Source organism: Gallinula chloropus (assembly GCF_964237585.1).
Source record: "Gallinula chloropus genome assembly, chromosome: 5".
NCBI lineage: Eukaryota > Metazoa > Chordata > Aves > Gruiformes > Rallidae > Gallinula > Gallinula chloropus.
This window is the reverse complement of record NC_140090.1, coordinates 15,552,534-15,695,707: the sequence shown is the minus strand read 5'-3', so window position 1 is coordinate 15,695,707 and position 143,174 is coordinate 15,552,534. Positions and strand designations below refer to the sequence as shown.

Genomic DNA, 143,174 nt, shown 5'->3' with positions numbered 1-143,174 from the left:
TACCTACCATACTGACAGCTGTGAGCAGCAGTTTTTAGGAAGGGTGGATACATCCCCTCTATCAATCTAGAAATTGCAATATGAAATACGCAAGCTGGGGAACTATGGCATAAATTTGAAAAAAAACTAATTTTCAAAGTATTAGTATTGGAATGAAGAATTTTTTTTTTTAACTCTGATATAACCTTTAATGTATAGCTAAGGGTTTATATTGGTGTTCCTTACAAAGTGAATTCCTGTTCTTTCCATGTTGACTGACAATCTAGGGACATTTGTTGTTCAATACCTTCACATTTTTGTGGTTACATAACATCCTGAGATGTCTTGGTTACCTGAAATACCTAATATATGCCCTAAAAATATCAGATATAGAAGGCTACCTGAAAATCTAACAAAGAAACCTGTAGTTGCAAACTAAGCCCACTTTCTTCTGTCTTCTCTCTGTGATGTGCATCTTTGTTAACAAAAGATGTACACATCTGGAGGCTGTTGTCATGATCCTGGTACTCATCTTTCCCAGATGAAATAATTCTCTTGACTTTCTTACGTCATTAAAAAAAAAAGCAAAACCAAAAACCAACCTATTTTTTTCTGTTGCTGATCTCTGGACCCTTTCAAATCTGATGCAACCTATTTTAAAGACTCTATTTTAGCCTAAACCAATATGTGTTTTATAGAGTTTCAGACTGCTTACACCTACCTTTTATTCCTGTAATATTTACTGATGTATCTATAAAGACTGATGCACATGTCTAACTTTAGAGGTAGATTTATTTCAGTGAAGTTATCAGTGGTAAAATTAAGTGAGTACACAAATCTTAATTAGATTGTGGCCTCAAAAATATAAATGTAGAAAAATAAAAAGAAGGAAAAAAAGGCAAATAACGTTGAAGCTCATTAGACTTACTTTTCCAGCAGTTTATTCATAACTAACCTCTGGAAATGCAGATCTTCCTTGAGACTTTTCTCTGTTTTCTTCAAGTTCTACCTGAGCTTTTGATTCAGTTAAAACCAAGGTGGTCTCTTCCACATAATTTCTGAAACTAATCAACATTTTACAGATTATCACTAACACCTTCAGAAATATATGGGAATATGTATGAATACAGCACAAACACTTTTGAAATTGTGCAAAACAGGCACCCAGGTTGGAGCTCAAGTTCTCTCTGTGGTAATACAGATCTATGCACCCGAGCTGAGGAGAAACTGTGGTGGAGCACTACACTCTTTCAGGGCACTGGTTATTTTCTGCAAAAGTTTACACAAGCTGCTTATGGAGTATATACTGTCCAAAAGATAAATTATTCTACAATAGCAGCAACATCCCTGGATATTGTAATTTACAGAAACTGTTTGTAAGGTTACTGTGTAAAATTGCTGGGTTTATATAGATGCAGAAATGTGTTACAGATATGTTACAGGATGATGAATGGTACTGAGAGGACTTCTGGAAGAAAAATATAGTATTGTGTAACATGTGGGAAGGAATGAGTGCCACAGGAAAAAAAAATAGCCCTAAACCCACCTTTTTAATGAAGAAAAAAGATGGTATAACCCTTATGTGAGCTTTTTGCCAAACCAATGGGGGGCACGAGGGAAAAACTAAACTTTGGCTGCATGCTTGATGGGCAAATTTGTCTGATTTGAATTATACAAAATAATAGGTTCGTTCTATTCAAGTCTCATCCCAGACCCACCCCCCTTTTCCAGCCCTAGGGGAGGGAGCGTTAAATAATGGTCTGTGTAAACTGATGCTCATGCAGTAAGAGTTTGGAGAAGTGCTGCTTGTACAAGTTAAAGCAGGCAGTGAGGAGCGACCGAATAAAAAGCAGCTGCCGGAGCAAAGTGGACCTTTCGGGCCATTAAGACATGTCTTTCTTCACGAGAGTTTTGGCGATGAAATGCAGGCGGGGGCTTGAATCCGAGAGGACTTACTTTTACCACGCGCTTTTTGTCAGCAGGTTTCACCAGCTGCCCAAACTTTCCAGCAGCCAGTCTCTGGAGGTGCAGGATGACTCCCCGGCAGCGGCAGAGAACAAAGGCGCGGAGAGGGTGGCAGACTCGGGGCGCGGAGGGGAGCTGCTGCAGCCCGCCCCGCACCAGCTCGGCCGGGTGAAGAGCCTGCAAGAAATGCCTGGACCCAACACCCTCTACAATCTCTACGAGTTCTTCTGGAAGGACGGCTTCGGCCGCATTCATGAAATCCAGGTACAGCTTACTCGGCTTCTAACGATTTTATTCACGCCGACTACTTAAGCCTTCCCTTTCCTCCCCTCACAAAACATTGCTGGGACACCGGGCTGCCAGCACCGCCGCGCTCCCGCTGTGAGGGAAGAGCCGGGCTTCGGAGGATCCCCCCCCCCCCCCCACCCCGCTTCGGCGTCCGTCTCCCGCAGCACTCGGAGGTTTGGGCGGGTTTGTTTCGGTGAGGAGCCTACGGCTTGCGGGCCGGGCCGACACCCTGCCCCCGAGTCCCCCCTTCCCTCGTAAGCGGGGTGACCGCCTCGCCGGCACCCCCAGTCTCTGAGCGCTCCCTTTTCATCTTTACGCGTATTTTTTACTTTCAGGTAGGCGCCTTAGACAAAAAAAAAGGTAAAAATAAAAAAAAAAATCGTATCTTTTTTGAACCGAGTTGTTTCACAGACCGGCAAAGGTCCTATTTTTGGCGGGCAGAGCCGCGAAGCGTGCGCTTCCCTCGAATCCCGGACCGCAGCACCCGCCCTGAGGTGAGGCCGCGCCGGCACCCGGGCTGTTTCCACCCGGGACCGCCTCAGTCGTGCCGCGGCTTGCCAGGGCGGTGTGCAGGGGACTCCCGCCGCTTTCCTTCCTTCAGCTCAGCCCGGCGCTCCTCCAGCACGGCCAGAGACCATTTTGTCTCTCCAACCCTCGCTTCTAGCCTGGCCTCCCCTTACATAAATATACTTCGCGTATATAGGTCCCCTGAGGGGGCGGTAGAAACGCCGGGCCCCGTAGCCGTCAGCGCCGGCCAGCCCACGGCTGCCTCCCCTCAGCAGGAGGCGGGCGCTTTGAAACCTTCTTGGGGGGGGGGGAAAAGGGGACGAGACTGGGACTGGGGCGGGGGGCACCGTCGGTGGCTGTGCTGCCCGCCCGCGGCCGTGCGCCGCGCTGCCTCCCCCTCCCCTGACGGCCCCATTGGCGGGCGGGCGGCGAGGGGAAGGGGAGGGGGAGGTGGGTGGCGGGAAGTGGGGCCTGATGGCGGCGGGAGGATGATGGCGGGGGGAGAGGAGGGAGGGTGGACAGCGGCTCCTGTCACCTGGCCGATGGCAGCTCTGGACTACGCGGTGGGGCAGGAGACGATAAAATAAATGTGAGCCCGGGTGGGGGTAGAGAGCTGTCCGATGTGGTTTGGGCATCTCCGCTGCTGTGGTGGTCCCCAGGCCGTGGTGTGTCCCTTTTCTCAGTCACCCCCGAGAAGGCAGGTGAAGCGTGGTGATATGTGCTTGGGACAGCAGGAGTTGAGTGGACAAGTGTCCCTCTGTACAGCATTTCTTGGGTGTTGGCATTGGCAACTGCCTAACCGTAAGGCTGTCTGTCCAAAGATGGGTGGTTTATTTTTTGTTGCTTGGCCAAACAGGTGGGTTTCATTCCTAAAAAGTCACGGTGCAATCTCTGAGCCCCCTTCCCCATGCAGTCCAAGTGATTCTGAAGTGAGCACTTGTGTTTGAGGGATTAAGGCAACAGTTCTCATGCTTTTTTTGGTCGTTGATCCGTAGCGCTTTCCACAAGCAGTACAGATTTCTTTGGGGATGCCTCAAATTTGGTATTTATTATTTTGCTTGTCTTATTGACCTTTCTGAGATCACTAGGAAGGGCTTCACAGACGAGCCCAAGAGGTTCAATTTCTTGAAAATTTCTGAAATTAAAAAAAAAAGGGGGGGGGGTAGAAACAGAAAAGGGAAACCAAAGAGAACAAGACAGAACTTTAAATGAGTTGAGGATCAAAACTTGTACGTTAGGATTTGCAAAGGGCCTAAAACCACCAGGAAGAGGCAGGAAAGAGGAAATAAATGCTGTGAGATGCTTGGTTTTTTTTTCTGGTTTTGTTGCGTTTTCCATTCAGACATCTAAGAAGAAGTGTTAGGCTCCTCAGTCTCTGCTGTCTTTGGTAGCACCCAAACTAGATGGCTGATGATGAATTGTTTAGCTTAAATGATAGCTAAAGCTTTTCATCACATTTTTTTTTCTCTACCTCTGTGGTGGTATACAGAATTTGAGAGGTGCTCATCATAGTCTCATGACACTATAAAAAAAACCCTACCTTTGAATTCAAGTTCTTTCACCGTCAAAAGAGTGAAAATAATTCAAAATATTAAATGGAATATAAAACTACCCAAATAGCATATTCTTTTCACTACCACTAGCTGGTATGGCTATGGTCTTTAATGGATGTTATTCACTGAAAGGAAAGCAGGAGGAAGGCTAAGGGAGAGCTGTAATATGATCCCAGTTTTTATTCTGTTGTAGAGTCTCAAAAAAGTTACATTACAAATCTGGATGCCCTATCTGCATACACACTAGGTGCAAATAGGCGTTAACTGGATTAATAACGGTCTGTTAAATTTAACAATACAGTGAACATCAGGAATTAATTAATCTGAAACCCTTTGGTAACCAGCACAGCTACTTAAACGGTGTCCTTTGGCGCACACAACTATTCGTACCCTATATGCAGAAGGGGTGGGGAAGCCAAGTGCTTTTTCACAAAGGAGGTTCTGTTCTCAGTAACATGATTCCAGTTTGTCCTGGCCAAAGCAGTAATGCCTACAGCAATTATGACAAAGAGAAAGTATTTTTAATTTGATGGGGTTAGATCTCTTTTGTCTCATCTTTATGCAAGCATAAAGAAAAGAAAGGTGAGGGGGAAGGGTTTGGATGCTGGCAGCTTGAATTTATGATGTGTGAAAGAATGTCTGGTGTGAGAGTGGTATGTGAGACCTGAAGGTGTAGTATTTTTAATGTTTGGAATGAGGGAAAGAAAACCTATGTTGTGATAGAAAATATGGAAGAGAAATTCCGGGCGTTTCTTTAAATAGGATGTTGATACACACTGTTCTGCCGAAAGCAAGAGATGTCAAATCCTTTGCCCTTGTCTGTTTCTGGTTTAAAGCTAGTATTTCATTTATTCGATTGAATGGCTTGACACTTGGTGAAGTTTATCCTTCCATGTAAACCTCACCATCAGTGGAAAAAACAAACTGCTCCAAAAATAGCAAGATTTGTTGAACCTGTTTTTCTGTGGCTGGTGACCTGTATCCCCCTCACAGCACTTATCTCCCAACTTAGCCTTTTCTTAAAGACTTACACTCTCAATTCTCTCCATGTTCAGTTTCAATATATCTCTGGGGAAGAGATATTTTGGGTTTTGGGAGTACTTGGTCTGCATGTGGTGTTTGGTTAGCAGCAGACCAAGCAGAAATGTTAACAGTTGAGTTCCTACTGTAGCATTCCTTCATCAGGGTGACTAATACATGTGTCTCACTTGAATCCAGATGATGATTTTTGAAAATGGTAAGAATATAGTTGTAGGAGACCTTTAACTCTCTGTTAAACTTGACTGAAATTGTCAGTTGTGTTCCAAAAGTTGTTAAAAGGAGACTGGCAGAGACCACAATTGCACAACTCTTGTTTTATTTGGAAAAATAGAGTTGCTTTTTTTTTTTTTTAGCACTTGGTACAAAATGCTGAAGAGTGATTCATGTGTCTTAAACTTATTTTTGGCAATTAAACAACTAATCTATGTAATCAAGACTGATTGAAAAAATATTTCTCCTAAGTTTATCTTGGGTTAACACTAGACTTCCACTAGTGTAGTTGTAACCAGACATCTTTGATTTATAAATCAACATAATTCTGTAAGCAGATGTCTCTGGATTAGATGCAAGTAACGTGTCAAAGTTAAACTTTGGTCAGTTTAACTTGTCTTGCTATTTTCACCTGAAATAAAGGCTTTACAATTGAAAGCTTTCTTAAGTCTAAGCTCCCAGTAAGATCTCTTTAACAACACTTTTGCAGTTTTGTTTTTTCCACCTAAAATGATGATATACCTCTATTCCAAGTTAATTCATGAGAGTTGGTTTGTTTCACCATGTCAGAATGAAATTTGTTTGAAATAATCAGTAAGATTATATGGGACAGTGATAGCATAATCTTACCAGAAACCTTTGGGGCTTTTTTTAATACATAATTTAATGTTTTCCAGTCTTGTGTCTTAATTACTTGTTGCTTGCCTCCATCTTGAATCATACCACTTGTGGTGGATCAGCCACTAAGTAAACCTCACTGCAGGAATAAGACCTCAACCTTTCCTTCCTTTTGCAGAATTAATGTTTCTCTTTCTAAAGTTCAGTGCTGATGAAGCTGTCCCAAAATTCAGGTTTTTGCTAGGTGGTGTGCTGTGCTGTCATTGTCCTGAAGTTAGGTGAGAGAAGCTTATAAGTAGTTTTTGTAAAAAGTAAGTTGTTTTGTTGGGTTTTCTTACAAAAGACATTAAAATTAAATTATTATATCATTGTTTGATGTTGTTGATTTCACCCTATTTGCCTCCATGTTTTTCATGTTTCCAGACATTCATTCTAAACCTGTTTGATCTAAGAGATGTGTTTTTAAGTGCCCAGAGTCCTTTCATCTCCTCAGTGTTTGGTTTCACTCATGCTTTGTGCCTTAGAGCTTTGGGTCCTTTCAGTCGGAGGTCCTGAACAGTGTGACCTCTCTGTTTGCCTTCTGAATGCTTCACAGGAATGCTTAGCTGCTTTCTCCTGACATTTCTTCCCTGGAAGGCTGGGGGTCAAGTTCTAGATGGGACAGATTGATTCACTGTATGTCAGTTTGTAGTTTCCTTTTGTGTTATTTTTTCATAGTAATACTTTACTTCTGTTTCTCTTTGTTGGTGCTATTGTAGCAAAAACACACTCAGGAATATGGAAAGATCTTCAAGTCTCACTTTGGTCCCCAGTTTGTTGTGTCCATTGCAGATCGAGATATGGTTGCTCAAGTCCTCCGGGCAGAAGGTAGAGCACCACAAAGAGCTAACATGGAGTCCTGGCAGGAGTACAGAGACTTGCGAGGGAGAGCCGTGGGACTGATCTCTGCGTAAGTGTTGTCACACCTCCATTTTCTAAGCTTCCTTGTAAAAGTCTAGTGATTTTTCTGAAGAACTGTACATGTGGTCTGGCAATTTGGGCTTTTTTCTGTGGGGAAATTTGTGTGTCTGGTGGAGGGAAGGGGGTAGGAATTTATGGTGAATTTTCTGTTCTGTTTTAAATTTTCAAAGGGATGGTAATGATGTGCAGTTTGAATGTGGAGTAAGCTACTTGGTTTAAAAACATTCCTGCAGAATGTGTATCAGCTAGAGATGTCTGAGCTGGCTCGCTCACCTGGAAGCAGTTTTGCAGAATAGAGTTTACTACCTTCTGCACAGCACTGCACAAATATGGGTTTGTTGCCTCAGATGGGGACTGTTGCATCCAGTTGGCAGTGTGCTGTGTGGACTTGTTGGCTCAGGTTGGCTTTAGCTTTGTTGTTCACTAAAGTTCCCCCTCAGTAAATGAACACAGAGACGTCACTGTAGGGTAAACTCACAGCTGTGCATCCCTATGCAGAGATGTTTGTACGTGGCTGACTCTAGAACAGTTATCTGCCTTTAAAGCTTGCATAAACTTGCAGCTTGTGTGGGTGTGGTGAATTGCCACTGGGAACTACTCACAGTCCCCACTGACATAGGATGTTTGTTTAGAGGGAAACTAATTTCCTGAGTCATGGACAATCTGTTTCTTTCATGGTGGCAAGAGGCGCATTATGTATTGCTCTGCAGGCTCAAATCTGAAGCTGCAGTTCAGAATCAAGCTAACAGTTCCTTGGTATTTTGTGAAATGAGTTCTTAATCAAGAGATACTCAGAAAATGTCTGGTAAAGAGATTAAATTCTTTTGGTGGCCAGTAAGGTTCTGTACCTTGCAGCAGCAGCATTGCTCCAGGTAAAAAAAAAATGGAATGGGAAGCACTTACATAGCAATTTAAAATAAACTCATGAAAGACAATTGCCTGCTTTCATAAGGAACTGAAAGATATCCCTGGAAGCACTGTTACTAAACACTCTGCTCATATGAAGCACACAGATGCTGCAATTCAGATTTTTGGTCTTTGGCACAAAGATCTCAATGCTTAGCTCAGCTAAAGGAGAATCAAGCCGCAAATCGTTTCACTGTAGCCAGGTCTGCTCTCCTATTACTTTGTAGGTTTAGAGTCCGGGTAACTGAAAGTGCTGGAGCAGTAATGGCGTTTATGGCACTAGCACAAATAGTTAATTTGTCAGATCTGGATGGTAATTAAATACCAATTCTAGATAAATGCAACTTTGCAGACTATCCATTCAAATATTTATTTAGAGTTAAGAACATCTCGTAAAATATTTTGTGTTAGCTACCGCTAAAATACTAATACAGAGAGATAATTGTCCATTCTGTGTTTTGAATTTGACAAGGTCTGTCACTTAAACCACAGATTGATTTACAAATGTACATACATGTTGCAACACTGAAATTTAATGAGGAGGTGCAAGAAATGCAGAATAAAAATGTAGGAGCACAATACCAAATATACATTATAATCCATTTCACCACTTGATTTTATTTGAGTTGAAAAATCATAAATAGTTTTGTTTTGGAGCTCTTACCCAGCAAACAATTGTTAAGGAGAATTGTGTATGGACTCTGTTAAAAATTTCTTCTAGGGAGGGGGAACAGTGGCTAAAAATGAGAAGTGTACTGAGGCAAAAAATTCTGAAACCCAAAGATGTGGCTGTTTATTCTGAAGGAGTCAATGAAGTTATAACAGACTTAATTAAAAGAATCCACACGCTCAGAAGTCAAGAGGAGGATGGGGAAACGGTGACCAATGTCAACAACCTTTTCTTCAAGTATTCAATGGAAGGTAAGCCTGGGCTTTATATGGGTGGAAATCGGGTGTGCTTATGGTTAGGCGTTTTTGTTAAATGACTAGTGCCCCATTGTGATTAATCTGAAAAGAGAAGCTTGATGTTCTGCCTTTAGGTGTCTTCCTACTTAGTTCAGGAGGTATCTGTAGAATTCCTTTGTAGGGTCCAAAGAGGTGATAATGTTCCTTGCATCAAGGCCGTTTCCTGTGGTGTATAGGTAAAATGTAAAATCAAGGCTCAGAGTAGTTCCATTGCTCTGTATTTCTGTATTAATTTCTCAAGAATAAGGATGTTGACCTTCTAACAGTGTGATTTCTAAGATCTGTTAATTTAATAACATCCTGGCCAAATTCTAGGAGGGGAGTCACTGTGATGTATTTAAATTCTGTTCATAGCTTAATGTAGGAAAAGATGCTGCTTTCCCCTGCCTACATATGCCAAGTGTGGGATTGGTGTGCTTGCCTTAAATTCATCTGCCACTAGCTACCATTAGTGAGGGAACACTACATAGAACTGCAGCCTGAGCATTTCCTGCGTTCCTGGCTGCATCCTGCCTGCTCTTGTTATAGGTAGTACCTTTTAAAGACCTTGATATTCTGCTGACAGGCAGATGAATAATTTGAGATTTGCAAGAACTTCTAAATTGCTTCACCTATGATGATGCTCTATCAAATACCTGGTTGAGTGTTTGGTAAACTAACCTGAGTCTGTTTTACCTGAAAAATGATGGAAAGTGGCACCATTGAAGAGTTGGCAATTTTATGGAATTTTAAAGTCTGAGTTTATAGATTCACTTTAACTGATGGGTTGGTTTAAATTCTTCCCATTCTTTTAGCTTTTAATTTATAACTTGTACCTGGCACACACTTATTTCCTATATGATTTGCAGTTTTAATTTACTTACACTGTCAACTGTCCAGGGAACCTACATGTAAAGTTTTTTTCTGCAGAGACCATGCAAAGAGCAAAAGAATCCCTATAAACTATCAGTGCTGAAAGAGGCACAAAAGAAATAGAGGGCACAGAAAAATACCTCCCTAGGGAGAAATGTTAGGGGGGGGAGAGTGAGTTGAAAATAGCCAGATTTTAAATTTATTTTTGTAAATAAAGAAGAAACATGAAACCAAGAACAGGGAAAAAGAAAAGTTTCTTAAAATATCTATATATAGTTGAGGGGATCTGTGGAGAGTTTGGTGGAGGACAAGGTCAGGGTTAAACATCTTAGTTGTACCTGTTTCCAATGAGACACACAGACAAAAGAGACTGGAGTGCTAATAGACCAGTTACACTAATTATCTAGTTCACAGTTATTCCAATGTTTCATGGAAAGATGTGGACAAATCGTTAACTAATGAATATAAAAGCATAACATTTATTTTTAAAAAAATTAACTTTATGCAAATGAGTTTGAGAAATTATTTAGGTGCCTTTTAAAATTACCTAATAGGCCCACTGGATTTTTGAAAAATCATTAAATAAGATTATTTTTTTAATAGGAATACTTTTTGTGCCACACCATGTGATGTTTTCATAAATAAACTGGGTAATATGAGCCAGATTTTGCTAGTGGAGAGAAAAAAAGCTAGAAACCTGTGTTGAGAATGTAATTAAAAATGGTTTGCTGTCGAAGTGAGAGAACTTTTTGGCTAAATCCAGCAAGGCAGTTTCTAGCTGAATTCTGCCTAACATTTGGTAAACTGAGTATGTTTAAGAAAACCCGAGTTGAGAGATTACAGAGACACTAATGGAATTAGTTAATAAGAATTAACTTGGTAAGTGGAAGAAAGGGTCCAGAGTTGTGAAGAAGAATAATAATTTAATAAAAATATTTATAAAGTACTGGGGGAGGTGTATGGCGTTTCTAATAGGGATCACTGCAATACTGCAAAGAAAACATCTGAAGAAATTATAGCAAATCAGGAGCAATATTGTCACGTTTAATGGTGTCACACACTTGCTGGTTTTCAGTGGGACATGGACTATATTGTGTGCAGTGAAATAACTGTCTAGAGTGCAAGATCTTTATCCATTTAGGCATACTCATTATTCATTTCCTACCTGCTTATGATGAAGAAAAGCACAGGCAGCCACTGATAGAAACTCCTGAGTTACCACCAGTCATCAGAAATGTCTTTGGACTCGCGTGGCCCTGTGTGTTCAGCAGCAACTGTGCTGGAGGGCTGCTCTACTTCTGGGGCAATTCCCAGCTCTCTTCTCATGCTCAGCATTATTGACATAGTAGCCGCTCTCATTCTACAGTGTTTAGCTGGGATTTTTATACTGTGTTTCAAATTTCTATTTTATCTGCTCTCAAATGCAGCTTTGGAAGGTAGTTCCATCATGTTAGCATTATAATTCCTAAAATTATGACTCTGTGTATATGCATGTGTACAGCAAATTCTTTGATTTCGTATGTGCAGGTGTGGCAACTATTCTGTATGAATGCCGGTTGGGCTGCCTGGAAAACAACGTCCCACAGCAGACTGTTGAATATATTGAGGCTCTGGAGTTGATGTTTAGTATGTTTAAGACCACTATGTATGCAGGTGCTATTCCCAAATGGCTTCGTCCACTTATTCCAAAACCCTGGAGAGAGTTCTGCAGATCCTGGGATGGACTCTTCAAATTTAGTAAGATTTAGTAGTAGAAAAGTTCAGCTGTATTTCTGCAGGTTCTGTGTGTGTTTCAACAGGACTTGCTTCATTTATATTCTAAAATTGTAAGAAGACATTGTGGTAGATGTAAGTTTAATATGAAACTCAGACTGGCCAAGGGAACTGTTTTTAAAAGTACTGAAAAAGAAATTTACCAGTATTGAAATACTCCCCTGTGTTATACTTCTGTTTCTTTATTTGTCTTCAACTGTTTCAGTGCCCAGTCCTTACTCCAGGTTCTTTGCCAAGTCTCTATCTTAAGCCACTCAAATTTTAATGAAGGTGCTTTTGTTGACTTCAGCAAGTTTTCAGTCAGGCACTTTGACAAATAATCATGACTAAAACTGACAAGAAAGTTAAAAAATGAGACTCTAGCAATTAATTAAACTCTTTGTGAAGTTGACATAGAAGTACACTGCTGTACTACAGTATGATTTTTTTTGTGATTAAAGCATTCCAGGCTACTTTATTAATCAGCTTTCATGTAAGTAAAAAGGAGTTGTCTTTGCAATTTTTTTTTTTTTAATATTCTGGAGTGTTTAAAAAGCCTTAAACCTTATCCCCTCTCTAATGTTATAAAGTTGCATGCATTTTTAAATTTATTAGCAATATTTGTCTAGATAGCTCTGTGTACACATGAGCATAGATTCTTAATTTACTCTTAATATGCTTAATATACATAATTCTTAATATATATTGATCCATACCTAGAGTAGGCATTAGCCATTTAATGTTGTTGCAGTTGTGTACTTTATTATACACTGGCACTGTTAGATCACTTCCCATGACAAAGCATTCTTGCTTTCTGGGTTAAAAACAGAGCAGCTTTACCCTAACAGTAGCTAAAAAACTGTTTTTGAAGAATTTGATTTGTTTGACTTTGAAACAGCTTTGTTAATGCCGTTTCTGTGTTTAATCCCTTTGTGAAAAGGGAATGAAATGGTGAGAATCACTGTATGTGGCTGTGTAGGTTGCATAAAGGAAGATGTTGATTCTAGGGTTTAGTTTCTTTGTTTGTTTTTTGTAAGATCATTCTGCAAGGTATTAACTTTCTGAGGAGTTTTGGTCTTTTCAAAGCTCTTGTTCCACCGAAGATGCTCTTTGTAGTCACTAAAGTATAGATGGGACAGTGGGTGAAATTGCTCAAAACATCATTCACTGAAGCTTTTTTCCAGTTTTTATTACTTGATGCTCCTCATGTTTGTTTTCAGTGTGATTCAGTTCTGTGGCTTTGACCTTCCAGTTGCTGCTAACATCTTTTAGCAGCTGCTGTGTGCTGACTTGCAGCATGCTTTGCAGAGTCATCAGAAAACAAGCCAGGTGGGCGTAAAATCTTGACCTTGAGCTTCCTTTGCTCCCAGTCAGAAACTATAGCTTCTTGTCTTTTCCTTGTGCTCAGCATTCTCATGCTGTGAGCTACCAAGGTTCTTGTTAGCTCTTTCTTCCCACAAGTACACAAAGACTTCCACCACCACTCACTTTTCCTTGAGAAAATAGAGTGAAATATTTTATCTTTATGGATATGTAGTGTAGCATAAGGGGGAAATGTCATTACTGAATGACAGAAAAATGGAAGCTTAACAATTTTTTTGAATTCCAAAGGTCAAATCCATGTTGACAACAAATTGAAGGCTATTCAGTCTCAGCTGGACCAAGGAGAAGTGGTGAATGGTGGGCTACTCACATATCTCCTAGTGAGTAAGGAACTTACTTTGGAAGAGATCTATGCCAATATGACTGAAATGCTTCTGGCAGGAGTGGACACGGTAAGCTTGTTACCGTTTCTGTTGTGCACAATTGGTGTTGTAAACCAGTACCATTCATAGCTGTCTTTGGGAGTGGGGGGTGTTACATTGCTTGTAAAGGACATAATTTCTGATACATTTAAGTCATTGCATCTTTGAAGTGATAGAAAATGCTTAGAGCACTGTGTAATCTCTCTACTGGAATAAGCTCGATGTTGTCCTGTGGTTTACAGGAATCCATCATTTGGGAGTCAGTTCCACAGTTTATGAAATGGTTAAAATAACAATTGTCTTCACGTTTGGCTTGAATTTCATACATTTTCTTTTCCTAGCTTGAATATCAAGTTGGTATTTGTGCTTCTTTAGGTATACCACAGTAGAAAAGGCTGCTGAAAATTAATGTGGAAAAAGTTGATCAATAAACTCATATGTAGAATTTGGTAAAGGATTTTTATATATGGCTAATTAAATCAGCTGGGACACACATGATGGATTAGATACCTGGTTTGTGCTAAAGACCATTAGAAGGGGGGTGTTAGGCCATCACTGATGTAGGTAAGGCATAAGTTCACCACCCATGCTTGTGCTGGCAACATATCCTCAGTCTGAGGCAAAGAGCCATGGTGCTGGGGCTCAGCATTAATGAGGGGAATGTGTGAGGTACGTTAGCGCCTAGGGAAGAGTTTTAAGTGGCCATTTTTTCTTGTTCTTGTGATTTGTCATCTAGAGCATTTGAACAAAGATTAAGGTCATGTATAGACCTTACCCTCCTTTCGTTGCTCTTGTGAAAGTGTAGCTTAGTATTGACTGCAGCATGAGAGTCACTAGTGAGAAAAGACTAAAATGAGTTATTTTCTATACAATGTTTATGGAGTTATAAATAATGATTACTAATATTATAAATAATAATAGTGAACACTGTTATTATAAATTAGCAATTTTGAAAATTAAATCTGTATGAATTTTATAAAGACAGGGCTATGTAAGACTGTGTTTAATAGTCTTACGGTAGAAAAGGTAAAAAAGTAAAAAATCCCTACCTCTCTGGATAATGGAATTTGGATTATTTTTTTTTAATTTAAAAATGTTTGTAAAGTTTCTAAAGGGGAAAAAATACCCAAAGAAAACCCAATAGTAATACTTTTGAATTCCAAGCTAAGGAGCATATGTAAAGCTTATTTATGTGCTGAAGATTATTCCATTTGTTAAATATCCCAAGGTCTTATGAGTTTGGAGAGCTTTTTTCATGTTTGGTTCTTAAGTAAACCACAGTTATTCATCCCTCTCATTTTCTAATCTTTCAGACCCTTAATTTTCCATTTTTAGTGTGAGAGTTTTCATTAAACTAAAAGGACAATGCTGAAGTTCATGCCAACAAGACTTTCTTTTTCCGTTCGACTCAGCTTTCTCAGCTGCAACAATCCTTTCGTGAGAGGACGCCACTCCTGATTTCCTCATGTCCAAGTACAAGACAGAAATTGAGGGAACTCTTTTTCCCCTACTACTGTCACTTCAGATCTCATTTTATCACAGAAAATAAAAGAGGTTTAGAGGATTGTGAAAGCTTTCAACAAAATTGTAAGGCAGGGTTTTTTTGGCTACAAAGCATTTTGGCTCTCCCTGGGACTGCACTAATTTTTAAGAGGTTGTGAAGGAGCTGGGAACCTTGGAAGAAACTCTTTATATCAGAGAAGTTCTTTAGGCAGCTAGCACAATTGCCAGCTCTGAGCTCTGAGAGGAATAAGCCAGGCGTGCATTCTCACAAGGGATAGCCACTCAGTATCACAAGAAGAAAAAAAAGAGAGGTTCTGAGAATGATACTTAAAGCATTATTCCCCCAGTTTGAAGACAAGGCATAAAAGTATTGTTTTCTTTCGTATTCTAAATTGATCTTAAATGTAAGTCCAAAATATTACATTTCCTGAAGTTGTGGGGTTTTTACCCATACATTGTTTATAACCTTAAATTTTGTGGGGCCAATGTGTGAGAAATTAAAAATAAAACAGCTTCCTGCCTAGCAAGTGAAACTGGTTGTCTGTTTTCATTATACAAGTTGACAAAAAACACATTTACAAACAATTCAAGAAAATTAAGGCAAAGGTTGCAGTTTTTCTCTTAAATGCAGCAAGACACCAAGAACAGCACACATAAGGAAGAGAATGATTATATTGTCTCTTTTTCTGAACATTGAAAATACATTTTTCATGGTAAACTTTCTCTTTTCACTGATGGTTGTGAGGGAAACAGGTTCAAGAAAGGCTATTTGCTTAATGTTAGTATCTTGGGTGCAGCCGATGTTAGAAGCAAAATGTCTTGAGTCTATTATTTGTATAGAATAGTTCCTGAAATCCAGGGGTCTTAACACAGGGACTCATGGCTAAATGAATAGTAAATATTGGATCACAAAAAAAAGAGTTGAAACACTATGTTAGTATTTTAGACGGAGTGAGTTCACGTTCTCAGAGTATATCCTAAACCACAAATGTGCATTGATGTACAACTTTTTCCAGCTGAGCTGAGAGAGGTTTAGATGATGGGTTCCTTTAAATTATCTTGTGCTCAAAGTTGAACTGTCTCTTGCCTTGTCTTCTGTTTCTTCCTTCAGACAAAGTATTTTTAAATTTTTTTTCACACCTCCTTTCTGAAGTCTTGGTGATTAGAGTCATAAATTGAAGGGGACAGTATTTTAACATTGTGAGTTCACTTTCAACATATACCTCTTTGAGCTTCCCAAAGCAAGCTTTCAACAGGATGCTGAATTTCAGTCAAGTGGGAATTTTCAAAAAGTATAAAGTGCCAATTGTGGTGTATCATCTGTTACCAAAGGATATAGAATAATTTTAGCCATGATAATATCAATTCTGTTGTGTGGATGCTATGAGGAGACCATCATATGCTTCAGAGGGGTTGGTAATGTTCTGAGTAGTATTCTCTTGTTTCTTGTGAATGTTTTTTGTTGGGAAGAAAGGTGAAACACATTGAAACCCAACAGTTAATCCATTGCTGTTAAGAGTCTTTATGTTTCAGTATTGCTTATGTAGTTTTGTTTGCATTTGGTTTTTGCTGTTGCTTTTTAATATTTCACTGGGAAACCATCAGCGTGGGTTGTTTTCATATGTGGGGGATTTTTAGATGGAAAGAGATGAAGGAAGGGGATGGTCAAGTCTGACAACATCCCATTGAATCCAGATTTGAGTCCTTCTCAATCTGTTTTATAACTTTCAACATGTGAAACACATAGCTGAGAACTAATCAGTTTTCTTTGCTTGAAATTGGACTTGGTAATGATGATGATGGTTGTGGTTTCTTCTTTAGACTTCTTTCACTTTGTCCTGGGCAACATACTTGTTGGCAAAGCACCCTGAGGTCCAGCAGCGTGTTTATGAGGAAATAGTCAATAATCTGGGGAAAATCCAAGTTCCTGTTGCTCATGATGTACCAAAATTGCCTTTGATTAGAGCTGTGCTGAAAGAAACCTTGAGGTAAGTAGCACAGTCACACTTAATTAATTAAAATATTTCATTCCATGTAGTTGTAATGGATTTTGAGTCCATGCTAATGTTTGTCTTTAGTTGTTACTGCTATTTGCTGGTTCTGCTTTTATTTATTGTAGCAGTATTGTGTCCAAGGGTGCTTAAGCAATGAAATACAATAGTTTATACAATGTTTAATGTGTTTAGATGCGGTAGAAGTAGTATCACATATGTATGACATTGGTTAAGGAAGTTAATTGAAAGCTTGATTTTTGCCTTTTAAGTATTAGTCTGTATGATTAATTGTAACAACCTCCTCCCCCACACACTGCTGCACAGTGGTACTTTGCAGTGCCACTACAATAATTCTAAGCCTCTTGGCTTAAATGCAGGCATGTGACATGCTTTTTTGTATGTTTATACCAAACATTCATAGTGAAGTGAGGAGAGTAAGAGGATTTTAAAGAAGGCATCAACAAGGCTTTTTCAGCACACAGTAGTACTAAAATGTCCCCAGCTTGACCAACTGGTTGCAAGTTTATACATGTGTAAAGCAATAAAATATATACATCCAACAGGTCAACCTCCAGTTACAAGTACATAACTCTTCTCAGGTATTAATCATACTCTCACAGATGATTCGAGGTCTTTCGATCACCAGGTTGTCCTGTACTTTCAAAAAATCTGTTTGGTTGGTTTGGAATGCATATTGTATTTTATTGCATAGTTAGGAGTGCAAATTGGAATCTAAACTTTGAAGTTGAATTAGTTGTTGCTGTTAAACTTCTCATAAATATTTATCCTTAGGTTGTATCCAGTATTGCCAGGAAATGGAAGAGTGACCCAAAAGGACTTGATCATTGGAGGTTACTTGATACCTAAAGGGGTAGGTTCTATTGCAGACTAGAGAATGGTTTATTTTTTTGTGTGAAATTTGATTTGTTAAAACATACGAACATTCCACTGATGTAAAAAGATTTCACCAAGCTAGAGCATTGAAGAAAACAGTTTAATAATGCACATTTATATTGCAAAAATGGATTTTATAATTGACTTCTGGCTGTTGGGTTGTTTAAGATGTGAATTCTCACCTATGAATCAGATTTGCCACCATAATTTGTTTTTAATATTCTTAAGGGTGGAGTTTATTGATAACATCTCTGTGCAATGATACAGTTTGACTAAAAAAAAAACCCCCAACATTATTCTTGCATGTTTCTAGTTCTTTGCCTATTGATTCCCTTTGTTGAAAGAGTTTAACTTCCTTTGAAATTATTAATTTTTCTATTCAAATATTACACAGGTAATGGTAGAATCATATGACTGTTTTAAATAACAGCACTTCTGTGTTAGAGCAACATAGCTTTAAAATGGTCAGGATTCTTAATTCTTAACATACTTAATATTTGAATATTATTACATACAAACACACACACAATTTATTTGGTAACATCACATCAGTTATTGTTGTTTTATTTCCTGAGGTGGGGTTTTTTCCTTCCCATCCTCCTTTTTTTTTCTTTTCCATTGTCTTGTATCTCTTATCTCCCTTTCTCCTACACTATCTTTTGAGACAATTCCCAATACTTGTGACTTTTGTTCCAATCTCATTTCCCACGGCATCATCTAGAATATACCCAGCAACATTTAAAATAATTTTAAGATTATTTCATTTGACTACTTGAGAAAGAGATCTGATTTTCTAGTTATCCTTTTTTCCTTCTAGAATGACTCAAACATACTTAATTTTTATCACCTCACATTGCAGCAATTACTGTGATTACAAATGCCTTTTTTTAAAAGTGTTTTGGTGTTAGCTAAATAAAAATGTCATTTCTTTCCTCAGACACAGCTGGCACTCTGCCATTATGCTACTTCATACAGTGAAGAAAATTTCTCCATGGCAAATGAGTTCCGACCTGAACGTTGGCTGAGGAAAGATAATTTGGACAGAGTAGACAACTTTGGTTCCATCCCCTTTGGTTATGGTATTCGAAGTTGTATAGGAAAGAGAATTGCAGAACTGGAAATTCATCTTGCACTGATTCAGGTTAGAAATGGGTGACAACATTACAAGAAGAAAAATAGATTGGTATGATTCTTTTCTATGTATACCATTTCTGGATATCATAAAGGGCAGAAAATCTCTGTTTTGGACTGTTTAGTGTATTCATCCTGCAAAGGCTTAAGAATTGAAGATAATTATGCCTGAAATGTAGCATACTAGTTAAAATATATTGCAGAAGAAAAATTCTTTATAGTACAAGTGAAGTAAAACTAAAGGTAAGATTGTTAAGGAATTATAGTACAGGATTTAGTACAGAAGGGTTTTGTAAGCAAATTGGAAATCTAACATGGATTAAAATGGTTACCTGCTCAGTTTCAGTATTTTACCTGTAAAGATTTCAGTACTTACAAAGACATAAAAATGGTTTTATACCCTTGTACTGACCACAGCTTTACACTACCTAGTCAAATGTTTTATGTTCTGTCATTTTCTGTCCCTTCTTGTTCTTTCTTTTACATTTATTATCATTTTAGATGTACATAATTTAGTTATAAGTAGTTAGTACATATTCATATAATATAAAGAAAGCTTTCCCAACTGCTGCTACGGGGTTTTTTTGTCATTTATAAGACACCCTTTAACTCAAATACTGAGCCCAGATTGTGCAATCAAAACTCAAAGATTTGGAAACTATATATAGTTACTTAACTGTGAAAATATTTAGACCCATTACGTGTAATCAAAGCAAAGCTTGATTGAATTTGCCTTAGAATTTCCTTAAGTAAACTCCTAGAGCAATCTCTGAACAATTGGCATCTGTCTTTCAGAACTCAGAGTGAGATAGCTCTCAGGGGACTGGATAAAAAGTACTGGCATCTTGCTGAAAAGGAGAGTCAAGGAAGAAATATAGACCCTGCTTTTGTTTTCTTGAAAAAAATTAGAACAAAATAGCCCACTACTTATTCACAAGCATCAAGATGATATTTAAGTGATTTAAAAACAGAAACACATGAAGAATGGCGCTGATCAGAGAAATTTTTTCAGACCAGTCTGATTCCTTTCTTTGACTTGATCACTTACCTAATGTGGTAGATATTAAACAAGTCATGTATTCTGACTTCAGGAAGTATTTTCATGTGTCCTGTACATTGCTCTCACAATTAAACTAATAAAATGTTTTCCAGATGGAAATACCTATAAAATGCATGCACAGCTGGTTGGAAAAAAGAAATAGCTGGAGGCAGTAGCTGTCAAATATTTGCTCTTGAACTGGGGAAGTGTTTAATTAAATTTCTGTAAGAGTCTGTCCTGCATTTGATTTAGGTTGGTATTTTCATTAACAGTGTAAATGATGGTTTAGAGAAAACTAGTAAAGTTTGCATAGGGAACAAAGCTGACTTGAATTAAGTTGAAATCAGAGGATGTGAATATAGAATTACAAAAAAAAAAAAAAAAAACACGGAGAAATGTTCCAGAATTGACACAAAATTGTTTACTAAGGAAAACTGCAAGTTACTGCTCTTGAGAAGAAATCAATGCATCAACACAAGTAGCTGACAAACTGGCTGGGTAATTAGTACCATGGAAATGGACTGAAAGGTTACAGTAAAAAATTGGCCAATAGTAATGATGCTGATTCTCACAAGGCAGTGTAATTATTTGGTATATTAATGGTATTAATGTGCATGTTGTATGTCAGAAAGAGGAGCTAATTACTCAGTCTTAACCAAACACTGGGAAATCCTCAGCTAGGCAATATGTGATCGGCCCTGTGTGCTGTATTTTAAGGACAACATAGTCAAGTTAGAGGAAATTTGGAAGACAGGAGAGAATAACAAGAATGGGAGGTTTGAAAAGGAGGAGAATGTGATGAAAATTTAACATCTAGTAGTTATGCATGGGAAAATAATGCATCGTTGATCCTGCTTACTAGAATGCAAGAGAAGATTGCTTGTTTTATAGGAAAAACTGTTTGGGCTTTATTATTAAGAAAAGTTGAGGATGTTGTGGTATTTTCTTCTTGAAATAGATAGCTGAGGTTCAGCTTCAAAACAGATGAGGGAAATCTCATGAATTTTCTTCCAGCCCACATTTTCTGTGATTTATGTTTGTAACTGATTCTCTCAGTTTCATTAAGTGTGTGGAAATAGAGGTTTAATATATGGAGAACCTATGTGATTGAATTATAGTGATTTATTTCAGGAGTGCTTCTAATAATTGGCTCTTTGAATTATGAATGTTTCACTTGGTGCACTGGACAGTTGCTGTTTCATGACTGGTTTTGTTTTTTTTTCTATCTGCCCAGGAATAGAAATGTGTATGACAGCATTGGGACTCTTTTGTTGCTTTGGTTTATAGTTACAGATACTGATTTTTAGGAAAGGAAATGAAATTGGAAACACATAGAGAGGAAGCTTGTGAAGTTTGACAATTACCTTAGTTTCTTTGATAGCTCACCCAAGTAGATTAAGCAGTCTGGAATTCTACAGAAAGAAGTGGTTCAGTCCTCCCTCAGAGGAGGAAGATTTGTAACTGTGATCTTCATCTTGTAAGAACTATTTTTTCTTTCCTATGTGGGAATTGAAGTACTTACAGACCACAGAATTGGCAACAGAAATTTTGTTTGTGAAATTTTGTTTGTGACAGTGTTATGTGCTCTTCCAAAGTCTCATCTTCCTCTGTAATTTTGTAGCTTTTCTAATACCTGTCCTCTTTATCTTCACAGTTGCTTCAGAATTTTGAGATCAAAATTTCTCCCAAAACCGAAGCAGTTCATGCCAAAACCCACGGACTTTTGACTCCTGGAAACTCTGTTAATGTGAGATTTTCTGACAGGAAGTGAGACTCAAAGATTTTGGAAATACTTGTGTGATTTTCGTGGGAACAGACTTGCATCTTATGGATGTTTAATTATGCTTGTTCTCTGGTTTGTAGGTATTTGGCAAAATGATCAAGTCTTATGTTCTGCCTTAGTTCTAGCACTACATAAGAGAAATTACCTCTCCTATAATAGATGATTACACATATGAGACTATATGCTGAAAAACAATCCTTGCACTGGGAATATCATTTTACCTGAAAAGATTTTTAGTAATAACACATGCATTGAAACAAACCAAAATTAAGTTCAGACATGTTGGTATCTTTCAGTGTTTTTTTTACGCTGCTTTGTCATAAAAGTCAACTACTCAGTGAGTCTCTCTGAGAGCAAGAGGATTGCTATACAATATGTGAAAATTAGCTGCATTTATGAATTTGTATTTTCCTGTTTCTTGTCCTTCAGGGTTTTTAGAAGTTTCCACCTAACACTGAAATTATGAGATCATTTTTCTCTTGCCTGTAAAAACATTTACTCTGCATGTATTAAAAAATTATTACATTAATATGAAAAGATTGAAAAAATAGATTTTATCACTTTGTTTAGACTCAAAATGCACAATTAAAATTTATCCAAACATAATCCTCATATAATGTTTCTATACAATCAAACAATTAAAATCTTAAAAATAGAAGCTTAAATGTAACGTTGTAGAGTTATGAACCCAGATGTTGTCCTCATCACCAAAGCATAAGCTGAGTGGGATAGCACAAGCCACTTTCACTGTTTTAGATGATACTATGCCAAAATCAAATGTAAGTAATAAAAATGAAGTAGTTATTGTATTTTTATCATTTAATTAAAATACTACTATTACCTGTCTTCACAGTTCTTCAGCAGTAAGAACTGGAAACTTGCCATAGTGCTGAACTCATAGGCAAGTGTACAGTTGCCTTCTGCAGGATGGAAATGTGACTACTGAAGTATTTGGAGATTTTTTTTTTTACTCTCTAGTGTCTAATACAAAGAGTGGACACCTGAAAGGTTTTGGGGTTTTTAATTATTTTTTTCCTGTGACAGCTAACAGAAAATTCTCTCTTCATGAGACTTTAGGTAACTTTACAATCACTGCACTAACCTCACATTCTCATTTTTGAGAGAAACATTATACCTGGGGTCCATGTTATGCCTTGAACAGCGCTCAACCCTGCATATGCTACTATAAAATTAACTATGTAATTATGTACACTTACCTGTTTACATGTCAGGCTCTGACTGTTTTTTTGAGGCAGGTTACCTTACAACCTACTGATAGTTGTACATTTTCAGCTGTGTGCAGTTAGGAAAAAGTTGTGCAGCTCATCTTTTAAAATGACAACATTTTTCTGTTCTCATTTAGCTATAGGAAGTCAAGACAGGTTACAAATCAAATAACACTGTAGTTTTAACAGTGTACATGAAATTCCACATAGTTAACTGTTACAGTCACATTGTTGTAGCATTTTGGCTACTTTTTGTAGTGCCTTTTCAAGGTCTTGACGAAAGAAAAAAATCTCATTGGTATGATCTCCTATATAAAGTAGAAACTCTAAACAAAATTGATCTCATTTGTGAGAAGATTAAATGTTTACATGATGACTTCGAAATGTTAATCCTGTATTGACCGTATATATGTACTATAAGGAAAACAGGTGATCTGTGGAGAGTTGTTTGCCTGAGTGAGCTTGCATTCTGATGCCATTTTCCAGGGCCTCACATGTTCCCTTTTTTTCCCACTTTCCCATTGTTATTTCCAATTTCCTCCATCTTCAATGTAACAGAGTTGTATTTGCCAGAGCTAGTTGATATCCCAAAGGAGATATTCTGCAAAGGTCTGTTTGATAGTCTGTGGACTGAGTATTTGACTTCATTACTTCGCCTGGTTTTGTTGACCTGGGGACCAAAGAGCCTAAGGCTTGAATCCAAATTTGGATTCTGTATGGTGCCTTCCTTTTGTATTGCCATAGCACCTAGAAGCACCAACCACTACTATGTTGCAGTATGTTTGCTACTTGGTATCAGTCCCTACCTAATACATCATGATAGAGGAGAGCAGAGACAGTCTAAAACGCTCTTTAAAGGATTTGAATATTCTAATGAAAACAGAAAGTCTGTCATTTGTTTTCATAGAGCATCTATCCATGTAAGTTGTCTTTTATACATAATAAAATATTTATACAAAATTTACAAGTCCTGGTGCTGTTTATAATTGTGCTTTTCTTTAGTGTCATAAAGTTTTTTATTTGTTGGATAGAACTGGAAGCTTCACTGCTGCATGGGAAATTACTAATTCAGCTAGAAAAGATGAGGAGTCATACAAGAATTTAAGGTGTGTCATGACCTGAAGAAGAGGTAACACTATATTAGGAGTACTATTACGCTAGAGGAATATTACTGGCAAAGTTAACCACAAAATACTCTAGGACTGATTCTAATAAAATGTTTTCTTTAATGATAACTGAGTAATACATAGAAGAGTATTAATGATATAAAGAGTGAAGACATAAAGTATTTAAAAAAACCCAAACCCTAAAACCAAAACAACATAACACAGAATCTAGTAGAGATGGGATGGAACTTAGTAGCAAAAGATAGGCATGTAGGCAATAAAAAGAATTTGAAGAGTTTGCCAGTTGAAAGTGAAACATGTAGAGGAAGACCTAGGTAATCACAGATGACTAGAAATAATGTTAGAATAATGAAAAATGCAGCCTAGAATGAGTGAGATGAAGTATCACTGGTAACGATTGAGGAAGAACAGGTGGCCCTGCATCTTAAGTGCGCTGTACAGTGTGTATGTGTTCAAGAAAGGCAGAGTTTGATCTGAGGCTTTTACTGAGATTATCAGGTCAATAAACTTTCTATGAGTGGAGACAGGGTTATACTACAATGGTTTTTGCTCTGCCTCCTGTGGTTTAAGCAGACCACAGGCTTGCAGATGAAGCCCTGGCACATATGGAAGCTATGTAACCATGGGGTTAGGAGGACTTTTTCTTTGGATACAAAACTCTTGATTTCATTCCTTCAAGTTGGATTAGATAGCAGGTAGTGGAAACACAGATCTCTGCAAGAGACCAAAGGTATGCTCAAAAATGTTCAGGTCATTAGTCTAGAAAAATGAATATTGACAGAGGAGGTTAAGTGTTCTTCTCAAATACCTCCAAGTTGACTCCTTAAGGTAAAGGGCAGCGCTTGCCCAAAACAGGTATCACCAGCTAACAATAAACAAACTCATGTGGAAAGTTTCAAGCTATCATGAGAATGAGATCTTAGACCAAATTTCCTGTGAGATATGGCAAAGACAAAAAAGATCCCCGGCGAGCCATGGAGTGATGGAGCATGGTGAAAACATTCAAGCAAAGCGGTTGTTTAACTAGAATCACTGTATTCGGTGAGCCTGTTCTCTGTTTTTTTCTTACTCTGTTGTAGGTACATAGGCATGGAAGGGATCTATGATGTGAAAGATGAAGCAGCCACAATTCCAGAACATTGTATGCCACTGCTGAATGAAACTATGAGCTCCTTAAATACCCCAGCACTGATGTGGCTCTGAAGATGGAGAGTAGTATCTCTAGCAGCTGTGAACAGGAGAGAAGTAGGCACTGGCGGGGGGAGGGGGTGTGTGTTTGGAGCTAGAAACAGAAGAGTTGTGCTCTCATGTACAAGACTGTGGAAGGAAACTAGGAGAGCTGTGCAGAATGGAAGTTTTGCGTCTATACCAACTAATCTATGGATACTTACAGGCAATTAACATTAAGGAACTGGAGATGTTTCAGAACAATGTTGTTTTGCGGTGGCAGATTTCTCTGTAGGCAGATGCAATAGAAGATTTTTCACCACCTGAAGTGTCAATAGAGGATGTACAGGGTCATGTGAGAAGCAGATGCTAAGATGATTTAAAATGCTACCAAGTTATAGTCACTATGCTATACAGCTACTCGGGACAGATGTAAACACAAATGCCAATACGCTATGGAAGGCAAATCCAACTGGTCTTACACATTGGAACCTTCTGATTTTTGCAAGGTGACTGTGCCATGGGCTGTCTGTAATGAAGCAGGATAAACTACAGTTCACTGGAATGTATGTTGGAAAATATTAAGGAATAGGTCCAAAGTTGCTGGATATTTCTTATTCATATATAGGTTTTCATCAAAATTTTACACAGTGCAAGTAAGTAATAAAGTTAGATGGAAAGGTTTGAGTAGTAACTGTTTTAATACCTGGTCATTTAAAAAATATACATATATATATGTAGGTTTAAAATATAAACCTGTATGTGTATATACATATATGAAACAAAAAATCAGAATATTTTCTCTTCTGTACTTAATACACACTTTCACATACTCTTTTTCCCTTTTGAAAGACATTGACACAGAAAATAAGTGAATGTACACCCAGAACTTTGAGATATTGTTTATTCAAGTCCTTGCTGAATTAAAAGAAACGCAAAACATGTGGGTGTCATGGGGGTATTTTAAGAATAATTTCACCTGAGAGTTTCCCTTACGGTTTCCAAAGGAATTTTCTTTAAGGAAATCACTGAAAATACTACACCGTGGATTTGGTACCACTAGGTGGTGCTGCCTTTATAGTATTCATTAGGAAAAGTCACTGAGGATGTACCTGTGGAAAAGAAAAATACAGCTAAAAACAATGTCCTTACTATGGCTTGCTACAGATAAAAGAGTTTTGTTTTACTTGTTTGACAAGGAATCTTAGCCCTTCTATGTGCAAATGTGGATATCTTGTGTTCATCTTTCACATGTGCCTTCTGAAAATGGGAATTAGTATGTCATGGCGAGTACAGTATGGGCAAGTTTCATGTAGGCCTGATTAGAGAAAACCAGCCTCTGCAGTCCTGGATGCCTTCTGCTGAGATTTATCTTTTACAGCGTTTGTTAATCAGTGATCTTTGACACTCTGTCTATTATCATGCAAAATTCAAACTAAAGACAGTTCCTACAGTGAAGAGATTAGAGTCTGGGTGAGATAAGAGTTAAGACAACAGGAAATAATTGAGGGGGTATTTTGCATGTTTCTATTGCTAATAGGCACTATTGTATGTTTCAGTCCTGCGTTGTGGTAAACAGATCTTCTGACATTATTTAAAAGGTATTGTACCAATATACATAATGTTTGAAACCTATTGTTTGCAGTCAAGCATTTATCTAGTTGGGAAACAGTTAAATTGAAGTGTAAACTTACTGAAGCAGCCCACTTTACTCAGATAAAAGCAAGGCTGTAGTCAGGGATTTTGGAAGGAAGTGTCTAAGGGATAAGCAGCTGTAAGAGAATATTTTCTGCAGTTAAGTTTAATGTTATTGACTCAAATCAGTCTAATGTAGAATTGGTGTCTTAGCCAGAAGCTGAATCGTGGGAGCAGATTGTTCAGATTGCATCATTTCTAGATTTTTAAGAGGAAGAAATGAAAATGCCACATTCTTAAAGGCAAAAACCTGTGTGCTTTCCCCTATGCCAGACACAAACTATGAAATTGCCCAACCTGGCTCAAGTTAATCATTGTTTTTTCAGAAAGCAAGTTGCTCAAGCAACTTAAAAAATATCAGGAAGCAATGCTAGCTTTTTGGGATACATTTAAAGTAGGTTAAATTTCTTTGTCTGCAAGATGTAGATAAGGATTTTCATTCAGGTTGCCACTTGTCAGTTGAACAGCAGAGAGTTTGGGGAGTTCTTAGTTCCTGACAGATACAAAATAATGCAAATAACATGCAACAAAGAATATTTAAGCAAAATAGTGTTGTCATGAGCCAGGAGTATGCATGTAGGCAAACTGACCTGGTACACATTGTCTCAGCATTAGCATTTAGGGGTGAGTTGTACAGTTTAAAGTGCATACTGCGGCACAGATTGGACAAGGTAGAATCATATGAGAGTGATGCCCATAGGAAGCATTTCATATAGGGCATACATAAAAACTAAAAACCCGTGCAGAAGCAACTGTGGTGTGAAAAATAGCATCGTGGTATCTTTCCCAATAGCAAATGGTGATGTTCTGTAAATTAGAAAGCATGTCAACATATGAAGGCCATTTTTGGGAAGTGTTTATGGGGAAGAGCAAATACCTATAGACACTGAACACGACTAACACAGAAATGTATAACGTATCAATGCTGACACATCCACAATTACAGCAATCTAGTCTTAAGCAAAAAATCCATTTATTTAGGATGAAAGAAACTGTAGTGGAGAAAATCTAGGTTGTGCAATTAAGTAACATGTCCATTAAAGATGCTAATTTATGATAAAAGTGTTTGACCTGGGACTAAAGGAAGCTGATAACAAGGTATGGTTAAGAATTTTCCTCAAAGTTGTTCTTTAGTAGTACTATAAAGATTTCAGCCATCTTTATATTAAAAGCTACATTCCTTTTAGCAATTGGTTACCAGCTGTTTGTTTTTCTTCTTGAATTAGTGCTTCCCGTGGTTTACAATCGCAGGTGTAGACAAAGAGAAGATTAACAAACAAGTCACTCTTAGTCTCAGTAGCTCAGCTTGTGAATGTCTTTGTCTCCTTTATGCAGATAGGGGTAACCACTTGAATTTGCTTGAAGATTCCCAAATGCTGCAGAGATAGTCTCATCCCAGATGGAAAAAGGAAGAATTAACTTTAGATGATTAGAGAATCAAAAAGGTATGTGGAGAATTAGTTACACATATCTGGAAAGGGTTTGGTTAAAAGTCTTCATCTAAGATAACCAGAGAAAAGCCATCAGTATTTTACTATCACATTTATCAGTGCTTCTTTTATGTTATTGTCACAAATTCATAGACAATAAATGCATAATAATCATGAAAACTATCAAACACAAGTTATTTTCAGACAAAGTTGTATAAAATAGCATACAATTCTTTTCACACGGAATGAAGGCACTAAATTCATCCAAGAAATAATCATTTACTAGTTGCCAGTCAGCTTAGTTTTGTGATATAAACAGATATCAGCACCAGAAAGTGTGGGCAGCCATTTATCTCACTTGTATCCTGCATTGTATTTTAAAGGCAGTTATGAAAGAAATCCCAACTTTGAGGATTTCTGAGACAATTGTCTCAATTGGCAAAGCTTTTAAATTCATATCATGATGCAGTTGATCAATCCCCTTCTCACCCCAGCTGAAACTGCAGGAAACAGCTGCATTTATCCATTCATTGGCTACGTGCAATTAAGGAAAGTTCTAATTCAGCCAAGCTACTCCAGCAAAGCAAATGCCTCTGGTGTTTGTAAGACTGTTGATTTTCAGCACGAAGGGAACAGTTGCAATGAGTTGAATTTCAGCTTTCTGCCTCTTCTGATGTTAGGTCACCAAGGTATTATTGGCAAATGTAGAGGTTACTATTTTATTATGTCTTGCTATTGGGACACATTGGAATGTAAAAGCAGTACTTATAATTACTGCAATTATGTTCAGTATAATTTCATATAATGTGCATTTATAACTATTTTTGATAGTTGGCATTTCACCACCTAATACTATGGGAGAGAGCAAATGAAATTTCTGCAATTATTTGGCTAGGAGAAAATTAAAAATAGCACACTATCCTCATTCTACTGGTACAGAAAATAGTGGTCTGTTAATGAGTTTCTGCCACAAGAAGTGATAAAACACCAATTGTCTGTATCAGGTAAAATTAAAATTAAAGCAAACTTATGGTGGGTGGGGAATAATGTTATGTTTCCCAGATGCTGATGCTCCTAAATCTTTTCCAATGTATTGGCTGCTACTTAGTGGAGAAAAATCTTTTCTAGGGTTTTTATTCACTTTTATGACCAGTATTTCAGCTACGTAATGTTAGAAAAAAGTTAGGATAAGAGAGTTAATTATTTTTTTAGATGTCTTTAAGGTAATGAAACAAGTGGAAGCACCCTCCAATTCTTTATTGGTTGTCAATATTTACTAAAGTTTGGAAGTCTGATGTTAGACAATTTGACTGGGAGAGTGATGTCTGGCCTCAGGACCAGGGCACAATGAGAATCCATTATTTATTTCTGAGGGATTTGTACTAAACCAAGGAAGCCTACTGTGTTGTGCTTTAATGTTTTTATGGAGTATTTTTTAAGAGAATGGCAAATCAAAAATGGATAAGAACTACCAGCTAGAATATATTTTCCTTGGTTGGTTTCTCTGATTTTGATTGGGGTTTTTAGTGACTAGTGGTTTTGTAACCAAGAGGCCAGAGGAAATAGCAGTGATTCAGTAATATTCTTTGTGATGAACTGGACATTCCTACGGGATGGATAAGAACCTCTAATTACAAGAGAATGAAGGAATAGTGCTTGTTGTGTCCTAAGAACTGTTTCTACCAGTCCCTATCAATGAGCAGGAGCCTATAAAATATTTTTTAAAAAGGGGCATAGCTGATCTGATTAGTTTTACCAAATCCATATCCAGTGCACAGTTACATCCCACATGGTATAAAACAAAAAAATTGTCTCTGTTATATATATCTTTTCTGATATTTATATAAAAAGATTAATTGTTTGGTATGAGTTTTGTGGATTAATGGAATATCTCCAGGAAATACTTCATTAGTGGCAAGGTCAAACCTTTTGTTCTCCCCCTTTTTAAAAATAAAGCTTCGTATATAGAACGGGAATAGGTCATTTCAGAAGGAAAGAATTGTGTGGTTTCTCACACCCCTACGAGGCCATGAGTAGATGTAGATTTGAAGGATTTGCAACTGACTTGTGCCTGTTTGCTGCTTGGTCTAGGGAGTGTAGGATTGCTTGTCTGGCTAAATGTTTACCCTGTAAGTCTTGGTAAACCTGCTGGAGTGTGCTGGCGTGCTAGGAAGGGTTTTTTTTTTAAATCTGGGATCTCATAAGTTCTGTCAGCACACACACACATACAGAAGATAAGCTGTGCAAGATCATTCTTATCATGTAGTTTTCTTTGCCTTGCTGTGATGGAGCTTACTAGTGTTACACAGACCAAAATACTGCTCTCTAATAATAGTTGCCTTACGGGTTTCTGTTTGCTGTCAGATTCTGGAAGCTGAATATGAGTAGCTATGGTAAGCAGTGGCTTATTTTCTTGTTATCTATCTGTGACTGTAAAGTCTACTATTTCACACACTACTGAGACAACAGTTTTAGAGTTCTAAGCAAGCTAAAGACCTCAGTGAAGCAAGAGTAGGTGAGGGACAGTTGCTAAAAAATCTCTGGATCTAGAATATAGAACAACTACATCCTTGTATTGGAAAAGATCAGGTCACAAATGAAATTTTAATTACTTTTTTTTTCTTTTTGTAATAGACATTAAAAATTTCTAAAATTACATTGGTCTAAATGGTATTAATGGAAAAAACATGTAAAAGCAAAAGCTGCACAGACTTAGGAAAAATAGATGAGTTTATGATTTTGCTTTTTTTTTAATGACAAGCATTATTTCGATGTTTATTTAAAATAGAATATCTGGCATAAGCAGGTTCTCTTTCATTTCTCTCTTTGCATGTAAAATGGAATTACCAGGTGAAAAAATGCCCTTTTGAGAAAGGGGAGGGGAACGTTAGCAGTACCTGGAAATTATAGCTTGTTTTCAGTTTCAAGCAAGAATTAATTTGATGTATTTTTGTAGGGGTTCCTTTGTTTTCCCAAGGGTATCAGGTGGTGACAGGGAATGGAAATATCAAAGCTTTTCCTTCATGGACCGTGGAGTTCCTCTATTTGGTTTTCTGGTTATTTTCAGTTTGTTATTTAGGCTACAATGTGTACGTGAGCACTGCAACCCATGAAACTTTCTTCCTTGATGGGGACTAGTCTTTGGGAAGCTCAGCAGCTTCCAACTAGTCAAACTCTCTCCCTTTGGATAAGGCATTAGAGGCTCAAGCTTCTAGCAAAGACCCATTTGGGTTTAGTCACCCAGGTTTAGTTCATACAATCAATCCAGGTTTGTGCACAAGAAGCTTGATCTGGTTTATCTGAATTAGCTGGTGAAATGAGGTTAGTCTGGTGTCACGCACTCCTTTTGCACCAGGTAACTTCAGTTCTGTGAAACACCTGCCTGGATGTGGAGATGTGAGGCTGCCTCCTCATTTTGTGCTGCTCTTTCTTGACTTTCTCATCACTGGACTTGTGTTTTGTCAAGTTTTTGACAAATATCAAACCAACTTATGGTTATGACCACATCCCCCTGGCACTCTGAGGCAGGAAAGAGATCTCACCCCTCTTAAACTGTCAGGGCTGTACTTGCAATAGAAGTCTGTGTGGAGGGATAGAAATGGGGAGAAAAAAGCATTTAAGGACTTCGAAGAGTAAAGGGACGGGTGTCTCATGCGTGCAAGGGAGTGGGCTTACTGCCCCTAGGAGCAGTGAGGGGAAGAGTAGGAGCTTCTCTGGTTGTTTTCCAAGCAGCACATTTTTACAATGTAGAAACTAAATTTATCTTTAGCTCCATATCCAGGAGAGAAGTTTCATGTCTTCCCTTAGCTTATGATTCAGTGTAACTAACTTCAAAGTATGCAGGGAAAGAAATGACCATGAATGCCTTAAAAAAAATTAAAGTGTTAAAGCGATTGCTTAATTCTCCCTGCCCTTCTTTGGTTTGGAGTTTTTAAGATTCAGATTTTGATGTTTTCTTCCTGTCTGGAAACCTATTAATGTGATTCCAAAAGGTGGGGCTTCGAGAGAATATCCTGTATTACATAATTCCTAGTAAACACATTGAGATACCACAACATTTTCAGACTTGTTATTTGGCTTTCAGAGTAAAGAAGTAGAAAAAGTCCCCTATACAGTGACAGGATAAGAAAAAGTTTCACAGTTTAAGATGTTTGGTTGGTTTATCTGGTAGATTTGCCTTGTTTCAAAGTAGAGTTTGGAAACAAAACAGAAATTTAGCTTGACATTTATGTTTACTCCTTCCAGCATGCTGATGACCCTGATATCTGTATACAGAAGGCTGTGACTCATTAAACCATAGAGGACACTTTACTTTAAGACTCTAAATGTTTTCTGCTAAATTTGGCAAGGATATCTGAAGATGTCAGAGCATTGAATGACATGTAAAAATGTCATATAAAGAAATATATAAATTCTAATGAGGCGACCCTGTTTTCTTTCCACTACAAATTAAGCCTTTGGTGTGCACCAAATAATGTTATCAAGAATACAGCACACACGTAGTTTGAAAAGTTCCTTGATGTCCTTAAAATATCCAGAAGCATTGATTTCCTACATGACATTTTTTGACTAGAAATGCAAGTATTTGTATTGATTTACCTTTAATAAGACCTTGTGACTCTGCAAGTGGCTTTTGTAAAGTTCTATAGGCAACTTTTGAATTATGTACTGTGGAACTCTATTAAAGACTTTTAAAATGATTGACCGAAAAACAGTGAAGACCTCGAAAGAATCAGAGTTGATAAAGTCATCTGGTGGGAATAGCTGAGTTGTTACAGGTAACAATCTTTTTTTGGGTGTTTTTGCATTTGTCTGTGCTGTATTTTCTGCAGGCGCAGGACTAGAAAAATGCTATTATAAAAGTTAGTAAGTATTAATTGGAATAGATTGTATTGTAACAATCTCTATCAAATATGTGCAGAAAACTGCAGTTGCCCAAACTGGAAAGTTCCTGTCCTCATTTTCAGAAAAATCAAATCCCGAACATTAAAAGCAAAGAGTTGGATAGTTTTGACAACTGAGCAAATGTGAAGCGTTAGTGAGCTCAGGGTGCATGCTGGTGAGACAGCTCTTGTAAATAATTTGTAGTGAATGAGTCAGTTTCGTTACCAAGGAAATGAAACCAGGCTATCAGCAAAGGGAAGCACAGAGGAAGACATTGCAACTGGGGCAAGTGTTACCATTACACAAGCCTTCCTGGTATGGTTATCACCAATGTGAAACCTTGTGGAGGTATGTTGGATAGAAAACATTTTCTGGATTTCACAGATATTTTGCGCTGTTGATCTGATCTCCTGGTGATATGATATCCTCTGTGTGATTCCACCAGATAGACTGTGTGTTCTACCATAGCTATAGATGGTGATAAATTGGCACATATATTACAGTAGATAATTAACTTCAACTTTTAAAATATTTTAACAAATAATAGAAGGCTTCCAGAATTCTCAGAATAATTTCCAAAGCAAGCACATGATTTACTTACCTGCTTCCTAGTTAAATGATAATACTGAAAAACTGAAAAATTTGTTTCATACATATCAAATCCCATCTTTTCTTGCACCCTGGGGCACATACAAATTTTGGTAAACTTTTTGGAAGTAGATTTATTTATGCAAAGCTTACAGACCATTCCTGTTTTTTACTCACTTCATTTATTCCTACCTCTCCCCCTTTCTGAGCAGGTGAGTCTGAATCAGACCGGTGAAGTTCTCAGCTTTGGAGCTTTCCCTGTGCTATGGTAGTAGGTATCTTTTTGTGTTTGTGACATGAAAAGAGTCACTTAGGTATGATCTTCTGTTTCTCATAACAAGATTGTGAAGGCATTCAACAGAAGTTGTACATTTGAGAGATGTGGCAGAGAACACCTTGGCGCTATTTTTAAATCCAAGTTGTTTCATCAGGGCAGAACAAACAATCACCAAGGTTTTATTTATTATTTTTATGGCAGAAAGTTTCTAATCATTCCCAGCACCTTTCTGTGGAGAACAAAGAGAGAATAGACTCAGTCAGAAAGGAATGTTAAGGCAAACTAGATAATGGTGAAGTGAAATTGATGTCTGAATTACCCTAGATAGGTTACCAGGTTAAAAAGAAAGATAAGTCACTTTTACAAGCTCTTGAATGTTGTTCCAGAAGAATGCATGATCTGCAATGGAAAGAAAAAAGTGAGCAGGCTGTTTAAGTCCAACCTTGCTTGCCTTAGAGCTCACTTAGATTTTGCTACATAGTATATTTTGTGGAGTTTGGTTTTTTTCAAGGTGTTGGATTTACTGTCTGGAGTTAATCCTTCAACTGACATCACTAAAGCAAGGGAGTGGTGCTGGCTACGAGTGAGGCCAACTGACTTGTGTTATGGCTAGAGTGGGAGCTGGAACTCCAAACAACGAAAGGCTCTGGGGCTGTTTAAAATGCAATCCTCAGCTTTGAATACAAACAAGAAATCATGATTGAAATATGCACATCTACCCATCCTGCATTATATTACTTCTTGAGGAGAAGGGCTTTAGAGTCCTTGGAATAATTTATTCCAATTAATATTATTTAGTATGAATATAAACCTTTTAATAAGTTAATAATTATGTTTTCTTCCTTACTGTAAACATCTTTAACTGAGCTCTACCAAATAATTTTTTTTTAAAAAAAGAGATAAAATCAAAACTCTTTGCTGAAAAGAAACAAAAATAAATGTAACAGAGAACATATACTTCTAGCTCCAAGAATGGTAGAGACCACTACTATTGTGATTTTTAAATTATTTATTTAAATTATTTGGATTATAAGTGAAAGATTTTGACACTAAAAGCAAGGAAGCAGACACAGTTTTATCATCACAGCTTGTATGTAGCTCTAAACACAGAAGCTACAATTAAAAGTTTCAAGTAAAAAAAAAAAGATCTGTTAATGGACACATTGCTGAAATCACTTTTAAAAAAATTATTTTATACCAATTTAAATTCAGAATCATGAAGAAAACATCCTGCTTCCAGATGGACAAACTTGGCAAAACAGGAATAATAATAATAATGATTTAAAAAATGCTATAACAACAGTTTGTGCAATGAAGAGAATAAAAATTGTACCTAAACTACAAAATAACAGACCCCAGCTCAGCGAGCACTTAAGCACTGGGAACAGGTGAGTTCATCACTTTAATGGGACACCTGGGAAATGAAAGGGGCTGAGACCTAACATAGGCATTATTGAGGAGATTTTTAATTAGTTAAGAAAGCAATAAAAAAGCAATGGTGGGTGTGCACATGTTTAAATATATGTGTTTGTGCTGTTGTGTTTGACAGATTTGTTTCTTCCCTGTGAGCTGTGTAAATGAATCACACTGTCACCAGGGAGATGGGCTACAGGTGGGTTTCATAGCCTGGCTGGCTCTCTTAACTGTAGCTATTAAAGCAATTCATTGAATCTGGTCTGAATGAACAGAAATAGCACTGAAGCAGAAATGGGAAACAATAAATGCAATATAAGATGAAAAATCTGGCCTAGCTCTCTCTATAGCTAAGGGGGAAGGGAGATGTTTCTAGAAGCTGTTTTACCTTTTGTTATCCTTTGGAGGCACTGATTTCTCTTTTGACTATAAAAGGAGCCTAGAGTGACTCAGCTTAAATTAACCAGATACGTTTAGCTGGATACAGCTAGGTGAAATGAAGTGTCCTAGTATCTGCTGTTAGAATAAATGCACATATTGAATTTAATGAATCTCATTGCAGGAGATGGGTATAAGCAGCCCTCCTTCTTTTAACTCCAGTTGCACAGAATCTGTCACTAACAGCTTCTAAAAGGTAGGGTACCTTTGCCTCACAACAACAGGAAGCACAAAGCATGTAAGTGTTAAGTGTCTAGCCTGTGTGTTTATTACTATTGACATAGAAATCACTTCATTTATAAGACTGGAAAAGAACCTGTAAGCTTGATGGCGTAGATGTGAGACTGAAACCGCTCCTGTCTACACAGCAACAGCCTTCCACATGTACCACCTGGCTAAAATGGCTTATAATGTTCATTCAAATACATAACCACTCCTGGTATTCAGTGTTTGTGGGGTCATGCTAGGGGAAGACCTGCAAGCGCTTTGCAGCTTTGGTGCTGATCCAGTCAAGTGCAGAAATAACTGGGAAGTGACTCATGCTGAGAGGTGGATGCTTGCTGTTAATTCCAGCTTTTAAAATGTACACAGTTTGTCATCATTTTTCATTGTGGTGAATGCATGTGTCTGGCCGCTCTTGTTTCACAGTTGCCTGATGTTTGCCATGGAGTCTCTTTTCAGCTCGTGGTGCTGTCACTTTTTTCACTTGCAAGGATGTAATGAGACAAAAATCCCTCAAAACCAGTTTCACTGAAGACATTAGCAGGAGAAGCAAATATATGAGGTAGCATGGAGAGGAATGTGTTCTGACCCTGAAACATCTGCTCTTTTAAACGTGATGTTACAAATGTTTAACCACATGTGCATCTTTCACTCTTAAAAGCTCAGCTAAGGTATGTGTGTGTGTGAGATGGGGAGCAAGAGACAAGGAAAATGGGAGGCTAATTATGTTTCCAGATGATACTGAGCAGTAAGATGCTGCAAAATTATAGATGATACTGGACAAGAAAAGTAATTTGAAAATACATAGTGAGGCTGAGATCATGGGCAAATGAGATGCATTTGAGACAAACATACAGTTTTGTGTCTACAGAAAAACATAGAAATATGATTACTAAATGTAAAGCCAGAAAGGAATTGAATATAATTGCAGTTTGCAATACACTGTGGTATCACGGGTATGTACGTGCTTGAGCCTGACCAAGTCTGATGTCACTGCACTTTTCTCATGTGCAACTAAAGCACATGCTAAGTATTTTATCAAATTGAAGTATAGCATGGATTTAAACTGGTTCCTCAATGAGGGGCTTTGTCATTTAAAAAAAAAAAGAAGCCATTGTCATAACAGGCAAGAAGTGCAGAAGCAGAAGTACTATCTCAGGAAGCTGCACAAGGAGGTATTGTCAGGTTCTCTGCCCACAGTTTCTAAGGGCTCTGGCAAAACAATTGGCTTTATTCCGAGTTCTGAATGAACAGAAATAGCACTGAATCAGAAATAGAAAAAAAATGCAATATAAGATGAAAAATCTGGCCTAGCTCTCTCAAGGAATCACCTTCAACGTTTTTCTGTTGTTTTAGATCACAACAGTGAGTGCTACACTGCCACTAATGTGTGTGAAACTTGGGAAACAGCATCATCTGGCAAAATAAGGACTGAAGTTGTCCTAGAACAGAGGTAGGTTTTGGTACAATCAGTTAAAATAGAGTAAGAAATGCATGTCTCCATCTTAAAGGCAAACTCAAGTTCTTTAAATCGCTGAATTGTCTGCAGAGCATTGGTTTGCCTGATCCTGTACTGGGTCCTGTGTGTGCACAGAGCAGATGTAAGGTCCCACACAGCAAGGCAAGTGTGCAGAAGCAGGCTAGGAAGGAAGCTTCCCCACCACCTGCTCCAGCCCCAGTGTGTGGAGCTGACGGAAGCTTTGGGGCTGAGTATTAGGATATGAATAACAGCGCTGAGGTGGTGGCTTTCTGTATGCCAGGAAGCAGAACTTTGTCCTTCACAAAAGGAATTTGCACAGTAGGTCTAGCAAGCACGACTGAAGCTCTGTTGGGATGAAAGCGTTGGCATAACTGCCATGTATGCAGTCAGGAAGTCCAGGCTTACTGGAGGGGGACAAGGGCAGGCAAGGGGCAGGGTCACATTTGGACCAGGAGCAACAATACTGAAAAGCAGTTGAGTCACAGCTGATGAATAATATCATGTAAACTAATGTAGCAGGAACTCAGGGGAAGTTTGGCAGATAAAGCACTCTCTGGAGTCACGGATGGTCTTCTTCTGGTAAATACTCCATCACTCTGCAGCAGAGACACAGGATGCACCCTGCTCCACTGTCACCATCACCCTAATGGGAATGACTTTCACGTATAGCCATGCTCAATCCAAAATCATGTGCAAATCCAAAACTAGGTAAAAAGCTGCTAACACAACACATTCAGAGTTCTGTACAAACATTTACTAATTAATTGTCCTAATGTTCCTGTTAGACATGCTGGTTAATTGATCATTACAGTTTTCAAAGAGATAGGGCAGAGGTGAAGGCATTTACCTGTGTCCCTGAATAAGCTGGTACATTAAAGGGTGGAATCAGGAGTTTGATTCACTTAGGTATTCTCCTCACACTCCCTCTGAATGTAAATTTCTTAATTCATAAAGATCCAGGAACAATTTGAAGAGTCCTTTTGTTGTGTAAGTTTAGGAGTATGGACAAGCAGTGACACCGAGTAGTGGTACCCATCTTGTAAGTAAGACTGGTATTTTGATGCAGGATGGAAGACAACAGCAAACTGGTGCCATCACTTAAGATTAATTACATGTTCCTTCACAGCACCCTGCAAGTGTGGTTCTTAACGAAGCCTAATCCGGCCACTGCCCGGCGTCTCCAGTGTTCCTCATTTAGCTGTGTTGGTGTTACCGGCTCACCGCTCGGGTGTGGGAGGCACAGCTCCTTTTCACCCGGAGGCCCCTCTCTTACATCCCGCGTCCTTCTTTGGGATGCTCCTCAGCCTTTCCCACCCTGCCGCCTCTCAGAGGTGGCAGGCAGGGTAGGGGGCAATCTGGCAAACACCAGCCCCCAGTTCTTCTTCTCCTCCTCCCCCCGCCAGCAGCAGCGTCGCCCCCCACACGGGCGGGATGCCCAGCTGTGCTGCTGCTGCCCCCTCCTGGGGCGACGCGCGGCCCCTTTAAGGCGGCGCGAAGCGCACTGTCCCTTTAAAAGGCGGCGGGCGAGGGAGGCGGCGGCGGCCGGGGCCATCGCCTGCCCGCCGGGTTTTCCCCCCCTTCCTGCCGGCCCGTCGTTCGCAGCCGCCCGTTAAAAAGAGGAGGCAAGATGGCCGAGCTGGGCAGCAAGGGGGTCACCGCCGGGAAGATCGCCAGCAACGTCCAGAAGAAGCTAACCCGGGCGCAGGAGAAGGTAGCGACGGGGGGTGGCCGCTGCTTCCCCGCCATGCGGGGGGAGATGCGGGGGCTGTGAGGGTACCGGGGATGGCACCCCCTCTCTGAAGCGGAGATGAGTCTCGCAGTGGGTGCAGCCGGCAGCTGCCTTCTGTGCTGCGGGTTTAGGGCCCCTTTGCATCCTGAGAATGCAGAATGCCGGTGCTGGGAGCTGTGAGGCTTTGCCGTCCGTCTGCACGCTCAGGATAAGCAGAAACATGGCATCGGATCCAGCTGGGAGAGAGGGAGGGAGGGCAGGGCGCCGTACGCTTGTTTTAAATATGCAGATGCTAATTGTTTTGGCAGGAGAAGACCTCCTTTCTGTGGCATTTAGGGCGCGCTTTATGCGGCAGTTTCAGGAGCGATACTGGGCTTTGCGGTAGCGCTAAACGCGGTACCTCCAAGGCGGTGAGGAGAAGGAGGTGGGCGCTCGCTTCTAACAGCGAACCATGATATTCCCTGCTTGCTTTACTGACCTTGAGATTCAGCTCCAGACTGTGGAATGGTGGTACGGCAAAACCCGTACTGGCTTTGAAAATCCTGCCTATGTCTGGTGAGGGAGGGGTGTTTTCCAAATCCCGGGAGCCCTTTTGCTGCTCTCCACCGAACCCCGTGCCAGCCAAAGGTGCCAGGAATATGCAATGTATACTTTTTATGTTCATCTCTCTGGCATGCTGCATCTGATGCCAGATGCCTGCACTGTGTAGGGATTATCAGATGTTTTACGCAGGGACATTGATCAGCTGCTTTTATCTCAGGCACGCTCATCTTGGTTTTCAGTGATTTGCTGCGAGATGACATTGACTGAATAAGGACTGGTGCATCTCCGAGGGAGGGAGGGTGAACAGATCTGCCCACTGCTGCTCTCGTTCCCTGGGAGTTATCTTTAGCAGCTAGATTTAATCTAGGCGGTTTGGGATTGGATGCAGTGCTGGCCTGAGCCTTGTTCCAGTCACCGACACTGTTACAAAATGCTGCTGGGTCACAATGGCAATCCCAACCTGTTGGGCCTAATTTTGCACATGGTGCTTCCGCTGGTTTAAGCTCATTTACTCAGACTAGAGGTGTGCTTTGCACTCACCTTGCTGCTTGGAAAAAATCCCAAACCTAGCAAGTGAACAGCAGATCCAGCATGGAACTGGCTGCAGCAACAGTGTCCTGGCTTGGCTTGGTACAGGAGAGTGAGCATGGCAGCATCTGTGGTTATTCCCCTTACTGTTTTTTCCAGGAGGGGACAGGGTGGGGAATCTGTCTCCTGATATGTGGTCTACCCTGAACTCAGATGCTAAATTGGTTCTGTGTTAGCCACCAGATGGCAACCATATTTTTAGTTAATATTAAGGTAGGTGGTAAAAGCTGAGCTCTTTGGGCTGCTGCTGAAGTTACTGTATTTGTTGGTACAGCCTGGTGCCAAGCATGCCTACCAGGCCCTTCCCTGGCTTCTTATCTGAACAAACACAGGTTCTTTTCCTAGGGAAAGAGTTTTCCACAAATTCCTCTCAACTGGAGATCCAGTTCACTTCCTTGCTAATTCTCTGGTGGTGAGTGGGGATGTGGGAACAACAATAATTAGAGAGCTTGGCTGTGTATTGCAGGTAATTTGTATGATCTGAAATCAGTTGTTTGCTTGTCTCTTTACAAAGGAAAAGCACAGCTCCTTTTCCCTCTAAGGAGAAAAGGAAAACAAATCCCAAAGGACTTGCTGGGTAAGTTAGAACAAATTCTAGGCCCTTCAAGCTGTTATTATTCTATTAGAAATGAAACAACTTTTGCTCTCTGGGCTCTCAATAAAGAAAAACAAAAGGCATTGTTTGCTTCATTGTCTGACTGGTCCCTTCAATACGCTATAGCTTCATCCCTAACAATTCCACTTTCACAGAGTGTTGGGTGCTTTACCCTTGGCTCTAAGGGACACACGTTCACTGAGGCAGATGCCTGAACGTGAACTTTCAGCTCGTGAGGAAAGGTAGAGCTGGGTACGAAGGGAAGTGGAAGGCAACAGTGGTTATAGTGTTATACTGGTGTTAGTCTCGTTATGTTTTATTCTAATATGTGAAACTCTGTTTAGCAGGAAGGATAAACCATGTGTCTAGAGATAAGGACCAGGTGTTTAAAAAAAAGAGTTAAAAAAAAAAATGTGAGCAGAAATGTGCAGTGGTAGATGTGGGTACACAACAGACCAAGCACTTAAAAATGTGTGGAGGGATGCTGAGCAGGGTTGAACTTTCCTTTCTGAGGCTAGTATAATTTGAGGCTTAAACAAGCTGACAGGGTTCCCTTTACATATCCTCTTTTGATTTGAATCTAGGATAAAAATTCTTCCCTTCAGAGTGGTATCTCCCTCCCAACCGGAGCCCTGAGGCTTTGACTTCAGCAATTTCCTTCATGGTGAATTTCAGCCTTGTGTTAAGCAAAGAATGATGTCTTTTTGTCCAATGCAGAATTCTCACTGAAACACTGTACACATCCTTTTTTCCTGAGATGGCTATTATGTAAAGTATGTAAGATATTTCTTCAGAAGTACTGTTTGTTTTGAGCCTTCCAGCAAAACTCTTGGCTATTTTTGGAAGATACTTTTCTCAATTCTGCAGGAAATAGGGGGCAGAATGGTTGACTGTGCCATTTGCGAGTGGGCTGTGCATCCTTTTAACCTCACTCTATTTAAAGGTAGCCTCAGTACTTGGCAATAATTTGGCCATTCTCCAGTGAAATCTGTCAAAAGAAGTTGATGGCTCTGTCCAGGGGAACCTATCTAGAGGAAAGAACCCATGCAACTGTTTCTAACTTGTTTATCATCCTTTGCAACTAACAATTAGGTTATTTAGGCTGGAAGCTGCTCATCCTATAGTTAGCTAAAGGATTTTCAGACTGAGATGTTGAACTCTGAATGTTTCATAGTTCTAAACTTCTTAAAATGGAGTAAAATTGTAATGCCTCCAATGTCATGGTGTCTGGGAGAGAGCCTAGTGTTTGCAAGCTCTTTTAAACTTTGCCAGTAAAGATCTGAAGGGTTTTTTTTTTCTTTATGCCTGTAATCCATCATCTTGGTTAAACGTGGTGTTTCTGCTGTGTGATTGATTTTTATCTTACACTTTAGAAATTTTTAAAAATCTCCCCAGTTTCCACAGTTTTTATTTTGCTTGGAGTGTCCTGTGTCTGTATGTCAGCCTGCACATGTACAAACATTTCTGCTTTAACAAATTAAAACAGTGTCTTGGTCTTGAGACACTTGCCTGGTGTGACAGTGGTGCAACAGTAACTCCTCTATGAGGTCTCAGGAAGGGGTTGAATTTGGGGAGCAAATGGATTGGGGTGTTGTTGCTTGGTTGGTGGTGAGGGTGCTGGTCACCAGATCAAGCTCTGCTTTCCCCCAGCAGGTTAGGCGGCAGCGATAGGGAGTGGAAGGAGGGTACTGGCTGTGCAGGTGCTGACTGAGGATTTAAATTGCATACAGATTAGTAGGCACGTCTGAGGAGATGAACTGTAAAGTTGATGTTGGAAAGAGGTTTATCCTTGGGAGCTTTATTGTGTGGAGAGTAGAAAGGGATGAACTTTCTTTTCCCTTTGCCGAGTTTGACTGAGCATGGGAAGCTCCTGTTGATAGGAGTTGGTGGTTTCGTGCTCTCTTTTCATTAGAAAGCTGGGCAAAAATGAGGAGTCTGTATTCTGTAACATGAATAGTCTGTTTTAACTCTGATGTACCAATAAAACAAGGCATCGTCTTTTCTTCCTCAGTCCCTAACCAAAGGGGAAGGCTTTGCTCCAGCACCTGGCTAACTAGTTTGGAAATCCAAACTCCCTTGTGTTGGAGGGTGTCATTTAGGTCGGAAGACTCTGCCACTGACTTGCCGTGTTGCTATGAGATGTCACTTTTGCTTTCTGTTCTTGGCTTGCTTTGTTTATCCCATTGATATGTAGCCACATCCATGTTGGCAAAGTTTCCCTGATTAAACCTATCAGAGCAAAGTTCTGCTCTCCTCTGGCTGCGTGACCCAAGGAGACTGGGCTGTCTGTATTCATGGTCTCACAGGACTGTATGACCATCGCTGTTGGTAGTCAGGCTTGCTGATGCTTATTCCCTCTCTGCTACAGTGAAAAAAGGATTACAAAAAATTATAATCCTGTAAACCAAAGGCTTTGCTGAAGAAATTGCAGCCCACCAAGGACACAGGCTCTAAAAAGGAATGCAGAGACAGGGACTTTTGTCACGTCCCTGTGGCCTGATGTCCCAATGCTTTTTCCACTTAATTTGTCTCATGGAACAATTGTAGCAGCCCAAACTATGTCCAGAAAGGATCTTTATCATTCCCAGAACCTTAGGCTTTGATTCCCCTTGTAGTCCCTTACTGCATGTGAGGGGATTGTGATTTGGGTGGAACAGAGTTTGTAGAAGGCATGGCTTGCATTTTGAATTTACCCTGATATTTCCCCTGATAAGACATGATCCAGCAGGTGCAACAGGGGAGGTGAGAACACCTAGAATGAAATCTCTGCCCTGTTGAAGCAGGTGGGAGTCTCTACCAATGAGCAGCACCCAAGAACCTTAAACCAAATTTAATTACAGATGTCTAAAGGGTTCAGCTGTCAGAGGCTGCCTGATCTGTGAAACCTCTGCAGATGGGGAGGTTATATAAAAAATGGTAGATGCAGAAAGCTCTCTTATTGAGAAAGAAGTATCACATCTACCTGCTTGAGAGGAGGGAAATTACTTATTGTTTTTTTTCTTTGGGATCCTTCTCCCTCTTCAAAGTTTCTATGATTTTTGATTGGCTTTGCTACCAAAGTATTCTACTCTCTGCTTTGTTGTGCCAGTGAAGTACAAAAAGCTTGAAGAACTACAAGAGTTGTTCTCTTGCTGACCTGCCATGAAACTTTTTTTTTTTTTTCTGGAGAACTCCCCAGAAGACAAGGAAAGAGCTTCTTGCTTTCCATCTGTTAACTTGCCTTCTTAGGAAGGCAGGGCTTAGGTGGCAGATACAGTCTCAAAGGTACTTCGTGCCTATAGGTTGCTGGAAAACAGGCACTGAACAGTGAAGAGAGAGCTAAATTAATGCCCCTAATGTACAGAAGATTCCAATATGAGCTCAGACTGTATTACTGGATATCAGATAATCTGCATGGCATGGGGAGGAGGTGAAATAAGATACCAGGCTCCACATGTTTCGTTATGCAGGGAATGGTTTGATTGGCAGGGCCCTTGCATGGCCCTGCTGAAGGTGCCCCTCTGTCTGGGTGCTGGCAGCAGATTTCTTTTAAGAAGCAGAATCTCACTGATGAATGAATTTTCTGACTGGCAAAGGCCCAGACCTGTGCCTGATCACTTTATGTTTGAGTCTTACAGCCAGTCTTCTTCAGCACAGTTCTTGTAATATCAGGTCGGTTCTGTAAGACCTGTATTCAATGAAGACTTTTGGTGAGGATCTGGCAGGAAAGACTTAGTGTTACAGAACTCATCTGTCACAGATGCCATCAAACCTGTCTGTCCTCTCCCTCCATTGTGCATGCTGATTGTTAAGCAAAATTTTGTGCTTTCGGGCACAACTGTTTTTTTTACAACATCATAAATGCTCTTGGCATGTGACTAGCAAATGCCATGGCTACCCAAGCCATCCAGGAAAGCTGTGTGCAGCCTGAGGTGTTCAGTGTCTAGCTAGACTCAGGTTTTCAGGAGTAATGCAAGATTTCCTTTGTTGCCAACTCTTTGGACAGAGACAGAGGACCCTGTTGCTCGGGACCAAATGTGTCATAAAGCTCTCGTGTTAGAAATTTTGGAGTCACAGGAGGGTGGCTTAGGTTGACAGGTTTTAGAGTGGCCTTTTTTTTTTTTTTTTTCCAGTCTTGTGATAGTGACCAGACACCTGAGCTGCTCACTGTGTGAGTTCTGCAACTTTGCAAGGATTGTCTTACAGTCCTGGCTGTCTACCTGTACATGCAGGGATCAGACTCTCTTCCCAGAAGTGCTGTAATGGCAACTTGACATTATGGTGAAGATAGGTTTGATTTGCCCAAGCAGAGCAGGATTTTGCAGCTCTGTTTTCTTCAGTTGGCCACAGCTCAGCTGCCTGAATCCCTGTGTGGGCCGGCAAAGCCAGGGCATGCAGACCAGCAGCTTCTGCTCTGGGCTAAGGCTGTATTAATGTTGACCAGGAGACCATGCATTCTCTGCCTCTTAGCAATGAGAATGGGAACAAATATTAAAATCTGAATAAAGCTTCCTCTGAGAGCTGCTGGCAGGTGGAATAGAGCATCAAGGTCCGTTTTGACATCAGCCTGTGTTTTAGCCTTCTCTTGAGGGACCATGTATTTGCTTCTTTCCAACACCTGCAATATTGGATGCGTGAGTGCCAGCAAACTGATACCATCTTGACATTCGTACTGCTGAGCTAAAAGGGTGCATCTCTCACAGGAAGGTGCTGGAAGAGAGAAGAAAGTAATTTACACTGTCTTGCTAGTTAAAATCAGTTTTAAAATATGCTGTTAGCTGACTATTTAATGCTGTCAGAAGAGCAGTGAGGAGCCTCAGCAGAACTGCCTGAACTGTTGGCAGTGGTGCAAGGGATGAATAAATCTTGGCAGGTGTTTTTTCAGCAGGTGCATGCAAGTGAGTGATGGACCTCAGTTCAGGTTTCCCTTGGAACATCTCCTGGCTTTGCTAGCCTCCAAAAGCTGGCAAGTACTGCGGGGTAGCTCCTGCCCCTCCCTCATTCCTAGAGAAAAATTGGAAATGTAGTTAATAGTAGGAAATAGGATTAATGAATATTTCCTTCCTTGTTTTAGGCAACGTTTTTATTCCTTACATCGTTTTGTTTCTTAGCTGCTACTCAGAAAGTATCTCTTGTTAGATCTGTGGTTCTCTGGTCTGAAGGAACAGCCCAGGTAGCCTGAAAAAGTTGTACACTTGTTTAATTTCTTCCCCATTTCCCCTCTTTTTCTAAGTTTCTCCATAATTCATGTGGTGAGCCTGTGGGGTCTGGATCCTAGTTATATTTTGAAGAAGAACTTGGAAGGCAGAGCTTGGGGCATTACACAGACTTAGACAGAGGTCTCACAGAAGCACCGTGAAGCAGCTTTACAAAATGAATATGTACTGTCCTTGCTCAGACCTCTCCAAGTATAGCATGTATAGCATAGACTTCTCTGCTATTTAGGCTGTGCTGGAATAAACTGCACAGACCTGTAGCTGGCAGGTCAGAGTTTTGAAAGTCAGCATTTCCAGAGGGGTGCAGTCAGGAGAGGCACGAAAGCCAGTGTCGCCTTTCTTTTTGTCTCTTCCTTTAGAAGAAAGGATTCTGGGTGGCAATTTGTTCTTAATAGAGGCTGCCAGGCAGGATGGAGAATGCAAACTGCCACTAAGGAGGAAAGCAGCACTTAACAACAACTAATCCCTCTGTGAAAATCCCGGGTTGCATTTAATCTCTCCATGATACACAGATATCAAAGTCTGAAGTACTGGCCTCTGAAAGGATTTGACCTGCAGATGCAGAAAGCTAGGAATCTGTTGTGAAAGTATTTTTTTTTCCCTAATTCCTCATTGATTCTGCTTGGTTTGGGTATTGATAGAAGCTGATACAGCTGAAGCACAAACACTTTTCACTGAGCAATTGCTAACACTTCGCTTTGAAACTGTGTTAGACACAACTGCAGAGCTTGTTTGCCAGCAGGGATGGAAGGGGAAGGAACTTCAGTCCTACAGTAACTGCAGTGTTTGCAAACACAGCTAAAAGTGTTTATGCTTTTTTGTTTTTAACTTCATGCTACTTGGCTTAGTTTTACGTTTTATCAGGCCAGAAACAATAATGCACAACTTAACCAATTTGGCACTGAGATTAAAGGTGTTTGAAGAGTTAATAAGTAATTATCTCCCATTGGATTTATTTGGAGTGGTGCCAGTGACAGATGTGAACATACACCAAGTAAGGTATAGAGAGTGACACTTGAAGAAAATGTATTTCTTTACATCTTTTTCCCTAACAGAAGTGGTCCTGTAGCTCTCTAGTACAACTGTAGGTAATGTTTCCTGTTCCTGTAAGTTATAGTGAGCTTTTTGATCCTACTGGCTCTGGGATTCACCAACCTTATTTCTTTTCCTACTTCCTCAGCCACTGTGGGGGGAAAAAAAAAGGGCAAAACCTTGAGGAAGAAAAAAGAAGTATTTTTTAAATGCAGGGGATTCCTTTCCTGGAGGTTGAATGTTTAGCTCCTTAGTTTTGAATTTTCAGGCAGTCAAGCAGTGTCTTGGGGAGATGCTTTCTTCCCCTTCCATCTACAGGTGGAACATGACCCCTCTGGTTCAAATGTTGATTCTGACACAAGAGACCAAAGAGAGGATTGAGTAGTTGTGGCAGGGGACACCCTCTTTTGGAGGTTGCTTCAAAAACATATTTTGGAAAAATTCTGGTGAGAGGGATGGCTGGTTCTAGGAGAGCAACAGTGCTCAGGAAAAGTTCTGTTTTGTTCAGAATAGAGAAATATACTTAGATTCTGCATTGGAACACTCCTTAAGGTATACGTTCCTCAGCAAAGCAGCAGAATGACTATTCTTCTGTGTATTGAATGGACTTCTACAGTGTGAGAATACTAAGGGTTTTTCTCTTTTCTGTCTGTTCAGACTGAACAGGCATTGCAGAAAGCTGAGCCTGGCTGTGTGTTAATAAACTGGAGCCACTGAAAGAATGTATCCACTCTGATAATGTTTCCCTCTTCAGGCATACAGTCTGTATGAATATCTGTTAGCATCTGTAGTGTGATTGTATTATGTATTACCAAAAAAGGTCAGTCTCTGTCCTGAGAACATTCCAATGTAAATATTGGACAGTCTCAGATAATTTGGTTTGTTGCAGTTTAAATTCTGTATTTCAGAAGAACAAAAAGGGTTTTCAGATATTTTTGCAGAAGTCTGGCAAGGATGGTTTTGTAGGCAGGGATGCAAGGCTATTTTTTGAACAGCAAAATTTTTATGAAAATACATGAGATGAAGAAATTGGAAAAAAAAGATTGGCTTTATTTGGAGAGGAAGATCATCTGTATGTGCAGGGAAGGGTTCAGAGACTGGCTGTGGTGGTGTGGCATTCAGAGAAAGTCAGAGGGGTGATGTGATCTGTCAATTGTAGAGCCTGTAGTGGTACTCTGCACCCAGTTGCTCATGGTCTGGTACTTGTCTGTGAATGGGTGCCTGCATGAGTTGCTAGACTACAACTCCTTGCTGAGATGGAGGCTTTTGCTCTCTGTATTCCCTGACCCTTGATGAACATAAATAATTGAGGGAAGAAATGTGCGTTATCAGGGCTGGATGCCCTTAAGATGTGGCTGTGGATATAGTAGATGAGAAGAGCTGTGCTGGATGGAGGTGATCGATGTAGATCTGAGATGGTTTTAGCTGGAATGTCTTCTAAGCCGTCAGTCCCAAGCCTCCAGTTGAGGCCCTAATTATTGAGGAGGCTTGTTAGGGAGTGCATGGTGCTGCTTTTCCTCTCCAAAGACAGTGTGGCACAGATTCTGAGCAAGTAATCTGGCAAAGAAGCTGGTGGGTTTACACCCATTCACAGCAAGAAAACTTGACCCATCAAGCCCAGTTCTCAAATTTGGTATTACTCACCCTTAAGCACTTCTGAAGTAGAGGTGGTTCTCTTGGATGGAAAGGGAAAAGAGCTGCTCAAAAGCTGCTAAGAAAAAGCTAACAAAAACTGTTCATCTGTGTTGCTATATATGTTCCCTCTTGGATGGGACAAGCCATGCTCTAACCCAACCTGGCTGCTGAAAGCACTGTTGCTAACTCTTTCCCTCATGTCTGATCCCTTGCAGCTATTGCCCTTGGCTTCAGGTGGTCCAAATGTCCATGTCTTTCCCTCTGCCCCCTCATGGATATTATGCGTACTGGATCTCTCCTGCATTTGAGACTCCCATCCTTGTTCAGCATGGTGGTCATGAATCTATACAGGAGCTTTCCTAATCTCTTAAGAGTTCTACATCCAGCCTGTCCCTTCTGGAGTCCCTCTCTGGCATTGTTCTGCCTTATAAGACCTCCACTGCCTTGTCCCTTGTAGCACACATCTGCTCCTTTATCTCTTTCTGCAGCTCAGGCATGGCCCCAAGTGCCTTTTATGTTTTGTCCCAATTTGGTTGCTCCATTTTGCATTAGGGCCTGCATAGAAATAAAAATACTTCTTGCAAATGTATCAGCACTAAAAATGAGTGTTGCAGGGGAGGAGGTGGAGGACTTGAGAAGGGGGATTTGTGCAAACAGCACTATTTATGCTATCTATTCCTCTTACTAGTGTTACTGTTGGCTATAGATAGGGTTTAATTAAGCAATGTTAAATGCCTAGCCAAGTAATAGGCATTGATGTCGCTGAAGTCCCGTTGCCTGGAATGTCACATTGATGCCAGCTGAATTAAGTGATGCCATTTGACCTTATTAACTACAGGGCTACAATGTAGCTACTACCCAGCTCCACAGTTGTGCCCGCTTTTTTTTTTTTGGTCTCAGATTTTGTATCTGCTTAAGGCTGGAGTAGACAGAAGGTAGGGTGGAAATTTACCACCTTTCTTGAAGACTGTTTGATGTTCCCAGCAGTTTTATTTTCAGGGCATTGATAGGTACAGGTTCTCTCCAGTCTCCAGTTTGCTGAAAAGGAAGAACTCTGGGGAATTCAGTGGTTTTACCCGCCTGCTTGTAACAAGAGCAAACCAAGTGGAAACAAAATTGCCCAAAAGCTTATGAATTAGGCATACAACTTCAGGTGGCCAGAATGGCTTTGTTGCACAAATACTGTGTGTTTGGTGGTCTGTCACTTGGGCAGTTGTGTGGTAGGGTGGCAAACATGCAGCTCATGCACCCGAGACTTGCCAAACCAAGGCTGAACGGTCAGGTTGATGCTAATAAAGCCTGTGTGTCTTCTGAGGAAGCTGTCAGTTTTCAGCACCTCTGGTATCAGGCCGCTTGTTTAGGGAGTTGAGGTTGAAACATTCTAAGTCTGAAAACTCTGGCTTAAGCATTTAAGATTCTTAATCTCCCATACTTGAGGTAGGTGTCTGTTTCCAGCTCTGGGTTTGGTCTGGGGGAGGAAGCCACCACATCTGAATGGTTATTTTGCTGCCTTGTTTCCTGCTCTGCACACCTGCTAGTGGAGCACTTTGTGTGAATCTCAATCCATTTGCTTCTAGATGAAATTTTGTCTTTGCCAGACCCAGCTACTTTGGCTAAGATGGCAGTTTCCAATCACTCTTAAACCACATCTGCCACAGAGATGTGCCATAGCCAGCTGCTGCTTTTCTCCTCTTTTCTGTATGCTGTTTTTCTTTCAGGCCTGTGCTTGCAAATAGGTGCATTTGATAGTAGGTTCACGATAGTGTGAGTGACACACATGGGCTAAAGTGGCAGCAACAAACACAGTGATGGGCAAAGACTAGTGATCCATGGTGCTCAGGAGAGGATCTGCCTCAAGGTAAGTGTAGAGTGGAAGTAAGCCCAAGTCCGACCTGATGTGCAAGCAGGGCTGAATCAGAAGGACCAAAGAGCAGTGGGGTGGTGCCTGAGCTGGAACAGTGGCCTCTTTCCCAGCTCAGCTTGACTAGACCTACAGTGAGCATCCAGCTTCTTTACATTCTCTTTCCATTATATTCTGACTCTCTGAAACCACTGACTGAAAGATATAAAATAGTTGAGGAAAAAATTGATAGTGAAGTCAAAATAGCATTTGCCAGGGTTTGTTTTTATTTTCAGAAGCTTGGGTGGTGAAAAAGCAGGATGTTTCCATGTTCTTCCTAAAGATAAATAGGGAGCTGAAAAGTAAGGGCTAGGAGAGGGAGGTATCTGTGCTTTCTTTTTAACTGCTAAGATCTGACAAGCAAAGGAAATGTCAAATAAAAAGCATCATATTTTCCCAGTAAACTTTCATAAAGCAAGGCAAGCTTGTGCATGTATGGGGGGAAGTCCACTTAATAATACAGTGAGTTACGCTTGGAAGGAAGATGATGTATCACTTGAATGTTTGGAGGTGGGTGAGGGGGTGGAAACATACATAGATCTGAGGAAGAAAAAAGCAAGAAATAATTCTTGTTTCAGTCTCTTGTATACCATTGGCTGTAGTCAAGAACCAGCCCTTGAATTTATGCCAGGGTACAAACTTAGTACATGGGCTGTAGCTATTGCACAGGGCAGACATAATGCAAAATCACATAAAGAAATGAAAGAGATTTAGGTGTAGCATAACAAGACTGAATCAGCTAATGCAGCAGGAACCTTTAAGAGGAATCTGGTTTTGAAAGTGCTTGGATGACCTAGGGGCCAGGCAGACACTGAACTGCATGCAAGTATGTATGTGAGCGCAGCAGAGGCCAAACTATGGCGTTGTGTCTGTGAGAAGAGAAATTGCTTTGCTGTATTGTCTGTCACAGCACCACTCCTGCTGTATTTAGACTTTAGACTTGAGTGATGCTAGAAGCTAAATTGAAAAACTGTGGGTGGAAGGAGAAACAACCTAAAATGTTGAAAACAGTCAAGGTGCTAAAATATTCATATAAAAACTCAGTGTGTTAGAATTTGAGTCAGTGCTACATGCATGTTGTGGGGACCAGCCAGTTCACCAGCTCAAGACTTGTCCCTCTTCTGTGTATCCTCTCTGAGAGAGGAAGTGCCTGGTTTGAACCAGTGATTACACAGGTAAGAGAACATTTCTGCTTACCTAATTTGCCGTGTATAAAATTGATAAGGTTGCTTGCAAAACATCCAGAGAGCTGAGGATTTATTTGTGTGTTTTTGTAAACATGCTGTAGATTGCCTTGAGGAAAACACCTCATGCATCCTGGAGATAGGCTGTGTATTTGCCAGTACATCTATTTTCTTGTTGAAAGCCATCCTTCTAAAGACTGATATTAGAAATATAGAAGGCATATTAATTTTCTCTTGCAACAGCAGATGCAGGTTTTTAAGCTAGATCTCTGTGTCTACTTGGATTTCAGTGTAGATCACTAATGCTTATTTCCATAGCTGGCATCTTGTTGCTGTGGTGTTGGCCCAGTCTCCCACTTGTATTGGCCTTTATGCTGTGAGAGTGTTTTCAGAGAGGTTTGTGCTACCTCTTGGTAATTTCTGAAAGTCATTTGAGGGATTTTTATCTGTATTTAAGTAACCACATCCTTAATGTCAGCACCCTGTTTTAGCAGGTAAGACTGTCCCATTGCTCCCATGACATTTGGTTTCACTTTGTTTTAAATCTAAGTGGCAGCAAAAATCAATTGAAAAAACTTTGTGAGAATAAAGAATCTGAGTGGCTTCTCCTTCAGTATTCCAGTGTATCGACTTGGACAGCTGCAGTAGGGTATGGATGCCAGTGACCTGAACAACTTAGTAGGGAAGGAGGGGGAAATGGTTCTGTTAGCTAGTGCTTCTCAAGGTGATTTTCCATCACACAAGGATAATTGTCACTCATGAATTGAGAAGATGCCCAGGGTAGTTGGGGGAAGGAACACTTCCTTTCAGTAAGTTGCTATCCAGCCGGGTATTCCTTGGTATGCCAAGAAACTCAGCAAAACTGCCCTTTCTGCAGAACTTATGTCCTGTTCTGGGGAGCTGACTCGATAAATAGACTGTTTGGAGGTTCCAGAGAATAATATTCCCAATTACGTTACCTGCAGGGTCACTGTGCCCTCTAACACAGATTGCAGCCAGCGTGGCTTTGCCTTGTCATAGTTCTATGTTTAAAGAGCATTACTCTGATTATCCATGGGGCAGATTAATGGAAGCTAAGGGATAATTGGAGGAAGGGAGAGATGTTCTGTAGTTGAACTGAGTTGGCAGCCTTGTTATGCAGAACAATGCAGTCTGCTTGTGAAAAAGGAAACCAAAGGAACAGGTCTGGGGGACACACACACATGGGACTTTCCTGCCTTGAAGAGCTTGAAATGGCAGAAAGCAAGGTGCTTGCAGGGGAAGTTTGGGCATGAAAATTGCCTGTAGTGAGTTTTGGTGGTATTTGAGATACTTGGTAAAAGTTTTGTGGGGAAAAAAAAAATCCTTCTATCTGTCCAGCTCTTGGCAGCTAAATTGGAATTGCTTAAAAACCTCTGCTTTTTCTACCTCCAGCCTTCTTGCATGGTGTAAGAGCACAGCAGGATGATCTCTGTACCAGCTGTGAGGGGGCAGGGTTGGTGAGGAGTTGCCCATCTCTCTGGTGGACAGACAAGGCCACATGGCAGAAGGAACAACCTGACCATCAGAAACCTTCTTGCTGCCCAGTGGCTGAGCGTAGCAGTGCGTTGGGAGTTGTACAAGCTGCTTGATTAGGAAGGGAATGGAAGTGTTCTCCTGGTCACAGGAGAAGATCTGTTTGTTTAGATAGAAGAAACAGTTGTGTTCTAGGGAGCTGAACAGGACAAGATCCAACCATGCTGGGATAACAAAACCAGGAGAGAGCAAGGGCTGAAGTGGGGCTTCCAGAGGAGTAAACAAGACTGTCTGCAGGGGCAGTGACACTGTCAGTTCTTATCTAAAAAGTGCTACTTTTAGAATGGCAGGAAAGAAAGGGATTGCTGGAGAAATCCCTAGAGAGTGATGGTCTGCCTTGTCTTTCTGGAGCATGTATTTTTTGTAGGGACCAAGGCCTGCCCTTGAACAGGCCCTTAGCACTACTGCTCGCTTTGGCAGGGGTTGCATGTGCAATGCTGACCACGTCTGGCCTCAAAGCCCTGGAGACACAGATACGCGTGCCCCTGGTCTAGTGATGTAACAGTAACATAAGTGGGTTTCCTGTGTGAGTTAAAGTTTCACCATCATGAATGGGGCTGTGAATGAAAACCAGGGTGGGACAGTGGAGTGGCAGGCCTTGGAAATAAAGTCCTTCTTGAGAGCCTGCAGTACCTGGCAGCCAACCTCCGGTGACAGGCAGTGGGAGGTAAAGGGACAGCTGTTGCTGTGTTGGAGAGGCACCCTGCAGCACATTCTCCAAGCCTGGGGATGGCACAGGTCCGAAGCCAGTCATGCTGTAGATGTGAAAGGGTATCAAAACCACTGATGGATATTTTTAGCCAGAATGAGTAGGGGCAAGGGTTGAAGGGGCCAGGGAAAAAAGCAAGCTATTCTTGTGTTTTCAGTTTTCTGATGCTGAGAATCCATGTGCTGTCTTCGTGAAACAAGGAATTACTCATCCCTCTGAGTGGATAACAGAAAGCAAAGCATTTGTTCTTCCTCATCAGATGAAACAAGCACTTGTTTTCAGAGGTGAATCTGTAATGCTCAGACCCTGCTGCTTTCAGAGCTTCCTTCTCTGTTCCCCCTGGAGCTGTTAGTGGATCTGTGGTACTAAGGCATGTCTTTTTAATGTAAACTTCAGCTCCCTCATCGTATATTGCCCTGTTTAGGGAAAGTTTATTGTTCAGTTGCTCTAGTTTGTTTTTGTAGGGTTGCTTATCAGAGCTGGGCTGTGAGCATTTACCTAAGCCCATCCGGTTCCCGGTTCCCTTCCTAAAGATAAGATCTTTTCTGTGGTGAAGCAGCTGGGGAAGATAATGAGAAAGGGAAACCTGGGACTCAAAGATGTGTAGGCTCTTGCATGATGCTTTAAGTGCTTATCCATAAAGAATCTCTGGATGATGGAGATGAAAAACAGAGAAGGCTGTGTGTGGTGAGAGAACAAATTCTTAAATTTTTCCATCAGCTACCACTTTTATTAATTTTCCAACTGTAGCAACCCTCTGATGATACTGTTAATCATAGAATATTGTCCCTAGTGGTAATGGTGGCTCTTCTACTAACCCTGTGCACGTGTACTGACCTGCATAGATTCTTAGTGTGTTACCCTGAACCTGGGGCCAGGATAAGCAGGCATGATAATGAGTGGCTAGAAACTTGAGGAAGATGTATGAAAACAGAATGGTGACAGACTGAGAGATGAAAATTCATGTATAATGCTTTCTGTTGCCTTTGCTGTCTGGCTCTTCTGCTTCCTTACTAAAATCCCTTGATCTGCTTTCTGTTTGTTGCAGTCATTCTCTCTAGTGTTTCTTACAGCTGCCAGTCAGGGATGGCTGGGATTGATTTTGCCATTTGTGTGAAGGGAAAAAAAAAAAGGTGCAAGTCAGGGATATCCTCTGCTGAAGTTGGCTGTGGCTTGTCTAGGAGAGTTGTGCAGGGGAGAGAAGAGGAGGAGGAGGAGGAGATGTGAGAGCAGTCAGTTCCCCTGTCTTTCTGCTTTGTCTACAAGGCATGCTGGACTGATAAAACTCATTTCTTTGGGCTTTGGAACTAGTTCTAGCTTGAAACATGTAGATAAATAAAAAGGCTCAGAGAACCTATTAGGTATTTACTTGGGTTAGTATATCTTGGGACTGATATCTGTGAATCCTGGATGTTTCAGTCCTTTCTGAGGCAGTAAGTGTCACTTTGAGAACTGCCATATGGAAATGTTCTTTTGAACCCTTTACACTGCCTTTCACTGCACAGTTGGTGTCCTTGCTTCTCAGAAGGAAAAGAGCCTGTGTGGCTGAGATTCAGCGTATACAAAGCTGACTCAAGACTGCAGAAGTAAGCACAATTTTTTGTCCTGCCTTCACCATCTCCCAGTTTTTGAAACCTAGAAGGCTGAAAGACAGCCAAGGAAACCCAGTCACCATCTTTGTCTCCTCCAGCAATAGCTGGGCTTGCCTGTGTGTCAGGAATCTTCTCTTGCTGGTGTGTACTGATGAGACAGTGGTCTCAGCAATGGTAAGGAACAGTGTTCAGGAGTTGTGACACCATGCACTTGATTTTTATCGTGGCTCCTCAGGGGCTGTGTGAGAATACTACCCCCAGTATGATAAAACAAAGGTAATGATATGGAAAGTACAAAACCAAACAGAGCAGCTGTGACGGGCAGTTTTTCAGTGCAGCTTTTCATGGTTTTGAGGGGAACTGTGACAGCTTCCCCATTCCTTCTGTAATAAAGGCTAATGTTTAGTACTAACCTACATGTAACCGAGGGTTGCTTCTTACCACTGTTGCAGACTCCATGTATAGCCACAGGCACGTTACTTGTTCTCGAGAGGTCTCGTTCTGATATCTGCAAGTGATAAGGAGGAAGTGATTCTGTGTTGGGGTGAAAAAAATCCTTGAATGCATGCATACGTGCAGTGAGCCATCACACATTGCCTGGTCTCTTGCCAGTGCTGTTAGAATGTGGATAACACTGCCCTGTTCTCTGTAGTAGAAATTTATTTGGCTTGTGTTGTCTGGGGTAGCGAAGATCGGGAGAGGCAGACTGCCTGCTTTGAGCAAGCATCTTCAGCTTATTTATGTCCCTGCTCCGGAGTCTGAGATGAGAAAAAGTGTTTTGTTTTGTGCTGGCAGTGCCAGTACTGGGGCAATACCATTGCTGTTGTGTGATGCACTTGTTTCTTTTCATACAGAAGAAGTTTTGGAGGAAGATGTCCCAGCGTTTCATGTACGGTGGCAGGTGCGTGTGGAGAAATAGCTGCAGCTGGATAGTGGTGCTTCCCAAGATAGTGGTGATCAGCTCTGATTCTGCATATATTTCTCTCATTTCATCTGCTTAGCAAAGCAACTAACTTCAGCTACACATCATTAAAGCTTCCCCTTCCAATCCCATCTCCCTTCAGTCCCCACACAGAAATCTCCAGCCATCACCAGATGTGGCAGGAAGCCAAGTGCTTGAAGGCCTGGATGCCCTCATCAGGCAGCTACCAAGAGTAAGGGCTTTCCCCAGTGCTGTCCAGGGGAAGCCCTAGGAGCCTGGTTATGTCACTCTGCTCCCAGTTCCTTTTTAATGTAGGAGAATGTGCCTTGACTGTTTTTCTTCCTGCTCCTGGAAAAACATAAGCTTTTATGTCCAGCAACTTTTTTGATTTTCTGTCCTCAATTCTAGACCAGCCAAAGCGCAGCCTACCCTTCCTTTTCTAAGCTAACACTGATTTTTTAGGATCCATGTTGTTCCACAGTAATATCTATTTAGTTGTTGGTTTAGGTTGTGCTTGCTGTAATTTCTCTTTCTCACCCCCTCATCTTTAAACTTTGCCTGTGGCAGCTGTGCTATCAGACCTGAATCCAAATGAAGCTGCCTCTTTGATCCTAGCCTGCCTTGAATCACAGGGCTGTGGTTGTTACCCAGGAAATAACATACCGAGGTGCACTGGCTCTTCTCTCATCCAAAAGTTTAATTAGAGATTGGGGCAATATACAGTAATCTCTGTGCTCTCGAGTTGTGTGGAATTAGGGACCCAAAAGCACATTTCCTGCTCTGTACTATGTGTTACTCTCGGTACTTACTATGCCTAAGTAAAAGACGTGTGGTAGATACAGGCATCAGGAACTTGGTGTCGTAAAACCTCTGGATTTTAAGTTTTGCTTTCCCTTAAGTTTTCTCATTTTCCTGGGAGCATTTTGCAACTTCTGGTGGAAAACTTTTGTCTGCCCCAGGGTTGGATTTGTTTCTGCGGAGCAGTTAAATGATATCTGGGCACACAGAAGTGCGTTGGAGTTTTGCTGTTACAGATTGATCTCCATAATTTTGGGTTGTACTGTGTGTGGCTTAGAGCAAGAGATTTCCAATTTTTAAATGCTTGAATCTCAGTGAAACCTTGAAGTATTCTAGAAAGTATGCAAAAACTGGGGCTTGGAAATTCTGTCTCTTGGTGAGTAAAGCCAAAGCTTCCAGTAAATAAACTAGTTTTACAACACTTTGAATGAGTTTGAACCTGAAAATATGTCTGGCTTGTCTCCATCTCCCTTGTATAATTAAGAGTTTAAAAAAATTCACCAGCTTATCTTGAAATAGAAAAAGGCTTGGCTGTGGTTCTATCTTTTCAGATAGGAATGAATTTTTTAGTTCTGCTGAAATACAAGTTTGGCAAGTCTAAACCTTGATGTTTTCCAGGGATTTCACAGATACAAACTGGACATGGAAGGCAGGAGCAACCCAGCCTATTCTTTCCCACCCTGTCTCCTAGCACTGCTGGAATCGATTCCTGTGGGTTCTGGTGTGGCCATGCTGAAAGCCACTGTTAAAACTGCTTAGCCAAAGGTCCACCCTCACAGTCAGCATGATTTAGTGAAACCAATGGCCCAACGCTTTGTAAGAGGGTGTGAGCAAGTGCTGCTGCTGCGAAAATCAGTTCCACCCCTTCTAAGCCAGGCTGGGACATCAGAAACCAGTGGTTACTTTTAACATAGATTGGTATTGCTTTTTTTATGGAGGTTTGTTTCTCAGGCCTGTTCAGCACATGGCGACTTTTAAATGCTTGGGTTGGACAAGGGGAGACGGTGACGTAGAGGCAGGAATGAGTAGGAAATGAGACTTTTTCAGTGTCCTTGGGAAAGCTTTAGGTATTCATGAAGCTGTGGTGTCTCCAAAGACTCCTCTGTGCTTTGGGGAAGCCTCCCATCCAAGGCAAACTTTCTTTTCATCTCTAAACCAGGATATTTCTCTTCTGGAAACGAGTGGTGCGTGTGCTTTATCCATCTGTGCTGGAGAATGTACTTTAAGAAAAGGTCCTGTTGTTTCTTGCAGGAGGTGAATTAAAGCAGAACTTTCACTCTGGAAACGGCAATGATCAGATCTCTCCCCTTGAAGTGATTAGGTGGCAGTACTTTTCAATGCTTTGTATACATAAGCTCTCTACAGAAGACCACTTCTGTGTCTCCTAGCCAGTGCCTGAAGGTGTTAAGAATGGTACCCTTCTTAAGAGCTTAGGACCCTCTGACGTGCAGCCCCCCTCAGGACACGTCAGAGGTGCACAGAAGGTAGGACCCGCTCAGCCTATTCTTTCCTGCCTCATCCTGTTTCCTAGTGCTGCTGGAATCGATCCCTGTTGATTCTGGAGCAGCCGGTGCTGAACGCCACGGGGGACAAAGGCTCCTTTTGTTGGGAGCTGCAGCCATGTGCATGGACGTGCTGCTGGGCACTTGCCTCTTCCCAGGGTATCACGCAGTGATTTCGCTGCCTGCTGCGCTGCGTGTCCCTCTGCTCGTATCTGCAGCACTGGCTAGGCAGTGTCTCTCTTTGTCATGTTCTGCCAGAGGGAGGAGAGAAAAGGCGTGAATAAAGTGGGGGTTGAGATTTGCACAGGAGGAAACTAAATATTGGGTGAACGTGACCCTTTTATAGCCAGGTGCAGATAGCAAACAGTAAATCAATAGGGACAAACAGACTTTGTTTCTCTGCTTTGACTGCTGCAGGTACTTTATGTAGCTAAATCTCAGCTGTGTGGTGGTTTTGCTTTTGTCAGTTATTTTAAATATTATTTTTTCCTCAGAAACAAGTTCTTGTTTGGGCAATACTAGCAGTGAGTACTTCCAAAGCTCTGCAGGTTGGACATTGCTAACACTAAAGCACAGTGGTTGCTGGGGTAAGGAGTTGGAGGAGCAGGTTGGATCAGAGTCATCAACTGGGGAATGGTCCCCTGGTACAAGTTCTCCCTTCTCAGGTTTCTGTTCCCTTTGGTGTGAGACTTCCAGTTTCTGTCTTTCTTTGGCTGTGGTCGCAGAGCTGTTGAAGGAGGGGGAAGCAAAACCTGTGGCAGGGTAGGATTCAGCAGGGAGGCTTTATTTGGTGTCTGTGACTGGTGGGGAAGGAAGGCAGCAGAACATCTCTTGCCAACGAGATCTCAAAAGCTCGTGTTTAATCTTTGAAGCACTGTCTCCCATGCCCAGCAGGCATCTGTGTGGTGGGGAATTGGGCAGCTGCTGCAGTAACTGTTGATGGCAACCTCAATGTCTCTTTCTCACAGGTGATAGATAGTAGAAGTATTTAGGTGATGGCACTTGCCTCATGGGAATGAGGGCATGGTGCACGTTATGTTTGTTCTCCTGAGCTATTAGGGTGGGTAGCAGCAGCCACGGAACACTCGCTGGTCGCTGTCATCATTCACTTTTATTAAAATCATGCTAAACCAAAATTAGTATGTAGCAAGTGCCCAGGAGGCTGATGTGACTGTGCTGGAAAGACATCTGTGTGGGTTAGCGTGCGTCACGCTGACGCCCTCTGTGTTGAGGAAGGAGCTGTGTCTTTGCCTGCTCGCAGCAGTTTGTTGCAGTCAGAACGTGTGTGTTGCTGACAGTGAGGGTTAGTGGCTGGGTTTGGAGCCTTACGGGATGTATGACATGGGATGTGCCACGTTTGGACAGCTGTACTGGCAGACCTGGCACTGATCTCTGTTTGGGGGTCAGGAAAGGGATGTTAATCAATTCCCTTGACTCCTCCCTGGGAATTATAGAAACCCTTATAGACCCTTTGGAAAGAGAACTCATCACTATGGTTCTTCTGAGGTTTTTTTACCCCACTCGGTCCATTTATTCATAATTGGCATAAATTGTCATCTTTTGGTTTAATGAGGTGCTTGGTGTTTTGTCAGACACACCAAGTACTGGCTGCTGTTGGAGGAGTTAGACCTGAGAGACTGTTGTGTCTAAGGTGAAGTCTTTTTTTTTTTATTTTTTTTTTCCCATCCCCTTAGCTGGGTGATCTACAAATGTGCCAGTAGGACTGTAGGAGGCTACCTTAAAATCATGTTGAGGAATATACCTTATGAAAAGAGGCTCATCAGTGTTCTTGATGAGCTAGAGCTGGGCTTCAAACCTTTTCTTGAATCATGGGGTCCTAATTTTCTTTTTCAAGGGGTTTGGCATTCTCTGTAAATGCCAAACATGCAGCTTGCTTTCCATAGGTCTTCATGGGTCTTGAATTCTGCAGAGCATGTGCTGAAAATCACACAATGTTCTCTACAGTTTATTACCAGATCTGTAATTTCAGCCCAGTAGCTTCTGGCCTTGCTGCCTGGTTAACTCCCAGTGCTGCTTACACTTTAAGATTCAAAGGAAATAGTAATGTGTAGGCAAGCACCTACAGTCCCTCCACGTGTGCTTGAGTTGTTCTCAGCCTGCTTCTCTGAGCAAAGTTTTCAACTTCCCCCTTTTGCAAGGGAATTTAATTTAAAAGCAGAAGTCTCTGCATATGCCTGACTCTTGTGTCACAACTTGAGCTCTCATCTACCCTTCGCCCCTACTCCAAGCCTAGAACTTGAGGGCAGCTTGCTGTGCACAGTACTGTTCTTCATGCAGGCTGGTGGGTAGGTACGAGCTTTTCCTCCCCTTTACCCTGCTCCTCTCCCATATCCCTTTGTTCCAGGTTGTCACCCTGTGATAAGGACTCAGGGAAAGTGGTAGTTTACTTCCCTCTGTTTAGTTTTGCAGGCGATTCTTCGAACTTTGCTAGGCTGGGAGCAGAAGCACTTGATGGCTTCTGTAGCACATAAGTATCTGGTTACTTGTTGTGCAGGGGGATCTCAAGGACAGGCAGCCTTTCTTTCTATGGCTGTTTCCACTGCCAAGGGTATCCCAAGGATATTTCTCCCCTCTGTTCCCTTAAATGATTCCCTCCAGGTTAAGCTAAAAACCAAGAAGAGAACAATGGAAACGTCAGCTTTGCTGTCCTCTTGCTGGTAAGAGGTTTTGGGATATAGAGCTGGGCATAGCTTGAGCTCTTGGCAGAGATAGCTTTCTGAAATACCCTGCTCCCTAGGCAAAGGTGCCTCAGAGGTGCCATCCTGATGGACCAATGAGTGCTGAGCCAGACAGGGATCAGGGTGAAAGCAGGCATGGAGTAGGGTGCGGAAGAAGCACATGTCAGCCCAAAAGCTGACGTATGGAGGAACAGCTTTGCTCTCAGTCTCCTTTTCAAACTTTGCCATTTGGTTTGTCCTCCTTGGTCCAGGCATAAATCTCATGATGCTGTGTGTCACTCAAGTGAGCTTGATTTTCTTTGACAAATTTCTATGTACAGGAAAATTCTGGGAGATCTGTGTTGTCATGATAAAACGTTTTGCAAACTAAAAAGGTCAAACCACTATCCCAAAACCTAGCATGGCTATCACAGAGTGAGCTCAGACCTTTATTTGGTTCCTAATATGATCATCTGCACCTGGAATCTCTTGGCCTGTCTTGCAGAGATCATCACCTGATGTAGCAGATTTGTTTGAGGTAATGGCCTAAAACCTGAGTGGGGTTTTCTCTCCACTCTGAAGATATTGGATGAATGCTGACAGTGTACCTTTCACGTGTCTTCAGTATTCTTAGCAGTACTTTATTAAAACCTGGTGATCGCCACCCGGGCTGTGTTGAACTTCTAGAAGAACAGTATGTTGGTGAGGGCTTGTCACTGCACACATCCAAACATGGGCAGAGGTAAATTGCCTGCTCAAACCTGTCTGTCAGAGTGGTGAGATAGCTTTGCACCTTGTCTCCACTGAGAGGGATGCTTTTTGGCAATGCACGGTGGACGTTTCTTGGTTGATTGCTATGTCTTCTGGCTGTCTTAGTTCATCTCACTAGGGGAACAGTTCATTCTCAGTAAGTGAACAAAACCTCAAATAACTCCAGTCGTTGAAGTCTCAGTTCCATTCTTCTGCTGGATCTGCTGCCCCTGACCTCATCATCAGCAAGAACAGGATCAGAATGAGGAACTACCAAGTTAAGGGTGACTGTCAAAACAGAGGTCAGTCCCAAATGAACAATGGAGAAAATCGGCTGCAAGGAACTGGACAAGTGGAAAAGACCCCAGCTGTATTTTGTGTGTTGGACATGGGAGGACAAATGGACTTGCACTTAATCTGGAATAATAAATGCTTAAAACTGTTGACTTTTTAGTAAAAATTTAAATATGTTATTCCCTGTTCCAGAGGCAGAAACTTTTCAAAAAGCTGTTTGGGAGACTGAATATTACCCAGAGTTCTACATGACTGTGTGGAGACAGTTAATGTTTAAAAGTGACAGATTTTAAACTAGGTAACTCACCCTGTTAGTTAAGAAAGTGATTAAACACATCCTGTGGGATAGCAGCACAAAACCTTGTCCGTTCCTTTCTTACAGTTTGGATTTCACATTAAATGCTGATGATGCCCATGCAGCAGAGTGCGTTGAATGGAGTGGTGGCATTTTAAGAGCTCTGCTGGTGAATCTACCTCAAGGTCACAGCTTGGTGCTTTTGTCACCATGGTGGTGAACCGTTTTTCTTTTGTAGTGCAGAAGATGAGCTGGTCTCAGAGCCCAGCCTGGCTCGTTGGTGGCCATGGCACAAGCTGGAGCATAGGAAGTTCCATGTAAGGAGCGACTTTTTCACTGTGAGCCTGATGAAGCACTAGCACAGACTGCCCAGAGAGGTTGTGGAGTCTCCTCTGGAGACATTCAAAACCTGCCCAAATGCATTCCTGTGTGTGATTTAGTCTAGGAGATCCTGCTCTGGCAGGAGGTTGTACTAGATGATCTTTTGAGGTCCCTTCCAACTCTTAACATCCTGAGATTCAAGTTGTAACATGTCAAATATGAGATGGAAAGTATACTACTCTGTTTGCTCTTGTTCTAATGCATGCAGTCAGGTCCTTGTGTTTTCCATCGTGTCTTGCAGCAGCACTACACAGTCAGCATAGAATAGGAGTCTATCCATATCCCTCTTAGGGCTAACTAGCTGCAAGGCTCTAGAATGGGCTGGAACGTGAGTGTCCATATTTCTGAAGAGTGAATTCAGGACTAGAGGTGTATTAGCAGGTTCCTTAGTCTTACTTAAGTAGGTTGTGTACGTGACCCATTCTTGGTCATCCAGTGCAGTGCAAGGTGTCTGTTGCATGTCAGTGTTAACATTTTGAATAGGAAATGTGAGAGGCTGTAAGTGCTTTTGAATATGGGGAGGAGTTCTTTGATTCAAGCACTGGTACTGTGCTGGAGAGTTTTGGGTGATGTTTTATGGCTGGAGGCTGCCTGTGGTCTGTGTCCTAGGCAGGAAGCATGCTCATACACCAGCTCTCAGGTTGTCTGACAAGTTGCAAGCAGATGCAGTTCTGGCCTGCCTTTCCCCATGAGTGCTGCTAGCTGTGCAAACAAGTGTGCTTTAACCACACAAGGTCAGCAAGGCCTTTAGGCTCTTAACAGACATCTGATTTTATTGTTAGCCTCTGTAACAAGATTAGCAACAAATGACTTGCAGAACGAATCAGGTGGTCTGTAGTCTTCTGTAATTGGGTTGGTATGAAGGCATTGTCATTACTGTGACAGAATGTGGCTGAAAACTTTAACCAAGGCAGGTCTTGTTTGTTTTAGGAACTCTCAACTTTAAGCAAATCTAACCATTGAAAGGATGTGGGGTTTTTTTTAAACAAAAAGCTGAACATTCCCCAAGAGAACCAATGAAAAAAATTTTTGTTGTTGAAGTCTTTGGTGGGAGAGAAAGCAATGCTTTCTCCTTAGCTCCCTGGTGAATCCAGAGGTTGTCCTGAACTTCCTGGTTGAGGGAGCAGTGGACATCACAGCTGAAGCTAGAAGTCACACCAGACTTTCTTCTGGAGGGTGAGTTCCTGACTCCTGGGCTGCTTTCACTTGCATAATTCTAGGTTGCAAGCTGCTGCTGATTGTTCCACCATGAGAACATAGTGTCCAAAGCATTAATAAACAGGTAAATCTCCATGGTTAATGAAACCTATGCTAAATAAAGAGTGTGTGTTACAATGCAGGCATTCCCCCTTTCTCTTGCCTGCTTCTGAGACCGTGGCTGGCCTTTATGCCACAAGTACAGAGGGCACAGCAGAATTTGCTCCCACTGCAGGAGCAGGGAAGGACTCAGACTATAATACCTTTACTTTGTTTCCATTTCCAGCTTCCTGTAAACAACACAACCAATGTAGGCAAAGGAATAACCAGAGCCACCCTGCAAATATCAGTTTGTCACCCTGAAAATGTTCCAGAGCTTTCCTTATGTTGAAACAAAGCTAATCCAATTTTTGTTTTCTTTTTAATGAGAAACATTAACCTATGTAATGGGTTTAGTGGCTTTAGCTTATCAAGCAGTGTGATGGGATGAAAAAGGGCGTGGTATTTTAAAAGTGTTAATGAAAACGTGACTGGAGTTAATAATTTCTGGTAAAGTAATTTATCCTCCCTGTAACGTTTCATCTCTCCCCTCATGTTTCTTATCTGGCTGTGATAAGTTTATGGTTCTGTGTTTTAACAGCTCACAGGATTTTAAAAGGACTTTGCTTTGCACAACTTTTGTAGGAGGGAACAAAGAAGCCCAGACTCCGAGCCCTGAATTTCCAAGAGGCCCCTTGAACCAACTTTGAAAATGTGCTAAGTGCAAAGTGAGCCGTGGAGGATGGACGAGACCTGTGTGCTTGACTCAGTGGGAGCTGGGACTGCTTGTAACTCTGGCACTGCTTTTGTGTACAGGTGTATAATAAAAGTGTGTGGGGATGAGGAACAGAAGATCACTGAGACGGGGTAGGCTGGGAGAGAGTAGCTGGGTGACATCACTTCAGCACACGGGTGTCTTGGCAACCTCTGTGATTCTGGCTGATACTTGTAGCAGTCTTAGGATGACAGAGAAGGATTTGAAGAAATGACTGTTATGTCTGCAGGCATGCAGGCGTTTTTAGTTGGATGATCTTCAGATACTGGATAAACAAAAAGATAATGAGTAATGTGGTTGGCAAGGAGCACTCAGGTGCTGGTGGCTGCAGTTCCAGTGATAAGCGTTACTAGGGACCAGGATATGGGCTCTATCTCCCCTCCTTTAGCTACTGCCACATTTTCCTCCTGATGGTGAGATGGTGAAAAGCAAGTGCTGGTTCCTTGCAGCACGCACCTGAGCAGTGATGCTGGTGAGCTGGGCGCAGGCTCAGCTGGGTCTGCTTGAGCGTGCTGATCTGCAGACCAGAGGCAGGTACATTGGTTATCTACAAAATGGTTTTGTTTTCCATCAGTGAGGCTGTAACATGAAGTGGTGGTGTGTGGAGTGGGACCTTGGGAGAACTGCAGGTTGCTGACAGTTCCTGTGGTTATTAATGACCACAGCAAGGGCTTGCAGGTTCTGAGAATAGACTCTGCATTTGCTTTAGAGAAGACAGCTGACAATGGTGTTTGATACCTCAGTATGTCTCTGCATGACTTTTGACTGACAGTGACACAAACTCGCTCTCCTCCCAGCCATGGCTTAAACCTGGTGACATTTACAGCAGAGCCTAACTTTTCTAGTCTAACTTTAGATGGTGATTTTTGTTTGTCTGCATGCGTGTTCTTAATGAGATTTTAAGAAAAAGCAGGAGAGGGTTTTTGCAAATAAAAGTTGAACGGGAATTTCCAACCATACCTAAGTGAACCAGGAACCTACGTGGATTTTCATAGTGTGGTTTCTGTGGATCCTTGTTCAAGATCCTTTATGCCACAGTGTTGTGACTTTATTGCCTTTTTCGGGCACTTTTAGGTTGCTTATGAAATATGTGGAAAATATCCATAACTGTGGAGCTGTCAGTTTGATGAGGTATTTCTGGGGTTTGTGAACAAGCTGCACTTGGAACTGGCCGGTAGCTGTAGCCCCACCTGTGTACAGCTAATGGCATGTATTGTGGGTGTATGTCTGTATTCCCATCTGGAAATAGCATGTGCTCATAGCTGACTGCTGAGACTTCATTTCTTGCCTCACATTCATGTTACTCTTCCAAAAGCTTCTCCTGCTAGTGTTTTCCCTCTCAAGCCCAGGAGAATGGTGCTGGCAGCATGCTTCTCAGCCCTGCCTTGAAGAATAATCAGTGCCAGGGAAGCCCATTGCTGTCCCATTTAGTCTTCAGGCAAGTAGTGCTGGAGCATAGTGTGAATGAGAGCAGTCCAGTGGTGCCTGAGCAAGAAGCATCCTGAGCTTATGCACAACTTTATGCTGTTAAATGGTGGCTGAGTGGGGGCAGCTTTTGGTTACTGTCACTTAAAAGCCAGTTTTAGATGAATGACCTAAAGGAGGAATAGTTTTGTCTCCCATTATAGACCTTTGGTAAGCCTTTATTCTTTCAGGAACATGGCTTTCTTCTGCTATTGCCTTCTCCAAGGCCTGGTCTGGCAGCAGGTTATATAACCCCCCAAAAAAGAGCTATCTTTCTGAGGGGTAGACACTCTGTATCCTCTGCTAGATGAATGAAGGATTTGCACCGATGTGCACGTGGTGAAAAATGGACTGTGGAAGCTGCTGGAACTTGACCCTTGTGAACACCATGAACAACTTGTGCTGTGTTTCTGGAGAGTTCACCTGTGACTTCAGACAGTGCTAACTGTTACCTAAGCAGAGAGTTCCAGTGGCAAGTAATGTCCAGATAGGTTGCCTGTGTAAACCAAATAAACTCATTTCAGAACAACACTAGTGTTTAGAAGGGTGATTTCAACAGTCCTTTGTAGGAATGGAAAGCTCCTGGTTTGGCTTCTCTTTTTTGTAGAAAAAGAAGGTGCAAATGTACGATAAGGGCAGAGGGACTTGATTGCATCAACCCCTTCAGAATTGCTCCATGATATCAGCAGCTCACATTAATCTTTGCTCTACTTGACCTCACTTCTGAGTTCCTTGTCGGGAACAATTGGCTGGCTGTGATGGGTGGGAAAAGATTTGCTGGAAAGTGTTTTCTTCTACCATCTCTTTTCCTCTGTTTTCACTTCCCTCATTCCCTGATGTTAAAGTTTGTAAAGCTACACTTATGTAAGCAGTGCTAGCAGTGTTTTACACTGTCACTCAATATTTGTCAAGTGAGCTACATCTTTTGTCTGCAGGAGACTTGGGGATCAGTTCAGTGTGCTTCACAGCCCTTCTGCCCGTTGCTAAGCTGGACACATGGTCCAGATTAGTTTTTGTTGGTGTGATGATGTATCAGTACTGCAGCAGCTCTGAAGGATAAAACCCCAGGGCCAGGATCCCACTGTAATCACACAAATCTGGGAGAAGAAAGGCCCCTTGCCTTGAGGTTGCGTACAGTGAGTGGTGATGCAAAGCAGACCAAGCTTGCAGCTGCACTGGTGCTGTAAGCAGCAATCCTGGCTGCCTGCATTTGGGATTTACTAGGACATGGTGTGCAGGTGAGAGGAAGGAGTCAGTCCATCATCACTCCTGTGAACAAAAGGTGCAGAGCTCTGTTGATATGATTAATCTTATTATTTCAGTAGCTGATTATGGAATGTTGCCATTCCTGGAGGAAGATGGAATGGGAAATGCTTTTACCTTCCACACCCTATCAAATTAAAGAGACTTTTTGGAGCCATTTCACAGTAGATATGTACTTCCCAAATGTTCTCCTTGAGATCATTTCTAGCAGTTTTAAATGACCACTCCTGTGTTCTTTCATGGTCCTTTTCTTAATGTTGATGAATGTATAACAGGAATACAAGAGGTCTGAAGGTCTTTTCATATGCCCCCCCCATTTGATTTACAGTGACAAAATTTCCTCAGTGTGCCTTTTCCTTCTTCTTTGGAAATAGCAGCTCATGTCCACTTGTTTGTAATATATTCAGAATCTGTCGACACCCTTCCAGCTTGGAGCTGAGCAGGGAGCCTTCTTGTCCAAGGTTGGTAACTGAGCTCAGAATGCCGTCAAAAATAAAAGCTGCTGAGCTTGAATCAGATCTGGTTATCTGAGAACTGGAAACTGCATGAAGGGCAGAAGTGACTGAGTTGATAATGAGGAGCACTTAATGTTTTGCCTTGGCTGGGAGATCTTGATATGAAGGTTTGAGAGAGGATAAGTGTTGAAAACTACTTTCCTTGAATTGCTGCGACCTGTACCCAGCTTTAGGTTTTAGCAAACTTCGTGCTGCTGCTCTAGTGTATGAAGAAGATCTTTTTCTTCTGCTCTCCCTGTTTAAAACACAAACAAAAAATAAAAGGAAAGAAAAGGTAAAATCCCCTGAGGTGTTTCTCCCACTCTCTGGCTTCATGCACCAAACTCACGGATGCAGATGCTCATAAAGCTCTGCTGTCTGATGCAAGTGTGACACAGCTTCAGCACAGCACCCTTTCTGCCCTGAGGTGGTGATGTCAGCTGAGCTGGGCTCTCTTCTGCCACATAAGAAAAAGATAGGTGAGAAGTCTGCCCAGCACTCTGTAGAGGACATGGTCACGATGAGCTGGGAAGAGGGAGCAGCTGAACTCCTCACGTTGCCCGCTGTGGGAACACACATGCAACTGGTGACATGGGGATAGCATCCCCTTTCACACTGCTGGCAAATCTGTGACTGGTGTAGGTGGGATGGTGAAGTGTGAAAGGACCCTGCTCTCCACACACTGCAATATTAAGCAGTGTGTCATCTGTAGTACACATGATATGGATATGTCAGGTGCCCTTGTGCCCTTCACATTTGATTTGTGCTTTTGGGAGAAAAGGGTGCTATCCCAAAATGCTATTGGGATAGCATTTTTGCTTGTCCTGGAATTTCTGAAGCCCATACTCCTGTGTATACCTGATTATTTATTTCCTCACAATCCGGTGTTACTTCAAAAGATTTGGCAAAAGTAATCTTGTCAAGGCTTAAAACATCAAATAATTGGTCCTCTTTTATTTTCAATTCCATATTCCATTGCTCAAATCCTATTATTGCTTCCAATTGTTCCAATAAATCCCTCCCCAGCAGAGATTTAGGAGAATTTGGGATATATAAAAATCTGTGTATCCCAATTTGTTTGCCCAATTTGAGTTTGAGAGGTTCACAAAAGAATGCCTTTTCCTGTTGCCCAGTTGATCGAAGGATCAGATTCTGGATCGGATCCTTCGAGCAATGGAAGCATTTGCTGCCAAACCAGCCAGGTGGTCCTGGCTTAGTCTTTCTGTGGCACCTCCCTTCTAAAGATGTCCAAGTTCAGTGTCCATCTTGCTGGTAACTAATGGTGCAAACCTGCCTCATGTGGATTTGTTTGCAAGAGTTGTTGGAAGGAGAGGGCCTGTGCTTAAACTCAAGAATCTGAAGACTGGTGATATGACTTAAAAAAACCTTCTGATTTGTTCAGAAATGTCTTTTCACTGCTGGCCTGTGAGAGGGTGTTACTGTAGAGTCTCTTGTAAAAGAAGGCTTCCACATTACAAGTTTCAGCAGTACCTGCAAGCATATTTTAGACCTTTCCTAAGACAGCTAATAAAATGACTGGATGTACTGCTGTTGGGGGAGCAATCCTATTTGGGACTTTTGTTCCTTAAAAAATAATTTTGTAACATATTAAGGTGGAATTTTGTGTTTGAGGTGTTTTTAGTATATCCTAGTGATACTGGAAAGACCTGAATTTGGGATTTTGAGTGCTTTGGTTTTGTATTTTTCTGTTTGTTTTTCTGTTCTTTTTATTTTTTTATTCAGAGCTTTTAGGCTCTGCTGGATCCATTCAAAAATATTATGACCAAGTGTTTTTTAGTCTTTTAAAGTGCTATCTGAAGTGAAAACAAAGGAATACATACAGAGCGTGCATATTTCTCCAAAGACCTTGCTGTTTATAGGCTTTCTGCCAAAGCTGATGGCACAAAAAGATGTCTGAGCCCCTGGGCTTTGTGTACATTTCAATGTCATCTTTATTGCTTTCCTTAATGAGTCTGTACAAGACTAGAATTAGCACAGATTAGCTGCATGGTACTTCATGTGCCTTTTGCTTTCAGGACTCTGATTTGCAGAACAAGTCCTGCTGCTGTTTAGTGGAAAGCCAAGAATCAACCCATGAAGCTTGCTAAGATTTTGATATTGTAACCCAGCCATGTGGGCAGTAGGAGTGAACCTTTGCAGTGAGGTAAAGGGCTGTGAATGCTTTTTAAAGCAGCTCTGTGCTGGCTGGGTGTCTGTACTGCACTCAGTGAACTATCTGGCTGCCAGCGTGCTGTGAATCCTGTGTGAGATACGGAGTAGATTGTCTGTTAGTTCAGGTTCCTGATGATACCCTGGGAACTTAGAGAAAGTACTGAAAGAAACTAGATCAGTAAATGACCTTTCTGCGTCAAACCAAACAATACCCCCAAATTCCAAACACTACACTGCTCCTTTAACCCGTATGTATCATAACAGAGTCAGATTTCAGAAGGCTGGAGGCAGGGTGGGTAGGTGATAGATTTAACCTTGGTTTCCCGCCTACTTGTGCAAGGCTTGCCAAATGGCATTGGGTATGAGCTGCTTGCATGTTCAAAGATGGGAGGATGAAAACAACTGTCTTGTAGTAGCCTTAGTGATGCTCCTTCTGTAAGCACAAAGTTTTCAGAGAAAGGCGAGATGTAAGCTGTTGGCTTGTTACTCGAGTGCTCCAGGCAGTGTGGTAGATTAAGTACTCACTCCCCTTTGGTATTTTAAACCTACACCAAGGAGGGAAGAGGATCATGGACACCAGTTAGCAGACAACTACTTTGGAACCACCAGAATTCCTGACAATACCCCACTTCTCTAGTGGGTATCAGCTAAAATGCAAATTGTAGCCCATCCTTCTTTTCGATTTTTAAATGCAGAAGCCTCAGACAGTTGGTTCCCAGTGCTCAGAGCTGTGGGCAGGACAGCTCCCAGGTTTTCCACAAGTAGCAACCCACAGTCATGTGCAAAGAGTGGAGAAAAAGAAAAAATGTTAAGAAATTTGGTGACTGAAGATTTTTGGCATCTCAGTGGTTTTTAACTTACTGGTTTTAATAAATGTCCTTTTATTTCTAGATCTTGAGGATTTGCAAGGCTCTGCCTTCTACTTCTTCAAGGTAGAAACACTTTGAAGCTGGAATTATTCTGCATTGTGTGCTAGAATATTATGGCTTTACCTTCTGTAACAGTTTGGCATACCTCTTCATCACAGAGCTAATAAAAGCTGACAAGCCATCTTCAATGCAGCCTGTATAGTCTGTGGGCAGACTAAATTCATGTCATAGTATGCGTGTGAGTTACTACAGGTTCCTAGACTGTCTCTTCTCCAGCATCTTCTGCTAGCTGTCACCTACAGTGGTTCAAGATTGGTTAAGGCCCTAAGGTCTAGGCCTTACATCGAAATAAGCAAGAACTGTGTATGTGAATATTGTATAGGTGACTATAGGTGTTTAGAAAGCTTGAGCAACGTGGGTACCCGCACAGTGACCGACTCTTGTAGCATACAGGATTTTGCCTTAAGATAGGGGAGGTGAGTACCTACACACAGAACCTCATCTCCCATCTTTGCAGCAGTTACACTTTATCAGCTGAACAATAACCATCCTGCAGGCAATGCGTGGAAAGGCTACATAGGCAGAATGTCACAGTTTTTGGTGGTGGAGGAGAAACCTCCACCCTGGACAAGTATCCAAGAAGGGGTTTTCTGGAATTAGTCTCCTGACTTGGGGAAGCAAAATGAGGCTAGCAGAATGACGCTGGCAAAATTACTCTCCCCATCCTCTGAAGTCCTTGTGTTTGACCTCTCTTGAATAAGGACATTTCAACTTTGGAGGAAAATGCTCTGCTTGGGTGGTGATGGTCCTCAACATCCTTTAAGAGGGATGGATTTAGCAAAGAAGATTGTGCCAGCCAGCTATCATGTTTTTAGTCTGACCCATTGTGCTGTTTCTTTCCTTCCTGCTTTCTTCCTTGAGTTTACTTGTTGACAATGTACTATAGTTAGAGACAGTGTTAGCAGATCCTGGTAATGAACACTTCCCGGAGTGAGTGGCATTAAGGCAGGGAAATGTCAATTCCCAATTTAGAAAAGTGATGTGATCCCAGGTTAGAAATTGAAAGCAAAGTGCTTAGAACCTCCCTCAGAAAGAACTGAGTGCTGTCAGTAGTGTGGGGATGGGCTGAAGGAGGATCTGATGCAGGTTCTGCTTCGAAAACAAAGGAGGTCTTCATGGTGGTCCTCAGAGATGTTGGTCTTGCTGAGACCAGGAGTGGGGTCAGCAGATGTTGCTGCAGATGCTGAGAGTAGTAGAAAGAGAGGAAGAGGTAACCTGAGTAATGACAATTGCCCTGGCCTTCTTGCTAGGTCAGAGAATGAATTGGGGTTCTGGCCCTGTGTTCAGGAGGGCTCTTGAGTACTGGGCTCTGCTGATGGGCATGGCAATTTTGACTTGCAGAGCAAGACAGCAATTCTCCTATCATGGTGTGGGAGCCAGCTTCTTGAATTCCAGGTACAGGAAGAGCCTGAGATCTTAGACTCACAGTCTGGAGGGGAATGAGAGTCTCTGGACCTTGGGCATGCTTTGCCATTCTGCTGCCCCTCTGTTGTGCCACAGCACCATTCCTTATCTTTCGGCCATGGGGTGGACACAGGAAGCTGATGAATGTGCAGAGCTGAAGTACCCAGAGCCTTGTTTCTCCCTTTGCTGGCTGTTCTGGGCTGAACAAGTCCAAGGGTTAGGCCAAACTTACTATGTTTATCTGTGGTCTTAAGACACTTGCTAATGTTGTACTATGATGTACTATGTGTAATGACTTATTGTTTGATAACCGGTACTGTGAGTGATGCAAATCCCTTGTTTGATAGCCTGTAACTTGAAGAGTATCTCCAAAGGGAGCCAAGCACAGCAAGAAGCATCTTAACAGCAAGTGATTTCACAAGGGTGTTCCAATTAGTCCTCGTAATGAATATTATGCAATAATGTAAATACCTTTACAGAGCAGAGAATGCAAATAGGGAAGTGAGAGCCTGCTGGTAGTGGTAGTACTGATTAACATGCTCTACATGGTTGTGGTTTTGAGATGTTTAGGTGCAGCTGCTAGCTGAGTCTTTGCACCCATCTATGGTGGGCACTCACTGCCTCAGCCCATAAGGAGAAACTGAGCTCACAAACTTGGATTTGCCTGAGATCTTGGGTGAAGCACATGGTGTAGTTAGGAATAGTTTGTTGCCATAGGGCCATTACTACAGGCTTGTACCCTGCAGTTGCTTCAAGGAAGGCCTCTTGGCTTGGATCGAGGATGGCAACTGCTACAGAAGAATCTGCTGCAGCCAAACAGTCCTCTTTCTATGCATCATAGAACAAGGGGAGTCTTGAGCAGTGTATTCAAAGGAAAATATTGAAATAAAGCAAGCATTCTTAGATGAGCATGGTGCAAGATGCAACTTCAAAAGTGAGACAGGTCCTTTGTGTGCCCCATCCTTGGGGATATTGCTCACTGTTTGTGACTCAGCCTTAAGGATAAGCTGACCATCGTTCCAAGCCAGTAGACTTGAAGAAAGTTCTGTCCCTACTGTGTTTATTTCTACATCCTTTCTTAATACCTGGTGTAAACTCAAGAGGTATGTCCTGCAGGCTCAGGTCATGGTGAGGCTGCTCAGAGGCAGATGCTTGAGTTGAGCCTTCAAGGCAGAGTGACTCTTGCCACTACAGAAATTTTGCAACATAGGGCCAAAGACAAAATAGAATATAGGGCCAGAGACAAAATGGTTGACCTTCTGTTGCTGTCATCTTTCAGGATTTGGGAAGACCAGCTTTGGAAGGGTCTTACCATGTCCATCCCCTATGTGGAATTGGATCAGTCTGTCTTAAATCACACTCAAGATGCTTATCTAACTTTTAGGAAAGTCTTTCATTAGCAATGATTTAAATTCTTCACTGTTAGCATATTTTTGGGTGATGTTCTGAGACTTCAACACTGCAATGTGATCAGGAAATTATATTTTCAGTGGTTTGGGTTTTCTCCCTAGTCAGATTGAGTTTTAGAATATGACTAAGCATGCAAACCCTCACATATTTTAGAGGGACACCTGTAAAAATCAAATGTGATGTGACTTGAGACAACCCATTCTGAGTGCTCAGCTCATCTCTTTCCCATTTGCCAGATGGGGATGCCAGGGATAAATTTGGTAACTTTGTGACACACTGAACACTCACTCTTCTTTGCAGCTGGATGGATGTGGCATTGGACATGGATTTTCCAGGTCATTCAGGAAGTTTCTAACAAAATACAGTATTGAACCCTGATTTCTCAACTTAGCCCTGTGATTAGTCTTGTCTTTGCAGGATCTATTGAACCTTGTCAGCAAGTAAGAAGAAAACAAGAACTGCTTTGTCTGCAGAAAGTGTGACATTGCCCTTTCCCATCTTCCAGTGATCCAAGCGTCTTGCTGATTGCTCAGCCATGGGAATAATTTTTCTCAATTTAAAATGCAGTGTTGTTATGTTTGGAGTTTCTTCCTCTCTGCCCCCATCCTCCTTTGTCCAATTATTTCAAAGAAAGACTTGATTGTGCCAAGCTTACAGGAGGAAAGTCAGGCTGTCCCCAAAACCAGCCTAGAGGCAGGCATGGAGTGCAGGAGGACATGCCCTGCTCACAGAGAGGGTTGGAAGGGGAGTAGGATGCCTACTGCCACTCTTGCTTTTTTCCCTGAGACTGAGTACAAACCCCAAATTATTTCATGAACACAAATTACTTTGTGTAAGTCACATCTGGGAAAAGAACAAACCAGGCTTTAAAAAAAAAACCAACCCAACATATGAAACTTCCTTTGTACCTTATGAAGTTATGTGGCTTCTTTCTTTCTGTCTGACTTGGACACTTCTACCCCTGTTCCGAGTATAAGGTCTTCCATGGAAGAACAGACAGCGGCCTGTGATCAAAGATTTATTTGTTCTGTTGCTTAGTTGACCCATTGGCACATGCCAATTTGTTGCAATTCAAAATTAGTCACAGTATTTACTGGCTCTGTGCCCAGTGGGTAGTTGGGAGATAACGCACTCGAGTTGGCGGGTAGAGCAAAAGTCGGCAGCATCGTTCACGAGGGGTGGGGAGGTCAGGACGTGAAGTGATTTAGGAGTATTAGGCCCGTATCTGTAAGGTGTAACTGCAGGCCCCTTCTCTGATAAAGTGGGGAGTAAGGTGTGGTGGACCTGCAGGACTAAAGTTGTGTCTGCTCTGTCTGTGGGCTTAACGACTCCCTTCACTGGGACCTGACCACCCTAAATTTGTGTGTTTCATGCCCAGATTTAGCTCTGTTTAGGAGCTCTGTTTAAGCTGTGTTTAAATTTTGTCTTCCTACTCATCACTTGCATTCCCTTAACTGGTCTTTGATCTAGGTGACCCATATTCTAGGAAAAACAGAGTTTTGTTAGGTTACTAGTTCATATAACAGATCTATGTGGAGTTTGCTGAAAATATTTGGGCTTTCAGACTGTTGTGGCATTGTTATTTCAGAGGAGACTGTGAGAACTGTGGATGTGTTAACCAGTGGGTGTATATTTTATCTATCAGAAGGTGTAACCATGAGTCTGTTATTTAGAGCAAAGCATTTTAGTTGGTCTCATACTGCTTCTTGATGCTAGCTGCTGCATCAGTGTCTGTCCTTAGTGATGCTTGCTGTTCCACATCAGAGAGGTTGGTGGTCACGGGCCTGACCTCCAGATCCCCATTTCCTTCATGCCCAGTGCTCAGAGCAGGGGAGATGCTGTGCTAAGCAGTGCAGGCGTTTGCCCTTCGGGAATGCTTCCTCCTGTACAGTTGGAAAAAAGAAGATAAGCTGCAGCCAGATGAGGTGCTTCTTTTTGAGTCTTTAAAAACTGTGGCATATAGGTAATAGTCATCCTGTGAGTCTTACAGTCTTAACTTTGAGAAAAGCCTGCAGCTCAGATTTCCCTAAGGAAACTCAGTTTTCCTGGGAAAAGTTGCTGTTTTTAAAGGCTATTTCATGCCTTTACTTATCTGTCCATTGCTAGCAGAATGTCAGATCTGATACAGAGGATTTCCAAATTTCCCTATTGCTTCTTCTGTGTTATCTCACTTCTAAAAAAACACCAATAAAAAACTTCCTGTAAATAGCACCAGCAGATTACAAATACATCCATGGTATGAGGGGGGAATGTGGTAATTTAGTTATTTCATAACAGCATCTTGCCTTCAAGGATCTTAAATAGCTTTTAAAACTTCAGGTAAACTCTGAATCTCTTTGATCCTTGTTGCTTTTATTCAAATACAGGGAAAACCGAGGCTCCATGGCTGGAACTTGGCTGTTTGGAGATGCTTCAGTTGTTGGTCAGGTGCCTGTGATCCTGGTTTGAGAAATGCAGAGCACCTGCAGATTTAGCTAACTGTTGGAAGAGACCTGGTTTCTGAGCAATGCTGGAAAATGGTGTTTAAGTGTCCAAATATGCTTGGTGCCTGAGACCAAAAACGTTGGCTGGGACAACACCCCCATCCTGTTGTAGTGAATCCATAGTGAGCCAGGACTGGAACGCACAGCAATGCTGGAGCCCCTCTTGAGATCCATCCCACAAGGTGTTTTGTGGGATTCATACAAAGTATTCCCTCCTTCACCCTGGCTTACACCATCATGAAATGGTCCCTGTCCTTATGCAGGGTCATGACTTCCCAGGTCAAGGGCAGACCAAGGAGCCTAGCCATGGTTGTTTCTTAATCTTTTAAATGCCAGATCCATGCCCGGTGTGGTTTGCCTCCAGACAACAGCTGACACATCACGCCATCTCTGATCTGCCCTGAGATTTGGGAGCAGTAGTGGGGTCCTGACTCTTACCCTGGTAAATCTGCTCCATTAATAGCTATCAAAGAGCCTGAAGTTTCCATCCTAACTTTATCTGGCTTTGCAGCAAGCTGGAGGATTAAAGACTGTCGCAGGGGAAGGGAGGGAGCAGCCGTGGCTCACCCGGAATAGCCTGACCTATGACGGCACGTACCAGCCTGGGGAGGGGAGTTGTCCTGTGAGCTCACTGGTTATTAGCAGTGAGCCCAGACATGCCTGCAGTCAGCAGCACACTCAGGGCCATCTGCTCCATCCCAGGATGGTTTAGGAGCTCCAGAGGGATTTGTTAGTACAGCTTGCCTTCATGGCTCTTTGATGGGAGCTCTGGGAGCGGGCTTGGGGGGGCAGCTTTGTGGAACCATCATTGTATGCTGCGGGTGACCTTAGGGTTTCACCTCTGAGCTGTTTGTATGGGGCAGATCGGCATGAGGAGATAAGCCCTGCCTTGCTGCAGCCTGGATCTGCTGCCTCTGCTGTGTCAGCAAATAATAAGGGGATCAAAGTAGGCTGTATGGCTGGGCCAGCAGGCATGGGGCACAAGCCTTCAGCTACCAGATGGGGTAAGAGTGTAGGAAGCAAGAGCAGGTTTTTTGCTGTAGCCAGGGGTTCTTTTTCCACAGCCTGTCTTGTTTTGTTTTCCTTACCTTGCTCCTCTATTAGTGTCCCCATGTCCTCTGTTTCAGCTGCCCCATGTGACTACTGAGGAAAAATCCTTCCCCCTCATTCAGATCTGCTCCTGAGCTGAGCATCGCTGTTGCAGCAGGAGTTTTTCCCTTAGAGGTAGGCTGTGTAGAGCACTTCCTAATGCCTGGGTGACCCCAAAATCAGTGTGCTTGTCCCCAGAGTGGAGCTACAGATTAACTTCTTGGACATGTGGGAAGCAGGCACACAGCCACCACAATGAATAGTCTGTGGGTGCTGCTCAGTGTTTTACACCAGGAAGCACTGAGGCTCTTCTAAATATTTGACCCTGGAGACATACTCCAGATTCCTCCTAGTTAAGGGGTCTGCTTCCGTCCCCGCAAGGCCTGAAAGAATTGTGTCTCCTCACTAGCCAGACAGATGCATTGCCCCATAAAAAGCTCCTTTGTATCCCAAACAATTCTATTGATCCACACATTGGAAACACAGTTCTGCTTCGGAATTTGCAGCTTGCATACTTTACTTGTCGATGGTGTGTGCTACCGGACTTATGGCTCTTTGGACATCTAGAAATCACCCAGCAGGTCCATAGATCTTGTACCCAAGGGAGTACAGCTGAACACAGGGCCTCCGAGCAGCATCCTTTCTAGAAGAGGTTCACCATACCACCTGATGAGGAAACTGAGGCCATACTGAATCCTTTTCTTCTGGCATAGCTGAGAAGTGTGTAGTCTCGGCAGCAGGACTTCTGTGGCATATGTTCCCTATCACTGGAGCAGATAAGGAAGGCTGGCATACAGGACTCTGCCTGGCCAGTCAATATTGCTGTTTTGGCTCCCCCCATAAGCTCTTCTGTGCTGTTTGAGAGGAAGAAGGGAATATTCGTGCTCTCTCTGTCCTGCTGCAGACAGGTTTCCCAAGCACATCAGGTGCTTGTAGCTGCAGTGTTTGCTGCTGTCGCCTGACAGAAAGTTGTGCTGGAGGTTTTCAGTTCAGCTCTTTGTGACTAAGAGGAGAGTCTTCAGCTGTATGTGTCCTTTCCCCTGCTTTTGCTGACACGTGAATACTTCGGTGATTCCCTGGGGGTGATGAGGCTGCTGAACTGAGGGAAGAATGAAAAACAGTGATTCCTTCTTAGATATTAAATCCCAGCCTAAGTAAGGGGACTTATGGGCTGGGTGCTGAATGACTGCACTGATTTATCATGTCTGGTGCTGGAGTCGGTTGTTGCATCATCAGCGAGCTGGGAATATGCATACTTATGTGGTGGAGAGGGGAACTGAGATAAGCCAACTAGACATAACACAAATGTCCTCTAGCTTGGCTGTGTAAAAGATGAGTAGGTCAGGAGGTGCCTTGACAGTTGGACTAAATGATCGTAGTAGGTTCTTTCCAATTGAAAATGGCCTATTCTGTTCCTCTTGCATGGACCTTCTCAATGCCAACTGGGTGACCAAGCAGGAAGGTTGGATTCCTGTTCTGTTTTTTTTCCAGTCTCTGTGAAGATCTGTGGGTAGGAAAAGGAGCTGGAGGGAGCTGGCTTGGGCGGTTGTCATGCTACCTGGCAGTCAGTCCGTCAGGGTGGCTGGTCTGGAGACAGTTACTAGTGGCCTTCCTGTAGAAGTGATGGCAGTAACATGCACCTGTTTTTCCATCTTGACCCTCTTCTGTCTAAGAGGGGCTGAACATGATGGCTGTGACCTGTGGCTAAGGAACTGCTGTGCTTGGCAGAGCAAGAGAGACATCAGCTTTACAGTGCTTTTGCCAGTGAGGGCTCCCTTGCTTTTTGAAGTGTTCCCTCAGCACCCTTTCTAGCCCATCACTGGCTCCCCAGAACATCTTGTGACTGAGGTCTGGGTGGGCTTTTCTCTGTTTTTACTGGCCCTGTGACAAGGCTTTTAAATTTTTTTCTTTTTTTTTTTTTTTTTTTTGGCACAGTCATGTTGCATTTTTTGACTAATAAAGATGATGCAGTCGAGCTTAACCAGCCACAGTTTACATCCTTGTCTCCCTGCTTCTGGAGTTGTTTGGTGCATGACAAATAACTGCTGCCCTCCTCCACAGCTGCAGTTTGCCCAGCCTGCTTGTGATGGCCAAAAAATGAAATGCTTTGTTCAAAGCCTGGGAGCGACCCACTTAGCTGCCTGGAGAGATCATTAAGAGAGAAGTGTGATAAGGGAAGTAGTCTGATAAGGACCTATTTTACAGATTGTGGAGAGGTGTGCCATGAGAGGAGCAGGGCTGGCTGCTGACACTCTCAGATGTGACACTTAGTGACTGCTTGTGTTGTGCAGATTGATGGTGTTAAGTGCCCAGTAGATCTGAAAGGCCAACTCCTGCCAAGCATGTGCGAAAAGGTGGAAGAAGGTGGCAGTTTGACTGCTTCAGCCACCTTCTCTCTCAAAGTCGGTCTCTGACTGGCTTTCTGTGTTTTGAGGACAGCCCAGCTCTTCTGGAAGCAAATTTCCCCTGTCTGGATCAGAGACTAATGTTAACTCAGGCTAAGTGTAACCACACAACACCAGAGGCATATTAGGGATGTGGTTTTGTTTCTTGCTGGACCAGGAGATAAACAACACTGTGGCTATTGCCTTGTCAGCAAAAATCATTAGACTGGTGAAAGACAAACCTCAACTGTACTCTTTGGTACAGCAAAGTATGAGAGGTCTGAGTTCATCCTGATTTGTTTGTAAGACTTTTCACGCTATGTCCATGCAAAGAAATATTCCAGAAACTCTGACAATAAGGGCCACTTTAAAAAAACTTACATTCTTTCAGCCTCACCAGCAAAAACTTGTTTGTCTCTGCTGTATCTGTGTTTGAAGTCTCCTATCTTTCTGCTCTCTTTGTGCAGGTCCTTCAGAAGCTTGGGAAAGCAGATGAAACAAAAGATGAGCAGTTTGAACAGTGCGTGCAGAACTTCAACAAACAGCTGGTAAGATAATTGGTGATATGTAATTACACCCTGGGTTTCAGTATTCACTTCCAGTCATCTGCTGCAATATGCAATTAAATCCCACTAAATGAAACGATGCCGTAGGCCTACTGAAGTGACCCACAACTCGTTGCTGTTAACTTTGGAGAAATTACCCTGTGTCTTCCAGCGTCCCTGTCATGGAGTCAGTGAGAGTGTATGCTGAAAAACAGTATTTGTTCCAGACCCAAGTTTAGGAAAAGAAATAGCTCAAGCAGAACCCTTCCTTCAATTAGCAGCTGCTTTGTAATGTGACTTTTCCCTGCTGGGCTGGAAGTGGAGACATAAGAGCAACATTGTGTCTCCAGAAGATTGATACGATGGGAAACAGATTAGAAATAAAAAATAAGTTGGAATGGGGCAGATTCAGTTCCCTAAGCACAGCAGAGGGCAAAAGAGAAATAAATGATGAAAAGGGAATGTCCTTCCATGGCTGAGATCTGACTTCCTCCCCATGCTTGCACAATCGCTGTGTCAGGCCTGAGTCATTATTCTTCCTGGTGTCTGCTTCATCCCTGTGTTTTAGCACACACAAATATTTTAACAGTGTAGCAATTTTCCCCCCCACCCTCTTACTTAAACATCAGTGGGTTTATAACCTGATCTGGGTGTAGGGTTTGTGTTTTGGGGTTTGTTTTGTTTGTTTTCTGTGGGGATTTTTTTGTGGATTTTCTTTCTTTCTTTTTTTTAATCTGGAGCCCTCACCACCCAGAGGAGGGGAAAACGTTTCCCCAGGGGATTTACACCATAGTGCAGGGTGTTAAGGAAAGTGTTGGTCCTGTTTCATAGCAGGAAATGCAGGCCACACCAAAGCTCAGGTGGTGCTGAAGAAATCTTTTAGCCTCTTTGTGCCCTGATTAGGCCCATTTCTGGAGCTGTTAGCAGCTGCATCATGTCTGTTAAGACTCAGCAGATGTGGTTGTGTGTCACAAAAGCAGCTGAGAAGGGATTTGCCTCAGCTGAATATAATGAGAATCTTTCAGTCTGACTTTGACTTATGCCTAGCTGGAGCTGACTGCAGATTCCTGGAGAATAATGCTCATTCTCTTGGCAGCAATAGTAGGTGTTGCTCCAGAAGTTCGTGCAACATCTCTATAGCATGTCCACCAATGATAATCTCTTGTACACAGAGGAATACAGTTTGGCTTCTTTCTGATGACATAACATTGCCAGGTGTGACTTTTCTGTATCATTTTAAAGTATCAGCAGTGAAGAAACAGCCTTTTTTACAGAGAAATACTGAAGAATTCAAATCTGAACTTCTTGATCTGGCTATCTGGGATGGCTTTGCAGTTTCCAAAGCCACAAGTTCCAGCTGTGCATGGAGAAGCCTGTTAAAGAGGCACTGCTTCTGTACCCCTTACAGCTGAATTTCTTTTCCCATCTTGCAGGGGCTGGGCATGAACTAAATTCTCCAAACAATTTATCAAAGGAGCTGGAGGCTGCTCTGCATTTGCTGCCTGGGTTCTGTTGGTTTTGCTTTTGCCCTCAGTTTCCCTATTACTAAAAAAAACCCAACTGCACACCATGCCTGTTATACAGGGCAAACCACAAATGTGAGTTAGCTGGGCTGTTAGGATAGCCAGGGCTGCAGAATTACTGTGATGCCGAGGAGACTGGGGAATATATGTGCGTGTATACATACTTGGTTTTGGTTTTATATGTACATGTGGCATAGCTTTATGTGTGATTTCTGTGTCTGCTCCTTACAAAGTCTGCTCCAGTGGGAAATTAAGGCTGGCAGAGAGCTGATCTTTAGCTGCAGGCTTGTGACAGCACAGCTCTTCTGTGGAATTGGCTGGGGTGAGACCAGGCAGTGGTGGTGTTTGCTGCTTGATTAGAGGCTCCTCTGACTCTAATGACTGTGTTTGGGCCACTTTGATATATGTTCCCACGCATGGGCTGTCAGTGAACGGAGAGCAGGTCTAAAAATCACTTATTTTCAACCCAGGCATCTTGTGGTTCTTTGAAATGGTGGCTGAGTGAACGTAAGGGAAAGCTTTGCACTTCCCAGCTCTCAGCATGTTCAGGTTCATACAAGAACACTGCTCTGAGCTCTCTGAATGGTAGGAGCTTTCTAGCACAGACAGATGGGATTTGCTGCGTGACAAATGAGCTGGATATAATCATGTTTCTGCAGGGCTACAGGGCTCGCCTGTGTCTCTTGAAGGCTTGACAGGTGGCACAACTGGCCCCCATAATACTCCTTCGTGACAAATTATCTTTGGCAATTAACCTGCAGAAAGTTCATTTGAAGGCTCCCCCTTCCTTCCCTTTATCAGTGCCCCTTGTGTTCAGGCACAAGGGTCTGTCCTGGAAATTGTCCTCGTGGACCTGGGAGCAAGGGGTGTGCTGCTCAGGTGCAGCGCAGCCCCTGCCCGAGGTATCCCAGGCTTTGGCTTCTCTTCTCCTGCGTTTGTGACACTTGCTGGAGAGACAGAGCGTGGGAGGCTGGTGGCAGCCCTTACACCTGGCACCCACCGCCTCGTGTTCCTGCCTGACAGAGTGCCTGGGTTTCGATACCCTGCATGAGCTGTCACTCGCCTGGAAGTTCTGGGTGGGTTTACAGCGTTTCACACCAGATGCATGAGAGACAAGCTGCCATTGGCACAGGCTGCATCCATCTCTGCCCATACCCCATGGTGTTCGGCACAGCCTCAGCCTGCTCAGCAGGCAGCCTGGACTTAATCTTTGCTCTTGCATATAGGTTTGGCTGTGGACCTGGACAGTGAGCAGCTCAGAGAGAGACTTTCTCTCCAGGCAAGAAGCCTCCAGGCTCAGCAGTTTCTATTTCATCTTGTGTAGCAAAACAAGTTAAACAGCTTGCCCAGTACACCAGGTTTGGAGCTTCACACCAGTTGTTCATGCTTTGTGTCTTAGCAGGGCTGAAGCTTTGCTGAGTGAGGTTATCTGGGGCTGTTGTTTCAGTGCTTTCCCCCTCCTACTGCTTTATAATTCCACAGTTTGCTTTTCCAGTCCTGTATTAATCCAGTCTGGAACTGGACATTATCTGTTCCTCAGGTGTAGAACATCCCTGCTGATAATAAAAAACATTCCCACTGGAACTGCAAAAGCAGGAAGTTCTGTAAAGAAGGGGTCACAGTCTAATGTTAGGATGAAAGAATGTCTTTGGAAGACTACAGGGGGAAAAATGGTTTTAAGAAACCTGTCTGCTACTGAGAAACAGCTCTCTGGAAATTCTTACCCTAGTGCTCAGTGAAAGGTATTGTAAATAACACATGCCCCCCAACAAAACAATAAAGCAGAAAAAGAAATCAAACTACTCTTTAACAGAACTATTAAGTACTAGATGCTTCATTAGGTCTTTGGAGAGAGAGCTCTTCCAGCCTCCCAAGCACAGCACTTCTATTTTTAAATATGCATCTCCCAGTGCATGCTATCCTTTATGTTCCACCTGGCTGTGTTCTAGGCTCTGGGGGTTGAACTACAACCATACCTCTCTAACTTACCTCTGCACACCCTTAAACCTACTGCTCTGATAACTGGGAAGTGGATTAATTTTGCAGATTGCAGTTTCACTTTCTTACCTAGGTTTTTTTTTAACCTTTTTAGGAAGCATCTTTAAATGTGCACTCAAGGGTGTTGAAAGCTTCTGTTCTATACAGTATTTGACAGTGTCTGACTACGTTGGGAGAGGTGTTTATGCAGGAACGTGGCTGTACTTGACAGCTTGCTATAGCTGGCTTGAAGAAAGCAGGTGCTGCATGCACAGAGAGATAGCAGTTGCCAGGGTTTCTCAGCAAAGTGTTAATGCTTAAAATAATAAAAAGAAACCCTTATAGCAAGTGAGGAAGCTGCCTTACTGGTGGCCAAGAAGTAAAGCAATGGAGATACCAAAGAGGAACTTGGATGGGAACTCCAGGTGCCCAGGGGAGCTGGGGAAATGGATTTCATGGCAAAACTTTGAACTTGAGTCTCTTTGAAAATCTTTCTGCCTGCAGATTTTGCAGGCTGTACAGTCTATCCATTGTCCCTGCAGGCTTGGTACTTGTAAGAGTTACCCCACAGTCATGGAGATCAGTGATAACTGACTTTAAACATCAGCAAGGGGTGACTATGAAAGACCACTCCAGTTGCACGATGCAGCACTGTACATCATCAGTACATCACTGTACATGCAGCTGACAGCACATCGTGGCGAAACAAGTGCCTGGAGAATGTCAAGGACTAGTTGTGCATCTCTGCAATTACACACTGCAGTATTCAGGTCCTGACTTGCAGGTTTTCCAGGTCTTGATTCGATGTGAACTGTGATGCCGCAGGTGTATCTCTCAGAGGATCCTTGTGTCCTCCTGGCTTTCAGATTGGGCACTGAGGCTTGAAGAGGTCCTGAGTCTAGGTTCTGTGTGTGCTGCTTTGGCAGAACTCAGGCAAATATGGGCACAATTTTAGAGGTGGTTTCTGATTTTAGATGTTATAATTTTGAGTGTTACCGTTCTAGACATTGTGGTGGCCAAGGGAGTGGTGGGCAGGTTCTGCAGACCACCTTCCCTGCTTTTGGGATTGGTTTTCTGATAACCTCAAAGTTGTGTGTTCAGATTTAATGAGTTGTCAGAATATTATAGCTGCAGGATGAGAAGGTATCCATCAGGTAGATTTTGAATGACACTTTTTCTGTGCAATTTCCTCTTGTTTTCTGACATCTGATCATACTTGTTTTCACACCGATTTCTAGCACTGCTTTCCTCTAAGCCATCCGTGCTTCTGTGTTGGGCACAAGCAAACACACCTAACAGCTTGATTGAACTGCTGCTTGTTAGCTTAGCATCCCTGACAGTCCTGTGATTGTGCTTTTTGATTACCATGGCATCTCCTCCCTGGTGTTTTACTGCTGGGAAGGTCTCTGCTCATGTTTCCACACTCCCCTTAAGCCAGCAAAAAGCTCTGCATTAGTTTGCTTTGTGTTTTAAGAAGTCCTGGGACTCTTGCAGCAGATGTCATTACTCCTTTCCTCTTGTACTCTCCTTGGGTCAGTACCCAATGCTTCTCTAGGAGTCTTGCTTTCTTCTATAGAAGTGGCCAGCTCCTTCCCATCCCTTTTTTTCTTTGTTAATGACAGTAGGAAAAGGACAATTGTGAACTCATCCAGAACTTTTGAGGCAAGGAAAACAAATTGGGCTATAGTGTTGGAAGCAGATGGATTTTTCTGCGAAGCTATGCTAGCACTGCCACTCAACAGTTGGGCACATTTAACCTCTTTTTAGTGAGCACAGCTGCAGTGAGAGCACAAGGGATCCCCACATGAGCTCAGTTGAGGCAAGAGATGCTGGAGTTGTGGGGAGGGCTGATGGGAAACATCTGCTTTTGAAGCTAGTAGCTCTGAGGCAGCTGTCAGAGATGTCCTGTGGGCTCCCTGTCTCTGGAGTTGTCTTCAGCTGTCTAAATTCATTATGCAGCCTATTCCCCCAGCCCCCCTGCAGTGGGATACAAACTGGGAAAGAAGAGGAAGACTGGTAGCAGGCTGTGAGGAAGGTGTGAGGTGTAGTTGTTGCTCTCCTGGATTCTTTTTACAGCTACTTTGGGGATTCATGAGGATTCAGTGAGATCCCACAGTTAGGGAAACCTTTTTAAGACAGAGATCTTTGCTTCTCAAACTTCTTCTGTAATTATTGCATACTCCAGAGGTTTGTCTGCAACAGGTGTCCCCAGTGCTTGCTGCTTCCATTGCTGTGACATGCACTGTGGTGGTGGTGGTGAACTTCTCAGTTCTCACTCTTCCTTTTGCTTCTGTTTGCGTAATGTCACCATCTGGATTTGTGACTATTTCCCTGTCTGGTTTCCGCCTCTGTGACTGACATGTGGCAAGGTGGGCCTGAGTATGCTTATCCTAGTGCAGGAGAGAAGGCGTGTGAGGAGGGCATGTGTGTGTCTGAATCAACTTTACTGTAAAAATCTCTACAGCTCTTTCCAGGCTGGGTCCTTGTACTGCACCCAGCTGTGTCATCCGAAAGCAAAACTCAAACCAGCTGCTGGTTTTAATCCTTTGTTTCCTAGTGAGTGGGATCTGCTGCTGGCAGGCCACCCCCACAGTGCAGCTAAAGAAAAAGATTATTTACTCTGTATTTGCAAGCTCTGCCACACAGGGAAAATGGGAGAGGATGTCTGGGCAGCTCAGTGGTCTCTTGTACCCACTTAGCTCTGAGGTTTTGGTTTGCAGTGTAGTGGGAACAAGTGGTGAGCTAAACTGCTCCAAACCAGTATAAAATAAATCAAATTTATCTATCTTCCTTATCCTACAGCCTCCCTCCAGTTACAGCTGTTGCATAGGCCCTCTAGCCCTTGGCTTATAGACTAATGGTTGCCCTTAGGACCCTCTGTAGCTGCTTGTACAAAATCAAAACACTAAAGCCGTCTCTGCTGGGAAGAGCCCATCACAGCTTTACACACATCAAATTACTCAGTACCTTGTGGTGGTGGTGTTGCTCAAATGTGCTGGCAGGCTGTGGGCTTACCAAGTCAGAGGGCTGTGTGGTCTCCCCCTGTTAACATTTATGTTCCATGTGGTTATAGGGCTGGTGTGTAGCCCATCTGCAAGACCACTTTTCTTTATTTAGAACAGCTTTACTGCTCCTTCTTACACTCTATGTGAGAAAACAGCTGATGATCTTCCCCTTATGTTCACAGTCCGAAGGCACGAGGCTGCAGAAGGACCTCCGAACTTACCTGGCATCTGTAAAAGGTAAGATCCACTCAAGCAGAGGACTGTTTCCCCTCTGGTGCTTACATATGCAGTGAGGTTTCTGTAGCCATGCCCTTCCTGGTGTTTCTTCACCTGTGAGTTGTAAGAGAGGTAAACCTTGTCTGGGTGGGGAATCTTTCAGAGTCCTTCAGGACCACCTGGGATGGAATGGGGTTGTGCTTTGATGCCAGACAGGCAGATAGACCCTGTCTTAGCAGATAGACCCTCATGATGAACACAAAGGGTTTGACTGCATCCTTGGTTCTTTTCTCCCTCTGGTTACCTTCCATCTCTGCGTTCTCAAGAGTCAGATATTCTGTAAGGAAGAGCTTAGCAATTGTTATAACCCTCCTGTGTCCCCATTCCTCGGGGTAAGTGTTAAACTGTGAGGAACACATGATTTAACACATGGTTTCCTCCTTTCTGAAGCAGTTCCCTCTTCTTTCCTAGCCATGCACGAGGCCTCCAAGAAGCTGACAGAGTGTTTGCAGGAAGTTTATGAGCCAGATTGGCCTGGGAGAGATGACACAAATAAAATAGCAGAGGTAAGACTTTGTCCAGGATATGGGGTCACCAGGCTCGATCTGTCAGAGGAGATGAGCTTTAAAAGCTGTGTCTGTGTGCCACACTTCACGCATATGACTCTGCAGATGAACTGAAGAGTGAAACTCAGCACTGGGAAGTCACAAAGACTGAAAGGATGTGGCCTGTCCTTTTTCTGTGTAGGACACTGACCCGAGATGCTTGAATGCTACACAGAACCACAGGCTTATGCCCACAAACAATTTCTTCCCTCAACAGTGGCTAAATGAGCAGAGGAATCCAAAAACAGTAGGATCAACTGGATGCATTGCTTACCCTCTGTGCAAGACAAAGGGGAGCTAAATCTATGGCCAAACATGGTCAGAGCAGCCATTGTGTAGCTGCAACAACCCCCCACTCATGGCAGTATCACTAGTTGCCATATTTTAGTTGCCAACTTGTTCAGCTGAGGTGTGTGTCACCCCAACCTGTTGTTCTTCTCATCCCTTGGTAAGGTGATGCCTGTCCAGCTTTCCCAGGTGTTTTCAATGGAGCTGAGGAGACACAGCCTGTCATTGGACAGCTCAGATCCCCCTTGGTGCTTGTGTGTGATGGGTCCAGCTGGAAGCAGGCACTTTCTGCTCCCTGGCTTGGCTCTTCTGCTGAGCAGCAGCTGTGGCACTCAGCTCTGCCATGAGGCTGCAGGACTGGACTTACCTGCAGCCGTCTGTGGTGCTGGAGCAGTGGGGAGGGACCAGAGAGGAGAGCAGGAGAGGGGATTCTTCCCTTCCTCTGCATTCATTCCGCTGCAGAAAATCTCACCTGAAATGCCATCTGCATCTTGCCCAGGAAGTACCGACTTCAAAGCAGATAAATTAAAACTTGAACATTTCCAGGTCAATTCTTGCATAAATATGGAAAATTTCCGTTAGGAAGGGCTGTTTCAGTAAATAATGCAGTTGTACTTCAGCTGGTTTGGCTTCACATTCTCTATTGGCCTTGTTTCTTCCTGAACCACTGCGGTACTTCCTGGGAGACTGTTCCAGAATTTGAGCCAGAGAGCTCAAAGGGACCATGAGTCCTGAGAACTAACTGTAGCTACTCCGAGGGTCTGATGGAAAATTTCCAGCCTTCCACCTCCCCCTTTAATGCCTTTGTTTATATTTTTCTCTCTCTGGAAAAGACAACCAGGAGAAAAGTATTATTCCTGCCAAAAAAAAAAAGATAAATTCCTACATAAAGTGGGCATTTTTCCTGGATGTTTTAGCCAAACCCCGTTGTTCAAGTGGAAAAACAAGAGAAAGGGGGCGATACGAGGTGTAGGTAGGAAGTTACTGTGCCTGAGATAAGATTAAGGAAAGGCATGCACCCGTTAACAGTACAAGCCTTGGATGTGACCTCCATTGGGCCCTGGAAGCAGGTGGTGTGCGGGCTGAAGACTCCTGGAATAGCTTTCTGTTATTGTTTGTAATCCCCCAGAAAACTGTGGTGTAATGAAAAGCAGAAGATAGTGCCTACTGGTGTCAGGTGTCTCATTTCTGTGGCTGATGGGAGGAGGTAAACCCAGCCTGATCATCTTCTCTTCTGCTGTATGGACTAGCACTGCAGCAGAAGAAATGGCCCCAGGAGGGCGGTTCATGAAAGGTGCTGTGTCCTTGGAGAGGTCGCCTGAACTAGCAGCATCAGTCTTTCTTCTCTGTTTCTACATTTCTGGTGTGACCTCTGTTTCTAGCTAATTTCTCCTTAGTTTTTCCAAAGAAACTGTTTCTTAAGAGGTCTGGGGGACTGGAATTATCTGTGGTAGCAGTCACGGAGTAAAAAGGAAATGTTGAGCTCTGTGTTCCTAATAGTCAGCGTGTTAATTTTGTTTTTCAGAACAATGATCTCCTCTGGACGGACTTCCATCAGAAGCTGGTGGATCAGGCACTTCTGACCATGGATACGTACCTTGGCCAATTTCCAGATATTAAAGTAAGATTCTCTTTGGATCTGGAGAGTCACAGCAGATGAAACTTCATAAGACTCAATTTCTTGCATCCCTGTCTTTAGGAGGATGTATGTACTGTGCTGCTGCAAGCGATCCTTACAGAGCAGCCAAGGTCTTTGCAGCTCTGGGTCATGTGAAAAATGTTACACTCTCCTTTTGGGCTTGAAATGAGTCAGGAGTCCAGGGGAAAGATGCTGCAGAGAGAACGTAAATGCGAAACAGGAAGACCCGTAAAATTTCCTATTGTATCACTGTGCAGGAGGGCAGTGTCACCAATAACTCAGAGCTGTCAGTCTCTTTTCAGTCCTTTGTTTTTTTAACTTCCTGGTAAGTTCAAAGCCTTGAGGAAGTAGTGAGGGGCAAATGTGCTTTATAGGCACATTTCTGTGTGTTTCCCTAAGTCCTGCTGTACATATAACCAGCTTTTTTGCAGAGAAGGGGGAATGTTGATAAGGGTTTTTTTTGGGGAGAGACTGTATCTGAGGACCTGGGTTTGAATGATGTCCTCTCCCTTCCCCCACAGTTCTCTCCTGTCCGCTCATTTTGAGAAGGTTATGCAGGGAATGTCTTCACCATATGGAAGCACTAGTAATGATATCACCATATGGGAAGTATCAGCCTGGCTTCTTCCCAGTGAAAACAACCCTTTCCCCACCACATGTCTCTTAAAACGTTTGTCAATATTTGTTGCTTCAGGAGGATTGTGCTGTACCAAAGGGGGGCAGGTCACAAGCTTGTAGAACGAGCCCTGAACAGCAGGTCTTTGTCTCCCGGGGCTTCTTGGATTTGCTTCATTTTTCCAGCCTGTTCTGTCCCTGGAAGTCTGAAGCAGGGAAGAGTGAAGAGGCTTGCTGTTGCTCTCCACCCGCTCAAGGCTGTAGAGCTGATCACACTCCATAGTGTGATGCAGCTCAGCAGCTTATCCACTGCTTCCTAAGCAGAAGGTTTTATTTCAGGCTCACTGTAGACCAACTTCTGTACTACTTCTGTCCAAATCACATTTTACCAGCCTTGCTGGCTGTGCACTGGGTCACCTTGGAGTATTTCCTTTCTTCTGTGCTTAGTATCTTTGGGATTTCTTAATTCTCCCTGGGTCCCACTGAGGTTTTACAGGGGAATTTTAAAAGCAGCACAAGATTGGGACTAACCAAGTTTCACCAAAATTCAAGGTGTTGGGCACTGAGGTGTTTATTACTAATGTCCATTTCTCAAGCTTCAGATGATGGCCTAGAAAATGGGAAGTTAAAGGGATTTCATGCACAATTTAGATAATGCTTTACAGAAAGCACTTATTGACCTCTGTTTCCCTCCTTAAAATGAGAGCGCATTTGTCTTTCTGCTGGTTCCAACAATAAGATAGGGATATATTTCACAGAGTTGACTGATTTTAAAATAGACTTCTGGTGGTATGAATTTAAAAAGGTTTTCATTGGTGAATGAATCATCATCCCTATCCCAGAGCAGAGAGAAGTGCTCAAATCAATTTCTTTGAGTGGTAGAAACTCTTTCAAGTAGAGGTTGCTGCAGTTGTACAGAAGTGTAGTTTGGCTTCGTGTAAGGAATTGGAGTTCCTGGGGGTTGCAGGTAACACCACCCCATCTTATGTAATTTACAGAATATTTCAGTTGTTTTCATTTGTTGGGGCAATAGTTCTCTGTTTTGTGTTTTCCACAAAAGCAAATTTTCTGATTTTCCTGGAATTCTGGCATTCCTGTGAATGTGGAAGATGACTTACGGAGAGAAAATGGTTTTAATTTAGTTATGGCAAAGGCCTGTTTTTTGTTAACGGCCCAGTGATTAAAATGTGTGAGGAGTTAGGTCATGCATGTGTTACTTTTTGTTAAATTCTAACATATTCTAAAATCTTCCTCACTTGAGGGGGCTGGAAAAATTCCCTTGGATTTTTTTTTTTATGTCCAACGGGTTCCAAAGCAGGAACGTAAAATCTTAGCATTCCTTTAGGAAGGAACTTTTACATGTTAAAGGGAATTATTTTTAAATGTTGGGTGGGGAGGGGTGAACAAAGCCTCTCTTGTTTTCTCTAACTGGAAAAAAAAGTAAATGCAAAAAGTACTTCTCTGTCCTTTCTTTGCAGGCCAGTATCTGTAGCTTCTTGGAGTGGGACTCTTGCATAATCTATTATATTTCTGCCCGAGTCTTTGGTTGAGGTTGCAGGTTAGGCAATGAGAGCGCAGGTCTCTGCAGTGAGCACAGAGAAGATAAGCCATAACCTGAGTTCTGAACAGCTGTGGAACTGGTGATTTTTCTGTCTTGCTCTGAAACTGGTGCCCTGTTTGTGACCGGTTTAAAACCAAGAGTGTTTCGTGCTATTTATTTATTTATTTAACAGAAGCTTAAATTAAGAGGGATTTATTGCAAAGCAGTACATTGTTGGAGTTCAGTTTTTACCATCAGCTGGAGGTGGGTACCTGCAGCCTTCCCAGATATGAGGGAATTACCCTGCAGCCTTCCAGAACTGCACCATGTCCAATTCCTGCCATCACAGGCAATTGTGTGGTCAGTGATTAGTCCAGGGTGACTTGCAGCATGTCTGTAGCTTCCAGCATTCCCACGTAGAAATGTGTATTTGGGGGTTAGACATTTGGGAGTTGCAAAAAGGGTAGGAATGACCTTGATGAGAGATGGGTGACATTAAATCAGACTCCCTGATGCGGTGACAGGGAAACCTACAGGCGATTGTTAGCCATGTCACAGAGGTGGGCAAACTCCAGCTACCTCTGCCAGTCTGACCTGGGGGAAAAAATCCTGCCTTTTAAAATACGTGGCCATATTATGAATTTATCTGGTGTGTGTCTAAGATGCATAGAGGTTATCATACCGTTGGAAGCCTCTCCTAACATCCTGTTTTCATACCCAGAAGGCTGCATGATGTTGTGGAGGTGTCTTCTAGTGACCTTGACTGTGAGGTGGCCCACCTTCTCTGTGATTCCTCTCTTACAGAGTGAACTGAGCTAAGTTGGGATTGTGTGTGGCTGCGATCTTGCAGATCTGCTGTGACTCACACAGAGCTGCACCAACGTTTGCTCAAAGTGCAGAGGAGCATGTGTAGGAGACGTGCGAACTGGTCCCAGCTGGTCTGGCAGAAAGATCAGCCCTGAGTGCGGTTTCCTAGCTCAATCTCCTTGCCAAGTGCAGTGGAGAGGGGGGGGTTGGTATTGCTTTTGCAAGTAAATCCCAATGCTGATTTTTCATCCTCCACTTTCAGTTTCCCTGGGTGCTGTGGTTAAATAGAAACCCTCCAGGCTCCTTGCCATGCCTTTTCACTCCACTTCCCCAGGCTGTCTCCAGACTGGTTATTGCAGACACTCGTCTGGGCTCTCCAAGCTGGGATGGTGATATGGTCAGATGCTGACCCACATAGTCTGGAGTGTTTGTAGAGAGTGTGGGCATGAGGGTCTAAGGTTGGGTGGATGATTCTTAACCTGGTGAGCCTGAACCTCACCAAGGTCAATCTCTGCTGGGGAAGAGAGCCTGAGGCACCTCAGATAAAGAGGAGTAATGGAGGATCAGGCCACAGTCCTGACTGTGTATTCTGAACTCTCTCTCATGGACCTGTCAGGACTCCATTCCTGAACACGATGTGGTATACAGTTGGCTCCCTCCTTGAGTCTGTTGTGGCTTTAGTATGTCTTGTCTGTTGGCGACATAGTGCTAAGAGTTTTTCCCTCATGCTTCTCTTGCTTAGTAGCAATGGACCACTGCCTGTGGCTGCAGTCGCTTATGGGCCTCCTGTTGCAGTGTCCAAAATACTGTCCTAGGTGTATCCTCATCATATGGATAAATACTTTTGCTGTGCTGGCAACAAAAATTACTTCTTCTGTTGAACTTAATCTTTTGTGCTTCCACATGAACTAGGCTGATCTGGCTGCAGCCCTCAGGAGGCCCTGAAAATTATACAGGTGCCCGTAGGATGCAAGGCACATCCATTCACACTGCCTGGCTGGGTCTGCACTCCTCCTGAGGAGCTCCCTCTAGGACAGTGGTTGTCACCAGTGGCTTCCAGGGCCATCTCTCTGGGCATCCTGTGTGGAGTATCTAGTGAGCACTCTTGTGTGGGCAGAACACGGGATGCTCTGGAAGCTGGGTGAAGAGGAGGGTTTTTTCCCTTGAGAGACTTTGGGGATTTGGCTGCTGGGGAAGATTTTCACAACTCTTTTCTCTGTCTTTCTTAGTCTCGTATAGCGAAGCGAGGAAGGAAGCTTGTGGATTACGACAGTGCCAGACACCATTTTGAAGCCCTGCAAACTGCGAAGAAGAAGGATGAAACCAAAATTGCAAAGGTAAACCAAGCAGAAGGATGTGCAGCCATCCTTTCATTCCATGGGGTCTGTGATTTGATTGTCTATTGAGCAACTTTTAAGTGCACCTCTACCCTTTCATCAGGTGTGTTTTGTTCAGAGAGGTATCGTGAACTGGTGAAGTTTGGATAGGTATTTGCTTCTCGTTTCTTCAGGAAGCAGGATGGTCTCTGTTGTGTTGGTTCAGACTCACCCTCATCAGTGACTGTGTCTTGGTGGCCAAGGCGGAGGTGTGTGTTGCCTCAGATGCTGTGGGACCAGTAACCTCTGTCAGGAAAGCCTGTGTGCCTCTAGGGGAAGCAAAGCCTTGCCATTTTGTCTGCTGCTTGGGGTTCTGTCTTCCCATTTTATCACAGTGGTGAGAGTGTTTGAGTATTGTTTGACGTTGGTATTGTGAGGTCCTCTGATATTCTAAGATGGAGACCTTCAGGTCTCTTGTGTAAGTTACATTAGTGGAAGTACATCCTATACACACTTGATGACTGTGTTCTGTTGTCTGTTGATCACAATTACTGGACAATAAATATGGCTGAAAGCAGGAAAACAAGAGTTTTCTCTTGTCAGGGTGTCCTTCATTCACGTCTGCCAACAGCTTGATCTAGAGTTAACCCTATAGCATGCCCGTTAAAATTTAGATTTTCTTTTAAAGGTAGCTGATGAAAGGTGATAGCTCTAACCTTGTTCTAGAGTAGGCACGTGGTTCAAATACCTGCCAGGAAAATAAGCTGTAGATTGCTCTTGTACCCTTAGTGAATTTGAATCTGTGTTCCATGCTACAGGACAGGTCTTGACACAATGGAAATGTCCAGTGCTGGGGACACATCTTTTAATCCTCTTGAATGAGGGCCATAGTACATTAGGATTTTTCAGGCTAGAAGCAGTGCAGAAAACAAAGAGCCTGGATCGGTACCTTAATCAGGCTGAGAAGAGTTGTCATCTTTTGCTTAGAGTTTTTTCTGGTAGCGGGAATGCGAGAGGTGCTTCTGTTTCTCCTGCATGGAAGAAATGAAGATGCATCTTTCTCCTAAGCAAAAGATCTGCATTTAATGGCCAACTGACAGTACTCTTATTTTTAAGCTGCAAGTCATCAGTCATCTGGTTACCCAGTGGATGCACTGTGATTAACCTTGACAGAGGGGAGAGAGATGAATGGCTCAGGTGTCATTGCATCATTTGTGTGGCAAAGCAAGTTTTGGTTCTGTATGCAAGGCATGAGGCCCAGCTGGATGTGCCTTCTGTTCAAAGCAGTGCTTCAATGTGTTTGGGGGCAAGGGTGGAATTTCCCTGGGGCATGGTAGTGTTATTGGTGTGTCTGTGCTGCAGTGGAAATGTTTTCTGTAGGAATTCGTCTGCTCAGGTCGGTACCTGGTGATCTGCACCAAAGGGGCTGGCTGCCTTTCTCATTGCTGCACTTGCTGGTGCTGCCCCAAATGCTCTTGTAAGAGGAGGGACTGTTTGTTGCTCTCTTGTTACACTATGAGGAGTGGTGTGGTTTGAAGAGCGAAATGTTGAGATTTGGGAGTTGGTGCTTTGTTCCTTATTCAGCCTCTGCAAGTGTCTCTTAGGCTGAAATGCGTAGGGGATCAGATCTTGCCACCCTCTGTGCTTTAGGCCATAAGCTCATGCATGGGATAATATGTGGCACTGTCCTGATCCTGTAAAGATGGAAGCAGTGATTCCCTGAAAGTTAGGTGTGTGTGCTCTTCCACAATAGGCAGGTGATGCAGCCTAGCCCGTGATCCCATGCTTGCAGTCTCGCAGCTCTGCAGGGCTGCGGGCAGCAGCCAGGGCTCAGCCTGCACTTGGCTGTGGTAGGAAGTTCACCTCTCTGTTCCGTGGCTGAGATTTTGCTCCTGTGACCTTTGAAGTAAGGTTGTTCCGGCCCCGAAGAAGCAAAAACCTGGTTTATGACACAGTGTCACTTCATTGATGTTTAAGGGTATAGTAATACAGACAGCAATGCAAATACCTTTTGGGGCTATATGGTCTCTCTTTTTTTTTCCTCTCTAACATGTGGATGTTCTTTTCCCTCTCAGGACTTTTGCCACTTACTGCTAAACTCACAACCTGTCATTAAAATAAAGCACTGTGGACTTTCAGCTGTTGCATGCAAATAATTACAGTTGTTAATTAATCCTGACCTCTCTTTAAGGAGTCCTCACTTCACAGCAATGACTTGGAGTAAGGTTGTCTGTGTGCTAGGCCACTAACAACAATATCTGTTGCTCTTTACAGCTGCCTGGCTGGTCTGCAGTATTCCAGCCCACACTGGAGCATTAATTACTGCTAAACTTGGCATGCCTCAAAGGATTTGTAACTGATCAGCCCGGGATGTTTGTTTTTCTCTCGCCTTGGTGATACTGGTTTGGCCCAGCCTCTAAATACACTCTCTGTTGTGGTTTAATTTTTTTTTTTATCCTAAAAGATATATGTTTGTGTCTCTCTTGTTCTCTGTTTATTGTTTTTTTCTCTTTTCACTCAAACATGCTCCCTCCCCCCAGCCTGTTTCGCTGCTTGAGAAAGCCGCGCCTCAGTGGTGTCAAGGGAAGCTACAAGCTCACCTCGTTGCGCAAACTAATCTGCTCCGAAATCAGGTGACTGCTGATCTACCTGGCTCTAACCCTGCATGCGCTATTTTGGGCTCTAGATTGTACTGTGTAACTAATCTCTAGGCAACGTTCACTCTAGTCCCCTCTGTTAAGTGCAGCCTTGGTATTCCCGAGGCACAATGGGCACGTGGAAGTTGCCGACCAACGAATGAACCTGAGCCTGCCCTATTGATTTCTGATCAGGTCTGTTAATCCTGGGCTCTTGTTTCCTCACTCCCGAAATTGGAATGAGGCTGAAGAAATAATAAGGAAGGAATAACGCCAAGGCAGAGAGTGATACAGTGTAGTTCCTCCAGTTGTTCCTCTTTTTCTTCTAAGAAAAGCAGTCAATTTTCATTGTTGCGGTTTAAAAACAGCAACAAGAAAAGGGAAAACTTTGGAAAAATTGTGTTTCTGCTGTTGAGTAAAGCCAGAAAAAAAAAAAAAATCCTCATTGCTTCAAAAGTAATTCCTCTGGCTGCTGAATTAAGTTGCAACATTCTCCCATGGTAAAATCTGAGTTTCCAAAGTGGGCGCTGCCCTGGTAGGAGAAGATGTGGGCTCAGACCAGGAAATTTGTACACTGTGTAATATATTTGAACAGCTCCAGGTTGAGGTTATGGTTGTGCTGTGGCAGAACTTGGCCACACATTTAGATTGTAGCATCTTTAGGTCATAAGAAACTGCAGGGACTAAAGATTTCAGTCCGGTTTGCACAGAAGTGTGGCTTCCTAATGAAATCTCCCTTGGTAATTACCTTGGAGCTCCTTAAGGGATGAGAGGCAGCTGACAGAAAACAGTCGGTGAGAAGAAAATGCTTTCAGTGGACAGGAGATAGTAAATCATTACCCAGACTGGGAGAGTGCCAGTTACCTGCTCACCAGTTCCTGGTGAGATCATCTGTTCCCATTCAAATGCTCCTACGTTTTCACATTCCTTGTCAGTGACTGAATTGCAGTTTAGAAACGTGAAATATCTCTCACCTTACAAAGCACAGGGGTTTTTCAGTCAGTTTATGACTGCAGATCAGGCAAAAGACTGGGTTACCACATCAGTAAAGCTTGGGGAAAGACAGCTGTTAAGTCCTGCTTAAGGTGCGTAGCAAAGGCAGGAAATATGTATTCATCCTTGATTGAAGGGAGAATGATGCTTTGGGAGTCCTGAAGGGCTTTTCCTTAGCCACCACTGCCCTGGGAACGGTCTGTGTGGTTGTGGTTCTTGACTGTTCTGTTTGGCTGGTGATATTGCTGGAGGACTAGAAAGCAGGTACGGGAAGTTTCTCAAGCCACGAATAAATAAATAAATCACCTCTTGGGCATTTTTCTTTCTCAGGCTGGCTGGGGTGCTGGGGAGTAATACCACTGCCCACAGATTCCCTAGAGAAATGGTACCTACGTGTGCTCCCTCATTCATTGCACTCCGATCATCGACAGGCTACCCGGAGTTGCTCCATAATTTCCTGTACTGGGTGACTTTGCCCTAAAGCAGGTGACAAGGGGTATGTGATCCTTCCACCCACTGTGCTGTGGCACTGTTAACCTCCTGCTAAGTGACTTTAATGTTTTCAGTCACCCCAGATATTTTAAAATCAGGTTAAGGCCTCCTTTAAGCTTTTCTTCTTTCACTCTTCAGTGAAGCACAGGGGTTTTCACAGTCAGCTGTGAAACTGTCTACGGTAATGTTTCTATTTGCTTTAGTCTTTGAGGGTTTTTGTTTGGGGCTTTTTTTTTGTTTTTTTTTTTTTTTATTTTGATTGGGGACTAACCGAAGAAGATCTCAATAAAGAAGATTAGTTTATGTTCTGAACCTGTAGGTTTTCCAGGTTTTCTTCACAAACACAAGCAAGTGGGGAAAAAACCAAAAGCTTCAGTTTTTATATTTGCCTGTCTTCAAGACTGAAGGCAGTACTAAATCTCATTAAGCTCCTGATAAAATCAGGAGTGCATTTATTGAAGAGCATCAGAACATTAAGCCTAAAAAAGACGACCTTCCCCTTACCAGCATCTGTGTTGCTGTCTCTTCTTCTCTGAAAATTTTACAGCCTCTGAGCTAAAAATGTGGTCAAGAAGATCTATTATTTCTACTGCAAACCCAAGGCCCTTCTTTCAGTGTGCAAACTGCTGGCTCTTTAGGCCTTCAGCAGAAACAAAAACAAGACTGTGAGGTTTTTTTCTGTGAAGTCTCCTGGGGGGTTTGCTGTTGCAGCTTCCAGTTACAAATTTTGGTGACTGTGCTTTTTTGAAACAAAAGGGCAAATAGCTTAGAACAACAAATTCTTGCTTTTTTGCTAAGCTCCCCCAAAATGCTGAATACAGACTAAAAAGCAACATCCTTCATGCTGCAGTGATAACAGAAAGATATCTTTGTCTGTGGGAGAAAGCCAGCATGTGGAGTCCTGGCCATGCTGTCCCTTCTGAGAGATGGGTCTGACTGGGAATGGTGGGGGCTTGGGCCTGGGGTGGGAAGCCCAGCTCTCATCTTCACCCCCATCTCATGGATGTCTAAACTACTTACTGAGCAGTCTGTAATTGCCACAATTCACAGCACAGCGTTTGGAGAGACACGGCCACTAGATTGCCTGAAAGCAGCAAGCTGAGTATTGCTGGACACTCGTGAGTGCTGGGATGTGGGATGGTAGGAAACATGATGGGGAATAACCTCCCCCTGTCAGAACTGAACTGGTTGTGCTTGGCACTCTGAGCCTTGGCTAGGGTGAAGGTCAGGAAAGCATTTGTGTTGTCCAGCTCCTACTGAAACCTTCCCCTTTTCAGGCAGGGAGAGGACAGGAAGAATTTTCTGAAATCATGTTTTATGGGTCTGGGCATTATGTCTTTCTGCCTCAGTTCTCCGTCAGGTTGTCAAGGATGGCAGCTGAAATAGCAAGGTTGCAGACATGGTACCAGTGGGCTCTGCCCCTGAAATCGGTGTCTTTCCTCCTTTCCCCACCATACTGCATGAACTGGCTTTTCTTCTGGCAGGGCTCATGATCAAGTTGATGTCTCTCTTTGGCTCTGTCTGAAAGCAGTCCGGGATGCCTGGTGTCAGGATCCATACTTCCAAGCAAAATAAATCCCACTGGTGAGAAGATCCCATGGCTGACAAAGGAGCAAAGAATTCACTCAGTGCTGTACCTGGGCCCAAGAGCACTAACTGAGCTGCAGGCACTAGATGGATCCAAGTCCTACAGCTACTCTAGAGTGAACGTTGCCTGTTGCTGACTTTGCTTTTGCTTTGGGATGTCACAATATTCACACGTTGCTTTCCTAGGTTCTTTGACCTTCTGAACAGGTAAACGACTGAGGGAAAGACTTTTATTAATATTCACTGCATCTGAAAAACTGTCAATGTTCAATGCTGCCTCATCTCCTGAGCTGAGTCTGTCTAGTTTGGAAATTAAAGTGAGATCAAACCAAAGGATGGACTGGGATTTTTTTTCCTCCCTTTAAAACGGTTACGTTAGAAACATTGATTCACAGAGGGGTTTTAAGGCAGAATGTGATCATTGTCTCTGATCCAGCATAGACTGTGTCTCTGTTAAAATGGGCTTTTTGTTTTGTGCAAACTCTCTCAATGTTGGGGTTTTCAGTGAGTGTAGCAGTGAAATACAGGGATTTCTGGGTGGAAGCATCATGGCTGCTTCTCCCCTTGCCTGTTTCCCACAAGGCCCACCTTTTGAATTTCTCCCAGTTGTGTCTTTTGCTGGTGGAAACTTTCTCCTCTGATCTTGAGTACAAAGCCTTAGCCTTGCTTTTGGTAGCAGTGGGCAACCCCCTGAAAGGTGGAGCTCGATGAAAAGTAGGAGCTCCTAAGGCTTGCTTGTAAGTCAGGAGAGAAATGTTGAGTGTGAGGATCTTACACTACACTCTGAGGAACAGGACTCTAAACTGCAAAATATTTTCAAGTCCTTTCTCCCATTGATCCTGTCATTGCATATACCAGTCACTCAGGAGCAGTAGGATGAATTTCTTTAATCTGGCACAAGGATGGTAAAACATTTTGCAGAATGGTTAGGAATCTGACTGCAGACTTGTAGAGAGATCCAGTTCCCCAATGGCTTGTGGGCTCTTTCCAAAGCATTCTGGAGTTGTGACATTCCCACTGTTGTCTCACATGTAAGTAGGTACTTTTGCTGACCATCATCAGGCTGCTCGTGCTGGGATTTGCCATCCCACATCCCACTGCACAGGGTTGTGAGAATGCTGTGCTGTTACAAATTACAGAATAGAAAGATTTTAATTGGCAAACTTAAAGAGTTTAAAGTCAGGGCACCAAAAAGAGGAGGATGGTCCCCTAGGACAAATATGAGAAGGGGAATGTGCTTGTTGCTTCAGCAACAGAAACCAGGATTAAAACCCAGCAGAATTCACTTATTTTTGGGGTCTGTTGGTGTCTACATCAAATGAACAGATCAAATTTAAACTCTCAACTGGGAGAAAGAGGTCCCATACAAGGCATATTTCCTTTGGTACTGGTGGCAAATGGCCACCCAGGGATTGCTCTTCTATTAGATCCTCACAGATGAGACAGCTGATGAGACAGCTGAAACCAAGACCACCTGCTCATGCACTCCAGCTTGGCCTCCTGCTGGCACAACTCATGCTTTGCATACCCCTCCTTGCTTCTCCAGTCAGCTTTGAGGGCTGTATCAGCCAAGGATGCAGACCTCCTCCCTTCCTTAGAAGAGGTGGGGCTTTGGTGTGACCAAACCTGAGCAGAGAGAGTCCTCACGAAGGAGGATGCTTCAACACCATTTGGGATGGATTTCAACTCTTCTAGAGACCTGGCAAGGGACAGGGGCCACTATTATCTTCAGTAGTACTCAGTCTGGAGGCTGAATTGCCTGACCAGCTCCATCTAGTTTTTGAAGTCAGGGAAGCTTACAGAACTTTAAAATACAGTAGTGGATGTTTGAATAACTTTCTGGGTATCCAAACAGGGAACTCCATTGAGAGAAAACCTGAGAGTAGCGCATGCAAACTGAAGAGGTGTCAGGTCACTTGTGATGCCACTCTGGTTCCCAGAAGACTCATTTGTATGGGGATTGCCCCATGCCAGAATTTTGTTTGGTCTCCCATGGGAGTGACTGTTGTCCCAGCCCTGGAGGGTACTTGTCTGTGCTGGAGCTGACAATTTCCCTTCTCTGTTATTAAGGCTGAAGAAGAGTTAGTAAAGGCTCAGAAGGTGTTTGAAGAGATGAATGTTGATCTGCAGGAGGAGCTGCCTTCACTATGGAATAGGTGAGTGCTAGAAGTTTTCCCAGGGGCTGGTTGGAAGGAAGCGAAGATCAAGGTCCTGTATCACTGTTCTACTTATCTTGGGCTGACTTCTTTTCTGAATCATCTCAGACAGCATGTCCTAGGACTCCCCCCAGACATTTTCACCCTGGGATTCTGTGCTTTGCTTTATGGTCCTTATGGAGAGTCATTTTTATGATAAAGAGAAAACGTGGTTTTGTGCTTTCTCTGATTAATCCCTTTGCCCCACTAACTCTGCCCAGCTTCCTGGGGCAGTGGCTCAGCTTCTGCTGTGGACAGCAGACAGAGCAGGTTGGGTGCCCAAAATTTTCATTGTGGAGCTGGCTGGTTGGAAGGAACATCTGCTGAGGGGTATGTCAGATGACTGATTAAGGAAAAATGAGATATCAGAGGGGTTGGAGATATCACAGCTGGAGAAAGCCAAGAGGTGATCACTGTGTCTCGTCATGCAAGCTTATGAGCACCTGGTGAAAGCAGTAGGTTTAATGTGAAAAGGAGATTGAGAGGACATGTCACTTTGCTGTGGATGAACAAAGATGAGGGAAAGATGCTGGTGTTACTTCTCTTACCCCTAAATGTGCTCCTGGCTGTGTGACACAGGACCCAGTAAGGAACTAGTGGTTCTAACTGTCCTGTTGTGCTCTATTGAACAAAACATAGCCTGGGCAGAGGAAGATGGGTTGAGAGAATAGCAAGACGTGATAGACCATGGATTTGCTGTACTGGTGATTATGGTCATGAAAAGGGAGAAGAAAGAAACAGCTCAGCATTAGCTTGCAGCATGAACTGGAGGGCAGCAGAAGCTGATATATGGGGAGAGCACAGTGGAAAGCAGGCAAAATCCTGCTAGGAATGACCCAGTTTCTTATTTATAAATGCAGTGGTCACGTCTGGCTGGCACCAGGGTGGGAAAGCAAAGTGCTGCTGTCACTGCCCTTTCCTCTCAGCATGGGTCAGGACTCCTTGCTCAAAGCAGCATGCAGGCCTGACTAAGGAAGGAGGTGGGAGGGTTAGAGGCATTGCGGTAGTTCCTTGTGCAGATCAGTGATGCTGCTGAAGAGCATCTCCCTCCTGCTGTTGCTCCTCCAGCTGGGTGCTGGTACAGCTCTCTCTGTTGGCAGCTGGCAGGCTGGCTAGAGGAGGGAGTGCAGCAGGCAGCTTCTGGGATTTTAAGGTGCCACAGGTTGTTCACAGGCTCCTGCTATACAGCTGATCCTTCTGCTTTCCCATTGCTCTCTGTGCCTATCGTGTGCTCTCTTACTCTTCAACCCTTGAAGCAAACAGTTCAGGCTTTTTTGCTTCCCCTGGTGTTGAGGGACTTCAGTGTGAATTAATATCTGTCCTCCTGCCAATTCCTCCAGCTCTGCCCACACTTCATCTGCGTCACAGCCTCTACCCTTTTCCTTTTCATTATTTTCATTGCTGGCTCTCTTCTCTTTTTTTTTCTCTTTTTCTTTTTTGTTTTTTTTCCTTACTTCTCACCCTGCATCTCCCCCTCCCCTTTTTTTCCAATGCAAATTCAGATCCTATCCCACCTGGTCTCCTCATCACCTTGGATATGTTTGCCCCACAGCTGGCCTTTGTTCAACCCCCTCTTCGTGCTTCTCTGCCACCTTCGTCTTCCAGCATGTATCAGATCTGACAGAACTGAGTTTGAATGGGAACGGTTGGTGGGAGGCAGCAGAAGGGGCAGAACTGAAAGTTTTGGGAGAGGGTTGTGTCCATTAAGTTATTCTGTCTCGTTTTTCATTTGGCAGTCGTGTTGGTTTCTACGTCAACACATTCCAGAGTATAGCAGGCCTAGAAGAGAACTTCCATAAAGAAATGAGCAAGGTAAGGCAACTAAGAGCTGATTGTTCTAATGCACCCTCTTCTCACTGTTACTGAAGAAAGAAAAGCAGCCTTGAAAAAAGCAGCTGTAAAAACCAGAGCATTTGCTCTACATCAAAGGATAGTGTTAACATGCAATGTTTTCTGAGCCACCTGGGAGAAAGGCTGCCTAAGATAGTCACGTTCAGGGGTGCAGCACAGGGAAGAGACCACAGGGCATTGTGGCAGTGGGGAGTTTGTGTCACTTAGCAGTGCTTGCTTACAGATCCACTGGGAGATCTGTAAGAGAAGCTGCTTTCAGGCCTATCACTAGCTGCCTTTGTTAGTTCATTTTCATTGTGAATCTGTAATCTATAACCTGGGCACTCTCAGTGTTTGTGTCCTCTACTGCCTGGAAGTAAGTTGCTGTGATCTCTTTTAGCTGTGGGGATGAAAACAGCAGGGAATCTGCCAAAATGCAAGTTGACTGAAGACTGGGACCTGCCTCAGTCTGGTCCCTTGGGAAGGTACTTCCCAGCAGTATCTCTACTTTTGGCTTCTTTCCTGCTCTGTGACCCGAAAGAAGGCATTTGAATGCTTAGCATGGCCCTTGTGTGAACTACCAGCTGACCATGAGTTGGGAATCAAAGCAGTAAGCAGTGTTGCAACCAGGCGGTGGCAGGCTGAGTCCTGGTGCTGTGTGCCAGCACCTGTCCAAGACCCCAGGAACAGAAAGCCCCCCACTGCTGCTTTCATTTACAGATCTGTTCTTGTTTTTTCACTTTAAAGCTGGAGAAGCCTTGAATTCCTTAGGAATGCTGCTCCAAAGAGTTGTACGCCCTCTGTAAAGGTTGCACTAATCTTGAGCTACTGAGAGCCCAGCTGGAAAATTGTGTTCCCTCCCCAGTGTCATCCTAACAACAAGACAGATGCTAAGCAACTAGGAACATTATAGGCCTTCAATTCCCAGCAGTCAGGGGCCCACTGCCTTGGTGTAATGCATCCATTTGGAGCCCTGCTGATACTTCATGGGGACCCTTCCAGTTAATAGCCTGCTCTCCTCCGTTGAGGTATTAACTGGTTGTTAAGAATAGAGAGGATTGTTATAATTAACAAAAGATGTGAAAGATGCTTGTTAGACAGGAATTTTATTCTTGTATCATGTCTTGGATTTTTCTTTCCTGAGGAGTTTTGTATGAGCTCAGGACTTGTGCTTTGTTCCATAAGAACCATCTGTTTTGTATTACTGCTATAGCATCCAATTAACTGCTGGTGTTGCCAGCACGATGCCTCCAACGTTGATTGCATTGGATCTCTGCGCTTACCAATGATAAATCTGGCATCTCATCTTGTTTGTGAGTTGGCTGTTTCAGAATAGGAGTGTCTGGGGAGAATATTCCAACCTTTGGTACCAGGGAGAGTTTAACCCCTAATATAGTATTTCTGCAAAGCTATCAAGGTTCTGCCCAAACCTAGATGTCCCAGGTGGCCTGTGAAGTCAAGGCTTATTGTTGACTGGAAGTCTGGGCACAAGCCTGTGCTTGGTCAGCCTGTGCTGGGCCACCCCAGCCTGTCTTCTGGCACTTGGACTCTTTACTCATACTTTGTCTTTCTTTTGTTTTTGTATTTTGCAGTTGAACCAAAACCTCCATGATGTCCTGCTGGGTCTCGACAAGCAGTACTCAGGCAATGCCTTCCCCGTTAAAGCACAGCCCAGGTCAGTAACTGTGGGACTTGTGTCTTTCCCACAGCAGGGGAGGAGGGAGAGGGATGTCTCCACCAGGGGTGATTTGACTACTTGCATGTAGCAGCCAGTGATTTCCTGAGAATCCCTAGAGCATGTCCAAGATGGGGCTGGATGACACAGTGCAATTTGTCTTACCTATTTTAGAATAGCACTCGGAGGCCCAAACTTTCACTAGGTGCTGATATTTGGGCAACTGACTCTCAGGTCTGCTTTTTAAAAGTCACATTCCATACATTGACATGTTGCCCTTCCTGCTGGGTCCAATTACTGGCATGTATCCTGTTCTTTCCCTCAAAACTTTCCACTCTGTACCTGCAGCTTGGGACCTTGAGTGCCAAGAGCCAGTTTCTTTCCCCAACATTCTTTTTGTCCCTCCAAACTTGGAACCACCTGTTTGTCAAAGCCTTATTGCCCTCCTGTGTACCTACCTGAGGTGCGTTTCCTCTGTGTGTGTTGCAGAAGTGGTTGCAGCCTCAGAAGTACGAGGCCACTTCCAATCTGCAAGGAGTGAGTGTCCTCCAGGCCTTTAGTTTTGTTTCCTCAGCTGGGTCTGGTCTGGTCCTGAGTGGTGAAGTGCAAGTCTGCACATTCTCTAGCACTGAGAGGGGAGGGAGAGGTCGGGCTCTGGATGAGGTTGTCTGGCTCCCATCCAAATTTGTGAGTGATGAAACAGTGTCAGGCTCTGGCTTCCAGCTGCTGTTAATCCCACATGGTGAGCAGGAGCACAGCCCAAGTCCTCAATTGGTGTATTGATGGAGGGAGGAGGTGAAGTCAGTGTAAAGTAAGGCCATTCTGTGGTCCAGTGCATTGATTTGAAAGGGCTAGATCAGCTGTCGAGACCTCTGCGCTCCCTCATCTCTCCTCCCAGTTTGATGTCCTATTGCAGTTGTGCGTAGATAACTTGTGTATCTTGATCCAGCAATGTGTATGGTGTTTGCCAGCACTAAAGAGGGATGACGCTTGAGTTGAATTTGGCCCCTGAATTTTGGATTGCTAACACCAAATTTCCAAGATGCTTGTAGGAATGCTTGTGAAAATACTGTCTTCTTCCCAAGTTAGCATGTGGTTGCTAACACATGACATGTTGGCTCTGATAGCAGCATCCTTCAGGGTCCTTGGAAGAGGATGAGGTAACAGGATGGATGAAGGCTGTAGCCGTTGTTTTGTCCAGATCCTTCCTCCTCCTTCCTTTCTTACTCAAGGAAGCGACTGGAGGCTGTAGTGACAGCCTGGCCCAGACATGTTTTCATTGTGGCCTCAAGTTGCTGTCCTGAAAGAGCTTCCAATGAATAAATTACATGTCCTCAAGATTTCTGCCCCCACAAACTGCTAACTTTATCTGGGCCTCTAATGGGTGTCTCAGCTGCAGTTCGGTGCTCTTTGGCTGGCTATGAGACCATACGCCCCCTAAAACTGAAAAGGAGCCTCGGCATAGAGGTCCCTGTGTGGTTAACAATCGGAGTGCTTCTGCTTCATCACTTACTCCCTGCATCTTGGCTGAGATGCCAGAGCTGCCCCAGAGTGACTCTCTTCCTCTTGAGCACAGTGGAGCAGAGTATTGTAGGAGGATGTAGCAAAGGTTTGCCAGGACAGTAAATTCACTTTGCAGTGACCAGGAAATGCTGTGAGGCACTTCTGTCTCTCATGCACATCTGGCTTCTTGTGGCTCAGGGCTGGAGCAAGAGTGTGCAGGAGGAAGTAGCCCTTGCTGATCTGATTGCTCGTTGGGGTCTGCAGTAGGAGCAGATGCTTCCCTAACCCTTCTCTACTGGGAAGGTGATTGGATATGAATACAATAGCAGGAAATGAATGAGGAGGTGTGAGAAGCTGTGATTATCTGAATAAATCATTATGGCATTCATTGAGGCCCTACAGAAATATTACTGTGGCTGATAAAGCTGAGCTGGCTGTGTAACATGGTAGCACAGAGGATGTATTTATGGGAATCTCAGGCATATGTTTGGGATTTGTTTCTGAGAGAGTTTGTACATTTAGGGCTCAGATGTCTAGAAGACCTAGGAGATCTGTAGTGTTATCCTAGTATGGTTGGACTAACCAGATGAAAGACATAGTAGGAAAGCTGCTGATTAGATTCCATGTGTAAGACTGCACACAGATTGTGTAAGTAAAGGAGAATGGGGAGCTTGTTTCTTGTATACCAGTATTTACAGGGGAGAGCGAGGAGCTGTGAAAAAGGGACATTTACAGTTCTCTGCTGGTCATCTGTAGAGTTTCCTTTTTTCTTCTTCTCCATGTGCATCCTGGCCCCATATTGCAAAGAGCAGGGAAAACTACATTGTGTACATATATGTAGATCTTTGACAGGCATAAAAAGCCCTCTCCTACCCTCTGCAAAACAAACCATAGCTTTCTAGGAACCAAGGGAAATGTATATGTGTGTTCGGGGGGGCGTAGGGGTGGGGAGGTTTTGTGTGTCTGTGTGTGTGAGAGGGGACCTTGTCATCTTGATTACAGTGAGTTGTGTGGCACCAAGTGAATGGGTGCTCAGAAGTTTAACTTTTCCTAATCGGTTTGCCTGTGCCATCCTGTAATGGAAATGATTTGCGTGCCGTCCTCAACAGAAAGAAAACTAAACTGTTCGCCAGGCTGAGGAAAAAGATGAGCAGGTACCGGTACGGAGAGCAGCACTTTGATACGTGTTTGGTTTAGTTCCTAAAACTGGAGAGGCTGTTGCTGGACTCTAACAGCCTGGCACGTGTTAACCCTGTGATGGGAGAGGGGCCCTTTGCATGATACGGTTTGTTCATGGCCTGCTGGGTCCTGCTGAGATCTCTCTGTGTCTGGATAATCCCATTAACTGCTTGTGTGCCTGGTTTGAATCCTTGCTTCTTTTCCTATCTAAGAAGGCAGCGTGAAAGCTCAGGCATTGTCTGTTCAGTTGGTTTTGTGCGACTGAAAGTGCAGTGCTGGGTTTTCCATGGGAAATACGGGCAATCTTGGTGGTTAACAACTTCTAGTTTTACCTAGTGGGCCTTGCCCCATTGAACAGATCTGCATTCTCATTCCCTGCCTGGTCATGAGGCAGGTCTTTCAGAAGTCCTGCCCTTCCTACCTGTTGCAGTTGGGAGGATGATGATGTGGGGGAAGGAGACTTCCAGCTTTGCTCCTTACTTTATTTGCTCTGTTCTTGAGGATCCTTGCTATCTTGCTCCATCCATTTAAAATTTTGTGCAGGATGGAAGGGAAAGGAAGCCTGTTGTCTTGTATAAAAAATAATATCAGCATCTTGCTTTTCAAGACAGCAACAGCATTGAATTAACTGGGTCGCTACAATACCCAGGGTTATCATAGCTGAGGTCAAGGACTCGGACAGGAACATGCTCTGGAGCACCGTGGGAATTAATTTTTCATAGTTTTTGTGTTGGTACTCCCTCCATGGGATCCTTATGGGAAGAAAATAAATTATTATTCTCCATATGATGTCCTGCCAGCAATAAAACAAGTGCTGGTGGACTTGGATCCTTGCTTTTCTGATCCTGCCTTCCCCCTAGCTAGGGCAAGTCACACAACCCTTCTCTTTGTCTCTGGTGTGCAAAGGGGGAGGTTTCAGGGTGACAAATGGTAATTCCCCAGGGAAGCTGATGGGAAAATCTTGATTTTATATCCTCAAATGAAAAGTTGTGAAAAAATATTTTTTGTTGTTACCACTCTGAGGTTTTTCTACTTTAGGAAAAGAAAGATCCACAGGAGTACTTCTTTGGATGCCCATCTCAGGTCCTTGGCTGGGCCAGTGTTGTACCTACACCAGGCAGGAGGTCTAATATTTCCAGTCACTGAGAATGGAAAGATGTTACAGCAGAGGGAGAACTAGTAAATCTCATCTCCATGAGCTCCAGCCACAACATCCTCCTGCTCTGCCCTGGTAAAGTCCAACTAGCCCACCAGTTACTGTGCCTGACCTGGCCTGTGCTGGTGATTCCTGCTGTCAGAGCAGCTGCTGAGGTCACTGAGAAATGTGCAAACCTTGGTGCAGGAGAAGTAGGGCCTGGGACTCTGGGACTCTACTCCCTAATCTGCAGCAAGATCTTGTGCCACCATATGTTTGGGTATGTGGGTACTTTTTCCTCCTTTCTCCTGCATTTTTTTTTCTTTCTTTTTTTAGTAAATAATGCTCCAGCTGCTTTGGTGCTATAAAAAATAAATTACTTTTGGCTGAAAGGCCCTGTCTGAGCCTTAGCTGAGATGCCAACCAGTTTTCTTTTTAACCTGAGAACTTGGCAGGAGGTGACTGGTCTGTTTTTATCATATTAGAAAGTAGGTTTCATCCTTGAATGTAGGATTGTTACAGGCACACGGGGACCCCATCTGCAGATGTTACTTTGCTTTTCCAGAACAGACAAAGCAGCCTCATGAGGGGTCTGGGAGCTCAGCAGCACTAAAAGAGGCTGGGGGATTTTGGCTTTCCCTTCAGCTGCAGTAACTGCGTTAGAACCTGTTCCCAGCTGTCTATTTGCAGAAGAAAGTTGACACCCCCTTCCCTTCCCTGCATGATATTCCTGGATTTGGCATCACTTCCCAGTTGCTCATGGGAAGGAAAAAGAGAGAGCAATGACCTTGCTGTTCTGACTTGCTTTTGCTGTGACAGCGGTCCCATTTGGTCAGTGTGGACAGTCCCCACACTCTTGCCTTTTCCTGTGTTTCCTGGAGCAAGCAGTTAGTTTTGAGCTGACTCTGTGTGTGCAGTGTGTGCTCCACAGGGACGCGTGAAGGACAGAGGATCCTGGTGACAAACTCGCCTGATGCTGGTTGCACTGGCTAAGTGCGTGCAAAGGAACATGTGCAGGAATGAAGGTGCCACTCAGGGGGCCTGGAAAAGTCTCAGCCAAAATTAGAGCTGGCATTTTCCTAGGGGGATCAGCCAATGCATCAAACAAGCTGTAAATAGTAGTGACTTAATAAAGGCTTTAATGTGTGGGGCACTCTAAGCCCTTGTGGGATGAGGGGAAGAAACTGGGCTGCTTCTCGTGTGGGAGCCTTGTATCAGTACATCTCCAAATTAAGTCACTGCCAGGCACCAGAAACAAGGCACTAAAAAGCTGTTTCGTGGCTTTTGGAAAATAAACCTGAACCAGGAGAAAGGACCTCTTCAGGACCCTAGAAAGAAAAAGCCTACCCTAGTGTTGGTAGGCCAGCTGATAGCCAGTAGTCCCAATATTCCCAGTGTAATCTGTGCATTTGAGGATTCCTGACAGTCTAGCTGTAGATTACTGAGCCCCCATCTTCTCCAAAGTGCTCTCAACTCTAGAGAAGGTAACTTTTTTTATTTCCCCCACCCAGCTTCAGCATCCAAGCACATTTTCTGCTGCTCCCTGGAGACTCCCATTTAGAGCTGGACTTCCTTATATTCACCAGCCAACTGTAACTCCTTTTAAACTGTAGCACAACGGTGTCAGTTTTGCAGAACCCTCAACCCACTGTTTCAAAGTGGTATCTGGGGATCTCTAGGAAGGATACTGTAGGCATGTCTAGTCAAACCAAGCAGCTGCAGGGGCTGGCACACATCTTCCTCCTCTTCCCTTTCTCCTCTTCCCTCTTTTTCCCTTGGTGTTTGTACCCCTGTTTGAGAGCTGCTGGCAGACATCACTGGGTTTGTTGCATTATGTTGGTGTGGGGCTGTCAGAAACATCTGACCTGCATGCAGACCTGAGAACAAGCACTTTGTGGGGAAATGTGCCTATGGGGTGTGGATGTGGGGAGAAAGTTGGGGAATGGGTGAGGGTGAAATGAATGAAGAGGGAATGGGATGGGGGGAGCTTGAAAGCTGGAATGCTGAGCAGAGGGAGGTGCTTGTTTGGAAGGGGAGGTTTGTTGAAACGCCTTGTTGTTCCTTTCTCCTCTTGCTGTCCACCCACTCATGAGTGTTTAGGAATGGGGCCATCATGCATGTTAGCCAATGGCCACCAAAGCATCCAAGTGTGTGTGGATATATGTATCTGGAGCTCTGGGCTCTCTTGGGACAGAGCAAAGAAACAATCAACTTGATGTCCCTGCAGAATCAGGTCTGCATTGCTCTAGTCCTGTCTCTGTGCTGGGATTTATTGTCTCCAGTTATAGGAAAGGATCTGTTCTTTCCAGCAACCTCCCAGTGCCTTTAACTTTGCAAGAAATGTGACTCTAAGGGGAGGCAAATATCACTCCCTGTAGATGAGGTTGCTGAGCCCTTTTGCAATACTCTGTAATACTCTGTTTTCAGCTGTGTCTAGTTTTGCCAAACTGTAACCGCTTCTGCTAAAATACCAACTGCCAGTGTCTGTGCTTCTGCATGACTTGAGATACATTGATTAGTTGCTTTTCGGGGAGCTGAATTTCAGCCAGGATGATTCAGCTGTTCTTAGAATTAGGCTGTGAAAATGGTTTTACCTTTAGCTCTGTTGAAATTCTCTGGTCACCAGCTTTGTACTAAATCACTCGTGATTCCGTACAGTGAGGCACAGACTTGACACATGTCCTTAGGGAAAGGCGTGTGTCTCTTGCCATTGCCTTGAAAAATCTGTCCAAGTTATGAACAAACTAATGCCATTGGCATATGCTCCTTGCCTCTTAATTCCCTGAAGAATCCCTTTTGACTGTGTATCAGAAACAGTTCTGGAATAAGGACCAACTGGAAAGGCAAGGGCAGAAGGGATTCGTCATGGAAAACAAGGCTGGGGAGATTTTCCATAATAGAGAAATCTTTATTAGTAGCCAGAATCTCACTGTTTCTGTGCTGTCTGGAATGACCTGTGGCACTTCTGGGTGCTTTGCCCGTTTCTTAGCCAGTTAGAGGAATATGGCATTCTACAGCTACAGCCTTAGTTCAAGAGTTGCAGAGCTATTGGCCATAATCCATGGAAGCATCAGTACACTGCCACATAGAAAAGGTCTTACCTTTATTTAAAACTAAATGAGCTGCCACAGAACTGCTACCCCAGTAACCATGACTTGATGTCAGGCACTTACATTAGAAACTAACAGAACTAAGGATGCTTGGTTGGGTTTTTTGTTTTTCTGTGTCTGAGGCAAAGTATATCCATGCAGTAGGAATACGGCGAGTAGCCTGCTCCACAGTAATGCTGCTGCAGTGTGTTGGACTGCAAATGACTTGGCAAAATGTTTCTCAGAAGCTTGTAGAGGCTTCTAATGTCTTCATCACATGACTGCACAGCGAAGCAAAGAGATGAAGTCCACTGATCTGTGCTGATTAGCACAATTCCTCCTAGGCCTGGCTCAGACTTTTCTCTCTCTTTCTCTTTCCCTCTCTCTCCTTCTCTCTCTCTACTTCCTTCAGTGACAGCACACCAGCGAAAGCAAATAAAAGCCCCTCGCCTCCACCAGATGGATCTCCTATCACCAGCCCTGAGACCAAGACTGTCAACCATGAGCTGGAACCCTCCACTTTGGAAACGCCTGGGGCAAGCATCCCAAAGTCACCATCTCAGGTAGCGTCCCTGTGACATGGACCATGTCTCTGCAGTATGATCACTGATGGCAGCAGCTCTGAGTCAAAGACATCCATCAGTTCCTTTTTTGGACCTTTTCTGTTACTGAGCACAGAAAATATGATGGTTGTTCTCCTTCACTGGTTCTTGAAAGGTTCTTGAGAATACAGATTGCTCATTGCTCATCTCTACATCATATAGGGAAGTAGAGGTATCTGAATAGCTCTACAGGGGGAAGGCCAGCAATACATTTTGCTGGCCATTAGGATGGTCAAGAAGATCCAGAGAGGATGGACTTGTAGCTAGGCCAGGAAGTTTGTTCTTTATATTTGAATTAACCTGTGGAATTCAGTGGTCCAGCTTCTTCTCAGGAAGCTCTGTATCTGAGGAAGGTTCAAAGTAAAAAGTTTAATATTGATAGGGATAAGAAGAACATCTGTACTTTATATGATGTTTTACTTTAATCCCAATTTTTATGCTAAAAATCAAGGCATTATATTCTTATGCTATGAGGAAATTATCTAGGTTCCAGGAAAAAGACTGTTAAAATGATAGCTTTCACAGGGCCTTTGCTCCTTACACAGGAGATACCCAGTGGCATGTTTAAAATGGCAGATGTAGCTCCTACTACTCAACATGTGACATGTTTTATTTTGGGATTCAGGGAAAGCAGAATATTTGCTTCCTCTTCCCATCCCTCAGTTGCTCAGTGGGATGAAAGCTTTGTAGGGGACAGTCATAACTAGGCCAAATTTATGTCTGCTGCCAATCCTTGCATTTCACTAAGTGGGACACCAGGGAAGGAGTCTTCCAGGAAAAATTAATGCTGAGAGGGGTTCTGGTCAAACTGGTAAGAGAAAACCTATTGCTTCTGAAAAGAGACCGATACAACCCAGAACTCCCTTGCTGGTGTTCCAAGTAGCAGTGTGATTCTAAACCCTGTGGTGTAGGCTGCCCCTGTTTCCGGGTAGCCTCTCACGATATTTTTCCCCCATTGCATTTTTGATTTTCAGGATTATCTAGGGACAAATGGGGGAAGTTTGTACAGTGGCACAAGGTTTTTTTCCAGCCCTGTAAGATGTGTGGATGCCTGACAGCGTCTTTTCACGACTTCTGCAGGGTCTCTGCACAGCTCTCAGCATTGCACAGCCTGGAGCAGCTTTGCTACCAGGACCTTGGACTAGGGTGTGTGTATGGGTGAGAGAGGGTAGTGCACCCAGAACGACCTCCTTGTTTTTTTTCAGAGATTGCTGTAATTTGGATTAAAATTTGAAACACAAAAATCATAAAGATTTATTGAGCTGTTCACCGCAGGCTTCGCTTACCCTGCCAGTGGACTTGTCTCGCTGAGTTTGGCTTCTTCTCTGTCCTTTAAATAGCACACATAAGCCTTGTTTTTGCCAGCCTGCAAGTGTTTTCTCCGTCATTCGCTGCCTTCCTGCCCACAGGAATGGGGCTGGAGGCACCCCTTGACCAGCACTCAGAATGTTCCAGTGCAGTCCTGGCTGGGATCTCAGATGGGCCACAGGCAGGCTGGAATGGTATTTGCAGCTCATGCTGCCACCGCCTGGCAGCTCTTTCCCGGTCTGTGTTTAATTCATCCTCCCAGGCCTCACCTCAGCGAAGAGCAAACAAGAGCTCTGCTCGGCCTTCATGCTAGGTGCTGAGAGATGGATCTGGCTCCTGGGGGAGGGAGGACAAGGACACGGGTTTTGTGTGCAGAGCCAAGCCTGGGGTCTGCTTGGGTACAGTCCAGAACCCATGTGCCAGCTGGCCTGCCAACAGGAACACACAAGTGTCTGCTCTCAACAGCACTTTGCTTTAATACTGAAATCTTCACAGGTGTCACTGATTTTGACCTATGGGTAAGTGATTTGTTCTAGGGCCCTCCTAGGGGGGCCTGGGGCTTCGTCCTCCGGGGAAGATGGAAGAGAAAGCAACAAGCAAGTATAGTTCCTGGCCGCTGCCTGTCTGAAATACTAACACATGCCGTAAGCAAAGGCTGTGGAGAGAAAGGCCGCAGAACAGAAGAGACCAAATAAAGAGTAACCAAATTTTGAGGAAAAAAGAAGAGGAAAGCTCTTCTGCTGTCCTTTAATTCTCAAACCCAGGTTATTTCTGTCTTTTGGAAGGAGCGACTGCTATCAGCTCTCTGCACTGAGTGGTTAGATGATGACACAGGACTTCAGGGGTAGACTTCTGCTCTCAGTTACACCACTGTAACACTGTAATGATGCTTTTGACATCAGTGCGACTATGTTGAATTTAGATACTTCAAGGTCTGTGGGATCCACACCAGCAGAAACATTTTAGAGGACTGATTTTATTCTAGGTGGCAAAGTTGTTTGTGCTTGATGAACTTCCAGATATAACCCAACATCGATATACGATCTTGTTGTCTTTGAAATGTGATTACAGACCTCTGTTAGAGGTGATGATGCACACTGTGGAAGAAGTGGTCTCCAAGACACTAATGCTTTGGAGAGGAGGAGGCTGACTATTTTAGAGAGTTAGATAGCAGAAGATGCAAGATCTTCGTGACTTTAGAGGCTGTAATTAGAGTCTCCTGTTTTTGCAGATTGTGGCTCCATTCTGAGAATAGCTTTTCTCAGAATGAGAAAATGAGAAGTGGTTGTGGACGGGTTGATCTAGGGGAAAGTCTACAACAGCTTCCCACAGGGTCGTGGATGCAGTGCAAGGATGAGTTTTAGTGTGATGGTGGGTATTAGGATGGAGTAGTTACAGAGTCAGACTTCATTATGCCTTCAGGATCTCCATTTGGGAAGTACATCTTCATTAGTGTCAATGCTCAGTGGTGAAACTGAGAGCAGAGTTGGGCCCACAGCAGTCATGGCTTCTCAGTAGTTTGAGTTGTTCTTGCCTAAAGCTGAGAAGTGGTAAGATGCCATCAAGAGCTCCTTCTGACCTTTCTTTATGGTACACTGATAACCAGTGTATCAGGACCCAATATTGGGCAGATCAGAGTCTGTCCTCATGGTCACCTGTCCATAGTAGGACAAATTGAGTCTGACCTCTCATTCCCTGAGATATGGTAAGTACAGCAAAGGGAGACAGTGCTGGTCTGGTCTATTGAGTCATGTTCTCAGTAATTGATCTGCTCCCTTCCCAGTGGTTCTTTTGAAGGTTGCACATGCTTTAATTATGTATGCATGTCCTGTCAATGCATATTAATTGCGTTACGCTTCTCCTCTGCAGAGGGAAACTTGCCCACGGCTGAAGTGTAACTAATGATGCCAAACCTTCTCTGGAGGCGTGTGGTTGGTCTTTTTGTTTTGTTTTATTTTTTGTTTCAGTTCAGCCCTTCGCCCTCCCTATCTCCCTCTCTCTTCAGATGGAGTTGATCGGAGCCTACTCTGTGCCTGTGGTTGTGATTTCCCCAGCCTTCAGTTTTTGTGGCTAACCTGGTTCCTGTCTCTGGTTTTTTTGGGTGTCGTCGTCTGTGCTGTGGCCGTGTGCTCACTTGCATGCAGTTGAGGAAAGGGCCTCCGGTGCCTCCGCCTCCAAAAGTCACCCCTTCCAAGGAGATCAAGCAGGAGAACATCATCAGTCTGTTTGATGACAATTTTGTCCCTGAGATAAGTGTGACAACCCCGTCACAGGTTAGCTGCTATGCCCTGCCTTATATTTGCCTCTGAACTTTTCATTTTGACCTTTCTTCTCTTTGGAGGTGTCAAGCCATGAAACCTGGTCAGGTGAAGGAGGAAAGTGAGCTCAGCGTTGGCCCTCAGAAGGCAAAGGGTTAGATAGGATGCTAATGTAGATGGGAGGGTAGTTAGAAGGCAGTTTTGACTAACATGTTGCCCTTTCATTCATAGAAGAAACAGGAGAAACGCAACTGGTGAAGATGCCAGAAAGTAGTCACTGCATTTGTTCAGCAGCAATGTGTGTGGATTATGGCTCCTCTCATTTTCCATGATAAGCTCCCTACAGACCCACTGATCCTTGTACATCCTCAAGTGCAGACTCTGGCATCTGTGCTGGTTCTGGGAGAGGGCAATTTTGTGTTGTTTATGCTGTCACGCATGGGCATTGTGGTTTAAAGCCCACACCTGCAAAGGAAAGGCCATCAGGAATTGCTTGAAGTTCTTTACCCAAAGAATAGATGCCTCCAATTTAGATGGGTAGGACTCAGCCTGCTGTCAATTCAGGACTGCTGACATGGTCTGTCACTCTTCACCAGCTGCCAGTTCCCATCAGAATATTTCTTTTTGTCATGTGGCACCTTTTGAAGACTTGAAATAGAAAAGATGGTTTCAAGTTCTATATTTTCCTCTTCAATTTCCTTTTGATTTGTATCATTGCAAGAGAGGATGCTCAGGTGGGGAATTCTGTGTTGAATCTTGGAGAATGGCAGTTCTTACCTCTATAGGAGCCTGACCAGATTTCTGGCTGTATCATGAAACACCTGCATCTACTTTTATATTTATTTTTATATACATACATACACACACATATATATGCACACGTTTTTTTTTTTTTTCCTAAATGCTTGTGAATGCACAAGTAATGTCTCTATTGGTGCTCATCTGTGACTCATTCCCTAACTTTTCCTTGCGTCATGCTACTCCATTGCCTCTGGTTTGCCACCTTCCACCCAGACGCTGAGGAGCAGAGGTAGAGCGGGGAGGGAAGGAAGCCCGTGTCACATTTTGCATTACTATAGGTAACATTTCCAGAACAGAGAGGTGATTTGGCACTGGTGTTGGAAGGTGGGGACCACAGGCAGCTGAGCAATTCTCTGTCATTTTCTGTGCTTCCTTCTCCTGTATCATCATGGACAGCTCTGCCTGCGCCATGGTTTGTATCATTGTATTATTTCCATGTGAATGCCAACCCTTAGTCAGATGTACTCTTACACACTGGATCAGTGCTGTGACCCAGCATGGGATCTGCTGTGACTTTCAATTGGATGGGAGTTTTGAGGGAGGACTCTGGTTGCCAGAAGGATCTTCACTGAAGCACCAGCAGCCACTAGTGTTTGGTGTGCCGCCCAGGGCCATTCCTGACATGCATCTCTGCTTCAGTGAGCTGTGTTGTGGGAGATCTGGGTAAAGGCAAGGGGGCTAGCCCTTGTGTCTAAGTCTTGAGTGGCAGGTAAGATTATTCCATGACTGAAGTCTTTGACGTCTCACTACCAAACCAAACTAAAAATTTGGGTTGGAGCCTCTCTGATGGGTGTCCTGGATGTGCTGGAGGAGGGTTTTTGAATGACAGTGAGGTTTTGCGTTCAGGTCAGGGTTTATTATTGTGAGACGGGAGAGCTTGGTGCCTTGTCCTCATCCCTGCCAATCTGAGAAGGGAGAGGAAAATCTGTAATAGAATTGGAGTAAGAGGAAACTAGAGAAGGTGTAAATGATGGTGGTGTGGGTTGTACTCAGAACACCTTCTCTTAAATGGTGTCTCTTAATACTTTCCAGGAGGTTTTCCATTGTGGGGCTATGATATAACTGTAGAGACTAATCTGCCACACTTTATGTGGTGGTGGAAAGGTGATTTGAAGCAGTAGGGCCAGTGAGATAGGAGGTCAGTGGAAACGGGAAAATCTTCCTGGACTTCCTGGAGAGAGCAGCTTCCTCCAAAGCTGAGTAGAAAGGAGTGTCTTGTAGTGTTTAGGTTAAATCTAACACCCAAAAGTGATAGTTCAGTTTTGAATACTAATGGCTCATGTCCTTTGTTGTGACTGTTTTATTAATGGTAGTGAATGTGCCATCAGTGTCTTCAGCCAGAGCATTAATCAAAGGGAGTTATTCTGCTGGCTTTGAAGAGAATAGCAAAGCCTGACCAACTTGTGCTTTGTTAGAGGACTCATGTGCATGTCTCAGGCGTGTCCAGAAGTGGAAACCATTGAAAACAGCATTTTCTGATTATGGAATGATTCAAATCTCTTAGCTAGGGTGAGTTGCCACATTCTGTGTTTCTGTCTTGGAAGGTAGGAGGGAATTAGGAGCTTTGGGAGTTAACTCCAAGGTCTGAGGCTTGCCTTGCAGCAGTTTGAATAGTTTTCTGCCTGGGTGGCATTTGCCAGTTGTATAGCTGGCACCTGTTCTGTATGTGGCCAAGGGAGGCTGTCCTGGACCTTGAGTACAAGGACAGCTGGGTTAGCTGTGGGGAATAGATAGAAATAGGAGAAGAGAAGCCCTCCTGAGTCATCAGTGGCAGTGTTCCTTTTGACCACAGCAGGTCAGGTGCTTACACCATGTCAGCTTACTTGGCCAGGTGGGAAGATGAACGAGTCCTGTGGAATGTGCTCAGATTTAGTTTACCGTGGCACCCAAGCAAACTGCCCATGGCTGTAGGCACTGAGCAGTCAGGAGTCACACCAGCTGTTTGCATTGCCACCATGTCTTCTGCGCTTGCAGCCTCAGCTCCTGGATATCAAATATCCTCTGAATACTGTGCGCACGCGTGTGTGTGTCTAATACTTGAACTGCTTTTCTTCCTCACTGCTGCCAAGTTTGATGCCCCTGGGCCCTTCCAGGAGGGAGCCAGCCTGTTGGATCTGGATTTTGATCCCATTAAACCAGATGCCACTGTGGGGAAGACCCCCACACCCGCCTCCCAGGTTGGTTCATATCACCATTCCTTCTCCCTTCATAACTGACTTGTTGCCAAGTGTGGTGTGACCTCCACCCACATGAATGATAACGTGGACCTGAGCTGTGGATGGCTGGGCTGGGTGCCCAGACCTGTGCCTTGCAAGATGGGCACCATGGTCTTCTCTGCTGGATGTGTAAGTCCAGTGAGAATCAGGTGGCTATTAGCTTGGCCACAGCCTGGCACTAGGTGTTTCTGGGGTGCCTGTGTTTCACTGTGATGATCTACTGATTGATGACTCGTTCAACTCCTCTGTATGTTGTATTGATTTAAATTGTTACTTTGTGGATGGGCATTCAGCCTCAGTTCTGTGCTTCTGCTATAAATTACTCTCAAAGGGATTTTTAATAAACAGACACTGATAATCTGCAGTTACTTACGGTGAATAAAGCTGTTAGATGGATACTCAAGTGATATGAAGCCCTTCTTTTTCTGGGTTAACATAGCCTCTGTTGATAGTTAAGCAGTGGCTTCCTCCTTGAGTGTAGTGCTGTGTGATGCAGTATCAGGAAGGAAGATGGCCAGTTCTCCTCTGGACTGTATCTTGTCCTGTCCGCTGTTAGAGGCAGGTGGGCTGTGCTTCAATTTCTGTCTAAATGATTGGAAGGTCCAAAGCACATCCTGAATTTGGCTGTTGTCCTCACCAAGACTTTCCATTTTGCATCTGTGAAATGGTTGTTTGCCTGTGATTGCAAATAAAGTTTGTAATAAACATAATTGGGATGGTTTTAGTACTTCTCCAGTATCATATGTCTAGCAGGCCTGTATGACACAGATTTTTGTAGCCGTAATACCTCTCCTATTAGAGAGGTTAAACATTGGGCATTTGATTCTTCTAAATTGAAATACTGTATCTGCAGAATACTGTCCGTTGCCATCGTTTGATACACACCAGTATGGTGAGCTGCCACTTTCTGGAACTGTAAATGGGCAGATTGGCATTTTGTGTCTGCTGCCTGGCAGAACAAACTGCATGCCAGGATAAGTTAGGAGGTTTTTGCCTTCCCCCCCCGCCCCTCCCATATTTTCTGGGCAAATACAACACTGAGTGGGTTTTGCAAAACTGCTCAGGAACAGTGTATTTGACGTTCTAACGTATATAGCTTCAGAAGCTGTTAAAAGAAAGAGCTTGAAATCAATACTTTCTAATGGTAACCACAGTACAAAACCTAGCAAAGCACCATTGGTGTTCAAAGCAGTCAGATTCATTTCCTGTAGCGTGGGCACTCTGGCAGAGAGGTTAAGGTATTTCACTGCTGATCAGAAGACGGCAGTTGAAATCATCTTCTGAAAGCATGCTAGCTCTGTTGGATGGGGATATGTAGGAGCATACTTAGCCCTGATGGACCACAACCTCATGAGGTTTCTTTTCAGTGGCAGATGTGGTCTGCCACTGATAACTGACTGTGGCTTGGTGGCTGTTTCCCTTCATGCCAGAGGTAGAAAAAACCCCCTTATTCAACTGCCTTGGTACTTAAATTTGAATGTGTTTGAGGGAGAAGGGGTGTGTGGTACATAATTCAGGTACTAAAAAAATATTTTTAAAACACGTAGAGATAACTGGTGTTGAATGTGTATGTCTGCTTCAGTCTGATCAGTGTCTGTAATGTTTGTACTCACTGAAATAATCACATATAAACATGTTTTATTTTTGTTGCTCTTTGACATGCTTAGTCTTTACCTTGGGATTTATGGGAGGTAAGAACTTCATATGGCTTTCATCTTTCATCATGTACTGTGCATGTGCCAGTGCCATCTCTATGTGTACACCTGTCTCCTTTCCCTCCCTGCTTTTCCTTTCTGCACAGCCCAAGCCAAAGTTGCTCCATGTGTTGCTGAACCCACTTCTGCACCTTCTGACAAGCCCCAGAGGCAGCCACATGTTTGCTAGTCTGGCACTCTGAAGCTCATTCTCCACCAGCACACAACCCCATCGCCTTTCCCTGCTAACTCACTCATCTTTCCTTTGGCATGATGTTATCATGTTCTCCGCAGACTTAACCCTACTGTGTCATCATCCTCACCCCACACCTCCCCGTATTTCCTAAACTCTCTACATCCTGTTGGTCTTGTGTGTAATACATAAATGTCTCAGCTGTCCCTTGTCCTTACTGCCTGTACCATTGGATCTCCATATGTGCTTGGGATTATCTGTGGCATTTGTTGTTCATTGGCCATCATCACCAGAAAGACTTATGCAAATTGGCTCAGCCTGTGTCTACTCTGAAAGCTAAGTGCAGGCCCAAGACTTAGCTGGCATCTGCCTCAGCTTTGGAGCTTGCTGACAAGGGAGACCCTACGCATGCTCTGCATCTGAACCGAAGTCAGACCCTCATTTATGGCCTCTGGGTATATCAAGCCTGGGAAGGTGTCAGGGTTGCTGCAGATTAGCCCACTGGGAGATATTTCAAGCACAATTACTTTTGAGCCCCTTTGGACAAAGAGCCAGCAGTGCACACAGAAAATGCGTGCTTTGGGCACTCAAGCCTGATGCCTGAGCTGGCTGTACCCCAAGGTGTAATGTAAGCACACATCCTTACCCCAGGGGATGAATCCTGCCAACCTTTCCATTTGCAAGGACCAGATCACCACCTAGGGTCAGTACTTGGGAGGACATGACTTAACCGTTGCTGAGATCCTGGTCCAGGGATCACCATGATCAGTGCCTTCCTTCATATGAGCTTGGGTCAAGTTGAGGAAGATGTTTCCTTTGTGTGTTTTATCAGCCATCAGTATTTAACATCTGTCATTTCCCTGTATGTGCATTGTCAGTCTGTCTTGGTCAGAAAGAAAAGTCTGTGTTTTTGCAAGGAAGGATCTTGTACCTTTCTAGTAGGTGGGCAGGGGCTATGTATGACTGTATCCTGATTGAGCTGCGCTTACAGTCTGGGGCATATAAAGTATTTTGAGCCATTCTCCCAGCCTGGAAATTGATTTCACCCAAAGGATAATTTAATTAGCTGGGGAATGCTACTTGACAAGATGTTCTTACCATGCCAGTTCCCGCCTTGGCATATCATACATGGCTAAAGAGCATAGCTCTCTATAGCTAGGGAATCCTCCTCCTGTTCAAGTCCTCTGAAGTGGTTTTGCTCTGATACTGTTCTTAGCTGTTGATGAGAGGAGACTTGCCTCATGGTTGCTAGTCCCATATGCCATGAGGTTACCTGCTGCATAGAAACTTGGACATAGCAGAACCTGCTTAGTTCTGCAGACTAGGAAACCTGCATTTGTTGTGTATGATGCTGCTTGGAATAAGCAAAGCTTTCAGACAGCAGCATTGTATACCCCATTTTTTTTATTCTCTCTATAGTATCTTTCCATGACTGTAAATGCTTTTATAGGCCTTGGGATGCCCACAGGTACATAAAATAGAAAAATGAGTAGCTGACATAAAAATGCCCTTTGTTGAAATGCAGAGAATGAATTTAGATTCAGTTTCTCTGGTTATTAAGTATTGTTTTTGCAAATTAGCTGCTTTTAAAAGAAGGTGCTCATGTTGAGCTCCTTTTCGCTTGTCCATGTAAAAACCGTGCTTGGCCAGACAGAGTTGGGCTGGCATTTGTCCCAGATCCAGTTTCACTGAACCCAAATTAAAAGCAATCTGGGAGTGAATCTAATTAAACAGGAGAGACCTTTGTGGACTTTCATATGCATACATTTACCTTAGCATTACCAAAGCTGCTGTGAGAATCCTCTGCAGGATGGGAACAGCCCTGCTATTTGTAATATCCTCTGGCAATACAGGCTTGTGGACATGGTGATGGGGAGACATGAGGAAGGAGGGGATGGTAGGAAAGGAAGATGTGTTGAATGGCACCATTGGTGAAGCTGAAGGTGAAGTAATGGCTTTTTGTTAAACCAAGGATTTATTTCTTCATTATTGCTGCTGTTACTAGAAGACTACTTGGTGCATTGTGGCAGTGTGTGGCTAGTAGCCAGATGGGTGTGGAGTTAAGAAGTGTTATGGTTGTTGTGTTACTCTGGGTTTTTGTAGGGTTGGGGAATTGCAGCATTAAGGAATTTGGACAATGGCTTGTTTTGATTGTGGTTGTATCCAGGGGTACATGTGTACATACTGAACGTATGAGGCACGTAGGCATGCTAAAACTGGCTTATTCACACATATTAAAATTGGGAAATCTCTGTATAACATTTTGTCTCCACTGTATGCTCGCACAGTAGGTTCTCCAAAGAGGCACGTGTGCTATCTGGTACAGAGAACAAATGGGTGTAGTCTGGCCGTGAAGACACGTGGGCTGCAAACTGGGGTCATCCCAGGTGCTGCTCAGCCAGTCTCCCAAGGGGCTGATCTAGCAGCATTGGTGCTACCAGACCCAATTACTTCCCGTGTTGCTGCAGTTTCTAGGAAGGGAAAATGAATGTATTTAATTTTGTGTTAATATAGAGTTAGCTTGCCTTCAGGCAAGGGAGAGCAAAAGCTGTGGAAGCTTTAAGTTCCCAAATCTGGAAGCGTGTCAGAGACATTTGGTTTGTCTTTTGTTGTGCACAGAAACGCCTGTCCCCAAGCTTCCTTGAACAGTCCCTGCCAGGCAGTGATTTGTAGGTGATGCTGAATATTTCTCCCTGATGGCAGCAGCTTTTTTGCATTAGAAATTCCCCTCTCTCCCAGGACAAATAAGTGCACACGCCATGCAGAATGTTCACAGAGAGCTCTTACTAATAGACTATCCACAGTGGAATCCAAATTCGTGGCTCTTTGCGTCTGTCCAAGATCAAATTGGGTGAAAGGTAGTTCAGTTTGATTCAGTGCTAAAGTCATGTGGATGCTGGGTCCAGGCTCCGGTTCCATACCTGAGATACTGTTACAAGGCTCTTCTGTTTCTGGGAGTATGCAGAGGTTTAAATATTCCTCGACTATTGATCCTTGGGAGCAGCTTAGTGAGAGATCTTTGTCCCTCGGCACGCAAGCAGCCCTGTGTATATACACATACGGGCAGGCAGTCTAGATGTGATAACAGACACCGTGTGTAAAGTAGGTCTGTGTGTTAGATCCCGAAACGAGAGACGCATGCAGCATTTTTGGGGTAGCATTTGATTATCTCTGGGGTGTTGCCTGCTGCGTGGCTGGAGCGAGGGAAGGCAGGGTGTACTGTCATTTCACTGGGTTGCAGAGGAAGAGGGAGGCACAAACCCAGAGAGACCCGGGGATTCCTCACTTGTTTGCCAGAAGATGGCAGCAGGCAGCAGCGTAGAGTGCTGGGACAGACTGAGCTGCACTTCTCTACGCACACACAGGGCTGCAATGAGCGTTAACTCCACCTGGATGGCTTTTTGTATTGCAGCCTGCAGAAGCAGCCCATGCAGGAGCTGAAGCAGCTGGTTCAGAAGCAGCAGCTGGAGCTGAAGCATCTAAAACTGACGCCGATTCAGGATCGGTAAGGACCTTGTGGGACGGTAGTCCCTGATCTCCATCACATCCCTTTGTCATACAGCAGATGTAGGAGGCTGGGCTGGGAAAAGAGATATCTGGTTGCTTGGAAAACCATGTCCCTGCCATCCCAGCAGCTACAATGCTCTTATTCAGAGGGCAGACTTTTATCTGTGTAATGCTTAGGGAGAACCTCTTCTAGAGGATTCACACAAAGCTGTCCTTTCACCCATGTTGTGAAGCCAGCCCACAGCCATGCTGTGATAGGCTTGCATTGTCGTCTGGATTCCTCCTTGCTTGCCATTTACCTACCTTGTTCCCTGGGCTCTGCTTGTGTCCCCTGAGTATATGGGGTTCCCCTGTTTTTCCTGTCACTGCCACCTTTTAAGGGACTGGCGTAGGTCCTACCTCATGGCTTCTTGGCTTCAGTCACAGGCAAGCTGTCTGGTCCGCGAGGGCTGTACGAGAATGACCACAGTGAATGGAAATGCCAGGCAGAACAGTCCCAGAAAAACTCTAAATGCTTCTGGTGCCCTGAGCAAAGGGAGACAGCGGTCCCCTCTCCTTTTTCACTGCTGCCTCTATTATCCTTTGGGGTGTTTTTGTCACTGACTGGTGTGCTGGGAAATCCTCTTGAAGCCATGGGTAGGGTTGGGATGTGGGACGTCCAGGGTGGACTTAGAGCTGCAGCTTTGGAGCTTCTTTTCTCACTGGCTTTTTTCCTTCCCTGGTTGTTTCTGTCTGTCAGAGCTCTCTGCCCGCTGTTGTTGTGGAAACGTTCCCTGCTACTGTCAATGGCACTGTGGAAGGAGGTGCTTCAACTGAAAGAGCTGACATGCCCCCAGGATTTCTGTTCAAGGTGAGTGCATGGTGGGGGGATGCAGAGTTTCCAGGGTTTTTGTAACCTGTAATGAATTAACTATTTTTGCTCAGCATGACCGTGGGCTATGCCATGTAGAAAGGAAGTTGAAGGAGAGATACACTTTCCTCCCCAGCAGCACATCTCAACTTCATGCAATTCCAGGTGATTCAGAGGACTATATAAGAGCATTGCTGTCTAAACATCTGGCTGTATTGTATAGTAAACCCCCTCCTGCCTGCTGCAGTTCTTTCTATCTTAGGAGTGGTAGTGTCAGTCAAAGACTATGGGTAGTAGGTAAGAAGTTGTGCTCCAAGCTGGAAAGGTTAAACTTTGATGCAAGTGACAAATGAAGAAGAGTTGAGAACACCAATAGGGACTGAGGGCTTTGTGTTGGGGGAAATTAAGACAGCCAGGATGAACAGGGAGAATTACAGGATTAGATAGGGATATTCTGAATATGCCAGAGATCACTTGCAACTTGTTTTGAAGGTGTGGAGGAAGAAGTGATTCTTTGTGAGGATAGGCCACAAATTTAACATGCATAATTAAATATAGTCGCCAGACAGCGCAGATGCATCGTGCTCTGAAGATGGGAAGTGCCAGTCTCCTTGTTGGTTTGCTAACCTGCTATAGGAATGCTTTTATGCTTCTGCATAATCTTCTCTTTCTGGAAGATCTACCAAAAGCAGAAGAATGGCAAAACCATGAAGAACAATAGAAGACTCATCACGTTTTTAGACTGGTTACAGACAGCACTATAGACTGTTGTGCTCAAGCTGGAGAGCTGTGGTATGAAGTATAAAACCTGTAACACAGATGTTGTTAGGAGTTTGGCTGAATACCAAAGAGAAGACATAGCAGGATGTGATCACTTGAAGATTCAAACTGATACTTGTCCCTATGTTTTCTCTCCCTCTTGCTGTGACAGAGATGACAGGATGTAATCTCTAATACTCTTGCAATCCAGCTGCAGAAAGAATGCAGGTCACCACTTGAGTGAACGCAGGTTTCCCACCCTGTGAAGTTGTTAGGCCTGTACCATGGGAATTCAGCTCTCCTAAGGAAGGATGGGGAGGTGCTGATGAATGAGTCGAATGAGACTCACCAGGATGCCCTGGTGGCAAAGGCAAGCTGCATGTCAGCTGTAGGAACAAGTGTGTAGCCACTAAACTAAGGGAGGTGGTTATTTCTCTAGATGTGGCATTTGTGATTCAAGCTTGCTGTGCCTCAAGAAGGAGGTTGGATCAGTTGGGCTCCAAAGGTGCCTTCCAACCTGAATCATGCAGTGAATTGGTGATGTGGAAAGCCTTGTTGCCCATTACAGAGCTCTTCTCTCCTCTCCCCATAGGTCCAGGCCATGCATGATTACACGGCCACCGACAGTGATGAGCTGCAGCTGAAGGCTGGAGACGTGGTGCTTGTGATTCCATTTGAGAACCCTGATGAGCAGGTGAATGGGGAAGACAGGGCGTGAGCCTGGGCTGGGAGGAGCTGTGGGCTTTTCCAGAACTGCTTCTTCCTCCACTAACAGTCGGCCGGCTGGGTGCAGAGCCATCAGTCTGTGGCTGGGAGCTGGCAGGAGAGCCAGCTGTCCTTTAGCTTGAGGCTGGCTTCCTGCTATAGAGGAGGACTCTGCTTGTGTTGGAAACTGGAGACATTATCCTGCATAAAGCATGTGAAAAAGCCATGGCTTCCTGTCCCTGTCAGGGCATTTGAGCCAATGCAATAGCTTCCTTAATGAGGGAGCCCAACAGAGCCCATGCTTTGCCTCCTCATTGCTCCTAAACGTGATGCACATTCCCTGTGACCACTGCAGTGCAGACTGTGGCATTGGCAGGAGAGACCCGCAGGATATGATGATGTTTTCTCCCTGTTTGAGAAATGCTGGAGCTCTGAGAAAGCAGCTTGTTGCTGATGATGTCTTGCACTTCAGCATAGCAATGCCTATTTCCAAAAGACAGTGTTCGGTCAGGAGGTGGCAGCAGAACCAAAGGCTGGAACAGGTTGCTCAACCCCAGAGAGCAATCTTACTGTCCATCTCCAGCCTGAATTTAATTGCTAATGTTTTTCTTTAATCTGAGCTATTTCTAGAAGCCTTGAGTAAATCTTCCTTGCTTGCTGTGTTTGAGGGCTTCCAGCTGATAGTCTGCAGCAGTTTTACTACTTTGGCTGAGAGAGGTGGCAATTTTATAAAATTCATGCTCATGTCTCCAGGATTTTATTTGGAAAAGGAAGGGAATTCTCCAAATTGATTCCATAGTCACCAGCTCTTTGGGTTTGACCAAGATGAGACAATATCTGATTTCCACAAGAGGTAGAGGGAAGGTGATGCAGTTCACTGGCCACAGAAGATGTGTATCTTTGTGGCTTAGCTGTTGGATTTGTGAATTGTGGAGGCAGATCTTGCCACTGCTTGTGAAACAGGAGCTATAATGTGCCAGCAGTTCCCACAGAGCTAGGTGCTCTGGGGGAAGGGTTGTATTGGGAAGAGGTAGTGATTCCTTCTGGAGATAAGACTGAGTGGGACTGCCCTGCACAAGCATTCAGGAACATTTCTTTCTCGGAAAGCTTTCCAGATGGGAAATGAGTGGCAACTCCCCTAGTTTCTGTGGTAGGAGATGGCATTTGTGGAGCAGAGTTTTTCAATGCCCTATGTTTGCACTCTAGCTGGATGTGGGTGCAACAGCCATGAACTCAAGACTCTCCAAGCTGCAGAGGGTGAGCTCTGAGTGTTGCTAACATAATGCTGTAGCTGCACTGAAGCCCCCTAACCCTTCTACAGTGTACCATGTGCTACAGCTCATTTCCCTAACCTAGACTGTACCCAGACAGAAAACACTGGCTGTTAACATGTGCATGAACTGTGCACGTGAGTGGAGGAAGCTTAGGATAACAGACTGTGATCCATGTCCCCATCTTGCAGCTTAGGTGACAGTTTGTGGGTACACCCAGGCCTGGATTAATCTCTATTCATAGTTGAGTGCAACAGTGCTTCTAAGATGGCACTTCAGGTGATGCAGTTCAGAGTTGGTGAGGGTCAGTCCGGTTCCTCTAATCCCTACAGCTGTGAGGAGCCCCTTCGTAGCAGGATGCTGTGGGAGTGATGCATGCTGTATGGCTGTGTGCAAATGGATGAGCTTTTGTGCTTGCCGTGCTGTGAGCTGGAAGCTGCCTTCCAGACATTTGGGCCCAGCATCTTCCACCTAGTCATTTGTCTTCCTGATTTATGGCATGTCAGTCCTTCCTCAGCCCCTGCAGCTGGCTGCTGCAGATGGGCTCCCATCCCATGACATCTCCTGAATGCTCAAATCTGAGGCAGGAGCAGGGGCTGACTGAACCTGCAGGTACCCGGCACTGCCTGTGAGGAGCAGGTGACTCAGGTGCAGTGGCCAGTCTGAGCTACTGCCACATGGAGTGTGCAGAAAACAGGACAAGAAGCTGCAGAACGGCAGTGGAAAGCAGTATGTGCCCCGTGGATCACCCCTGGCAAGGGCTGTCTCACTCCTGCACTGTGCCACTATCTTTTCAAAGAACAAGTTTCAAGGGAGGCACTGCCTGGCCTTGGGTAGATACCCAGGTAACTCCTGCCAGTTCCAAAGAAGAAATGGCAGAACAATTGTGAACTGCACACATGTGTGCCAGATTTCCCCACAGCTTAGAATATCTGTTTGCCCAAGCATTTCTGCCCTGGCACATTATGTGGCTGGATGTGATGATCTGTCTCGACATAAGCTGGATGCTTGCTCATCCAGTGGATGCAGAGCAAGCTGTCAGGTTTGGAGGTGGTGGTCCCCTGTGCAGTTCCATTGCCTTATGCTGTAATCTTAACCTGTAGGCCACCCCACTGACAATGAGTGAATGAGTGGGCACATGTACCTGTTAAAAAGATGCTTCCATGGTGGCAGGTCCAGGGCATGCAGTAAATAAGAGTAGCTGCACATCTGAGCTGCAAGAAGCGCAGCTTTCCCACCTTGAATATCTTGTCTCCCTCATGTACTTCAGATGGATACCCTGCAGAGAGTAGGGAGAGGGTAGGAAGTCTGATTCTCCTCCTGATCAGATTCTACCAGGCAGGACTGAATTTGGATCCCTGTGTATAGGTCTATTGCTTTGGTGTCTGGAAAGGACCATTGTAAGAGACTTTCATGTAATGTTGGGGGACTTTTGTCAGCTACATCTTGCATCAAGCCCAGCAGCTGGCTGGGTTTTGGGAAGATGAGTTGAGCTCCTCATCTCTCTGTTCTCATATGTAGACCAGATTTCAAGCAAGACTCGTTTTGCCTGTGTCAGGTCTCTCAAATCATCCAGGTGCTGTGACCAGGCCAGGGGATGAGCACCTCCAAGGAATGATTCATCCTTTACAAAGACCTGTGTCCAAAGATGAATGGGTGAATTAGCACTGTCTCTCTTCTGACAATGGAGAATGGTAGACACCTCGTGTTTAGGTAGTGAAAGGTGGGGTAAGTAGTTCCCATCCTGTATCTCTAGAGATGTTCTTTGGCAGAATTTCTCCTGCTCCCATGGGTGTGAATTATGACATGTTTCTATTACACTTACCAGCTGTTTACAGTTTCACTGTCTCTAGATGCTCTGGCTCAGGTAGGAGTTTTGTTACCGATTTTGGTGGGATGTAGCCTTGTCTCTGTTTAAAAAGGGATAAAAGCAATTTTTTGTTCCCTTTTTCTGCCCCATCCTTTTCCTGGATTGTCTCCAAGCCAACTATGAGCATGGCTTTGATAATGCCTTGACACCACCTTGGCCTGCGCACTGTAAGAAAAATCCCTGCTCACATCCATCCCTCAGCATCTGATCTCTTGTCTTCTCCTCCAGGATGAAGGATGGCTGATGGGTGTGAAGGAGTCTGACTGGATCCAGCATAAGGAACTTGACCAATGCCGAGGGGTTTTCCCAGAGAATTTCACAGAGCGGGTGCAGTGAAAGCCTGAGCCCACCAGCCGCGTTTCTGCTGGAAGAAAGCAAGTTTCCTGGAAGATAATTGGAAAAGAACAGCGAAATGAAGAGAAGAGAGAATTTTAAAGGAACAGAAGCTTGAAAAAAAGTCAACTTAAAGGGTGTGTTCTTTCTCAAAGGGCAAGGTTTCAGAAGTAAATTGAAGTTCAAAGTGTTATCAAAATATATGCATATTAATAATAATAATAATAAGGCAAGTCAAATACCCTCTTCCCCCTTTGGTTTTAACAGCATTTGGATTCAGAGGACTGATGCAGAAGCAGCTCGGTGTGGTTCTCTAACTACTGGGTTGGCTGAATTGGCGAGGTGTCAGTCTGATCCCTAGGAAGGCAGTGTTTGTCTAGTGGCTCCAGAGTAGAAGCTGCATTTGCTCTTGGGTGGGTTCATCTGTTTTGTCTTGAAGGTGGCTTGCATGGCAACCGTAAAAATTCAGCCTTCCCTACGCGTTCAACCTACAGTAGGCCAAACTTTCTGTTATGCTGTTGAAAACAAAATTTAGTGTATAGTGTTCACCAGTACAATGTGTGTGTGTGTGTGTGTGCGGGTGTATTTTATTTTCTTCCTTTAAAACAATGTTACACAAACTGTGATGACTTTTGTACATGTAAAGGTAGAAGAAACGATATGGAAAGGGCATGGAGAAGATGAAATGTGTGAAGCTGTGCTCGGTCCAAAGTTCTTTCAAAGGCAGACACCTAAATTCTTATAGTAGTTTTGACCTTTGAAATGCAAAGGGGAATAGACAAATTGAAGAGAGGAAACCAGGCAAAACAAATAGATGCCATTTAGATGGCTCTGAAATTCAGGAGAGAGAATCTTCTGGCCCCAAACCCCTGTAGGTTGTTCCAGAAATGCTTACATTCATGTAGATAGGAGATAGCATTGGGCTGCTTAGAAAACTTGCTTTTAAAATAAAAGACAAGGGAAGAACAATTTTCTTCTGAAAGAATGTTTTAAGAAAAAGCACCGAGGAGAAACCAATTTGCTTTCTGTGTTTTTAATTGGCATTGTTATTTGTGGAATTGTATTTCTCGTTTTCCTTTGAAGAGTTCTGTAAGTGAAATATTGTTAGATCAGCTTTCTCCAGTGCTGTGCTGGTGATGAAATTAACCTCTATGAAAACTGGACTCTTGAAATACTCATTTAAAATGGCTGCATGACTTCACGATATTTTAATGCATTAGAAAGGAAGGCAAGAACATCAAAGTGTCAGTGTCGAGAAGATACTCTGCAGTCTAATACTGATGCTGAGACCTTTCCTAGACCTTTCCTTTGCTCCTGTTTGTTTTTGAGTTTTGTTTTTTAGTTTAAACAAGGCTGTTTCAAAGTGCATATTACACTTGTTAAAATAAGCCGGTCTGACCCTCTAAGACTCTGAAAGTCCCACAAAGGTACTTTAAACTTTACTTGAATACTGATGCAGCTGGCAAGCAGGTCAGGCTATTATCATTTTTTTTATGGCTTTTTCTCCACCCCACCTCCCACCCCCACACCCACGACCTTTTTGCCTTGAAGGGATTTTTAACAGTGAGGTTACCTCCTGCTGTACAGGGACAGGATCACTCTCTGAAATAATCTTCCTAACTGTTAGGAGCTGGCTTTTGTCAAAAGATGCACAGAATGCTGACATACACTACTGAAAACCCTACCTTTTCTGATCCGTTTTGCTTATTTGTAGGACAACAGAGAGAATATTGTAGGGCTTTTTGGTTTGGGGTTGGGTTTTTTTTGGTAAACTTCAGTTCAGAGTGAAGGATCAGATTTTAACCAGAACCTGGTAAGTGCAAGAATTTGTGGAGTTCCTCCTGCTTTCAGCCTGGGAGGTGGTCTGTGCTGGTTATTTACAGCAATGTAACAGGCATAAAAAATTGTCCTGTATGCTCAAATCCCTCCCCCTCCTCCTCCTTTGAAATAAAGTGCAGGAATTTATATTTTACATCACTGTTACAAAACCCAATAGTATTTAGGAGTAATTGCTCACAATACAGGTGGACTGGACTCCGCAAGTTAGGGTATGGTGAGCTGTTGCTTTAGAATACTGCCCTGTTGGATTTTGTGTTCATCTTTTTCACCAGGGTGGTCTTTATTATCACTCTTTTTTTTTTTTTTCCAAAATATCTATTTTTATGCATTTGTGACTCCCACTACTCCTTTAAAGAATATTCGTAGAAAAAAAAAATTATACATTTAAATAGACATAGAAATATATATATTAAAAAGCGGGTTGATCCAATTAACATAATGCTGTCAGCTTAAAAATGTTTATTTTTATGCAAAACCTGTGGATTATTGTTTGGTTTGTTGGGGTTTTTTTTTAAAAAAATGACAGGATTCTAAGTACCAGAGCTGTGATTTTTGATTTTTTTTTTTTTCCTTTTGTCTTGCAAGTAATTGTTGTAGAGCCTTTAGCGAGCTGTGCTGATCTCTAATTTATTGTGGGGGTTTTTGCTCTTACTGTCTTTTTCCGTCTGCTGCCGCGTTTGAACCAGGCGACTGTCCCACCGAAGATCTCCGTAAGGCCTTTTCATTTCACTGAGCTTGCGGAGCGACTCTCCAGTACTGTATTTTCCCTGCGGCAGTGGTAATGCTCTGCAAGAAAGGGATGTTGTTTTCAGGCCGTGCGACTGATGCTCGAGTACTGCCAGTGGGGAGAATGTTGCACCTCTCTCCATTTGCTTCTTCTCCAACCCCAAAATCCCGAGCCCCGGACCCCCGTGCTTAGAGCAGGTAGTGTGTGGGTCACCTGCATCTCGCATTGCTCACAAACGAGTGATGCCAGCACGTCTCATTCAAATGCAGGATCAGCCCCACGGTTTATAAATTGCCTTATATTGAGAGTAGGATGGCACAGCAGGAAGCTTGTAGATGGCGATGTTTTGATGTTTTTTGGAGCCAGGAGATCTCTTATCTCCTGGGTCATGTTCAGCCCATTGTAAACAGCCACAACTCCTCCCATTCTCAGTATTTTTACATTTGCTAAAAAGCTTGATTCTGGTTGGTATGAACTGGTGAAATGAGCTTCCCTTTTTTTTTTCCTGGTGTGTTTTTTTTTTTTTGGCTTAGGACAGATTCAAATAGAACAAGGGGCAGTGAACTCCCAAGTAGGCTGTGCCCACAGAGGTTTTTCGGTTTGCAGGCTGAACTGAAAAATCTAGGGAAAAAAGTTGTAAGGGTGACCCAATGGCCTGAGACAATTTTTTTCTGTTTTGTTTTGTTTTCTCAGTGAAATGAAAAAGGGAAAAAAAAAACCCCATAAAAAATCCTTTCAAACCAAAATGAAGCATTTTGTTTTTAGGGTTGCTTTTTCACTTTTTTAATAACATTATGACTTGGGCTCTGGCAGGTTGCTTTGAAGCAAAAATGTGAAACCTGTTCTGAAAATGCTGAAAGAAAATGTTTTAATGTTAATCATAGTCTTTTTGCCTTTGCCTTTTTTTTTTTTTTTTTTTTAATCTTAATCTGACAACTGGTTTCAGTTAACCTTTAACTGTGGGGTTTTGGTGAATATGTCACCCACTGCAGAGAACCCAAAGAAGCCTCTTGCCCAGTTCTGCTCCACTGACAGGCACACTGGACACTTTCAGGGATTACCTGGTATCTGGCCCAACAAAGCTGCAGTTTTTTTCCGTCTAATAATCTTCCACTTGGTTGTCTTACTGGGTGAACAATAAAAGCATCTCTCATCCCATGCCGTTGACTGGTTTTGTAACCTGGCTTAGAAAGACATTCTTACTCTGTCCATCTCAGTTTGGTCATAAATTGACGGTTAGGCTCCAGTTTGAGCCTGGTCCCATTGTGCAGTGGGAGTTGTCATTTGCCCAAACAATAACAGAATTAAGGCATTATTTTTGTCCCTTTTTTCTATTTTAACAATGTCAGTAATATATCTTTATTAGGCAGAATTAGGGAAAGGACCCAGGATAAAGATGAACAGCCCCTAAAAGGCACAAGGCCATGGAGCTGCCTGGGGAGGTTGGAGCAATGGTACATGACTGATTCTGTTTTGGGCTGATGTGCTGACTGCCTCACCTCTTGGTTCCAGGGAGGTCCAGAACCTCTTTATACAGGGCTGAGAACAAAATGTGAGTGGTCAAGATGTGCATGGTCAATACAAAACAGGTGTCTCTCCTCTGCAAAGGACACTGAGTTCAGTGTGCCGTGTTCCAGACAGATTGAATGCTCTCTGCCACTGTTTGAGATGTTTTGGATGCTCTGCAGACCCCAGAACAGTGAATGTCCTTTGCTGGAGGATGCAGAGGTGTCTGTCTCAGCCCTTTTATAGGAAGCACTATGGCTCTTCCACAGACAAGGCCTATGTGCCTCTGATTTCAGCAGCCCCTATATATCTCAGCATCTGGCCCTGCTCTCCAACTCCTACTGCTTCCCAGCCTCTCCTGTGCTCCTCAAGGATGATGGGCGCTTCCCGCCAGCCTCAGGTGCAAAGCTAGAAGATGTACTCACATCCAGCAGGAAATCCTACTCAGTGCATCTTGATAATGTTGACCTCAGGAAAACAAGCAACAGCTTTTCTTCTGGCTGCCAAGGAGAAGCAGCTATTCCTTGTCACACAGGTGCCATCACACCTGGCCCTGGCGCAGGCACCTCTCTGCTTGCATGCTCTGGTTTAGACATTTCTGAGTGGCAGACTCCGGATGGGTGCTGTGTGGTGCCCAGAGCTGGGTTGTGCCATCAGCCCTTGCGAAGCCTCCTGAGGTCTGTAGCTGGCACACGGGTGCTGAGAATTAGACGGGCAGTTCAGAAACGTTATGAAACTAAATGGAGAAGCTACAGCTACCGTGGAGACTGGTCTGTGTGAGCTTGTACTTTGATGTGTCTTACAGCTGTAATTCCTTCACCTGTTTTTACAGCATATTTTGCTAATCCTGTCTGTATTCTGCATTGCACGCAGAGGGTCCCTACTTGAAACTTGGCAGATGCAGTCCTGGGCCTATTGCTTCTCTTTAACTGAATCGAATGGCAACAACTTCAGCAATGTATTGGCAATCTCTTTTCCTTCTGTTAATTCAGTCTCTGAGTTTAACCACAATGACCTGAGAAATGTTTGGGGTTTGAGTGTTTTTTTAATTATTTTAATTTTTGTTTTGTTTAAACAAAGCTGAACAATTCCCATTGTATTCAGAGCTGTGACGCCCAGTTCTAGTGACAAGTACTAGATGGATTTGTCCCATTTTGTTTCTTGGCAATGTTCAGAAATATAATTTGTGTCATCCGAATCCCTGTGTCAGTTTTTCTCTTTCTCTTATTTTTCCCACTTGTGCATTAAGAGTCTGAAACAATTCAGGACTTCCTCTTCAAAGAGGTAAGTAGCTTCAAAGACTTGGTTTGTCAAGGCACCATTAACATTGGGAGTTTGTACAAAGACATGGGATGGAGAAGGCCGAGCTGGTGCTTCCCTGAATGAATTTAACAGCAGAATAAACTCTTCTAGCAGCCCTCTCTGTTCTGGTCTGTGAGGACCTGACACTGGATGAGTGGAATGTATGGAAGGATTTGACACCTTTACTTTTTAATAGCTGTTAACCTCAAGGTGATATGATCTTCATCCTCTAAGGCAAGTTTGTTGGGAACATCACACCAAACAGATGCCCTGCCCTATCTGGCCACACATCTCCCAGCTCCCTCCTCCCTGTGGGGCACACCTGGGCCAGCGCTTTGGTTTCAGTGTTAGGGTCTGAAACAGGGCAGTTTTCTTACCTGTGTGTGTGTGGGGGGGTGGGGGGTGGGTGGGTTCTGCCCTTTACCAGAGCACTTTGGGATCCTGGAGAGAAGGGATTGGAGGTTCATAGCTGGCTGTTTTGGGACCACTCCCTCGGATGTCTCATTCCAGACAGGCTTGGTGCAGCTGCACGTGGGACACGGTGTGTAAATGGCAAGTGCTGGCCAAAGGTTGGAATATGATCTGATGCAAATCGGCGCCAATTAGCACTTTGATGAATGGGCTGCCAGGCTTCTCTGCTTTAGCATGTGGGTCTGCAAGCTGCAGAGCCAGCGTGGGGAGCTGGCCAGACTGCTCACATGGTTCCTTCATTTCCAGACGGCTCAGAGGGTTTAGTGCCTGTTAGCCTCTCACCTCTGTGGTACTAGGATGGACCTGACTCAAATCCTGTGGCGGAGGGAGGGGAAGAGGAAGGCGAAGGCTGTGCTCCCGACACTATTGCTGTAGTTGGTGTGCCTCTGCTTGGCACGATGGCTCCTGGCAGGTGGAGCTGGGCCAGCTCTGCCAGGGCTGGGAGCTTTCAGGGCAAGAGCAAAACCCTGAGGTGCAGGGGCTCTGTGCATGCCTTCTGTTTGCCCTTCCTCATGCAGTTTCATTCCCATCACCCAGAAATAGAAAGAAAATGGGAGGGGAGAAAGCGACTGGAGGGGAGCAGTGTGCATAATTCATTATCAGCTGCCTCTACTCATCTGCAGAATTCATTCCCAGTGATGTCTTCTTGCTCCCAACAAGCAGCACTTGGGCTTGATGGCTGTGTGCAGGCTGTTGCTATGTGAGTCCTGGCAGCACATTTGGAGAAGGAACAGGTTTGCAGCTCTAAGAGCCTTCACCATGCTGTGGGGAAAGCCAGGCTTTGCTCTGAGGGCATAGAGGCAGAAGGAACCTCTGTAGCTGGAGGAGGCACATGCAGTGCTGGCTGAGGCCGGGATGCCTGTGAGTGGGCAAGACAGAGGCTTGGGTGTTACATGCTGCAGGGGATTGGCATTGACTGGTGCCAGTTGCTCTGTGGCATCCCTGGGTGAAGGGGGAGAAGTTGGTACTGGGGCTGTCCTTCAGTGACCACACAATGCCGCCCGGGAAGAGCTGTTGGTACGGAGTTTGAGCCCCAGAGCAAAGCTGGGAGTAACCCTGCAACCCCAAGGGAGAGAAGATGGGAGTGAGGGACAGCTTTCAGCAGTTCCTCCTCGTTTGCTGGCTGGGAGAAGCCAGTGCCCTTTGCAAAGCAGGATTGCTGCTTCAGCAGGTGGAGGAGCCTCTACTGCACAGCCCAATCCACAGAGCCATTAATAATGGTGCGGGAGCGGGAATTCAGCAAGTGTCCGTGATTAATTAGCCCATCACGGACAGTTAATGGCCAGCCTGCTTGCCCTGGCCCCACAGCGCAGGACATAGAGTTGGCATCACTTCTTATGGGGCTGGGAGCCAGTGAGCTGGGTGTGAGGTGCAGCCTTCTGCCAGGAGTGATGGGCACAGTTTGCAAGCTGCTTTGATGCACCACTGATAGGTATTTGGTGAGGCTGCTTATTTAGAAGTTGGGAGGCTAGATCTGGCTGGTTATCAGAGCCAGGTACCTCACTCTGTGGTAGAAGCCAAATCTAATATCAGCTTTTATTTTCCAAGCAGCGGCACTATCCCATGTCTTGCCTGTGTTTGGGAGTGCTCCCTCTTACCGAGGCTGAGTCACTTCATGAACTCTGCTTGTCTCAGCATTTTCTCATGAATTAATGTACAGAAATTCAAGTACCACCAATGCTGCATCAGGCACAGGGGGGTGGCAGAGCCATGCACTAATGAGAACATGCAAGCAAGGCTGGTTTTTGAAATTGGGAGGAATCGATCTGATCACAGGTGGCCCTGCCAGGCAGGAGGGGGAGCTCCACTGAGTGCAGGTCATCGCTTCCACCCTGGCTGCTTTGCATTGAGGTAGGAAAAAGAAGAGCTCTAGCAGGAGTGCAAGGTATTAAAGTTAAGTTGCACACTCTCATGCTGTTTGGTCAGTAGGACACAGCCTAAGGTGTGAAATGAGTGTGATGGGACTGAGGCTGCTGCTGCACCAGTAAGAGGAGCCGTGCAAACCTCTTGTCCTGCATCCTGGGCTGGGATCATGTTCCCCTTCAGGGAACCTTTTGTGACTGCCACAGCATTGGCTATTATGGCCATGGGCAGGTGTCTCAGGGAAGGGTGTCCTGCCCCATGGATGTAGAGATGTGCCAGATCAGGAGGACAGGTATTTTATTTTGCTTTTCCATCCCCTATCTGGCAGTTCCTGTCGTTGCTCACTGTGGCTCAGCCTTTCCGCTGCTCTGCAAAGCAGACATTGCTCTTTCCCATATGATACAGATGTTTTTTTTCGGGAGTGTAAATTATTCCCATCCAGAAACTTATGAAACACTCTTCCTCCGCAGAGCGAAGAAAAATGCAACTGAAGTTGGTAATTAAATGTTTACTGTTAAGTACTTTATATATTATATACTATAGATCATTCCATCCATTAAACAAACCATTTAACTCCCTTTAACAGCATTATTGTCTATTATTAGGTTAATCAACATTCACATCCTGTAACTCTGCATTTCTATCTAATTAGCCTTTCTTTCTTACTTCATATTTCTATTTAATTAAGCTCAGTATCAGAGCTGAATTCCCTGTACTCAGCACTGGGAGGGGACTTGATCCTTTCAATGTCTGGGGTGAGGGCTGAGTGGCACAAATTTTAACCAGTCTCCTTGGATATCTGCTAAGGTTTCCTTCCCCAAGCCAGTCCCTGCTACACTTTGGAGCAATTTGTGTCCATGTGGGAAGCTGTAGGTTTAACACCTTCCTGATTATCTCAGATTAGTGAAGAGCTCCACTGTGCGCAGTGGCTGCAGCCAGTGTGAGTGCACTGCAGTGGTACTGGGGAGCATCCAGCCACCCCTCCAGCAAGAGGACATGGTGGGTATGATGCTCTTGCCTTTGCCTCCAAGTCTTTCTAGCCCCATGGATATTCTGCTAACAGGTCACTGGCAACTTTACTGTCATACAAATGACAGCGTGTGGTGTCCTTGGGCAAAGGCACTGAGTTTGCAGTGCTGGGTGTCTGGCAGATGTCTATTGGAAGCTCTTCTGTCCTATCACCAAACCAATCTAACTTGCTGTTAATGTACTACCATCTTACCCACTGAAGATTGGCTTAAAATTAATTTAACAGTGAACCACTGTTCCTTACTATCCACACTGGCGTTCGGGTGAAATTTTTGTGAATTCCTGGAAGTGATGGTGATTGACCTGGTGTCTCCTCAGAAGACCTCACCATGAACCAGTTCACACTATTGTTCAGAGCACCAATGTGACAGAGGGTTTTGATGGTTTTCTTCCCCAATGAAGCCAAGTTTTCACCAGAGAAGAAGAAATACTGAAAGTAAGTCAAAATGTCATTCACAGATTATTAAATCTGGATTGTGCTGTCTCACCTGGAGTTTCATTCAGGTATGTGTTGAGTAAGGAGTTAATTCCCTGGAAAAGCGGGGGGTTTGTGTTGTAAGAAGCTGATGCTTCACTCTGAATTTTGGGGTAAGGATCAGCAGCTGGGGGTAGCTTGTATGTTACCTGACCAGGGCAAAAAAATGGATGTTGGTGTTCTTCCACTTGCTCCCAGGCTTGGGCAGTGGGTGAGGTCTGAGGCTGGTGGGACAGGACCCCTGCATATGGGATTGTGCCCGTCAGCATCAGTTTTACATGTAACTGCACAGACCCCATTGGACAAACCTTTGCAGAGTTGCTCAGTCCTTGATCTGCAGAGGGACACACTTCTAACTGGCGGCGTGCTAGATACCTGATGGTGTGAAATGGGTAGTTATGAGGAGGCTGTGGTACCATGTACCAAGCTGTGTGGGGCTGGGCTGGGTTTTGAGTGCTGTTGTGACAAGTGTAGCTCGTATCACACCTGCTGATTATGTGCTCTTTTGACATAAATGTGGGCTCTGTTCTTCCAATCCCCAAGCCCTGGGGTCTGCTACAGGAGGCTGTCAGTTGTAATCTCTCCCCCTCAGACATTTATGGGGATACCCAAGGTACCCAATGTGACGGCATCACTGGAAAGCAGATTAAATACCAGGCAGGGAGCACCTTGCTTGTCATCACTTTGCATCCAAGCTGCAATGGCTTTGAGGAATTGTCTAGGCCCCTCCAGAGTCCCTGAGCAGCTCTTTTTGCTAGTACCAGTCCAGAACAATCAGCAAATTGAGTTCTTTTTATTAACTTTAAAAGAAGACATTAGCCTCAGCCAGGAGAATAAAACCAATTTATGAGGCAATTAGCTCTGCAAAAACATTTCAGTCTCCCCAGAGCAGCCATCTGAGGAGCATCTTATTCCAGCTGCACAGCTTCTTCCAGCCCTGGGTTTACATCACGCTCCAATTATCATAAATAATAATAATAACGTATAAACAAATGGCTTCCTGGTGTGTGTGTGTAAGACAGCCAGGAAGGTTTTCTTTGCCCCAAACTAGACCCTGCTATTGGCCTCCTCCCTTCAGGTGCTATTCCTGTGGTCTGTTATTTGGTAAGAATTCATTTTGATCCTCAAGCTCTAAGTGTGCTTTTCATAGGATCTGCAACAGGGTTAGTTGCAAGCCAAAGAACTTGAGCTACATGAAGAAGGCATGATGTAGACCCAAAGAGCTGTGTGTATCTCCCAAACCCCTTTGCAGGAATTGCAGCTTTCTCAAACCGTAGGAATTATTTGTCAGTGCTGGAAATTTGGGCACTAGCAAAAAAAGTGGTCTTCCTCTGTCATTATTATCCCAATCAAATAAATTATGGATGATGAAGATGATGCAGGGATGAATGTGAATTGGAGCTGACAGAAAAGTTTAATTTTCTACTTGTGGGCTAGCTTGGGACTTCCAAATTTACCTTAAAAGCAAATTGACATGAAAAGTTAAAATTGCATTTCAATAACCTGCTGTAAAATGCCATTCAGCCAAACACAGAGCTCCTATTTTCTTTATTTTTCTCTTTTAACTTTTCCATTTTATTATAAACAGCTGTTTTGTGATTTTAATTACATGATGCTATTGTAGAAATGAACACTGTACTACCAAACCCCAGGCACTAGACTGTAACGTTTTTACTACGAATATTTTCAGCAAAGTTAGTGAAGTTCTTCAAAACTTTATGATTCTGTTAAATCAACATTTTTTGACTCAAGGTGACGAAGCCAGAGGAGCGCTGACCAGCTTTGTTTGGCTTGTCAAAGGAGAAATGCCCCAGGCTTGCACTATTTTCACCTCCATCAGCAGGAGGGAATCCTGTAGGGCTTAGTGTGCATCGAGGAACCCAAGGGGAAAGAAAGAGCAATTGTCTTCTCAATTAGATGGGATCAGATTAAAATAACCAGAAAAAGAAAGACCTAAACCCTGAGTTTTTCGGTATGAATCAAGGTGCCTAAAATACAGTTTCCTAGGGAGAATTTTCAGGTGTCAAAACTGGAGCCATCTCTCCCACTGTTTCTGTCTGAGCCCTGTTTCTGAATCTCAAGAGGTTTGTGCCCAGCTCTGAAATGCAAAAGTCCTTATATTTATTAGGTTTTAAATAGCATGAAAGGGCAGAGAAAATTGATGAAGGCACATACTGAGAGTCACAACCAAGAAAGCACAAATCTCAGGCAGACCTTCCCAGCCTTGAACGTCCACTGCTGCTTTTGGTTGTTGGATTAAAGACCTTGTGGGTCCCCTACTCCAGGTATGGTGGCTGTAAACCCTTGGGAGGCCGGCTGCTCAAAGGGGGCTGTGTGGGTGACCCAGCACGTTCAAGCCTTTCACAGGAACTTCCCATGCAAGTTCCAGTTGTGCTTTTTCCTGGTACTGGATGCTGCAGATTAAGTGTAGGATTTACACCCAGAAGTACTGCTAGCAGTAGTTTGACCAGCCCAAGTCTATCAGTGGCTTTGAAGGGATTTTTTTCTTCTTTACTTTTTAGAATCCTCTTCTGCCCCACTTCTTTCTCCATCATTGAGTTAAAGGTCTGGTTAACATCTCCTTTGGAATAAT

The 143,174-nt window shown here is 43.5% G+C and overlaps 2 protein-coding genes across 4 annotated transcripts; both read left to right on the top strand.

The window, feature by feature from the left end:
• Positions 1-1,869: 1,869 nt before the first annotated feature.
• CYP27C1 (cytochrome P450 family 27 subfamily C member 1) lies at positions 1,870-21,674 on the top strand (the record flags this gene model as incomplete). The annotated part of the gene is made up of 9 exons (XM_084265070.1): positions 1,870-2,208; positions 6,920-7,110; positions 8,749-8,948; positions 11,373-11,582; positions 13,209-13,372; positions 16,667-16,833; positions 17,632-17,710; positions 18,671-18,874; positions 21,558-21,674. The coding sequence occupies 9 exons, from the start codon at positions 1,870-1,872 to the stop codon at positions 21,672-21,674; spliced, it is 1,671 nt and encodes a 556-aa protein (XP_084121196.1).
• Positions 21,675-39,259: 17,585 nt separating this feature from the next.
• BIN1 (bridging integrator 1) lies at positions 39,260-136,681 on the top strand. 3 transcript variants are annotated; one of them, XM_084265207.1, is made up of 18 exons: positions 39,260-39,344; positions 81,080-81,160; positions 87,845-87,899; positions 88,350-88,444; positions 90,297-90,392; positions 94,602-94,709; positions 102,467-102,552; positions 104,328-104,403; positions 106,014-106,096; positions 108,709-108,759; positions 113,415-113,565; positions 117,057-117,185; positions 120,041-120,148; positions 121,855-121,878; positions 125,487-125,579; positions 126,321-126,431; positions 127,783-127,884; positions 131,265-136,681. In XM_084265207.1, the coding sequence occupies exons 1-18, from the start codon at positions 39,261-39,263 to the stop codon at positions 131,370-131,372; spliced, it is 1,641 nt and encodes a 546-aa protein (XP_084121333.1). In that variant the 5' UTR covers position 39,260; the 3' UTR covers positions 131,373-136,681. The 3 variants fall into 3 exon arrangements, with proteins under 3 accessions (XP_084121333.1, XP_084121332.1, XP_084121331.1); XM_084265206.1 differs by lacking the exons at positions 117,057-117,185; positions 120,041-120,148; positions 121,855-121,878 and having other exon boundaries at positions 108,709-108,753; positions 131,265-136,679; XM_084265205.1 differs by lacking the exons at positions 117,057-117,185; positions 120,041-120,148; positions 121,855-121,878 and having other exon boundaries at positions 131,265-136,679.
• The last annotated feature ends 6,493 nt before the right edge of the window (positions 136,682-143,174 follow it).

Coding starts and splice junctions, on each gene's coding strand:
- BIN1 (XM_084265207.1), top strand. CDS start 39,261: ATGGCCGAGCTGGGCAGCAAGGGGGTCACCGCCGGGAAGATCGCCAGC. Junction 104,404..106,013: donor TCCATAAAGAAATGAGCAAG/GTAAGGCAACTA, acceptor TGTATTTTGCAG/TTGAACCAAAACCTCCATGA. Junction 108,760..113,414: donor AAAAAGATGAGCAGGTACCG/GTACGGAGAGCA, acceptor TACTTCCTTCAG/TGACAGCACACCAGCGAAAG.